This window comes from Anopheles merus, chromosome 2R (genome assembly GCF_017562075.2).
Source record: "Anopheles merus strain MAF chromosome 2R, AmerM5.1, whole genome shotgun sequence".
Taxonomy (NCBI): Eukaryota; Metazoa; Arthropoda; class Insecta; order Diptera; family Culicidae; genus Anopheles; species Anopheles merus.
Window position 1 is genome coordinate 60,790,750 of NC_054082.1, and position 144,179 is coordinate 60,934,928.

The 144,179-nt window shown below is 41.1% G+C and overlaps 4 protein-coding genes and 1 pseudogene across 6 annotated transcripts; 2 read left to right on the forward strand and 3 right to left on the reverse strand.

The window, feature by feature from the left end:
• Positions 1-10,275: 10,275 nt before the first annotated feature.
• On the reverse strand, positions 10,276-11,844 carry LOC121600738 (annotated as a pseudogene).
• A 117-nt stretch (positions 11,845-11,961) lies between these two features.
• On the reverse strand, positions 11,962-13,095 carry LOC121600754. Its single transcript, XM_041929556.1, has one exon. The coding sequence runs from the start codon at positions 13,093-13,095 to the stop codon at positions 11,962-11,964; it is 1,134 nt and encodes a 377-aa protein (XP_041785490.1).
• A 20,938-nt stretch (positions 13,096-34,033) lies between these two features.
• On the forward strand, positions 34,034-114,355 carry LOC121603653 (chitooligosaccharidolytic beta-N-acetylglucosaminidase). Of its 3 annotated transcripts, XM_041932711.1 has the most exons (5): positions 34,051-34,103; positions 105,593-105,892; positions 105,955-106,607; positions 106,673-106,989; positions 113,647-114,355. In XM_041932711.1, the coding sequence occupies exons 2-5, from the start codon at positions 105,612-105,614 to the stop codon at positions 114,211-114,213; spliced, it is 1,818 nt and encodes a 605-aa protein (XP_041788645.1). In that variant the 5' UTR covers positions 34,051-34,103; positions 105,593-105,611; the 3' UTR covers positions 114,214-114,355. The 3 variants fall into 3 exon arrangements, 2 of the variants coding, with proteins under 2 accessions (XP_041788646.1, XP_041788645.1); XR_006006695.1 differs by lacking the exons at positions 105,593-105,892; positions 105,955-106,607; positions 106,673-106,989; positions 113,647-114,355 and adding exons at positions 49,644-49,797; positions 49,874-49,913 and having other exon boundaries at positions 34,089-34,103; XM_041932712.1 differs by lacking the exons at positions 105,593-105,892; positions 105,955-106,607; positions 106,673-106,989; positions 113,647-114,355 and adding an exon at positions 53,342-55,079 and having other exon boundaries at positions 34,034-34,103.
• On the forward strand, positions 84,662-85,478 carry LOC121603654 (putative nuclease HARBI1). The gene is made up of 3 exons (XM_041932713.1): positions 84,662-84,881; positions 84,946-85,087; positions 85,147-85,478. The coding sequence occupies exons 1-3, from the start codon at positions 84,714-84,716 to the stop codon at positions 85,449-85,451; spliced, it is 615 nt and encodes a 204-aa protein (XP_041788647.1). The 5' UTR covers positions 84,662-84,713; the 3' UTR covers positions 85,452-85,478.
• LOC121589631 lies at positions 85,939-86,783 on the reverse strand. The gene is made up of 4 exons (XM_041908706.1): positions 86,769-86,783; positions 86,528-86,701; positions 86,166-86,455; positions 85,939-85,966 (listed from the first exon to the last, which is right to left on the reverse strand). Exons 1-4 carry the CDS (start codon positions 86,778-86,780, stop codon positions 85,939-85,941), a joined length of 504 nt encoding a protein of 167 aa, XP_041764640.1. The 5' UTR covers positions 86,781-86,783.
• Positions 114,356-144,179: the final 29,824 nt, after the last annotated feature.

Here is a 144,179-nt window from a genome sequence, read left to right on the forward strand (position 1 = left end):
CTTCGTCTGCCAGTCCGTTATCCCGGCCTTAATGGCGGACGCCTCCACGCCATCTTGCCACCTCAATTTGGGCCTACCACGCCTCCTCTGTCCTTGTGGACGGCCTAAAAAAACTTTACGGGCTGGGTCGTTCGTTTCCATGCGTATAACATGGCCAGCCCACCGGAGCCTGGCGAGCTTTATACGCTGTACGACAGTGAGGTCGCCGTACATCTCGTATAGCTCGTCATTATAGCGGCTCCTCCATTGTCCTTCCACACATACGGGGCCAAGTATCCTTCTGAGCATCTTCCTCTCGAACGCGGCTAAGAGGGTTTCGTCAGATTTGGACAGTGTCCATGTCTCAGAGGCGTATGTGAGTACTGGTACTATATAGGTACTATATAGTCCCAGCTTCGTCCGTCGCGACAGGTTCTTTGAGGTGAACTGATTTTTCAGGCTGTAGAATGACCGGTTGGCAGCCAGCATCCTTGCGCGCAACTCAGCTTCCATGCTGTTGTCGTTGCTGACCTTTGACCCAAGATAGGTGAATTGTGGGACGACTTCAAAAGTGCGTTCATCTATCTGCACGTCACGCCTACGTAGATTCTGATTATTTGTTGGCGGGCCCGCTGATGTTGCCACCATCAGTTTGGTCTTTGCCTCGTTTATCTGCAATCCGAGGTTCTCTGCCGCCTGCTCGATCCCTTGGTAGGCTTCTGCTACATAGGAGAGCCGCAGACCAATGATGTCTATATCATCAGCGTATGCCAGGATCTGGGTTGACTTATAGAAGATGGTTCCCGTAGTCTCCACCCTCGAGTCACGGATGGCCCTCTCTAGCGCCAGGTTGAATAAGAGACAAGCAAGTCCGTCCCCCTGGCGCAGACCTTTGGTGGTAGCAAAAGGTCCTGAGAGTTTTCCATCCACCCTCACCTGGCATGTGACGTTGGTCATAGTCATTCTAACTAGCCTTATCAGTTTGGCCGGGATTCCAAAAGAGCTCATAGCGTCATACAGTTTTACCCTGGCTATGCTATCATATGCGGCTTTGAAGTCAATGAAGAGATGGTATGTGTCGTGTCTGTATTCAGCCATCTTCTCCAAGATCTGCCGCATGGTGAAGATCTGATCAGTGGTAGATTTTCCGTTTCGGAATCCTCTTTGATAGTTTCCGACTATCTCTTCGACGTGCGGGACAAGGCGATCCTGAAGGATCAGGGAGAATATTTTATAGGCGGTATTCAACACCGTAATACCCCTGTAGTTGTTGCAGTCCAACCTATCTCCCTTCTTGTATATGGGGTAGATGATGCCGAGATTCCAATCACAAGGCATCGATTCGCTATCCCACACCTCAGTAACAATTTGATGAATCTCGTTTTCCAGTCGTGCACCTCCATTCTTGACCAGTTCGGCTGCAATTCCGTCGGTTCCGGGTGCCTTGTTATTTTTCAGCCGACGGATAGCCTTTCGTGTTTCTTCTATGCTAGGTGGCAGTAGCATGACACTATCTGCTAGTGGCGCTTCTAGCTGTTCGCTAAACTGGTCGTTGAGTAATTCATCAAAGTACTGAGCCCACCGCGAGAGGACCTCTGGCTGGTTACTGACCAGATCTCCATCCTTGTTGCGACAGCAGGTTACCTTAGGTACAACGTTGTTTCGGTGACCTGCTATCGCTTGGTAAAACTTTCGTGTCGGTCCGTACGCCTCTCTGGTTTGCTCGAGTTCCCGTATGTTTTGCTCTTCCAAAGCATGCTTCTTGGAGCGGTGAACTCGTTTCTCTTCGTGTCTGAGCCGTGAATATTCCTCTGCGCATGCCCGCGTTCTATGCCGTTGCTGCATTGCTCGGTATGCAGCATTCTTACGTTCGGTCACTTGTCTGCATTCATCGTCGAACCAGCCAGATTTGGTGTTGCCACGACGTGGTGGGAGTATATTTCTTGCACAGTTTATTATTTTTGTTTTTAGAGCGTTCCACCTCTCGCTCGTAGTTTCTTATCTGTCTTCTGGTAGTAGAGACTCTTCTAAAGCGGTTTTGAATTCCTGTTGGACAGTAATGTCCCTTAGAGAGTCCGTGTTGAGCCGAGGCTGCGTGTTTTCTCCACCCCGATTGGCGCGGGGGCGGGCGATTCTACAACGTATCACTAAGCCAACCAAGTAGTGATCGGAATCGATATTGGCTCCTCGATATGTTCTGACATTTAACAGACTCGACTGTCGTCGGCGGCTTATTAACACGTGGTCGATCTGGTTGAAGGATTCTCCACCCGGGTGCGCCCATGTAATTTTGTGGATTTTTTTGCGCGCAAATTTGGTACTTCCTACAACCAGATTGTTCGCTGCGGCGAACTGGACCAATCTACTACCATTATCATTACTGTGCTCATGCAGACTGTGAGAGCCAGTGTACTGGCGGTACATTGGCTCCCTACCGACTTTTGCGTTGAAGTCCCCCAGGATGATTATGAGGTCATGCCTGGGGCACGCATCTACGATTCTAGCGAGGCGGCCGTAAAAAAGGTCCTTCTCCTCTTCCTCTTTATCTTCGGTAGGGGCGTGAACGTTTATGAGGCTTATATTGAAGAATTTGCCTCGCATGCGCAGGGTGCATAACCTATCGTTTATAGCCTTGAAATCCGAGCACGCGGTGGCGGTCGTGGCAGCTGTAGTATATGTCGTAGCAATGCTTACCACGCCTGTTGTGCACACCGTTCCCTAGCCACCGAATCTCTTGTTAAGCTACGAGGTCCATGCTCAGTGTGGCTAGGGCATCATCAAGTTTTTTCAAGGCTCCGGCTTCGCTTAGAGTGCGTACGTTCCATGAGCCCATTTTCAGAGTAGTCCGGGGGCATTGCGTAGGGTCGGTATCGGGATGTCCGTTTCGAAAACTTCTGTGGCTTTCCGTAGTCGTTGATTCATGGGACTGGGTGACTGGCCCCGCGCCCACGTGACCGTTTTTTTTAGCGTCGGGTTGCCCCCCCGACGTTCAGGCACCCAGTTTCCCGGGATACCCACCCCCCTCCTGGTTCGCCATGTGCCACCATCCGCCCGAGGGGTTGGGTCAAGCCCGTGTACCCAAGCTTGGATATGTGGAGGCACATGTTACCACTCTGCACGACGAGGACGTGTCGGAATAGGAGTTGGATGGGAGAGCCTGTATTTGGTTCTGGTTTGCTTCATTATATTTAATAATAAAGTTAGCTAAGTATACAAACTAACATATAAGATAACTACATGAACTAAAAGTTACTTACTAAGTTAAAAACTTACTAAATTGAAATAAAAAGTGATCCAAATCACATAGAATATATTTTTGTAGAATACACGAAATACGCTATGCTAGGCATCTATGGACACTAGCCGCCTAGTTACGCATTTGTATGTTTTAGCACTAAATAGTCTGTCAAACTTTCGCAGACTATTTCTTCACAGATTGATAGTGTATACATTACACTATCATGTGACACATATGAGACTCACTCTACGCCTCTTTCATAATGGCATCAAGTCAAAAATTATAATGATGAAAATTTTCAGGAGGTTTCTTCAGTTATTTTCGTATATTTTAGCATAAAATTAACTAAGCTCAAAATATTTCATTAATTTATAAGCTAACTAAATATACCTTTTAACTAAACTAAACTACTTTTAGCTAACTTTTAGCTAACTAAATATGCCTAATTTAATCAAAATTGGTTCATATTTGAAACAGTTACAAAGGTTCAAAGTTTTCCAAAAAAAGTGACGATTTTTCTGCGTTTTTAACAAGTCTCGACTATGAGAGGTCTATTATAGAGAAACAGAAACGATAAAGAACTCATATTTGGTATTTTTCTTAGTTTAACCCTAAGTATTAAAACCTTAGGGCTAGCCGGTCTCGTTGTACAGTCGTCAACTCGTACGACTTAACAACATACCCGTCATGGGTTCAATCCCCAAATTGACCGCGCCGCCATACGTAGGACTGACTATCCTGCTATGGGGGGGAATCAATTAGTCACTGAAAGCCAAGCCCACAAGTGGGTACAGGCAGGCCTTGACCGACATCGGTTGTTGAGCCAAACAAGAAGAAGAAGAATTAAAACCTATTCTTTGGAACTGCGCTATTACAAAGTTGATTTTTTGAATTTCATCTCGGCAAATGACCATTGTGCCGTGGTACAGGCAGGCCGTGACCGACAACGGTTGTTGAGCCAAAAAAAGAAGAAGAAGAATTTTACGTATGTATTGGTGTTCACATACTTATATTGGTACAGTGCACTTATTATTACTTGATTTGAGTTAAAACAATGTAACAAAGTTATTTTTAGTGTATATATCCACGAGTTTTAGCATACAGCCACTATTGGTACAGCTATGGCGAATTGCTAGGAATACTATAGCCATAATTGGCACCTTGAGATGCAATTTTAAATTATTTTTTTTCTAAAATTTTGATTAACACTGAGTGAAAATTAAAAATACCCTCATGTTGTACACATTGTAGGCTACAAGAAAACATAAAGGCTCTCTTTTTTCAGTACTAATTTTTACAGGGGTAAAATCGGTATCCTGGTGACATATTATAGCCATATTTGGTACACTTACCGTAATTGAACTTACGCAAAGATCTGAGATCAAACTGAGATCTTTGTTTAACGTACTAATGACTCCACATTTCTTTACCACCTTTGCTATGGCGTTGTCCATGTGAGGACTAAAAGTAAGTTTATCATCAATAATTATTCCTCGATATTTAATATCAGACTCTTTTTCTATTTGTTCCTGACAGTGGCGCGTTAAACGGTGGGCGGACTGGGCGACCGCCAGGGGCCTCTCTGGATGGGACTTTTACCATCTATTTCAAAAAGATTCATTTTTCCCTTCGCTTCACTCACTGTATTTTATCGAGGACTCCGAACTGCAGACAACCGGGGCCCCATATTACTCAAAGCAGCACATTAAATGTTCTAAGAAATCTGCCAATACTCAAATCAATACCTCATCATCGTTGGCGCAAAGTATTGGACAGAGCGAGAAACCGTCAATTTTTGCTGGTGTGGGTGGCCTGTGCACGAGCACCCAAACCCAAAACCACGCAGAGCAACTTGCTGCTGAAATGGAATGCACAGATCGCTGCGCTTAACTACCACCGAAAACCCGTTACACAACATAAGCATACAACACACCAAAACAAAAATTTAAAGACCCTGAAACACAATATCAATACACCGGCTCGTAACCGGTAAAATTAGCAGGAAAAATTGACTAACATCAAGCAAGCAACGGTGCTCCAGTGGGTAGAGGTTTCATTCGAGAAACGATTCCATCGATATCGATGTGTGCGCTTTTCAATTTGGCTTGGATGAAACGTGTCTGTGCTTGTCTGGGGGCCCCTATACTTGTTTTGCAGATGTGTGCCGAAAACAGACAGCTATTTACACGCGAAAAATGGTATTCACATCTCAAGCCTGAGATCGTGGAACGTGCCTGCTTTTAACATAAAACCTTAAATTTTCACGCGGGGCCCTACTCAACTTGTGTGGTCAACTGACAAATAGGGGAAATCGGGAAGGGGTGGTGTTCATATGTCCAAAAAGGAACTGGGCGATGTTAATATTAAAATGATGTTTTATCACTATTTACATACAACTTTTTGCGTGAAGACAAGATAAAAAACCGTTACAGCTATATTGAAGCCAAAACTCAAAGGTGGTTTACGGGGCCCCAACGATTATGTGGACTCTTCGATGAAAGGGGCCCCGTCGGTAAGGGCCCCCGTCGGTAAGGGCCCCCGTCAATAAGGAGCCCCGTGCATTTGGTGTCTTGGTGTGGATGGTCGGAGCACGAGCTCACCAAAAAAAAAAAAAGGGAGACACTTGTTGCTAAAATCCAATGCACGAAACACAAAACAGAACGCTGCGTTTAACCATAAAGAAAACCCGTTTCAACAGCCACAAGCACACATCATACACAGACAAAAATTTAAAGGCCCCTACACAAAATTTCAATACACCGGCTCGTAGCCGGAGAAATTAGCAGGAAAAATTGACACCAAGCTCGCGTCGCTTTAAAAAGCCTAGGAAAGTCGTTTGATCAACGGTGCTTCAGCGGGTTGAGGTTTTATTCGAGAAATAGTTAAATCGATGTCATTGTGTGCGCTCTTGGCTGGGATGAACCGTCCTGCTCTTGTATACGAGGCAACTGCTACCGCTTTGCGATTGTGTGCCGAAACCAGACAGCTGTTTCACACGAAAAATGATATTCACATTCCTGGCCTGGGATAGTGGATTGTGTGTGTCTTTTAATGCAAAAACTAAAATTTTCATTCTTGGCCCTAATCTAACAAATCAAGTTTGTGGACCGAAGAGAAGGGTAAATGGGAAAGGTTTCAGTTAGAAGGAAGAGGGGAAGAGTACACAAATACTGAAGGAACCTATGGACCATGTTCATTTACAATATATGATGTATATATGGTTTTTATCGACTATTTCAATTTTTGCAAATACAGCAAGACCAAAAACCGTTACAGCTGCATCTACATACAGCCATACACAGGCATAATACGAAGAACAATCTCCATTGCCTCGGCCATTTGGGGCCCCGTTGATGATCCCGTCGATTGAGGGGCCCCTTCCATTTGGTGTTGTCAACCCAATATACCCCCATTTTCCCCCCGGGGGTTATGTTTACAATTATACTATTACTACCAGACCTATCAGAAGCATATTTATTTTATTTATCAGAAGCATTACACTATTACAAGCAGAAAACATTTTCCTTTTTAACATGTGCAATATTTTTACCTTAGTTGGAAGCGCAGAAAGCTGCGATACATGCCCACAGCTCAAAACAATATCATTTCATCATCGTTGGCCCAAAGCGTTGGATCAAATGCATTGAACGCTACGCACGAGTTTGGTAAAGCGAAAATCCGTTACAAGAGATACCTCACGCAAACTACATGCACATACGACATTAAAAGGCTCCGAAACCGATCTCAACACAACGGTTCGTAGCCGTAGAAATTAGCAAGAAAAATTGGCTGACACCAAGCACGCTCTTTTTATCTGTTGAAAAAATGAACAATGAGGTTTCATTCAAGAATCGATTCCGAAGTCGATGTGCGCGCTTTTTAATTTGGCCTGTGTCTATGTTATCACGCAAAAACTAAGAACTCGTGCTCCGGCTAACCTTTGGGGCCCCAGTCAAAATTGTGGACTAGACGAAGTGATGGTGGAAAGGCAAGCTGTTGAAGGATTTGGAAGGATCGACGGAAAGGAAATATCGATATGAATGATCGCGTAAAATTTGAACTAATTAACTTAATTTGAACTAATTAATTAACTAAATGCGCTATCAATTTGTCTGACCTGGCCTTACTTGTCCGTGACCTCATAATAGTACTGAACGATTGTACGTTTGTCTCGATAATTTTTCAGCTGTTAAGGTTTTTGTACCATCTTCAGATGTATCCTGAAAAAAAATTGCAACGTGGAAGGAAGGGTACATTAAGAAACGATATTGCGATTGTAGAAAATTACACCGGGTGTGAAATTTTAGGAAAACTTGTGATATTTTGGGAATAAGAAAAATAACGTGTAGGCGGTTGAGCTTTCACTTTCATTCATCTCATTCTCATCTATTTCCCTGTTTATATTGTAGCCTTCAAGTGTTGTCTGTTTCTAATCCCGTTACCATAATCCCATAATTCATGCCATAATAAAATTTAATTCAAATAAATATATACATAGAAATTCAAACATTCCGGCCACCAAAAGAGAATTCTTTTGAAATTTCAAAAATGCCATAAATTCATATAAAGAAGTGAGCGAGCAAAGTATAAACCTGGCTGACCTTTAACACTTGACATCTCGCTAATGTCAACAAGGTTTGTTTACTATATTTCTCGTGGTGAAGCTGCGCGACATTCTAACCTTTGCTGCTCAATGGGATTAGGTAGCAATGCGATTCTATTTACTGCTCTGACTATTTCCTTTCCCGTGCCTGTTCGTAGTGTAACTACTCTAACTACACCGTCTTTACCCGGATGTAAAGCAGTTATACGCCCCTTCGGCCAAACGGTAGCTGGAACGTTATCTTCCTTTACTATAACTAGCTGATTTATTTCTAGCTTGGCCGGCGCATTGTTTGCGTGCCTTGCTCTGGCTTGCAGCTGCTGCAAATATTCCGGGTATTACCGGGACCAAATTACTTGTAAATGCTTTTGCACTAATTGGTACTTTTTTAACCGATTGGAAGAAAGCTTACTTAAATCAACCTCCGGTACTGCCTGCATACTACAACCTATCAGAAAATGAGCCGGGGTTAATGCTTCCAAATCAGTTGGTTCGTCGGATAACGGTACCAACGGGCGAGAATTTAAACATTGCTCAACTTGAGCTAAAAGGGTAAGCATATGCTCCTGTGTAATGCTACTAACTCCTATTGTTTTTTGAAGGTACTTTTTGGCCGATTTTACCGCCGCTTCCCAAAGACCTCCGAAATGAGGTGCACGCGGAGGGATAATTTCCACACCATCTCATTTTCGGCGCACCAATCAAAAATCCCTCTCCTATCAGCCTCATCGATTTTCAGCATCTTATATATACGATGCAGTTCATGCGCTGCCCCCTTGAATGTTGTTGCATTATCTGAATGCAGTTCAGCAACCTTCCCTCTCCGCGCGACAAAACGACGAAATGCAGCCAAAAATGCAGTCGATGTGAGATCACTCACCAGTTCGATATGAACTGCTCTGGTCGCGAAGCAGACGAATATTGCGATATATGCCTTGGTGGGACTGCGATTGCGGATGGTAGACTTCAACAAGAACGGACCGCAATAATCCACCCCACCCACCGCAAACGGTCTCGTTGGTGTTACCCGCGACTCAGGCAAATCCGCTACCGCCTGTTTCACCAACGTCGGCTTGTTTCTAAAGCAAGTGTGGCACTGGTGATACACACGCTTTACCATATTTCGGCTTCCAATCAACCAAAACTTCTGCCGCAGTATGGTTAACATTGCTTGTGGTCCGGCGTGCATCTCCTGCTGATGGACCCTTTCTACCAATAGCACTGACAGACGATGTGATGCTGCAAGGACTGTCGGATGCTTCGTTGCCTCCGGGATGTTGGCATTATCTAGCCGGCCACAGACACGTAACACACCCTGTGCGTCGATGTATTGGGACTACCACTTCAGCTTCGATCTCGCACTTATCTGCTTCCCTCGTTGTAGGTCGACCAGCTCTTCCGCGAACGACTCCTGTTGTGCTAGCTGGCACAAAGGCAGCTTTGCTTGCTGTAGCTCCACTGCTGTAAGCGATGGAACGGAGTGCAGCAACGTCTTGATGTCCGCTTTTGTCTTAACGCGCTTGCACGATGATGCCTTGGTTGCCCTAAGCGTTGTGATGAACCGCAAGCAGAAACCCACCACTCTCCGTAACTTGCCATACCTTGAGTATTTGGCGAACAGTATGTTGCTAAAATCACACATCGTAGATGTAGTGACAATGTGTGAGACTGCCAGTCGCTCTTCGATGTCAGCCTCGCCTTCCTTCATCGCCGGTTGATCATGGGGCCACTTCTCTTGTCCGTAAGACAACCAACTCGGCCCATGCCACCAACGTGTACACTGCAGCAATTCTTCCGGATTCAGCCCGCGCGAGATGTCATCCGCTGGGTTATCAACTCCAGGAACATGACGCCAGCTGGAGATACGCGTTTCTTCCTGTATTTGTGCCACCCTGTTGGTCACAAATGGTTTCCAGCGACGCGGTGATGAGTTCAGCCAGTGCATTACTGTCATCGAATCTGTCCAACAGATAGCCGTAGCTGACACCTTGAGTGCAGAAACCACCTTCTGAAAAAGGTGTACTGCTAGCTGTGCTGCACACAACTCCAACCGGGCAATTGAGCTCGTATTTGCTAACGCTACCACCTTTGACTTGGCAGCTAGTAATCTGACCTGGATGCCTCTTGCGGATACTGCTCGTACATAACAGCATGCTCCATATGCTCCTTGTGAAGCATCAGCGAATACATGTAGCTGCAGGTCTTCTGTGCCGAATTGTGAAACAAACCGAGACACTCGTAATTCGCGTAGCGAGTACAATGTATTGTGCAGCTTTCTCCATTCCTCTTGAAGGTCAATTGGTAGTGATCGATCCCAATCTAGCGTTTTAACGTCTTGCTTCAACCCCCATAATCGCTGCAGAAACATTTTGGCAAGTATTACCGTTGGCCCTAGTAGGCCCAGGGGATCGAAGATTCTGGCCGTGTAAGACAGGACTAAACTTCGCGTAAGCTCTTAAGCGGGTGGTGGAAGGTCGACTCTGAACGGTAGCATGTCGTTAGACGGTTCCCAAACCAAGCCCAATGTTGAAATTGCTTGATCTTCTTGCCAGTCTAGAAGTGGTTTGATCGCTAGATCGTCGCTCGGAACTCCTTCAAGGGAATCGGAGACGTTCGATGCCCACTTCTTCAAGAGGAAACCTGCTGATTCAAGCATTTGCAAAATTTGCGTTCGCATTCCAACGGCCTCTACTACATCATCTGCTCCAGTCAACAAATCATCCACATAAAAATCATGTAGCACTGGGTCGACTGCCAAAGGGTATTGTTGTTTGTGGTCGTGCGCAATTTGTTTTAGCGTTCGAGTGGCTAGAAATGGTGCTGTTGCGGTACCGTAGGTCACCGTTTGCAACTCATACGTGGAAATGGGATCGGAGGGACATTCACGGTAGCGTATGCGCAATAGTTTTCGATCGTTTTCACAATAACGAATCTGCCGGTACATTTTCTCTACGTCTGCCACTATTGCGACAGCGTGTTTTCGAAAGCGTAGGATGATTGTAAGCAGATCATCCTACACTGTTGGACCAATCAGCAGAGTATCGTTTAGCGAGTAGCCAGATGTTGTTTTGCAGGATGCATCAAAAACAACACGCACCCTCTTTGACTACCGCGTGATGAGGAATGTAGCAATGTGGTTTGTTGTCATCAACGGGTTCCGTGAGTTCGACCATGTGTCCCAATGACTCATACTCTCTCATAAATTTAATATATTCCCTTTCCATTTCAGGATTGGCCTTCAGTCGACGTTCTACACCCAGTAAACGACGATCTGCTATCTCTCTTGACAAACCCAGCGTTCTTTCTGGTTTGGGGCTTCGCGGCAAGGACACAATGTAGCGACCTTGTGCATTACGGCTCGTGGTAGCTACGTAATGTTTTTCGCACATGTCCTCCTCAATTGACAAGGCAGGACCCTCCATGATACTCTCAGCCTCCCAAAACCGCTGGAGCAAGCGTTCGATGGCACCTTCGTTGGCGGCCGTGTGACACAATCGTAGATTGGGGCAGGCAAGTTGGGAAGTATTCCCCGAGATCGCCCATCCAAACGCAGTTTCTATCAGCCATGGCCTTCCGTTACCCAATGACTGTTTCCTTCCTGTGTGTATCTCCCAGAAAGTGTTTCCACCGATTACAACATCGACCTTTCCCGGAAAGACGAGTCTGCCAACTGTACGTTCGGAATGTTCCATTTCGCAATATTTAAGGGAATGGTTGGAATTTCAGCCGACGGAGTCTTGAGCACTAGAAATTCCATTGACGAATGGAAGTCTTCTCCTAGGGATCGAACGGTCGCCGTGATGGAACCCTTCACGTGCTGTTTGATTTGCCCTATACCCGATACAGCAATGCTTACTTTGGAAAGCGGTGTCAACAGTCGATGGGCCATAGATTCGGAGATAAAGTTGCACATTGATCCGGAATCTAATAGTGCTCGTGCTGTATGTTTATTGCCGTGATCATCGACCAGTTGTAGTTGGACTGTTTCCAGCAGAACCACTTCATCATCCGACTGCGCCGCCATTGTGACAATTGGCGTTACGTGCAGCAAGGAGTGATGGTGTGCGTTGCACGTAGTGCATTTAAACGCGGAACGACAATCCCTCACATGGTGACTGCGAATGAGGCAGTTCCAACACAGTCACTCACGGGTGGCTACTTCACGGCGTTGCTGTACGTCCTTTCGCAAGAATGCAGGACAATTGCGCAGATTGTGAAGCTCTGCACAACCCAAAACACACTGTTGAGCTGAAACAATCGGCGAAGCTCTCCTTGCAGTTGCAGCATTGCCCACAATTCTCGGCCTATGGTCGGATACCCTTCTGTTGCCGGCCACCATTCTAAAACTGCTGTCACCGTTATTGGAAAACTCGCGCGATGATTTTAATATTCGTACACGATCTTGCAAAAAGTCTACTAATTCCTTGTACTTATCTTTTTTATGTTGCGCTGAGTGGTTCTCCCATGCCAGAATGGTCGACGAATCCAGCTTCATCAGAAGCAGGTTGGCGAGTGGCGTGTCCCAGGTGTCCACCGGTTCGTCGAGCTTCTTCAGACCGTTCACATGCCGCGTGAATTCATCGACGAGCAGCGCCAAATCGTCCACGTTGTCACAGCTCACTGCCGGCAGGTGATGAATCTTCCGATAGTACTCCCGGATCAGCGTACGCGGATTGTCGTACCGCTTCAGCAAGGCAGCCCACGTCACCTCGTAATTGTCTGCTGTCAACGTGGTGTGCTCGAAAAGCAAACCAACCTCGCCCTTCAACGAGGACAGCAGATATTGCAGCTTCATTATGTTCGGTATCTCACTGGCACTGTCGATCATCGCCACAAATCGGTCACGGAACGTTAACCACTTGGTGGCATCGCCATCGAACGTAGGCAATTCGATTTTTGGAAGCCGCAAATTCACTGCACCTGATCGTCCCGAACTATTGAGTGTCGAGCTCGCTAATAGCATCGACTCATTCGGCATATTTTGCGCGGCCGTAGGAGGTGGTTGCTTTCGTAGAAGAAAGCCCTTAACGCGACGATACCGTGTATCCATATCACACCGCTCACTTACACTCGCATCTGTGGCCTCCTCATCGAGTTCCTTCACTTTTGCATTTGCCTGTAGGAAGTCCTCATAATACCTCTCTAATTGTTCCAAACACACTGGTATTTCACTGGCATTTTCCTCGATGTAGCCGATCGTAAACTGTTCGATACTTTTCACCAATTCGACCGCTTGATGCCTTTTCAGTTGCACCGATTTCAACTTCTTCTCCATTTTTATTTTAAAAATTGGCGAGAAAGTTCACTGACTTCGCACAGCTTGCACGAAAGTTGTACGCAACGACGATCACGATTGGCGCGAGCTTGATGTCTAATGGTTGCTTACAAGGATGGCGGTTTTCGCAATGGTTCCAACGGTCGGCGTCACCTTTCTCACGAACTAGAATACGCACGCACGAAATGTTTTTATCAACACAGAAATAAACGAAACAAGAATCACAGCACACTAAAGTCAGAAGGCCCGTGATAGCGGGGCAACCCACGTTGTGGTTTGCGCAACACAACGGATAGCAAACGAATAAGTCCACACTTTGGTTCACACCAACGGTCACGGAGTGCCGATTTTCCCAAAATTAAGGTACGTAGTGTCCGTACACAAATTTTCACTGCACGTAGTGCTTCCTTTCACGATCCGGGTCGAAGGACCAAATGTAGAAAATTACACCGGGTGTGAAATTGGAGGAAAACTTGGGATATTTTGGGAATAAGAAAAATAACGTGTAGGCGGTTGAACTTTCACTTTGCTATATGTGTATTTACTTGTCCGTTTGAGTTCATTTGTACATGCTATAATTCATTACATAGTTCATCTCATCCTCATCTATTTCCCTGTTTATACAGGGTTTCCCACGATTTATTGGTCAGTTTCCATGATTTTTTGGTGCGTTCCCACGATTTTTTGGTCGTATCTCATAGATTTTTGGTTCGTTCCTATAATTTATTGGTATTTTCAGATTTGATATCAATACAATCGGACCAAAAAATTCTGGGAAACGGCCAAAAATCGTGGGAACGCACCAAAAAAATATGGGAACCCACCAAAAATTGATGGGAACCGACCAATAAATCGTGGGAAACCCTGTATTTTAGCCTTCAAGTGTTGTCTGTTTCTAATCCCGTTACCATAATCCCATAATTCATGCCATAATAAAATTTAATTCAAATAAATATATACATAGAAATTCAAACAGCGATTTTGCTTAACTGTTTGGAACTTTTTATGACTTTTGCAAACTATGCTGCTGACTTGAAGAATCTTTGCAATCAATTTTAGTAATTGTAAGTTAATAAAATGAATTTGAAACTTGCTTGGATGATATGATACTTTAAGAAAAACTACAATATAACCAATGGTATTGTTTAATATCATAAACCAGCTATTTTGTGTATTAATTTTAATAATATAATAATGTATGTGTTAAAAAATGCATTCTCCTGGCCCTCACCGCTCGATCATTTAGAAAGCACCTGATCTAAAGCAGTGGTCTCCAACCTGTGGTCCGCGGATCAATTGAGACAAACATACTGCAATACAGGGTATTTCCAGTTACAATCGAATGAAAATATTGTTTTTCCCACGTGCAAAAAGTTATCGCTGTGACCGATTGAAAATGAAGTGGCCGTAATTCGAAGAAAGATGGTACTTCAGTATTCATTGTAAAGGTAAACACCAACGTAAAAGCAAACTATTTGTTTCATGTTATGCTCACGATGAGGATTTTAAATCAAATCGTCCGTACTATGAAACACGAGCTGGAAACTGTAAAGTAGGAAAGAAAATATCGTTTAGAACCATCGTTCTTGTCAATAAAAGACAAACGTAACTAGCTTAGCGAAAACGATAACTTTCCGACCTTTAACTTCTTTTGAGTATAAATAAAACCAACTCCGATCATGGCAGGTCAGATTTGTTCGGATTGTCAGGATAGGACTAAGCCCATCCATCATGTATCGACTTCTCATTTAAGGAGTTTACTTATGTCCTCCTATCCAAGGTAAGCCCTCTAAACTCCAACGTCCTAAAGGTTTTTATGATCGCCTAGACGATCAAGTGTTGAAAGTCCTTTTCGAAACAGTATCCACAGTACCCAAAATTTGAACAAACCACAAAGCCTTTCTGATATTACTGATTTTTTAGTCATTGATATAGATTAAAAATTGGCAAAAAAAAAAGTATAGAAATTGGGGTTTTTATTGATGCGCAGGATGGCAGGCCATTCTGCTCATGTTCATTTCCGTTTCATATAGTTTAATGCAGAAGTGAACTGTATTTTGTCGAAACAAGTATGTTGATTTGGTATGCACTCACGGTTACCACGAAATTTCAGCAAGAACAGCAAAGTGGTGTGAAGATTTTTCTCAACCAAAACGTTAATTCCGCAAACCGAATATGCACCTAAAATTTTATCGGGGTGTCTGCAAGTAATCGCTTACCCAAATCAAATTTTTGTTCATTACGAGCAAGCGGGCATCGCATTATATATTCTTTTGAGGCTCAAACTGACTTACATGTCGTTTTGTCAGAATAAATAAATGCATTTTCAGTAGTTTGTTTTACAAATATTCAGTGAAATGACAAAACCATGTATTACTCAATAGCTTTCAGTAAAACATGTAACTGCAGCAAACCTAGAAAATTTGCAGTGCATGATTCGTACACCTTTTAACAAACCCCCCCCCCCCCCCCCCCCTCTCCCCTGTCGATGGATTTGGGGCCCCGTCTACCATAGTGCCTAGGGCCTCGGAAAGGCTTGACCCGCCACTGCATGTGATATACATTTTCACTACCAAAATGTTAGAGGACTACGTATCTAACTCACAGAATTCGGATTTAACACATTGGACGCTAAATATCAGATAATAATACTCACCGAAATCTGGCTTGACAATTCAATTCCATCATCGCTTCTGTTTGACCCGGATATTCTGTGTATAGATGTAATCGTAGCTTGTCTAACAGTATGCATACTCGTGGTGGTGGCGCACTGATCGCATGCTCATCCTTATGGAACACCCGTGAACTCACTCTACCTAGTAACTCACTTGAGCAAGTGTGGGTTACCGTTCGCCTATCATCTTGCACGATATTCATCGGGACTGTTCACATACCTCCTAATCGAGCTAACGACACAGATAGTCTTACATCTGTGATTGAAAGTGTAAGTGCAATAGTAAACCATGCAAAATCTAATGATCTAATATTTCTGTTTGGAGATTTTAATTTTTCGGCAGTATCATGGTCACCATCATAACAATCATTTGGTCACTCATCATCGTTCGCGCACTATGTGGCAAATTCATCATCCTCGGTCAGATCCCGGTTTTTTGATGAAATTAACGCTAGCGATCTTTATCAAATGAGCGGTATCAAAAACTCGCTTAACCGGCAGCTCGACTTAGCATTCGCAAATTTTATTGCCGCAACTTACTGCATCGATTTGCACCCCTGCCCAACACCACTAGTCTCTCCTGACCTGTATCATCCAGCCGTCGATTTAACGGTTCGAATTCCAAGCATAATGCCCAATCCTAGACTGACTCAGGCAAGTAGACCTAGGATGAATTTTTATAAAACCAATTTTACTCGGCTTGATGAGCTCATAACTAATTTTAATAGCCAGTTCAGAATTTAATTCTGACTCTTCAATTCCAGTTTAATTCTGTTGATGAAGCTTTATCGATATTTATACGCTTTATTTTATTCTCGTTTGATTCGTGTGTACCAATCATCACACCAAAGAGCGGCCCTACTTGGTCTGACCGCCACTTAAAAAAACATAAAAGAGCAAAGGCAGCTGCATAAAAAAATATACGAAGAACCGATCACCTGTTAACAAACGCATTTTAATGAAACAACTCGCTTGTACCGTAGTTACAATAAAATACGCTACGGTGGCTACTTGTCTCGGTTGGAGAAGAATTTCATCAAAAGGCCCAAAGCTCTCTGGAGTTTTCGTAAGAAACACAATAATACGAATGTGACACCGAAATCGATTTAACACAAAGACCTACCTGGTTCAACTGCTTCAGATATTTGTGACATATTTGCGTGTAGATTCGAGGAGTCATACACAATCTCAACTACTGACGACAATATTATCACCAACGCTTTAATTAATACTCCTAATGATGTCATCGACCTCAATTTAATTAATATATCGCAAGAATCTGTTCTAAATGTGCTCAAAGCAGTCAAACCCAAAGCTAGTCCTGGCCCAGATGGTATTCCTGCCATCATTCTCAGCCGATGCTTTGAGTCCATAGCGCCGATCTTGACCAAATTTTTTTATTTTTCACTGCAACAAGGAGAATTCTCCTCTATTTGGAAGAGTTCATGGATTGTCCCCATATTAAAAAAAAAAGTGACACGGAAGATGCAGCCAACTATAGAGGCATAACATCACTCAGTGCTGGGGCCAAAGTTTTTGAGAAAGTGATCCAACAAGTTTACTCACGGCCACATATCACTATATTAGCCCTCAACAACACGGTTTCGTTCCAAAGCGGTCGACGATTACTAACTGTTAAATGAAATAAGCGAAATGATTCCAACTCTAATGCGGCACTGTTCGATGGGTTTTTCCGATGTTTTATTTGCTATCAACTTTTTGCATGTGCTCTGTTCTCGATCTCCTAGCGAACACACACTCACACAACGCTTCGGCTTGTGGTTTGACAGTTCAAAAACGCGGTAATCTGTCAGAGCGCAGGTTGCGTTACTCGGTGGCTGTCAGCGGCCATGATGCCAAGCATTCTTAACATAGCCGGCCCCCGTGGAAATTGAAATTTCCACCACTTATTCCGTGCTGGAATGGATGGGCAAAACGCAGATCTTCGTAATTGCTCGTTTGTATTCACCGCCCTTTGTCTTCACCGTGACCACGCGTATGTTGCCGTCGTCTCCTCGGTAGATTTGAGTTACTCGTCCATAACTCCATTTCAACGGTGGCAAGTTGTCTTCCTTCATCAACACGAGAGTTCCGATATGGATGTTGTCCCGTTGTTTCGTCCACTTCGTGCGGGGCTGCAAGCCAGACAGGTAGTCTGTACTCCATCGGTTCCAAATGCGTCTCACGAATTCCTGATTCTGTTGATATCTATCCAGGCGATTAGATGGCACTTCCTCGTATGAAGGTTCAGGAACAGCAACCAGAGGACGATGGATCAGGAAATGCCCTGGAGTAAGCACCTCCAAATCCTCTGGTTCCGTGCTGATGGGGGTCAAAAGGCGCGAATTATAGCAGCTTTCCACCTGGGCGATGATCGTCTCTAAGTCGTCTCGACGCAGGATCGAAGTTCCAATAGTAGCTCTAAAATGATGCTTAAAAGACTTGACGGCGGCCTCCCAGATTCCACCAAAGTGGGGAGACCTAGGAGGGATAAAACGAAACTCTATACCTTCTGGACCGCAATACGACGAAATTGATTGTTGAAATTGTTGTTGCTGCAGTTGTTGATGAAACACTTTCAATTTTCGTTCCGCTCCACGAAAATTTTTAGCGTTATCACACTGAAGAAGAGATGGTTTTCCCCGACGAGCGACAAATCGTTTCAGTGTTGATATGAACGCATCCGATGACAAATCAGCTACCAATTCTAGATGGATAGCCTTCGTGGCCAGGCACACAAATACTGCAACGTAGCACTTCACCGGAGCAGATTTCCTGGACGCCGAACGATAAAACAGCGGTCCACAGAAATCGACACCAGTGTTCAGGAACGGAAAAGTTGGAGTAACTCGTTCTGCGGGTAAATCTCCCATTATCTGTTCCATTGTCGATGGTTTACAACGGAAGCACTGGATACACTCGTGTACTACTTGCCTAGCAAGGTTTCGAACGCGTAAAGGCCAGTATTTCTCTCGAACAGAAGCAATCAACAGTTGTTGTCTAGCATGTAAGGTTTTAAGATGATAGAAATCCATGACAAGGCATGTCAATGGATGTTTGTAGGGCAGTATCATTGGGTGTTTCCGATCGTAAGCAACAGGAGCATTTCGAAGACGTCCCCCAATGCGTAGTACACCGTTAACAAGCATTGGTGTCAATGATCTTAAAGATGACGATGTTTTGACTTCTCCAGTAGTTTGGAGAGAACGAATATCATCAGCAAAAGATTCGTTCTGTGCAATGCGTACCAAATTATCTCTTGCTGCATGTAGTTCAAATGTTTGAAGGTATCCTTGACGACGATTGTTTCTATTAATCGGTTTACAGTTGTAGCTAAACCGTTGCATATATGCCATCAGTCTAACGAGTCCGAAGAATGTCGATTTTAAGCTAAATATTGGATGATGAAGATTAGACTGTTTGTTAATGATCAGAACAGTCTTCCGTTCTTCAAACTCAGAGGGTGGGCAATCGAGTATTGGATGATGTAGCTTCCAAGTATTGGATGGTTGGCTTAACCACTCTGGTCCATGCCACCATAGGCATGATTCTTGCAATTGACTCGGCATCATTCCTCTAGAGATGATATCAGCTGGATTTTGATCCCCAGGAACATGATTCCAATGTCGAGGTTCCGTCAGATGCTGGATTTCAGACACCCGATTAGCAACAAATGGCTTCCAGCGTGACGGGCTACTGTTTATCCAGTGAAGCACGATGGTCGAATCCACCCAGTAGAAACACGAATACTCGTGTTTAAGACTGTCTTTAACCTTTTGCCAGAGATGGCATAACAATAAAGCTGCAGATAATTCCAGCCGAGGTAAAGTGACGTTCTTCTGTCGTTTGCTATTTGCGAGTGGAGCAACTCTGGATTTAGAGCACAAAAGGTTAACAGAAACATTTCCATCCTCAGAGACCGATTTCATATATAAACAGGCTCCATAAGCCTTCATGGACGCATCACTAAAACCATGGATTTCGATGCGATGGGAACTTACTACGTGGGATACGCATGTCTTTCACAATTGAGAGCTGTTGGCGAAACTGATTCCATTGTTTATGCAATTCTTTTTCTAGCGGCTCATCCCATGCCTTTTGTTGTGCCCAAAGATTTTGCATAAAGCATTTGGCTATCATTATTGTTGGACCTATGAGTCCCAATGGATCGTATAGACGCGATGCATCTGACAAGGCGATCCGCTTTGTTATTTGTTCATCTTCTGTCCAAATCGGTACGCAGAATCCCAACTCATCGGTCGCTGGGATCCATTTAAGACCCAATGTCTTAATGGAACTATTTATGTCAAGGCTGCACAATCCTGAAGTATCGCGTTGGTCTACGGGAATACTTTGCAGAATTTGGGCAGAGTTAGACGCCCATTTTCTCAAAGTAAAACCAGCACTCGACAACAAGTCATTTAGTTGATGGCATAATTCTTTTCCTTCTGTTTGAGTTTCTACTCCGGTAAGCAATTCTTCCATATAAAATTCATTTGCCAGTACTCTAGAAGCTTCCGGATAAGTAGAAGTTCCATGAACGGAAAGCATTTGCAAACATTTGGTTGCTAAGTAAGGAGCAGATGCAGTGCCATACGTAATTGTTTTTAGCTCATATATTCGAAGCTTATCTTCGGGACAATTCTGCCAAAGGATTCTTTGTAACGAGCGATCCTCTTTTTTAATCCATACTTGTCGGTACATCTTTTCGATGTCCGCTACGATTGCAAATTTGGGCAGACGAAAACGAATCATAATTGCGACCAAATCATCCTGAACAACTGGACCCACCATTAACGCATCATTCAACGAGAGGCCGGAGTCGGTAGCACAAGACGCATCGAACACGACTCTAAGCTTTGTAGTTAAACTGTCAGGGCGTAAAATACAGTGATGCGGTAAGTAATAAATGGGTGTGTCAATGTTCGTATGTTGTTCCGTGATTTCTTTCATATGTCCCAATTGAACATATTCCTCCAAAAAGGCTATATAAGCAGCCTTAAGGTCTTTGTTTGATGCAAGACGACGATTTAGCGAGTTCAATCTACGTTTGGCGATTTCAAACGAGTTTCCGAGTTGTGGAACGATATCCTTTTTCGTAGGAAGCGTTACAATAAACCTTCCTTGATCATCACGCGTTGTTGTTTCAGAGAAAACCTTCTCACATGATGTTTCTTCAATAGACATGGTGCTATTTGTATAACAAGATTCGATTTCCCAAAATTTAGTTAGTTGATTTTCTAGGTCTTGATTAGTACAAACCAAATTTACTATAGAGGATGTAGGACGACGTTCGAGCTCAACCCTGCCAGAAACGATCCAACCTAACTCGGTGTTCTGTAGCATTACTTTCTCGGGTACCAGTTTAAGAATACCTTCTAGCATCAGCTCATCATAGCTCTCTCTGCCGATCAATAAATCGATGGATGATGGTTCGTAGAATTTGGGATCTGCTAGAGTACAAGTGTTGGGAATACAGTAACGTGTTTTGTTCACTTTCTCAGCAGGTAAATTCCAAGTAATGTAACGCATTACATGAAATTTCCAATTTGCCTTGAAGCTAGTGCAATGAGATTTTATGGTAAGCTGTGTCGAGTGCGATGATACATGCTGGCTTTGTCCAACTCCGCCAATTGGATGGTTCTCTCTCTTTTTAATGACCTGCAAACGTTGACACAAACGCTCAGTTACAAGATTAATCTGCGATCCTCCATCTAATAGAGCGCGTGCCCAATGCAACGATCCGTCGGGTAACTCTATTTTCACCAAAGCTGTGGGTAATAGGATAGTAGATGGTGTTTCTATCGAATTTGTTAACAAAGCATTGCCACAGTATGTGACCACGTTCTGATCCGCAGGTGGATCCGGTTGCGTCACTATCTCCTGGTCATTAGGAGATGCTTCAGCTGAATTAGTTTGTACTGGTTTGTGCAACATAGTGTGATGTTTTTTGTTGCAAACTCGGCATACACTAGATGAACAGTTCTTCATAATATGCCCAGGCAACAAACAGTTGATACAAAGCTTCTTTTCTTTGACCTTGTCATAGCGCTCTTGTACTGTCCAGCCACTAAACATGTCACACTTAAAGGGCGAATGTGAACCTTTTTTACAGAACGAGCATATCTCCATAGAAGAATTCACCACGTGCACCTCACTCTTCGATCGCTGCTTCCACGACGATGTATATTGTTCTTTCTTTTGGCCTGGAGACAGCATTGCCTGCAACACTAACGCATGACTCTTCAAGAACGTTAGAAGTTCATGGTACTCTGGAACGTCAGTACTGCGATGGTGAGCCTCCCAATGCATTTGAGTAGCCGAATCAAGCCGAGAATGTAGCATGTGCGCTAGAAGCACACTCCAACCCTCTGTTGCCACACCAAGCTGCTTCGTTATGTTGACGCTTCTCTCGAAACTATCTAGAATGTGAATGAGCGACTCGTACGAATCCTTCTTCATTACCGGTATCAAAAACAAAGCATCAATATGTCGCTTCACCGCTAGCTTTTTGTTTCCATAACGAGCTTTAAGAAGTTCCCATGCCACTATGTAATTAGCCGAAGTAATTTCAATGTCCGCAATTAGCTTGTTTGCTTCCTTTGTCAATGCTCCCTTCAAATACCGCAATTTGTCCACGTCTGACAGGCTTGCATTAGCATCAATCAGGCTACTAAAAGAATCGCGAAAAGGTAGCCAAGCTTCGAGAGAGCCATCAAACGTTGGCAGCCGTAATTCGGGAAGCTTTACACGAGATTGCGAAACATTTGTAGTGATCGACATACCACGTTCAATCCGTAGCAATAAGTTGAAGTGACGTTTTTCGAATCGTGCATATTCCTCCTCACCGTCCTCAAAATTCTCCATATCGGCCGTTTCCAAGACGGTTTGATGCCATTTTTCATACTCCGACGCCAGTGAGGTAAGCCGATTTGCACATCCCTTCAGAAACGTCGTGTCACCCAACGATGTACCACTCAATGCTTCTTCGATTCGCTGTAATTTGTTAAGAAAATGCTTGCGTATACATTGGTTTTTATCAATAGGCCCATGCACTTCCTTTGCTTCATCCAAACCCGCAGGGATTTCCGATGACGGTCCAGCTTCTTCCATGTCAATGGGAGCAATTTTCCATTCCTCGGATTCCGCTGGCGTTTTGCACACATCACTTCTCCTGACCGACATTTTGTTGAGCTATTTGCGCCGACAATACTTTTTACTATGCTGCTCTTCAAAATGGCTGCGAAGAGATCTCACCAACACTTCCAAACAGGTACAGCCTGACGACGCGTACACGCACACCAATGTATCTTTTCCTAAAAATTGTCCGCGTCTAATACAGCATACCCGATAGTAAGCTGAATTTGCACAATATCACACTCAATTGTATGATATTCAACAAAGTATCCTCTAACAGGAACTGTCTTCTAATTATCACCATAGATAATAACAACAAGATAAAACTCCACACGAACAAGGCGCATACAACGAAAGGAACACCTATGAACAACGCATACGATAATGCTCGACTGTTCACAAAGGCGTACGAATGTTCACGAAAGATCACCATAGATCACGATTTTCAAACGATATACGGTTCGAAGGACCAAAATGTTAAATGAAATAAGCGAAATGATTCCAACTCTAATGCGGCACTGTTCGATGGGTTTTTCCGATGTTTTATTTGCTATCAACTTTCTGCATGTGCTCTGTTCTCGATCTCCTAGCGAACACACACTCACACAACGCTTCGGCTTGTGGTTTGACAGTTCAAAAACGCGGTAATCTGTCAGAGCGCAGGTTGCGTTACTCGGTGGCTGTCAGCGGCCATGATGCCAAGCATTCTTAACACTAACATTATTGACTTTACATCACAATGTCTCCGTAACATGGATAGCAGGATGCAAACAGATGCAGTTTATATGGATTTAAAGAATGCTTTTGATAGCATCGATCACAACATCCTTTTAGCCAAGATGAATAAGTTGGGACTTGGGCGAAACTTAATATGCTGGTTAGAATCGTACCTTGTCAATCGATCGTATGCTGTATCTTTCTCACGGTGCCATTCAAGGTCTTTCATTGCATCATCTGGTGTGCCACACCTGGGTCCTGGGTCTACTACTGTTCGTACTGTTCATCAACGACCTATCGTATGTAGTACCAGCAGCGAATCATTTAATGTATGCAGATGACATTAAAATCTACATGACGATAAAGAATGACACAGACCACTCTGAACTACAACAATACCTTCTCGTTTTTCACCAATGGTGCAATCGAAACCGCCTGAGCCTCTGCATTAAAAAATGCCGAGTCATTTCATTCACACGAGCACGAGAAATTAAGAACACCACCTACACAGTTAACGGTTTACCAATAGAACGCACTAATGCTATGAAGGATCTCGGAGTCATACTTGATTCAAAGCTGTCATTTGACCAGCAAACGGAGGAGGTGATTACCCTAGGTAATCTATTGCTTGGCATGTTGTTTCGGATAACAAGAGATTTCAAAAACCCAGTCTACATCAAAGAATTATTTATTTATTTATTTATTTTATATATATAACCGACGGACCATCGTGTGTAATCGGCAACCTTATAATTAAATAAAGGAGCATATAAATAAACCTCTAGTTATAAGCTAACATTAAATGTGACGTAGACGCAATTTCTCCTTGAACGTTGAAGTAGACATACTAAAATCGAACAAATCTAACACTTCATTGAACTCGAGGGACATACGTATAATGGGGTGTCCCTGGCTATGGTTGTTGCGGGTACGCGGTACACGGAGATGGAAATTAGATCTAAGAATCCGACAGGGAGCGAACAAATTGCTGGCTAGTAATAGGGATCGATGCTGGCTACTAATGCCGGAGAATCGATCTCTCCGTTAAGGAGCCGGAATATAAAAAGGCATTGGGCGTTTTTGTGTCGAGAGCAGAGTGGTTCAAGTCCGAGAAGCAGACACCGCTGATGGTAGGAGGGCCGAGCGTGGTGGGATTGCCATGGAAGGAGTCGAACCGCATACCTGGTGATTCTCCGTTGAATGGCTTCAATGCGGTTGATGTCGCCAACGCCAAGCGGGCACCAGATCGGACAGCAGTACTCCAGGCACGACCTTACGATGGCACAGAAAATCGACTTGACGCACATGGGATCGGTAAACTCGCTACAGGTCCGCGTAATTGACCGAGTAGCTGATTTCCCTTCGCAACAACGCTGTCAATGAGAGGGCGAAATGACATCTTCTGATCGAGTAGCGCCCCCAGATCACGGATACATGTCGTGCGAGCCAAAAGCGTGTTGAGCATAGTGTATGTAAACGAGATAGGGTAACGGGCTCTGCTGAATGATATACACTAACATTTATCAGCACACACTTGGAGGGCGGTTCTGCTGCACCAGCTGTCCCAAGTTACTCCCTTGGATGAGCTGGTGAAGGAGTGAGAACGATGAGATCCTATGCTTATGTAGTACGAACGACCAGTTAGATATGAACGCAGCCAGGTGATGTGCCAGTCGAGGGAACCAAGTTTTTTTAGCTTCGAGAGTAGAATATCATGAGAGTTACTATCGAACGCAGCCCTGAAGTCGATATATACTGAATCAACTTGAGTACCACGATCCATGTGGTCGAAGCAGAAACCAACACAATCAGCAAGATTTGTGGTGGAAGATTTCCTTGGGAGAAATCCATGCTGACTAGGGCTCATATAGTTTTGAACTGCTGTGAGTGACGGATTGTATAGAATGAGCTCAAACACCTTTGCACAAGCGCATAGGGAAACAATGCCACGATAATTGCAAGCATGAAGTCGACTGCCTTTTTTATGGATAGGAACCATTCGCGCGTGTTTCCAGGACGCAGGATACGTGCCACGCATAAAGGAATCATTAAATATTTTGGCAAGAATGGGTGCGAGTGATTGACGGCAGTGCTTCAAAATGTATGCGGGAATATTGTCAGGTCCAGATGATGTAGATGGTTTTATATCGCTGAGTATGCGCGCAACTAGTGCTTCGTCAATTGTGGGTCTAATAAACTCGATAGCATTCGATGGAGTATTGCGAGTGGCCTCAGCTAGTGTGTTAAAGTTGTGAACAGGAAGGGTGAATGCATCAGCGAAACGATTGGCGTAAGTGTTGCAAATATCGGATGTATCGATACTAGTTTCGCCATTGTAGCTCATTGACGGAGGGATACTACTTATATTGCGCCGTTTGTTCCAGAAGCTCCAGAACCGTGTTGGCTTAGAAAACAGCTGCCTTTCAGTGCGGTGAATGAAGGAGCGGTAGAGCACACGATTTTGTCGACGATAATTGTTCAGTGCATGGAAAACAAATTCTCCTATGCAGTGATGATCTCGTTCTGATGTAATCTGCGTAGGCTTTTGATTTTATTTTTTTCAACCGTCTTAAAGATGCATTACACCAATCGGGGCCAGACTTTCGTTGAGCAACAGGAACGCAGGAATTAATCGCTGAGCGCATAAAAACGCTAAAGATATCGGTGGCTTCGTCGATAGTGGCAAAGTTGGAGCAGTCAAAATTGCGGTCAAACGACACAATAAAAGCATTCATACGTTCCACATTCGTTTTGAAGAAATTTCTATTGACTGTACTGCGAGTGTGACTGTTGGTGGTGTGGGATAGTTGTACGGGATAATAAATCATCATATCCAATGAAGGATGATGAAAATCCTCACTGAGAAGTGGAATACTACAGTGTGTTACGTTTGTGAAGGAGTTCTCTAGAGCCGAAGTATCATTCACAGAGTGCAGAGGTGTGATTGAATCGCACAAAATATTGGTTGCGGCAAGGTTTGCGAAGACTAGATACAATTGACGCCCAGATTGATTTGCAATACCACTCAACTGAAATAATCCGGTACTATGCAACCCATCAACGATATCGGTATTAGCCACGGAATTGCATAAAGGTGCATAATGCATGACATAATAACATGGAGAGCAATCGGTGGATTCTGATGTATTAGTCAACTTCCATCTGATATCTTATGGTTTATTGATATCTAATGGTTTATTGGTTTATTGAAATCTCCGAATCCAATTAAAACACCCCCACCGCGTGAGAGGGCACTGTTGGAATGATTCCTTTCGCACATGTAGATATGATAATGATCGTCAGTGAAGTGCGAAGAAGGTATGGACTGAGTAAGCCAAGTCTCAGTGAGAATGATAAAATCATATTCTGATTCTAATAGCGCCAGGCAAAGATTTGTAGTTTTCGTTCGTAGACCACGTACATTTTGGTAGGAGATAGAGAGACTAGGATGAGCTGAGCGAGGTGCATCGCCGGATGCAGTGCTAGATTGCTATTCGTCCGACGGCCCAGCGTCAGCAAATTCATCGGTCCGTTTAGCGTTTCCGCGCTTCGGTCTTTTTTTAGGATCGAATTTGTATCAGTTATACTGCGGTATTATCCGCCCGGTACTCGAATACGCCTGTGTTGGCTGGAAGCCCTCAACCCAAAGACTTTCTGAGAGAATGGAATCGATACAGCGTCGCTTATCCCGATACGCAACACGCTTGTTACCTTGGCCACCTGGTAGTCAGTTACCACCTTATGAAACGCGACTTCAGCTTCTCGGACTGCAACCGCTCCACATCAGACGCCGTACCGCGCAACAACTGTTTGTGGCTGGTTTACTGCAAAGTAACATCGACTGTTCATCCCTGCTCCAGCAGTTAAACTTTTACTCGCCTGCTGTTCAGCTTCGTTCTCGTCCATTACTTGCCCTGAACTGTAGTCGAACTGGATATGGATCTAGAGACCCCCTCAACTCTATGATTAGGGTGTTTAATGAAGTTCGTCAGTTGTTTGATTTTGGATCCTCAGTGCAATCCTTTAAAAACAGCCTTACAAACGAATTATTAAGATGATCTTTCAACTTATCATAAACTAATATTAGACTTAAGAACATTCACACGGATCCATTGTTATCCATTGAACGAGTAATAAACAATTAAACAATAAACAATTAAACAATAAAATGCAATCGTTTCTGATCTCCTAATGCTTATCACTAAGATTGTGTACTATCCATCTGATCGCAAGTACAGCCCCCAAACACTGAGTGGCCAAACAGCGGGTGTATTAACTAACATAGTAAATAGATGGGCAAACGTAGCCCAAATTCATTTCGCTTACTCGACAATGCATATGCTGCACCTGTTTGGCACGTGGCGAAGCCGCCAAGTGCGTCACTTCGTAACTACAACGCTGCTGGGATCATTCTTGTCACCTAAGCCAAGTTGGAGTAATCCGGCAATCGGTCCGACCCAGACACTGTCCGGCATGCCCGGAATGATGTGAGAAGGGCTCTACACGGAAGTACGTCGTGGCGAACGGCCACCGTCGCCGTCATCATCCCCGCGAACACCGTGAGACTATACGAGCAAGGATGGCGAGACTTCAGCAACGGCATCGCCAGAACCGTCAGGAAAAGCGAAAGAGATTGATGGAGCAGACACTGACAGCGGGGAGTCTGGCCATCCTTAGCTGGATATCCCTTCCCATATCGTGTACGACGGTTTGTCCGTAGAAGAGGAAATGGCAGCTGTACAAGCGAATGCGGCCTCCCGCTAGTCAACTTTTTAAGGAGTCAAAAGGATACGCTCCAACGAGCTCGAACAATTTTTCTCTCTAGACCTTTCGAGGGGCTTAGGAAAAAGGACAAGAAAAGAATTAGGAAAAAATAAAAATCTGAAGTAACAAACAAGCTTTTTGTAAAACAAAGATACACCAGCCTTGACCTCACCATTCACAACACCGTACCTCTCACATTTTGCTGGTGCTAGCCAATCGTTAGATTTCCCAGCTCTATCCGATACAGACAGAGCTGTAACAGTCCGTCTACAACTAGTAAAATTCAATCCTTTCGGTGCCCCAGGAGCGGACTGGATTTGGCTTATTACTACGCTAAAGTGCTGCGGGATACATTTCGTGCTCGTAACCCGCTGCGCAAAGCGACGGAAGAAATCATGGCGTTCGGAGAATTTTCTCATGCCTTCTTTTTCCCTCCAACGGCAAATTTGTCAAGCAGCTCGTCGAGCTACCCGTCCCTGGCTCCGCCTCATACCCCTCGCCTGAGCGCGCTGTCGAAGGCTCGGATGTGTTGGTGCGCCAGACGGCCAATCGCTGTCAACCGTCGTCCGTGCTTTTTCCCACCATAGCGCTATCTCTTTCTCGCGTGTGCTCAATGCTCGCGAGCTGTTGTGGCGCTTAAAAAACCCGTTAACAAACCTTGCGGCGAAGAAGTTGCATTTTTACAAATCAAACCAAAAAAGCGCAATGAGTTGAAAAGCTGCAATGTAAAAATGACTACGAAATCGCTAGCACATGCTGGAGGGTTTGCTGTGCAACGCGCAGAACCTTAATTCGCATTAACACGTTCAGCTCTTAGCTGATTTTCATCAGCTTTCCGTTCCACCAGCATCTAGAACGCAAGCTGAATGTAAAACCGGCATACTGGAAAGTTCACTGGCAGTCCCTGGGGCCTGCCATCGAACTGAACGTGTTAAGCAATAAGCATAACTTTGTTACACTGAGCTTTTGATTTCGTATGGTGTAGATTACACAGATATGCTGAGCCGTCTGCGCATCGGTGTTAGTGTGCGTGTGTGTGCAACACTTTCGCCAAATGTGTTTTCTTCCGGAATGTTATGATCCATCGGAAAGGAAGGTGTTCATGAAAGGCGGAAAGACGAGTTATACTTAAATTGCCGGCGGAGGGGGGGGGGGTGGCTATGGGACCCCTACGATCATCGGTCACAGGCCCTGAAATTGTTGCCGGCATGGGGAGGGGAAGGGGAAGGGGGTGCAAATGTTTCTCCAGCCACGGGGCCACAACGACCATCTTTCCGGGGACCCTTGTCGCTAGTATTCTGTCCAATTGTAGACATACGGCATACTACAGACTAGAGATCTTCGGTGACCGCCTAGTCCGCCTATCGTTAGATCCGCCGCTAGTTCATGACAGTGTTTTTTTATTGTGGAGGTACATCTTTCCCCTGCCTGCAGCGTATGTATCGGGCAGGAGACAGTGTGGCAGTATGTAAGTGGCCCGCTGGATAGGAGCGGTCCCGCAGCACCGCCATCATTCCACACATCTTATGTAACAGCATGTCCGTCATGGGTTTAACCGCGTATGAACCGTCCGCCGTAGCAAGGGCTGACTATCTGGCTACGTGGTATTCAAGTCCTGAAAAAGCCGGCATGATCACGTAGGCTGTAATGCCAATAATAATAATAATAACAATAATAATAATATGAAGAAGAAGAACTTAGCATAACAGTCCACATCCGACAAATGCACGGAATGCGCGCGATCTTATCGAGCCGAACCCATTCCAAAGCAGTGCCGGTCGCCCGGCGTCATGATACCGACTCCAAGCCAACAAGCCGCCAGATTCTGGACGGACAGGTGCAGCACCATACGCGCACCGTAATAAACAAATCCAGAATCCTCTCTTGTATGGATTCAATTAATGCTTTGTTTCCACTTGCGTCCGCTAGCTGAATTGGAAAGAAATGTGCTACATATCACATGCACGTTTACTTCGATCGTGTGTCTTTTTAATAGCCCCAACATCAGAGCCGGTCGCAAAGATGGTGGTGCAAATTAGACATGGGCAAAATGATTCTTTGCGACGATTCGAGCGAGCTGGCTCTTTTGCTTACTGCGAATCACGAGCGAGCGGTGATTCGTCCGCTCGCGCTAGTCATATATTAGCAATTGGACAGGATATATAGGTAATATCTTTCGTGAGGTATTGCTTAATGAATGCAGATTGTTCTCGAATAATAGAGTATATAGTTAATGGTGAGAAAAAATCAATACACAAAATACACATATTTTACATCTTCGATGGGAGCACAACAACCACTAATGAGTTTTCATCTTATTAATTGTGCTCCTCATTTTTTTCATCCGTGGCATTTGTTCATAAACGAAATAATGAGCTTTTTAGACAATGGCTATAATCAGGCAGGAAGAAAAAACAAAATGTCACTCTGTGAACGAATGTTACAAAAATCATTATAATAGTGAGTATTTAAGCAATAAGGCAAAGCCGTCCTCCTGTATAAAAAAAAACATAGCGTGAGGCAATTAAAACCCTTTTTTTATTACAAAACAACTTATATTATTTATCGTAATAACTGGTTTCCTACAGCGAACGCAGCGAAACAATTCAGGTTAGGTGATAATTATTATAACTACTATAAATCCATTTTGTGTACGTCGAAATATACCTTGCTTTTTTAAATCAGCTGTTTATCAGCGGCTCTACAACCTAGCACGCTATCGCACTGTCTATCAAAAATATGTAGCGAGAAGATCAGGGTAACTCGCGAGCGGCCTGGATGCTTAAAATCCATGCATAAAAAAACAGCCAAGCTCGCGAGCGCACTGCCTATCCAAAATCCATGCATAAAAAACAGCCTAGCTCGTGAGCGCCCTGCCCATCCAAAATACGTAGCGAGAAGATCAGGGTAGCTCATGAGCGACCTGTTGGTCCAAAATCCATTCATAAAAAACAGCCTAGCTCGCGAGCGCCAACATGCATAGTGAGAGGATTAAGCTAGCTCGCGAGCGCGCTGCCTGGACAAAATACGTAGGGATGGGCAGGGCGCTCACGAGCTAGGCTGTTTTTTCTGCATGGATTTTGGATAGGCAGTGCGCTCGCGAGCAAGGCTGTTTTTTATGCATGGATTTTGGATAGGCAGTGCGCTCGCGAGCTACCCTGATCTTCTCGCTACGTATTTTGGATGGGCAGGGCGCTCGCGAGCTAGGCTGTTTTTTCTGCATGGATTTTGGATAGGCAGTGCGCTCGCGAGCAAGGCTGTTTTTTCTGCATGGATTTTGGATAGGCAGTGCGCTCGCGAGCTAGGCTGTTTTTTATGCATGGATTTTGGATAGGCAGTGCGCTCGCGAGCTACCCTGATCTTCTCGCTACGTATTTTGGATAAGCAGTGCGCTTGCAAGCCAGGCTGTTTTTCTCTGTGTGTTTTGCACATACGATGCGCTCAAGCTCTACGAAGTTTTATACGAGTATTGTGAATAGGCAGTGTGGGTCGACGACAGTTGCTTGTGATGTTTTTTTTTTTTTTATGTTAATTTGAGTTTTAGTTTTACTTAACTACAATAAGAATATTTACTGTTTTTACAAGCAGCTATTTCCATAAGTCCGACAGTATTATAAATTTTTATTTATTTTTGTCTCAGGGCAACTAGTTTCAAACGAGTTTTTTTATATTTTTTTATGCGAGCGGGCGAATCATATTTTTCTAAAATGAAGAGCGGCGAGCGGCCGCTCACTAATGGGAGCGAGCGAACCTTATGATTCACGCTCTTCTTGCCCATGTCTAGTGCAAATCCAATGGTTGTGTTATCTCTCAGGTAGCGAGATCGAAAATGCATGGACTTTGTAGCCGCAGCGGATGGAAAATGTACGCATCAGATTCAAACAGTTTTGGTTTCCACACGCACGCACACACACACGTATGCCTCCACCCCCGAACGCGCGCACACGAGAACGCACCCACAAACACGCGCACGAGCGAGTACGGCTACTTTATCGGAAGAAAGGCTGATTCAGCTATCTTGTAGCGCATCCTCATCCAAAGCGCCGGGCGGGGAGGGGGGTCACGTCATGGTAGAGTGGACGGTCACTTTCCCCGTGCTGTGTGTGTGCGTGTCGAAACTCGAAAACTGGAGACAGATTTCGGCACATTAAAAAATATAATTTTATTGCCACTATACATTGAGCTACATGATGGTTAGAAGGTCGCTGAAGCATCAAACATGTTGCAATAAAAAAAATTAGATAAGTGTTAGACGTTCTCCTACACTTGTTTTAAAACGGCTTCGTCACTCTCGATTGGCACGGGCATCGAATGGTCTCATCAGCAGCGGCACGAAATAAAATAAACCATCAATACACCGATAACACTTTAAATTCCAAACCCGCTCCTCCCGCATCGTCTCAAGGTCACACACAAATTAATAAATGCTAACACCCACCAATTACAATACACAACCGCAATGTACATATAAGCATCAACGCATACACCACAACACCCAATCAGCGGGCGCCTCTATTTCATGAAATCCTGAACAGGTCCATTTTGCCCCGCTTTCCTTTACTTCTTGTCCGTTTGCTAGCATCGGTTTGAATTCGGCACATGTCGGTCAGCCACATGTTTTCTTTAATATATTTTTGAGCGCCAAGTTAAAACATGATTAATAAATGCTTTTCTTTGTCAATCATTTGAGGCTTACTAGTCTATAAGTAAAAGTTATATGCTGGTAATACTTACGTATTTAGCTAAAATAGTGTACACTTCATTTACGATACAAGTAACCATCCACATAACTGGTTCAAGTGACTGCAAACTGACTGCAAATTCACCACAGTAGCCGCAAGATAGTAAAACATTGTGATTATCTAACAGTAAACAATTTATTTCCCTTTTTTTAAACCTTAGGTGTGCTGATAACGATAGAATGAGGTCAAAAATAATCACAGAATGGATGCTTCTGCGGTTTTCTACTTTTGGTAATGAGAATGTGTAAAATTCGTTCTGATACGAAAATAATGAATGAATAAATTAATTTTCTGCAGTTTTTTTTATATATAAATTATATTTCTATATTATATTTTATATATATAATATATATATATATATATATATATATATATATATATATATATATATATATATATATATATATGTATATATAAATCTATATATATATATATATATATATATATATATATATATATATATATATATATATATATATAATAGATATAATATAATATATAATATAATTTATATATAAAAAACTGCAGAAAATAAAACCGCAGAAGCATCCATTCTGTGATTATATATATATATATATATATATATATATATATATATATATATATATATATATATATATATATATATATTATATAATATAATATATATAATATAACTTAAGTATAAAAAAACTGCAGAAATTTAAAATATTCATTAATTATTTTTATATCAGAACGAATTTTACACATTCTCATTACCAAAAGTAGAAAACCGCAGAAGCATCCATTCTGTGATTATTTGTTTGACCTCATTCTATCGTTATCAGCACACCTAAGGTTTAAAAAAAGGGAAATAAATTGTTTACTGTTAGATAATCACAATGTTTTACTATCTTGCGGCTACTGTGGTGAATTTGCAGTCAGTTTCACTTGAACCAGTTATGTGGATGGTTACTTGTATCGTAAATGAAGTGTACACTATTTTAGCTAAATACGTAAGTATTACCAGCATATAACTTTTACTTATAGACTAGTAAGCCTCAAATGATTGACAAAGAAAAGCATTTATTAATCATGTTTTAACTTGGCGCTCAAAAATATATTAAAGAAAACATGTGGCTGACCGACATGTGCCGAATTCAAACCGATGCTAGCAAACCGACAAGAAGTAAGGGAAAGCGGGGCAAAATGGACCTGTTCAGGATTTCATGAAATAGAGGCGCCCGCTGATTGGGTGTTGTGGTGTATGCGTTGATGCTTATATGTACATTGCGGTTGTGTATTGTAATTGGTGGGTGTTAGCATTTATTAATTTGTGTGTGACCTTGAGACGATGCGGGAGGAGCGGGTTTGGAATTTAAAGTGTTATCGGTGTATTGATGGTTTATTTTATTTCATGCCGTTGCTGATGAGACCATTCGATGCCCGTGCCAATCGAGAGTGACGAAGCCGTTTTAAAACAAGTGTAGGAGAACGTCTAACACTTATCTAATTTTTTTTATTGCAACATGTTTGATGCTTCAGCGACCTTCTAACCATCATGTAGCTCAATGTATAGTGGCAATAAAATTATATTTTTTAATGTGCCGAAATCTGTCTCCAGTTTTCGAGTTTCGACACGCACACACACAGCACGGGGAAAGTGACCGTCCACTCTACCATGACGTGACCCCCCTCCCCGCCCGGCGCTTTGGATGAGGATGCGCTACAAGATAGCTGAATCAGCCTTTCTTCCGATAAAGTAGCCGTACTCGCTCGTGCGCGTGTTTGTGGGTGCGTTCTCGTGTGCGCGCGTTCGGGGGGTGGAGGCATACGTGTGTGTGTGCGTGCGTGTGGAAACCAAAACTGTTTGAATCTGATGCGTACATTTTCCATCCGCTGCGGCTACAAAGTCCATGCATTTTCGATCTCGCTACCTGAGAGATAACAAAACCATTGGATTTGCACCACCATCTTTGCGACCGGCTCTGATGTTGGGGCTATTAAAAAGACACACGATCGAAGTAAACGTGCATGTGATATGTAGCACATTTCTTTCCAATTCAGCTAGCGGACGCAAGTGGAAACAAAACATTAATTGAATCCATACAAGAGAGGATTCTGGATTTGTTTATTACGGTGCGCGTATGGTGCTGCACCTGTCCGTCCAGAATCTGGCGGCTTGTTGGCTTGGAGTCGGTATCATGACGCCGGGCGACCGGCACTGCTTTGGAATGGGTTCGGCTCGATAAGATCGCGCGCATTCCGTGCATTTGTCGGATGTGGACTGTTATGCTAAGTTCTTCTTCTTCATATTATTATTATTGTTATTATTATTATTATTGGCATTACAGCCTACGCGATCATGCCGGCTTTTTCAGGACTTGAATACCACGTAGCCGGATAGTCAGCCCTTGCTACGGCGGACGGTTCATACGCGGTTAAACCCATGACGGGCATGCTGTTACATAAGATGTGTGGAATGATGGCGGTGCTGCGGGACCGCTCCTATCCAGCGGGCCACTTGCATACTGCCACACTGTCTCCTGCCCGATACATACGCTGCAGGCAGGGGAAAGATGTACCTCCACAATAAAAAAACACCGTCATGAACTAGCGGCGGATCTAACGATAGGCGGACTAGGCGGTCGCCGAAGATCTCTAGTCTGTAGTATGCCGTATGTCTACAATTGGACAGAATACTAGCGACAAGGGTCCCCGGAAAGATGGTCGTTGTGGTCCCGTGGCTGGAGAAACATTTGCACCCCCTTCCCCTTCCCCTCCCCATGCCGGCAACAATTTCAGGGCCTGTGACCGATGATCGTAGGGGTCCCATAGCCCCCCCCCCCCCCCCTCCGCCGGCAATTTAAGTATAACTCGTCTTTCCGCCTTTCATGAACACCTTCCTTTCCGATGGATCATAACATTCCGGAAGAAAACACATTTGGCGAAAGTGTTGCACACACACACGCACACTAACACCGATGCGCAGACGGCTCAGCATATCTGTGTAATCTACACCATACGAAATCAAAAGCTCAGTGTAACAAAGTTATGCTTATTGCTTAACACGTTCAGTTCGATGGCAGGCCCCAGGGACTGCCAGTGAACTTTCCAGTATGCCGGTTTTACATTCAGCTTGCGTTCTAGATGCTGGTGGAACGGAAAGCTGATGAAAATCAGCTAAGAGCTGAACGTGTTAATGCGAATTAAGGTTCTGCGCGTTGCACAGCAAACCCTCCAGCATGAGCTAGCGATTTCGTAGTCATTTTTACATTGCAGCTTTTCAACTCATTGCGCTTTTTTGGTTTGATTTGTAAAAATGCAACTTCTTCGCCGCAAGGTTTGTTAACGGGTTTTTTAAGCGCCACAACAGCTCGCGAGCATTGAGCACACGCGAGAAAGAGATAGCGCTATGGTGGGAAAAAGCACGGACGACGGTTGACAGCGATTGGCCGTCTGGCGCACCAACACATCCGAGCCTTCGACAGCGCGCTCAGGCGAGGGGTATAAGGCGGAGCCAGGGACGGGTAGCTCGACGAGCTACTTGACAAATTTGCCGTTGGAGGGAAAAAGAAGGCATGAGAAAATTCTCCGAACGCCATGATTTCTTCCGTCGCTTTGCGCAGCGGGTTACGAGCACGAAATGTATCCCGCAGCACTTTAGCGTAGTAATAAGCCAAATCCAGTCCGCTCCTGGGGCACCGAAAGGATTGAATTTTACTAGTTGTAGACGGACTGTTACAGCTCTGTCTGTATCGGATAGAGCTGGGAAATCTAACGATTGGCTAGCACCAGCAAAATGTGAGAGGTACGGTGTTGTGAACGGTGAGGTCAAGGCTGGTGTATCTTTGTTTTACAAAAAGCTTGTTTGTTACTTCAGATTTTTATTTTTTCCTAATTCTTTTCTTGTCCTTTTTCCTAAGCCCCTCGAAAGGTCTAGAGAGAAAAATTGTTCGAGCTCGTTGGAGCGTATCCTTTTGACTCCTTAAAAGTTGACTAGCGGGAGGCCGCATTCGCTTGTACAGCTGCCATTTCCTCTTCTACGGACAAACCGTCGTACACGATATGGGAAGGGATATCCAGCTAAGAATGGCCAGACTCCCCGCTGTCAGTGTCTGCTCCATCAATCTCTTTCGCTTTTCCTGACGGTTCTGGCGATGCCGTTGCTGAAGTCTCGCCATCCTTGCTCGTATAGTCTCACGCTGTTCGCGGGGATGATGACGGCGACGGTGGCCGTTCGCCACGACGTACTTCCGTGTAGAGCCCTTCTCACATCATTCCGGGCATGCCGGACAGTGTCTGGGTCGGACCGATTGCCGGATTACTCCAACTTGGCTTAGGTGACAAGAATGATCCCAGCAGCGTTGTAGTTACGAAGTGACGCACTTGGCGGCTTCGCCACGTGCCAAACAGGTGCAGCATATGCATTGTCGAGTAAGCGAAATGAATTTGGGCTACGTTTGCCCATCTATTTACTATGTTAGTTAATACACCCGCTGTTTGGCCACTCAGTGTTTGGGGGCTGTACTTGCGATCAGATGGATAGTACACAATCTTAGTGATAAGCATTAGGAGATCAGAAACGATTGCATTTTATTGTTTAATTGTTTATTGTTTAATTGTTTATTACTCGTTCAATGGATAACAATGGATCCGTGTGAATGTTCTTAAGTCTAATATTAGTTTATGATAAGTTGAAAGATCATCTTAATAATTCGTTTGTAAGGCTGTTTTTAAAGGATTGCACTGAGGATCCAAAATCAAACAACTGACGAACTTCATTAAACACCCTAATCATAGAGTTGAGGGGGTCTCTAGATCCATATCCAGTTCGACTACAGTTCAGGGCAAGTAATGGACGAGAACGAAGCTGAACAGCAGGCGCGTAAAAGTTTAACTGCTGGAGCAGGGATGAACAGTCGATGTTACTTTGCAGTAAACCAGCCACAAACAGTTGTTGCGCGGTACGGCGTCTGATGTGGAGCGGTTGCAGTCCGAGAAGCTGAAGTCGCGTTTCATAAGGTGGTAACTGACTACCAGGTGGCCAAGGTAACAAGCGTGTTGCGTATCGGGATAAGCGACGCTGTATCGATTCCATTCTCTCAGAAAGTCTTTGGGTTGAGGGCTTCCAGCCAACACAGGCGTATTCGAGTACCGGGCGGATAATACCGCAGTATAACTGATACAAATTCGATCCTAAAAAAAGACCGAAGCGCGGAAACGCTAAACGGACCGATGAATTTGCTGACGCTGGGCCGTCGGACGAATAGCAATCTAGCACTGCATCCGGCGATGCACCTCGCTCAGCTCATCCTAGTCTCTCTATCTACTACCAAAATGTACGTGGTCTACGAACGAAAACTACAAATCTTTGCCTGGCGCTATTAGACTCAGAATATGATTTTATCATTCTCACTGAGACTTGGCTTACTCAGTCCATACCTTCTTCGCACTTCACTGACGATCATTATCATATCTACAGGTGCGTTAGCAATCTTTCCAACAGTGCCCTCTCACGCGGTGGGGGTGTTTTAAGTGCATGTTCCTCTTCTATACCGACATGTGAAATCGCATCGCCTAATACCATACTGGAACAACTTGGATCAAAACATTGCTGCCAGGTGTCTCTGTTTACATCGGCGTTGTTTACATTCCGCCTAGTCATGCGAATGACGCCGCAGTGATGAACGCTTTACATGATAGTGTACGTGAAATTTCAAGCCGCATTAAAGAGAGCGATTAATTATACGTATTCGGAGATTTCAATAAACCTGATATCAGATGGGAGCTGACTAATACATCAGAAGCCACCGATTGCTCTCCATGTTATTATGTCATGCATTATACACCTTTATGCAATTCCGTGGCTAATGCCGATTTCGTTGATGGGTTGCATAGTACCGGATTATTTCAGTTGAGTGGTATTGAAAATCAATCTGGGAGTCAATTGGATCTGGTATATATATATAACATATAAACATATTTATAGTTATAACATATAAACATATATGTTATAACTATAAAACATATATGTTATAACATATATGTTATAACATATAAACATATATATATATATATATGTTTATATATAGGTATATTTATTGAATTTCAAAAATCAAAAGTCTAGAAAATGTTTTGTGCGGGGTAAAATGATCTTGTTATGAGCCAAAATGATCTCATACGAAATGTTAAAACAAATCAAAACAAAGGGACAATATGAACCACACCATTGAACTTTAAGCTTTGGTAAAAGCTCTTGCATCTTGGTAGTAATATGAGAGTAGAGATTTAAGTTTAGTTTTACATTTTTTTATTAAATATATTAGTAAAGTACTAACAGATTTCAATAATTGAACGCGCCGTCAGTAATTTTTCTTGTTGCTAGAGTATAAATGTATCACAGTTTTATTCTTGTAAAGCTAGTATATTGTATTGACCTTATCTTATACTCATCAGCCTTATCAGCCTTATCATGTTTCTGTTGTCAAAACAAACCGACTATTTTACTCCAAGCTGGAACGACCTGTTTGGTCCAAGTGAAACATTTAAAAAAATTTAACTTTAAAACTTTACATTGAATTCAAATCACTACTTTATTTACGTACATCATACATAATTAAGATGTGCCTGGATACACATTCTTTTTCTTCTCTAATCATGTGTTACATTCTTACGAAAGCTGAATTTCCATACGGTGAAAATAACACAGTTTTTAACAAACATTTTATTTACTAATTTATTCTCCTATTTTGAAATATTAGGTTATGAATCATACATGGTGGGCTTTAAACATTGTATTTGATGTTTTTCAATCATTATAAGTCATATTAAATGTTGTCAATGCATGCAGGTGATCATTTCGCCCCACCTAACTATTTTGCCGCAGGATCCCCTATGTACAACTTACTTACTAACGGCCTCATACTAAAGTTATGAGTCGGAAGAAAGATGAACTTGCGTTGACGCTTCGCTTGGATGTTAAATGAAACTTGACGAAAGTGAGTTTCGTCAAGTGAGAATGAGCACGGTAGGAAATGATGAGTAGCGGGTGAGTTGCCACTCGCGTGAGTGGCAATCATAGAAAAATTATAAATAGGGCAATATAATGAATACAGGTGTCCCCCGAGTTACGACCCCCTCGAGTTACGACGATTCGCAGATACGACGATTTTGATTTTGACAGTTAAAAGTTGTCATTTGACAAGAAAATGATGTATTTTTTTGAATTGCTGGGCTGATAATCGTTATACACACATTTCCAAAGATTCCACAATTACCCTATCTTGAATATCTATATTGTGAACGGCTTTTAAAATATAATTATTACATTATCGAACATTATTATAAATAAAATACACGATATCATAAATTCCAACTCTTCAAATTCGGTTATAAACTTTATATTCATAGATATTCGACATACGACTTTTTCGACTTACGCCTTGCTTTGGGACATTTTTTCGGTCCCAAATACAGTCGTATCTCGGGGACACCTGTACACTTTCTCTTGCACTTTGGAAATTCAAACACATCTGTAACTATTCAGCCCACGCAAAACCATATCCGAAACGTTCGCGATTGTTCAACTTGCTTGTTCTATGTACAAATCTAATCTGTTTTATTCTACAATTATTATTAGCTTAACTTACTTCTCACAACTTTCTACTCTTCCTGATCCAGCTATTACTACCAAACTCTCATAATTATTGATACAGTGTTGTTCGTATAAATAAAATTTCAGGATTTTTATAACAAAACTTACTTCGTTTCTAGGACAAAATTAAATATGCGCTGTAATGAAACTCAGAGCACAATATTATAAAACTCTGGTGTTTTCGCTTTTATAACTACTTCCACAGTAGATTCAGATGAATTTCAATGCACGTGGACGTGATTGATAGGAATTATCGAAGAAATAACACTGGCGTAGGTTTGAAACAAAACTGCTAAGAATGCCTCTGCTGGTGAACTGACTGACAGAAAATATTTATTTACTGTGGCATCAGGACGTACATGTGGCAAGGGTCAGACACATTTTTAATTTATTTTAGTTCATCATGACACACTAATAAAATTAAAAGCAGAATGTCCAGGAAAGGGGTATGAAGATATTCGTGACATTTGACGTTTAACTGTTCGGCCGCACTTCCGTCGCGCTCCGTGAGTTTTCAGTAATTTTCTTGTGTTTTCTGCGTCGCATCGCATTGTTGCCTATTCTACGGACTATTAAACTGCTTCACATCATCGTTGCATCTTGGCAAATTGTTTAGTTGCACCGCAACTGTGGTTTCCTGCTGTTTTTTCCTGCTCGGCTTAGCAGTGTTGTGCTGTGATTACGCGTGATTTCGCGATGGCGGCTATTTGCTTCTCGTGTGCTGAACCGCTAGAGGCCACCGGCTGCATCATCAGTTGTGCACATTGTGACGCTACGTTCCACCGCGGCTGTTGCAAATTGCCCCCCGAGCTGATAGACGCAGTATTGTCCAATGTCGACCTGCACTAGAGCTGCATTGGCTGCACTAACATTCTTAAAAATCCGCGCTGCCGTTCGGTAAAAGAAATAGGCGCACAGGTCGGTATGCTGCGCGGTGCCGTCTTCTAGGCCTTGAACCTCTTTCGGTTAGAAGACGCAATGGACAGTCCTATTTCATCGCTGGATTGCTAAATGGCTCTATCGACTTATCGCCTTTGTTGCATCGAGTCGATATCTTTGCACCATCCCGAACACTTAGGTCTAGAGAAACTCTACGGCTCGCTCAACCCCGTTCCAGTGCTGGTCGGTCAGACCCTATGTTCCGCATGTCGGCTGTCTTCAACACTGTCTCGGATTGCTTCGACTTCGACATCTCAACTCAGTGCTTCAAGGAACGTCTCCGGCTTTTGCCGTGGCCACAGTGAATTGCGATGCAAATCTTGTTTTTGCTATGTTTTTTTTCAATTGAACTATAACTTATCTTTACTTATTTTAAACGTCCATAGGCCCGTTGAAGATTAAACAATAAATAATAATTCCTCAATCCTTGAAAGACTTCTACTCATAGTATCAAATAAATTATTTTGACAGCGTTATATCTAACACGGTTTTATCTGTTCCACTGGCTACATTAAAAACAGCGCATTGTTTCACTTGGTTTACATGGCGCTACAATATTTTCATACGACACTTTCATGTACTTTTATCCTGAATCAAATTTTCACTTTAATCAAAGAACGTTCGCAATCAAATGGTTCACAACGGTGGCATTCAAGTCCGTTCCGGAAAACTATGAGAGGTGCAGGTTAAGAGGTTAATCTTAAAATACATCGTCAGCCGAATGGCATGATACATTGCAAAAAAACATTTGTTGCCAATATCGCTTCTTGATGACCTCATCCTCCCGCACCGCAAACAAATATTAACACCATTCTGGGAATGATACTATAGTGTTATTTATTGAAAAATTATCGAGGCAAACGTGCATTTATTATTTACAAAAATATTTTATGGACAAGTTATGCCATGTCAGTTAAATTGATTAATGATTTCTCATGAAAAACTTTAGCACTTTGGCAATCGTTGTACTCGTAAACAGGAACTGCGTCGATTTGTCGTTCTTGTAAAAACAACAGGGTTTTTCAATGTTCTTATTTGTTTTCAAATACGATGCAAAGTACCCCTAAACCAGATAAAAAAGAAAACAACTGATTTGTGTGACATTAAGAAGAACGAATACTAATATTATCGCGCGAAAAATGTATGCTATTTCACAACATCTAAAACTTTGTTTTCCATGTATTACGTTGGTGACAGTCGTATGCAAAACTTAAAATAAATTCATTGCAACTAGACTTTAGTGTATCTTATCTTTATGAAATTTCGTATGCGACCTTCATTTTGCTAGTCTTATTGTGGTGTTAAAATAATGTTAATATTACATAATGGTTGCATTAAAAAAATGGACAAAAATTGTCGATTTTTCATGGGTTTATCTTAACCCGCACTAACAAAACGTTAATTGCACTATGAGTAATAGTATCCCATTAGTTAGCAGACTAAATTTGACACCTCTATCAGTCGAACTCTAACCATGATGGCCAAAAAAGTGAATCAAAAGCGTGCGCGATCAAAAGAATGACACACTATAGCATCCAAAACCGTTCCGGACTTCGTGCGGAAGTTTGTGGACGTCGTGTATGTGAAATGGGGAAGAGTGAGGAACCCGCTGTGCAAAGCGACGGAAGGCGTTATGGCGTTCTGAGAATTTTATCATGCCTTCCTTTTCTCTCCAACGGCAAATTTGTCGAGCAGCTCGTCGAGCTGCCCGTCCCTGGCTCCGCCTCATTCCCCTCGCCAGAGCACGCTGTCGAAGGTTTGGATGTGTTGGTGCGTCAGACGGCCAATCGCTGTCAGCCGTCGTCCGTGGTTATTCCCTCCATAGCGCCATCTCTTTCTCGCGTGTGGTCAATGCTCGCGAGCTGTTGTGGCGCCTAAAAATGCCGTTAACAAACATTGCGGCGATGAAGTTACATTTTCACAAATCAAACCAAAAAATCGCAATGAGTTCAAACGCTGCAATGTAAAAATGACTAAGAAATCGCTAGCACGATAGAGGGTTTGCTGTGCAACGCGCAGAACCGTAATTCGCATTAACACATTCAGCCCGGCGCTGATTTTCATGAGCTTACCGTTCCCCCGGCATCTAGAACTCAAGCTGATTGTGAAACCGGTATACTGGAAAGTTCACTGGCAGTCCCTGGAGCCTGCCATCGAACTTAACATGTTAAGCATTAAGCATAACTTTGTTACACTAAGCTTTTTTGCTTTCGTATGGTATAGATTACACAGATATGCTGAGCCGTCTGCGCAAGGGTGTGTGTGCCAAAACTGTCGCCAAATGTGTTTTCTTCCGGAATGTTATGATCGATCGAAGGAAGGTGTTCATGACAGTGGCGGAGTAGGGGAATCGGGGGCGCCCTAGGCGGAAAGACGAGTTGAAGCCCCTGTAAATGGTAGCTGATGACGGGGAGGGGGGGTACTGGCATACAGCTGTTATGAGATTTAACATTATACTTAAATTGCCAGCCGGGTGGGGGGGGGGGATTGGCGATGGAACCCCTACGATCATCGGTCACATGTCCTAAAATTATTGCTGGCGGGGGGAGGGGGGGGGGGGGGAGGGAGATCAGAAGGTTCTCCAGCGACGGGCCCTTGTCGCTAATAATCTGTCCACTCGTAGACATACGGCATACTACAGTCTAGCGATATTCGGCGACCGCCTAGTCCGTCTACCGTTAGATCCGCCGCTGGTTCATGACGGTGGTTTTTTGTTGTGAAGGTGCATCCTTCCTCCTGCCTGCAGCGTATGCATCGAGCAGGAGACAATGTGACAGTATGCAAGTTACCCGCTGGATAGGAGCGGTCCCGCGGCACCGCCGTCATTCCTCACATCTGCATGCCCGTCGTGGGTTCTAACCACGTATGAACCGTCCGCCGTAGCAAGGGCTGACTATCCGGCTACGTGGTACTCAAGTCCTGAAAAAGCCGGCATGATCGCGTAGACTATTACGCCAATAATAATAATAATAAGAAGAAGAAGATGAACTTAGCATAGCAGTCCACACTCGGGGAAGGTTTTTGTTTTGACTTTGGTGCTGCCGGGTCTACCGCTGTGGCGCGACAAATGCACGGAATTCAGTCGACTAAAACATGAACCTACCGATCCGAACCCATTCCAAGGCAATGCCGGTCAATCGGCGTCATGATAACTTCTCCAAACCAACAAGCCGCCAGATTCTGGACGGGCAGGTGCAGCACCATATGCGCGAAAGAAATGTGCTACATATCACATGCACGTTTGCTTCGATCGTGTGCCTTTTTAACACCCCCATCAGCAGAACCGATCGCAAAGATCGTGGTGCCAATCCGATAGTTGTGTTGTCACTCAGGTAGTGAAATCGAAAATGCATGGACTTTGTAGCCGCAGTGGATGAAAATGTACGCATCAGAATCAAATAGTTTTGGGGTTTCCACACGCACGCACACACACACACACACACAAAAACACACTCACATGCACGCGAGTACGCACGTACGCACACACACACGCACACATGCACGTACGCGTGTACGCGGGCAGGCACCCGCGAAAGCGCAAACGCCAGCACGCGCTGGCCAGTGCAGATTTTGGCTGGTCTCCCGCGCTGGACTTCAGCGATTCCTGCGCTGGGTCGAGCAAGTTTAGCGCCATCTGTTGGCGAAATGGACGAACTATTTATGGCGGCGGAGCAAAAACAACGGTCAAAAAATTTAAAATTATTGGCGCCCATTTTTTCGTCCGCTTCTTCCCCCTCCCTCACCCTGCCTTGCCTTACTTGCGCTTCAGCTCGTGCCTTCCGCCGCCAGCTGATTGGCTGTAGCGGTGTATGCGTTGATACTTATATATGCATTGCGGTTGTGTATTGTTGTTATTGGTGGGTGTTAGCATTTATTAATTTGTGTTTGACCTTGAGACGCTGTGGGAGAAGCTGGATTGGGATTCAAAGTGTTATCGGTGTATTGATGGTTTATTTTATTTCGTGCCGTTGCTGATGAGACCATTCGATGCCCCTGCCAATTGAGGGTGAAGAAGCCTATTTAACACAAGGGTAGGAGAACGTCTAACACTAATCAAATATTTTTTAATTTGAACATGTTTAATGCTTCAACGACCTTCTATGCATCATGTAGCACAGTGTATAGTGGCTATAATTTTTTTGTAATTTGCCGAAATCTGTCTCCAGTTTTTGGGTCTCGACACACACACACACACGCATACAGCGCGGGGAAAGTGACCGTTCACTCTATCATGCCGCGATCCCCCACCCCGCCCGGCGCTTTGGATGAGGATGCGATACAAGAAAGCTGAACCAGCCGTTCTAGCGATACGGTAGCCGTAATCGATCATTCGAGGAGGGGGGGGTGGTCTGGTGGGGGGGGGGGAGTGCGTGCTTGCGTTCGCGCTTTCGTGGGTGCGTGCTTGCGTTTGCGCTTTCGCGGGTGCCTGCCCGCGTACACGCGTACATGCATGTGTGCGTGTGTGTGTGCGTACGTGCGTGCTCGCGTGCGTGTGTGTGTGTTTTTGTGTGTGTGTGTGTGTGTGTGCGTGCGTGTGGAAACCCCAAAACTATTTGATTCTGATGCGTACATTTTCATCCACTGCGGCTACAAAGTCCATGCATTTTCGATTTCACTACCTGAGTGACAACACAACTATCGGATTGGCACCACGATCTTTGCGATCGGTTCTGCTGTTGGGGGTGTTAAAAAGGCACACGATCGAAGCAAACGTGCATGTGATATGTAGCACATTTCTTTCGCGCATATGGTGCTGCACCTGCCCGTCCAGAATCTGGCGGCTTGTTGGTTTGGAGAAGTTATCATGACGCCGATTGACCGGCATTGCCTTGGAATGGGTTCGGATCGGTAGGTTCATGTTTTAGTCGACTGAATTCCGTGCATTTGTCGCGCCACAGCGGTAGACCCGGCAGCACCAAAGTCAAAACAAAAACCTTCCCCGAGTGTGGACTGCTATGCTAAGTTCATCTTCTTCTTATTATTATTATTATTATTGGCGTAATAGTCTACGCGATCATGCCGGCTTTTTCAGGACTTGAGTACCACGTAGCCGGATAGTCAGCCCTTGCTACGGCGGACGGTTCATACGTGGTTAGAACCCACGACGGGCATGCAGATGTGAGGAATGACGGCGGTGCCGCGGGACCGCTCCTATCCAGCGGGTAACTTGCATACTGTCACATTGTCTCCTGCTCGATGCATACGCTGCAGGCAGGAGGAAGGATGCACCTTCACAACAAAAAACCACCGTCATGAACCAGCGGCGGATCTAACGGTAGACGGACTAGGCGGTCGCCGAATATCGCTAGACTGTAGTATGCCGTATGTCTACAAGTGGACAGAGTATTAGCGACAAGGGCCGCCGGAAAGATGGTCGTTGGGGCCCCGTCGCTGGAGAACCTTCTGATCTCCCCCCCCCCCCCCCGCCAGCAATAATTTTAGGACATGTGACCGATGATCGTAGGGGTTCCATCGCCAATCCCCCCCCCCCCACCCGGCTGGCAATTTAAGTATAATGTTAAATCTCATAACAGCTGTATGCCAGTACCCCCCCCTCCCCGTCATCAGCTACCATTTACAGGGGCTTCAACTCGTCTTTCCGCCTAGGGCGCCCCCGATTCCCCCTACTCCGCCACTGTCATGAACACCTTCCTTCGATCGATCATAACATTCCGGAAGAAAACACATTTGGCGACAGTTTTGGCACACACACCCTTGCGCAGACGGCTCAGCATATCTGTGTAATCTATACCATACGAAAGCAAAAAAGCTTAGTGTAACAAAGTTATGCTTAATGCTTAACATGTTAAGTTCGATGGCAGGCTCCAGGGACTGCCAGTGAACTTTCCAGTATACCGGTTTCACAATCAGCTTGAGTTCTAGATGCCGGGGGAACGGTAAGCTCATGAAAATCAGCGCCGGGCTGAATGTGTTAATGCGAATTACGGTTCTGCGCGTTGCACAGCAAACCCTCTATCGTGCTAGCGATTTCTTAGTCATTTTTATATTGCAGTGTTTGAACTCATTGCGATTTTTTGGTTTGATTTGTGAAAATGTAACTTCATCGCCGCAAGGTTTGTTAACGGCATTTTTAGGCGCCACAACAGCTCGCGAGCATTGACCACAAGCGAGAAAGAGATGGCGCTATGAAGGGAATAAGCACGGACGACGGCTGACAGCGATTGGCCGTCTGACGCACCAACACATCCAAACCTTCGACAGCGTGCTCTGGCGAGGGGAATGAGGCGGAGCCAGGGACGGGCAGCTCGACGAGCTGCTCGACAAATTTGCCGTTGGAGAGAAAAGGATGGCATGATAAAATTCTCAGAACGCCATGATTTCTTCCGTCGCTTTGCACAGCGGGGGCCCCTCTAGGAAAAAATTCGCGGTTTATTAATAGTTCGGCCGAATCGAGTGGTGTACGGTTTTTCGGCGGGGACTGTCGCAGTACATTCTGAGAGAGGATCTTCTAGCGCGGTTGGTTTATCCGGTGTGTCTATGTGTGCGGCTTTTACGCGATCGATCGACACTTTGACGTTCCGTCCTCTATCACTAAAGACGAAAGTTTTTAGTTTTTTACGCACGATTTTAAACGGGCCGCCGTACGGAGGTGTTAGTGATGGGCGCACGGAATCTACACGGAGCCACACATGCGTGCAGGATTGGAGCTGTGGTTATACATATGGTTGGGCTTTGTTGTGGTGCTGCGTTTGCGTTGCTTTAATCTGACTCATGATTTGCTTCAGGCTTTCGACGTATTCAGGAGTGACTTTGGCTACAGTTTTGCTTGTGTCAAAGAACTCGCCGGGTAAACGCAACGTCGTTCCGTACGTTAGCTCTGCCACGGTTGAGCCGATATCTTTTTTAAGAGATGACCGTAAGCCTAGTAGAAAGATAGGCAGTGCGTCGGTCCATCGTTTACGGTTGTGGCACATTATTGCGGATTTCAGTTGTCGGTGCACTCTTTCTATTTGCCCATTAGCTTGCGGATGATATGGTGTTGTACGCAAGTGATCTATTCCTAACGTTTCAAAAATTCGTTTGAATAAATCCGACTCGAATTGCCAAGGCACGCCGAATCTCGCTACCCAATGCGTAACGAAAGCTTTTGCCACGGTTTCTGCGGTCATATTCGCTAGTGGAATCGCCTCTGGCCACCGAGTGAATTTGTCTATCATTGTTAGACAATAAAGATTCCCTTCTGATGGTGGAAGTGGCCCAATTAAATCGATGTGCACGTGATAAAATCGGTGGTCTGGTACGTTTATGTGATTTATCGGCTTGTAATTGTGGCGAATTATTTTTGTTTTTGGCATGCTAGGCAGTGTGTTACGAAGTGCTTGCAATCTTTCCGAATAGAAGGCCAAACGAATCTTTCGGAAACCAAATGAGTGGTGGCTCGTTTTCCCGGGTGTGATGTGTTATGCAGTTTCTCTATAATTTGGTTCCTGAAGTGCAAGGAAGTGCACATGTTTGCAGTGGAAGTGTCGCAAAAAAGTGTTGTTTTTGTTCCAGGCATTACTAGCTCTTTCAGTGCTAATGTTGAGTTTGCAGGTGCTTGTTTCATGTATTGTATCATTTCAGTGTCAGTGCGTTGAAGCTTCGCCATGTGTTCGTAATCGATCGTATCAGTGTTAGTGCGTTGAAGCTTCGCCATGTGTTCGTAATCGATCGTGTCAGTGTTAATCGCGTCAACCCCCCAAGTAGCAACCGAAGCTTTTTTCTCCCAGTTTCAACCCCCTCATGTCCACAAACTGCCTTCGCTTACTATTCCTATCCCGTTTCTACATTCCACAACGTTTGTTGCGTTCTCACTCATCAGGGTGTTAGTCAATTCTCTCTTGCCACACGAAGAGAATTCTCCTGCACACTTCGTGTGTTTGATTCTACCCATCCCTGTTGAACACACGTCATTTTCTTCCATCGCACTCATCAGGGTGTTTGCTCTTTTCCATCCAAGCCAAAGAGCGACTTTAGTGTGCTCTGAACCGTGGAGTGTGTGTTTGTGTGCTGCGTGAACTATTTTTCCTGCGTGAAACACTTTCCATACTGCGCCATCCGCGGTGTTCTTTCTGCTTTATCGGAGGACAAATTGTTATCATCTAATTGTTTCGGTAAGTGTCCTTTTCTAAGTGTCTAGTGTTATGTGACATTTATTCTAATTAAAACATTGCACTTTACATGTTTCAGATGTGTGCTGCTACCGCTAGCTGTTCTCCAAACCTCTTCAAATTGCAACACTGTGTGCACAGGCGTTCAAGGTTCAATTGATCCTCGAGCACAAAGGTAAGTTTGTCACATCTTTAAATCAAGAGTAATTTTTTTTAACAAAATGTGTCTATTAATTGTGTACTTTCATCAACAGCCTTCATACAACACCGCGGTTGAGACGCGCCAAATCTGATGACATCTTTCCTGAACCAAGCAGGCTGAACACGCGCACCGCCACGGGAGCCAGCGTACTGTAAAGAGGGAAGAAGAAAAGACAGAATTGGAAACAGTCGCGCCAGGCTTCCAACCACCGTGTGTGTGTATGTAAGTATGTGAGAACACATGTGTGAATCCTCTTGTGGGAATTGCAAAAAGAAGAGAATAAAGAGTGTGAAGCAGCTAGACTGCCGCAACCAAATCAAGAGAGTGAATTCTCATTTCAATCCGAAAAACTGGGAGAGAGTGATGACATGCGAGAGAGAATAAAACTAGAAACACGAGAGAGGGCCACACGAAGCGCTTTCGGGTTTTTTCGCCTTCGCGCACATTTTGCTTTATGCGCGACTAAGTGAGCCTTGATGAGCGCGATGGCTCCCATACAAAGGCCTTCGGCTTTGCTAGCTGGGCCGACTAAGCATGTCTGCGATTTTGTTTTGTTCACCAGAAACGTGACGAATGTCTGTGGTGAACCTGCTGATGAAACAGAGTCGGCGCTGTTGTGTAGGATTGGCTCTTTCCGGGCGTTGTTGAAACGCGGTTACTAGTGGTTTGTGGTCAGTGTACACACAAAATTCTCGTGCCTCTAGCAAATCTTTAAAGTAGCGTATGGATTCGTATATGGCATACAATTCTCTGTCGTACGTACTGGCTTTCTGTAGACAAGGACAAGGACATTTGGAGAAAAATGCTAGAGGCTCGGGACCCTCTTTGCCAATCTGTTGTAGTACGCCGCCGATAGCATTATTCGATGCGTCTACATTTAGAGCGAGCTAAGCGTGCGGTGAAGGATGCGCAAGGATTGCGGCATTTGCCAGATCTTCTTTGCATTTCGTAAAGGCTGCGTTTGCTTCATCATTCCAGACTAGCTTTGTTGTATCGTTCTTCTTGTTTCCCTTTATCAATTTTTGCAAAACGTTTTGTTTGTGTGCGGCGTGTGCCATGAAACGGCGATAAAAGTTAATCGCGCCGAGAAATCGTTTAAGCTGTTTAGCTATCGTCGGCTTAGGGAAATCGATTATGGTTTGAACTTTTTCTTTTTTTGGACTTATGCCTTCGGCAGTTATGTCCCTAGGAAATTCACACAAGATTGTCCAATTCGGCATTTTTCTGCGTTGATCGCTAAGCCATTGTCGCGTAAGCGTTGGAAAACAGTTCTCAGGTGAGCTTTGTGTATTTCGGCATTTTTCAATGCGATACATATGTCGTCAATGTATGGGAAAACAAAGTCTAAGTCTCCAAAAATCGCATGAAGGTGGCGTTGAAGCGTTTGCCCTGCGTTCCTTAAACCAAAGGACATGAACATAAACTCATACAGGCCGAACGGGGTCGTTATGGCCGTCTTCGGTATGTCATCTCTCGCTACAGGTATTTGGTGGTACGCTCTCTGGAGATTGATACACGTAAAAATGTGAGCACCGCTGAGTATGTTACTCACGTCCTGTATGTTCGGGACGGGATAGCGATCGGGAATTGTAACGGCGTTAAGACTTCGGTAGTCTCCACACGGTCTCCAAGTGCCATCTGATTTTTTAACCATGTGCAACGGGCTTGCCCAGTTGCTTTTTGACGGTCGACAAATACCCTGCTTCACGAGGAAATGAAACTCAGCCTTAGCCTCCTTCAATTTGTCAAAAGGCAACCAGCGCGGGCGACTGAATACTGGTGGGCCCGTTGTTAAAATCTAATGCTCGACCTTGTGGCAAGGTTTTTTCAACTGGTTTAGCTTGGTGATATCGCTGTACTCATGCAATATTGGGACGAATGGATTTTGGGTCGGGAAAGCTTTAATGGTAGGTGAATCAGCTGCATTTATGTTGAGAATCTCGCTTTTCGTTCTATTGTCTACTAATCTCTTTCTTTTCACGTCGACGAGCAAATCAAAATGGCCGAGAAAATCTGCACCGATGATTGGGCTGCCCACATCGGCGATTACAAACTCCCACGTGAACTTTCGTGCTAACCCACGGTCAACAGTTAAACGTTTTGTGCCGAAAGTTGCTATCGTAGTGTTATTCGCGACGAATAGTGTGCGTTTGCTTGCGTGTAACCGTTCACGCATAGTAGGGGGAATAACCGATATTTCGGCGCCTGTATCGATCAAGTATCGATTGTACGAACTATTGTCCATTAAGTGAATTCTTTGAATATGTAAGGGCGCTTCGGGGAGTGTATGATTCGGAGTGTTACCGTGAGTGTGCTTTGGAGTGTTACCGGGGGAGTGGTTAGTGTGACCTTTCTTCTTAATAATAAATGTGTTACAATTATTTGTGTTGAGCGGTTTTTTCGGTTTACATAGTGTCTCGAAAGAAAATGTTACGCGTTTGCGGGTGGCACTACTTACGGTTTGTTCCTGGCTTGAACCGGTATGCCTTCTTCGAAAAAAATGCACTGGATGGTGCTGTCGCCTTCCTTCTCCTTCTCGCATTTCTCCGCTTTCGCTCCGTGCCGGTAGTGATACCAGCAAATCCATCTGCGGGACGAGGACGGCTTCCGATGAACACGTGATGAGTGCGTAGGTCGTTGTCCTCTCCTGTCCCTTGACCTTGATGTGTAGCGGGAACTGGATGTGTGATGAGCTGCGCGTCGATCGACCGAGAGAACTTCGTCCAGTCTCCGGGAGAGTTGCTCGATCCGTTCTTCGAGTGCTGCGATATCCGATGATGTTCTCGGTGTGTGATGCGTGTGGGAGGCCTCTTTTCGTACAGGTGCAATCTCCGTGCGTGGCGCCTCCATGATTTTGTCAGCCACGATCGCATGCTCGTCGAGTGTAGCGGTGGGCAAGGCGGAAACGATGGACCGCACCGTGTTGGGTAGTGCACGAAGCCAGATGTTAAGAAGGACGCTGTCGGAGCATCCTGGAGTTCCCTACAACACTAATACTAACATACTAACATACATTATTTACTACTTCCATACACTACAGTGCCAAGATGTTGGCGACCAAAATGCCGAAACGGGTATACACGACAAACTTCCGCACGGGGTACATTTTGGACTCTATATCCAAAATGGGCGCCATTCTTTGATCGCGCACGCCTTTGATTCACTTTTTTGGCCATCATGGTTAGAGTTCGACTGATAGAGGTGTCAAATTTAGTCTGCTAACTAATGGGATACTATTACTCATAGTGCAATTAACGTTTTGTTAGTGCGGGTTAAGATAAACCCATGAAAAATCGACAATTTTTGTCCATTTTTTTAATGCAACTATTATGTAATATTAAACAGACCCCCGCCATGTCACTCGGACCACTGAAGGAAAGGACTACAACGATACAGACCCTCGCGATGTCATTTGAGCCACTAAATGGGAATATACTCGGACCGCTTCTGATGGATGGATCCGACGAAATGCCTGGAATCCACTCGATACAGACCCCCGCAATGCCATTTGGAACACTGAACTGGAATAGACAACCTCGAAACCCGAATGATGTAGACCTTCGCCACGCTTATAGGACCGCAAAATCATGGACTGGATTGATTAAAACCAAACCGTCCGAGTACACCCGGGATAAGGTGCCCTTCCATGGCTCAGAGAAGGAAATGTCTCCTTGCCAATATGGATTGTAGCGCCATGAATTACATTTGTATTTTCTACTCTTAAGCAATACGGCCTTTTTGGACCGTTACTCCTGAATAAAAAAAAAAAAAAATTATGTAATATTAACATTATTTTAACACCACAATAAGACTAGCAAAATGAAGGTCGCATACGAAATTTCATAAAGATAAGATACACTAAAGTCTGGTTGTAATGAATTTATTTTAAGTTTAGCATACGACTGTCACCAACGTAATACATGGAAAACAAAGTTTTAGATGTAGTGAAATAGCATTCATTTTTCGCGCGATAATATTTGTCCTGATATTCGTTCTTCTTAATTGTCTGGTTGCAATGAATTTATTTAAAGTTTTGCATACGACTGTCACCAACGTAATACATAGAAAACAAAGTTTTAGGTGTAGTGAAATAGCATACATTTTTCGCGCGATAATATTAGTCCTGATATTCGTTCTTCTTAATGTCACACAAATCAGTTGTTTTCTTTTTTATCTGTTTTAGGGGTACTTTGCATCGTATTTGAAAACAAATAAGAACATTGAAAAACCCTGTTGTTTTTACAAGAACGACAAATCGACGCAGTTCCTGTTTACGAGTACAACGATTGCCAAAGTGCTAAAGTTTTTCATAAGAAATCATTAATCAATTTAACTGACATGGCATAACTTGTCCATAAAATATTTTTGTAAATAATAAATGCACGTTTGCCTCGATAATTTTTCAATAAATAACACTATAGTATCATTCCCAGAATGGTGTTAATATTTTTTTGCGGCGTGGGAGGATGGGGTTATTAAGAAGCGATATTGCTCTTGCTTTGTTATGTTTTGAATTTTCACACTATTGCCCTTCTTTTAGCGATCCTCAAATGATTAAAAGATTCAATTAGTTTTTAAGTAAATATTAGCAATTTTAACCATGCTTGGATGAAACAATTATAGGACAACAGCAAGAATACCATTTTTTTTTGTTTTTAAAATTTTATAATGTAATAATGAAAGCACAATAATATAAAAACCGCATTCGCCTGCCCCGCAGCTTTAGATCACTTACTAAATTTGGCCTTTTGCCTCGAAAATTTGCCGACCACTGTTCTAGACTATTAAAAAAAAAAAGTTGCTTAAAACAATACTAATGACCGCACTTTTAACCTGACGCCTCCCATCCGGTTAAGCACACACTCGTCTCCAACAGCTTACGAAAATTTTGATCCATAGGTCCAGGATTTCGACCACTTTGTGGAGCATCTGCGAAACTGGACTCCTTCCGAAATTCTGGGATGACACTCAAAGCGGTTCCGATACCTTCTTATTTCGCTAATTGGTTAAGTGAATTATTAGGAGACGAGCACTTTTTATTTTTGACAGTTCAGATATCACATCAGTATAATTTTCTCCATTAATTGTCAAATGATAAATAATTTCTAATTTTTTCAAAAGTTTTAAATCACTTAAAAGTTAGACATAACCGAATTTTTTACACCATCAAATACAGATCTAATTTGCATCAAATAAGTAATGAATGAAAAATGATAAATGATGAAATGAAATAAATAAACTGAATTCAATAAAAAATCTGTATTAATCAAGTATATTTTGGCTGTAAAACGTGATATTCGACTTACGCGAAAATCCGAGTTACGCAAATGTCTCCGGAACGCATTATTCGCGTAACTCGGGGAAAGATTGTTTTCAAAAGAAACACCTCTAAGTGGCAGAAATTGGCAGGAGAAACTTCCGCCTTCGTGAACAAGCATAGTCAGAAAAAAATGCAAAAAACTCGTCGATATATCACATACTTTAACTCGAATCTTCCTGGCAATAGGTTTATATTAATGATGCTTAGTATTTGAACTCTGTTTTGTTAGATGTTAGTTCATTATCTTGTTTTACTTCAGAAATCTTAAAAAGTTCTTCATCTTCTGTATTTCATTGCGTAACTCTTACAAATACTTTCTCCCCGGGGCTTAAACTATGCGGTAGTGCTCTATTCTTATTTCTATTTTCTACTAATTCTTTTTGTTTTTGAAGTCTCGTTTTTACATTTGATTGCAGTTTGTTGAAACATTATAATATTTCAACCGTATCGGTTTTCCCTTGAACGTTGAAAATTAATTCTTTTGGTCTGTAGCCTGTAACTGAATGGATAGCATGATTATAACGTCAACTAGTTCATTGATCTTATCGAAAAATTCCAAATGATTATATCTTCTATTTAATGTTCTATACAATTCTATGAAAGTTGAGTGGAATGTTTATACTAAGCCAGATACACGAGATACGCTAGCCAGATTGATTCAAATCTTGGAGGATTTGTGTCATATTCACTTTTTCTACAAGTGCTGCAAGTATGAATAAATACATTTTTTTTATCAATAGATGGAAAAAAAATTTGCTTACAATTTGTGCTTTGTTTTCTTTAATTCCTCGATGGGCATATTAATCGGTTTTCATTACGATTTCATCCTGCTCTACTTCTGATTTTACAGGGTGGCATCGTAGAAGTGATACACTTTGTTTTTGTAATAAAATTGACACCAGGTTTGATTTCTCTTAGGAATCTATTTAAATAGCTTCTATTGCTACTAAACCTGCATTTCACTTTATTTATTTCAAATTTTTCTCCTTTACAATTGATAACCGCCTGTAGGCGCATTTGGAGATCGTTGCAGGCCGCACGCACAACTTCATCCGGCATTTCATCCCATATCTTTAACAACCGTTTCTTGAATCCGTCCCAAAGCAAATGTTTGACGTTGCCCAACTTTCCAAGCATGCATCCCCATATGCTGAAGTCCAACGGGTTCAAATCTGGAGACGACGCAGGCCATTCCGATGCATTGATAAAACATGGCAAATGCTCCTTGCACCACTTCTGAACGATCGAAGCCTTATGGGCTGGAGCTGAATCTTGTTGGAAGCAAAAATTGTCGTTGCCAAAAAGCTTCTTAGCGTCTGGTTTCAAGTGGCCTTGAAAAACGTGTTCTAAATAGTACTCCTTGTTGATCTTCACGTCTTTGTCGATAAACAATAACGGAAACTTCCCTTTGGCCGAGATAGCTCCCCAAACCATCACAGCTGACGCATATTGATACCGTGGGGCTGTTATTTTATCGGCTGTTATATCCCGAATACATACCCCATAAATACGATCATTCTGCTTATTCAAAGTTTCCTCCAGAATGAACAGTTTTTCGTCCGAAAAGATGATGTTGTTGCCTACGTGCATTTTCAGCAACAAGCGAGATTTTTATTCGTTCGCGACTTGAATCCATTATAGTAGATGAGAAAACTGAGGTGAACACTAAGTGTACGTTTTTCACGATAAATAGTAAACAAATTAAGCTGTCAAAATATACCCATGAGTTTGACACACAGTTACCGAAAACACAAAAAAGGGGTACTTGAATAGGTGTATCACTTCTACGATGCCACCCTGTATATCTGTTAACAAGGTTAAAGAGATGTAAATTTTAAATATTTTTTCCGAAAAATGTTTTCTAAAAAGTGTACGGCTCTTGAATGAGCTGGATAAGTGAATTGGGACAATGAATACAAGAAGTACCGTTAATTTTGACTTTTTATTTAATAATGTGGACAATATCTTTCTCAGAATATTCCGTCTTTAAAATTGTGAACTTATGGAACCTGCCCAGCCAATTGGGAGGAGTTCTTTTTCAGTGGTACAATAATTTTCCTCTGACTTATTCAGAGTCCGAGAAGCATAAGCAATTGGCCTGTCTTTACCAATCTGACCCTGAGATAGTACTGCTCTAACTGCGAAATTACTAGCGTAGGTAGTGAGAATAAATTCCTTAGTGTAATCCGGGTAGGCTAGAATAGGTTCCATTGTAAATAAAGATTTACACTTTTCGAAGCATGCTACCTCTTAGGATGTAAGTTGGAAGTCAGATTCTTTGCGAAGTAATTTTGTTAGAGGTTTAATCATTTTGACAAAATCTCAAATAAATCGTCGGTAGTACCCAATCCTCTTCTTCTTCGTTGGCACAACAACTGCTGTCGGTCAAGGCCTGCCTGTACCCACTAGTGAAGTGAAGGCTTTCAGTGACTTATTGTTACCATAGCAGGATAGTCAGTCTTACAGTATCGGACAATAAGATATGGCCATTTTTTCATCGCATCTTGCACTTGTTTTACCACGTTACTTGTGTGTGTGTGTGTGTGTGTGTGTGTGTGTGTGTGTGTGTTTGTTTTTTTTTAAATGTTCTTGTGCGTGCATCTGCAAGTGCGCGGGTTTGTGTCGGAAGAAATGTGGCTTGACATGGTGGCATATTACGTCGAAAGTACTCTGATAATGTTTGTTATCATGTGAAACAGCATGCGTTCACACTTGGATAAAAGCGAAAGTTTGCATCGATAGCAGCGCTTGTTCCTCGGACGAGAATGCAGGTGTGCTGTTTCATGAATGTGATTGCGACAGCGGTGCGAAATGGAAACGCGCACAATAGCAATGAACTCGGCCTTCCCTCACAGGTGCTTCGCCAGTGCACGCCATTGAAGGGCGTGCGTGCATCTCTGCGTTGAACGTTGTGTGCGCATGGGAAACTTTGTGCGTGCATTGAGCAAGCGCGCTGGTGTTATTTTCAATGCGCGTTTTGTTTCATGAGCGCGGCAGTATTCTGTTCTCGACCTGAATGGGTAGACGCTCACTCGCTTACTCATTGATAGTTTTTATCTATACGCCTTTTTCGCTGCTTGACAATGATGTGATTCATCGCGTATAAAAGCAGAACGCAAGCAGTGCACGGCATCAGTCGTGTCCAAGTTTTTAACCAGTGCGTTCTTGATGGTCCAAGCAAGCAGTTTTTGTAACAATGGGTCGAGGTAAACATTGTATCGATTATCAGCGCCATATCATAAAGCGAATGGCGGCTGCTGGCATTAGGCCCAAAACGATCAAATACGTGATGGAACGATTGCGCACTTTTGTGGCAAACAACCGAAACGCGCAAGTCACCAGGACGTCCTAGGAAAATCACGGCGGAGGAATACCGTGAGATTGTTAATGTATCGAAAAAACACTTATCGCGAGGGCGGTGGTCCTGCTAATAACAACAAAAACCTAACCCAAAACACACAAAAAACCTACTTACAAATCGATCCGAAACGACATACTTTCGACACGAACACACACACAAATACACACTCTAACATACACACACACACACACATAGAAACATACAAACAAACACACACATGCACACACACAAACAAACAAAATCCACACATAAACCTGTCCCAACGGGTGCATGGTGCGTTTAAAAAAAGGCCCTATCTTATTCTCCGATACTTTACGTATGGGGGCACTGTTTATTCGAGACTTGAACCCATGACGGGCATGTTGTTACGTCGTACGAGATGACGACTGTACCTCTAGACCGGCAGCAGTACCCAATTGTGCCTAAAAATTGTTTAAGCTCCTTTTCAGTTTTCGGCACTGGCCATATCTGAATTATTTCTTAATTATTTTATTTTGTAGCTGTTTGGTCTAACACCATCTTCAGACACTGTGTGGCCTAAAAATTGTACTTCTCTTGGGAAAAAGTAACATTTTTCAATTTGAATTTTAATAAACTCCCTGCAAACTGCATCCATCACTTTTCGTAATGTTATCGGAGCGTTTTTAAGCCCAAAAGGCATCCTAGTAAATTCAAATTTTCCTAATTTTATGGAAAAATTAGTTTTCTCTATATCTTTTTCTTCCATTTGAATCTGATGAACACCAGACAAGAGATTAATTGTGGAAAAATAGCTAGCTTATCCTAATTTATCTAAGACATCAGTGATATCCGGAATTGGATATTGATCTGAAATAGTATTATTATTGAGTTTACGATAGTCAACTACTAGACGATTTTTCTTTAATACCGTAGCATCAGCTTTTCTTGGGACTATCCATACTGGTGATGTGTATGGAGAAATCGATTCCCGTACTATACAGTCTATTTTTTTTTTTTAAATTCACCTCGTTTTGTACCTCGCTTTCAAAAATTTGGGGGTATGGATATGATTTTGTATCTATTTATTTATTTACATTTATTTATATTTGTTTATTAAACAGACGAACCTATTGGTCTAATCGTTTATATTATAAATAATTTACACATACATCAGACATAAACGTTACACATCACGCAACCGCAATTTTTCCTTAAACGCTGACGTGGACAAACAGAAAATGAATAACTCTAATGCATCGTTGAATTCCAATGACATGCGGAGCATGGGATGACCCTGACCATGGTTATTACGCGTCCGTGCGTACCTAGTGATTGTTCTTCGCAAGGCTTCAAGTCGATTTATATCACCAACAGTAAGCGAGCACCAAACCAAAGAGCAGTACCCAAGACAAGATCGTACAACGGAACAGTAGATCGATTTGATGCACACGGGATCGATGAATTCACTGCAGGTGCGCGTTATAAGATTAAGCAGTTGGTTTCCCTTCGCAATAACGCTGTCGATATGAGGACGAAATGAAAGTTTGTCATCTAGTAACACTCCCAGGTGGCGAATATATGACGTTCGAACAAGATGCGAGTCTCTCATAGAGTAATTAAATATGATAGGGCTTCGGGCTCTGCTGAATAAAATACACTGGCATTTATCCACACATATTTCTACTCCGTTTCTGATGCACCAACTATCGAGATCATCAAGGACTATCTGGAGGCGTTGACAGACACTAGCATTTTTCACTGGAAGATGTATTTTCACATCTTCGGCGTACATGAGGTGTCAGCCCGTTGGTTGCACAAACGATAGATCGTTTATATAAATGAGAAAAAGTAATGGGCCCAGATTACTTCCTTGAGGGACTCCAGACGAACTGGTGAAGGTGTGAGAGCGATGAAGTCCGATACTTGTGTGATATGAGCGACCGGTTAAGTGTGAGCGAATCTAGGTCGTAATCTGTTTATCAGCGAAACCCAGTATTTTTAAGCTTTGAAAGCAGAATAACATGCGAAATGCTATCGAACGCGGCCTTAAAGTCGATATATCCAGCATCAACTTGGATGCCACGATCCATGTTGTCGAAGCAGTAACCGACAAATTCGGCAAGATTAGTTGTGGAAGAGCTCTTTGGTAAAAAACCGTTCTGACTCGGGCTCAAATAGTTGTGTACCGCATTTAGTAGCAGTTTGTACAGAAGTAGTTAAAACACCTTAGCACATGCGCAGAGAGAGACTATACCACGATAATTGCTGGCTTCAAGCCGGCTGCCCTTCTTACAAGTCGGAACCATTCGAGCGTATTTTCATGACGCCGGGTGGATTCCTCGCGTTAATGAAGCATTAAATATTTTCGATAAGATGGGTGCAACTAAGTGGTGGCAGTGATTTATAATGTAAGCTGGAATCCAATCAGGTCCAGATGAAGTAGTCGGTTTTAAAATATTGGGTGCATGAACTACAGTGACTTCATCAATCGACGGTATAATAAAATCAATTACATCGGAAGGCGTATTGTTCGTGGCTTCAGCAATTAAGTTTTGGTCATCGACTGGATCAGTGAATGCCACAGCTAAGCGGTTAGCAGAAGTGTTGCAAATATCGGAAGTATCAGTACTAGTTACTCCATTGTAGCTCAGGGATGAAGGAATACCACTTATGTTGCGTTGTTTGTTCCAGAAGATCCAGAACCGCGTCGGTTTCGTAAAAAGTTGTCTTTCAGTGCTGCGTATGTAGGAGTGGTAGAGCACACGATTTGGCGCCGATAATTATTCAGTGCATCAACAATATTCTCCTATGCAATGCCAATCTAGTTCTGTGGTGATCTTCGTAAGCTTTAGATTTTATTTTCTTTAGCCGTCGAAGGGATGCGTTCGACCAATTGGGACCAGGTTTAGGATGCGCAACAGGAACGCAGGAATTAATCGCTGAGCGCATAAACGCGCTAAAGGATTTCGAGGCTTCGTCGACCGTCGTAAAATTTTAACAGTCGAAATCAAGGTCAAACGACGCTATTAGAGAGTTCATACGTTCCACATCCGTTTTGAAAAAAATACGACTGCTGCGGGACTGGTTGTTTGCGTCACGGGAGAATTGCGTGCGAAAACGAATCACCATATCCAACGAAGGATGATGATTGTCTTCACTAAGAAATGGATTGCAACAGCGTGAGACGTATGGGAAGGAATTCCATAGGGACAGTGTACCATTCACAGGGTGCTGAAGGACGGAGCTCGAATCGCACAAAATATTTAATGCGGCTAGGTTTGTCAAAAGTAGATCCAATTGGCGTCCAAATTGATTAACAATGCCATTCAATTGAAATAAACCATTGCTATTCATCCCATCAATGAAATCTGTATTGGCCACGGAGTTGCATATTGGTGCAAAGTCCGAAAAAAAAACACGGAGAGCTATCCTCGGCATCCGATGTATTTGTCAGCTCCCATCTGATGTCGCCGATCAGGAGCATCGCAGGATGCAGTGCAAGGTTGCTATTCGTCTGACGGCCCGGCGTCGGCAGAATCATCAGTCCGTTTAACGTTTCCGCGTTTCGATCTTTTTTTAGGTGCGGCTAAGCATTTCAGAGGCGACCTGGTACATGTGGTATTGACAACCATTCGCTCATTAAGTTGCTGTTGTGATTCGGTTGTAAACAAAGCTGCATCTGTGGTGGTCATATCATATGAAGTCGCAATAGGTGGCGCGAGCAGATCTGTAGTGGCAGTTGGTATCGGACATCATTCCTAACCGTGGGAGAGGATTACGATAAGTATCTGTAGTGAGAGTGGCAGGGTGATCGAGTGTAGGTTGAAGCATCGAATTTGTATAAGCGGCTGCGAGAGCATTAGTGTTATTATTATTGGTCCGGTAGTCACGGAACTACGTCGGTACGTTAGAGCGGAGGGCCATGTCTCAGGTGAGAGAGCCTTGCTGCGTAGAGTGACTGGTATGCCCACCTTAAATGAGACAAATGAGAGTGTACTGGTGTCAGCGCCAAATTTCGTCAGACGGTGAACGAACACATCCCGCTTGTCGAGTGCTAGACGTACTTGCACCATGTGTGAGATTTGCTCAGAGGTGACCGATGGGGCAAAACGTGTAAAGAATCACCACATTCGCATGGCAGTGTGTGGAATGATATCCAATGAATCCGAGTCATGCGGCGATCCGGATCCTCTAAGTAATGGTGTTATTTATTAGGTGGTGGCATGGTAGTGTTAGATAACGGTCCGCTCGCACTTACACTAAGTGAAGCGGCCAAGGATGGAAAATGTGGTGATGATGTAATATTGTTGACCCCTGAAGTAAACAGTCCAGGAGTCAATTATGCTGGTTTGCGATGAATGGATTGTTGTGACGACAATGTTGGCGATGTTAGACGAAAACAGAAAAGAACGGATCTCGTCCTTAAGCACTTTCAGAAGCTCGCGCTTATTATCTGTGATCTGTTGTGACAGCTCTTTACGGAGGCTTACTTTAAGGTCGGCTATGCAGGACAATAGGTCGACAGAAGTGTGAGTGAACGGGGTGGATGACCTCAACACGGCCGTACGCGGATCCTTGTGAAACTTTACACAAGCTATGGATGAGAATATTATCTATTGTTCTTATATTGTGCTTGTTAGCATGAGTAAATGTGAGTTTTTCATCTTCAAAGTGTATAATTTCTGTATGCTCATCAATTAGAGATCGTTTTGCCTTTTGTTCCTGTTCGGAAAGATAATTGTACATTACTTGAAACTTTTTTACAGATAGCTCAGAAGGTTCTTCTTCAAATTCTTCTTCGTGCAGCAATGATTTTTAATTGAATGTTTTCCATTAATGTTACTAACAACAAAGCCATTTTCGTCTAAAAATTGTTTAAAATTTGCCTTTTTGGGTACTATATAATTTTTGTTCGACCCTGTATCCACCAAGAATTTGAGGCTTCCTTCAGTTGAGATTATTTCCAGATAAGGAATGAATTTTTTTTCTAACATTTTGAGTTTTTCGATTAAAAATATTTGACCAATTTAATTCGCCTACCTCATTTGAGTTACGGTCTGTACAAGCTTCATCACTCCATAACATAATTCTCATTGTTGCATCGTCATCTTTCTTATTGTTGTTTTATAAACATTTTAATTTTCTTTGATTATTCGTTCAGCGTTCGGGATAATTTTGACAGTTACATTTTACAACAGTAGATTTGAAATCTGAATTTCACCAAATTGAAATGGTAAAAAACACGGTGAAAACACATCTTTTTCCACAGACAAAGGTCATTTTGAATTTACAAGAATGCCTTTTGGTCTTAAAAACGCTCCTGCCACATTCCAAAGAGCGATGAATAATATACTTCAAGAATTTATCGGAAAAAAATGTTATGTCTATTTAGATGACATAATAATCATTGGTAAAAATTTAAAACATCATTTGCAAAATATTTCAATTATATTGAAACGATTATATGAATTTAGTTTGAAAATTCAGCTTGAAAAATGTGAATTCTTAAAAAAACAAACAGAATTCCTAGGACATGTCATAACAGCAGAAGGGATAAAACCAGACCCAACTAAAATAGAAAAAAATAAAAAACTGGAAACTCCCAACCAACCAAAACGAAATCAAACAATTCCTTGGACTGATAGGATATTACAGACGCTTTATCAAAGACTTTTCGAAACTTGCCAAACCTTTGACACAATACCTAAAAAAGAAGAAACGGTAAATCTTATAGATACAAATTACACACAAGCTTTCGAAAAACTTAAAAACATCTTGACATCAGATCAAATTCTTTCCTACCCTAACTTCAACCTACCATTTACCCTAACGACGGATGAAAGAAACTATGCATTAGGAGCAGTACTATCACAAGTACAAGACAACATAGAACAACCAATTGCATTTGCATGCAGATCACAAAATAAAACAGAAAATAATTATTCTACAACAGAAAAAGAAGCTTAAGCAATAATTTGGGCAGTAAATAAATACTATCCATATCTCTATGTTCGAAAATTCACATTGATAACGGACCACAAACCGTTGACATTTATAAAAACCTCCTCAAAAATTCTTAGATGGAGATTGGAACTAGAAAACTTTGACTACGGTATACAATACAAAGAAGGAAAAGCAAAAAAAAAAAGGAAAGGAAAAAACGTTGTTGCTGACGCATTGAGTCGAAAAGATGAAACTAAAACCATTTCCTGTCTTTCAGAAACAAAAAACAAGGCACCACTTCAAGGACGGAAGAACCATCTCACAATGGATATGAATGCTAACAAAACAAATGCCATTTCAGATTCTCAACATAATAACCCACCAACATCCGAAAGTGATTCAGACACAGTTCATTCAGCTGAAACTTCTGAAAACTATTACATTCACTTTTCAGAAAGACCTATTAATTATCGTGACCATTATCGAATGAATTAATTATCGTAACCAAATAATATTTAAAATTTCGAATATTGATTCAACAATTACAGAAAGTCCCTTTCCTAATTTTCGAAGAGTAATCATCTTGTAATATGTTTGATGACTGTTACGGTCGCCATGTGGTATGTTTTGAGATAGTCACGGTATGTTCGATTTTGGGACGGTTGCCATGTAGTAACTTTGAACTCGCGTTTGGTCAGGGTGGTCTTCGTCATCGTTTGCCGAATTAAGTAGAACTGAGGTGGATACTGTTTCGAAGCGGACGTTCGACACTTGATCGTCCAGGCGATCATAGAAACCTTTAGGAGGTTTCCCTCACTGGAAACGTTGGAGTTTAGAGGCCTTACCTTGGGCAGGGGGACATATCTAAACTCTTTAAATGAGAACTCGATAGATGTAGGATGGGCATAGTCCTATCCTGACAGTCCGAACGAATCTGACCTGCCATGATCGGAGTTGGTTTTATTTATACTCAAAAGAAGTTAAGGGTTTCTCACATTTGGTTCCGGGTTGTATGTTGGAAAGTTATTGTTTTCACTAAGCTAGTTACGTTTGTCTTTTGTTGACAAGAATGATGGTTCTTGTCACTAAGTTCCTGTTTTGGGTTTAATGCTTATACTGTTCCTGCTTTGGGTTATAATGCATAAACTGTTCCTGCTTATGTTGTACGTTTCGGTTGGTTCTGTTAAGTGTGTCACAATTGTTTTTATATGAACGGTGTGGCCTGAGCTCTTCCGGGTGTGTATGGTATGATCTGATTTGCTGAGTGTTTTATAATGGATGTGTTGCAATGGTGTGATTTGGCTTTCCAAAGTGTGTTACTATGTGTCTATGGCTGATAGTGTGTATTACAATATGTTCTGTATAGCAGATATGCTACAATCTGTAAACCTCAGTTTGATGAATCAGATATTAAAGAGAAATTGATAGCTTTTCACAACAATAAACAATCTGCAATAATGGCACCGGAAGAGATCATTCCATTAGTACAGTCTGTACACCGTAAATTTTTTAATCAAAAAGGACATTTTGTTCTCACTCAGAAAATTGTACAAGATATTACCAATGAAAACAGGCAAGACGCTATTGTTTCCAAAGAACATGATAGAGCTCATAGAGGAATAATTGAAGTTGAAAATCAATTAAAAAAAGCTTATTTCTTCCCCAAAATGATATCCAAAATAAAAAAAGTATGCAATTTATGCAGAATCTGTAACATACAATAATATGAAAGACAATATACAATACAAATTATCCCCTAGACCAGTAACCGAAACACCATTTCAACGTGTTCATATGGATATCTTTCAAATCGATAATGAAAACTTCCTTTCACTAGTGGATTCATTTTCAAAACATGCTCAACTTATAAAAATCGAAACGAAAACTATAACTGATGTTGAAAATGCATTAGCGCAATATTTCTCAACATACGAAATCCCTACACAAATAGTAACAGATCATGAGACGACCTTCAGATCTATACAGCTTCAAAACCATTTAGCTAACCTGAATGTTGAATTAGTTTATGCCTCTTGTTCAGAATCAAATGGCCAAGTAGAAAAAACTCATTCCACAATCATCGAAGTATTTAACACAAATAAACACAAGTTTCCCGATTTAAATACTGAAGAAAAATACTGTTAGCAGTATCTTATTATATAATAGCTCAGTACATTTGCCAACAAAGTTTACCCCAAATGAAATTGTTTTTAACCAAACAAACAGGTGAAATGAAAATATTCAGGAGTTTTTCAAAAAAGTTAAAGAAAATTTAAAAAATGCTAACGTAAACCAAATCAAGCGAAACGAACAAAAACCTCCAAGAACCTCCAGACCTTGAAGAAACCAATGAAGTTTATGTTAAACCAAACATTAGGAAAGAGTTAGACCCCAGGGCAAATCCAACAAAAGTTTTACAAAATAACACAAGAACGTTTAAACATTTTAAGAATATCAAAAGAAACAAAAACAAAATTAAACGAATTAAATCTTTATCTTTTTAGATGCAAAAGCTAGTATTGATGACCATTCTAATAACCTACGCCCATGATGCATCTCTCCAAATCAGGAATCTCAATCAGGATCCCGTATTACTCATAGAGAAGCAAGAATGCAAAATTCAAAACGATATAATGAAAATTATACATCCAATCAATATGACAAATATCGAACAAAATGTAATTAAATTTGAAGAGATAGCCAGAAAAGTCAATAAGAACCTCCCTATACCGAACTTAATAACAGAAGGAAGTAAGGAAATCAAAGATATACTTAATCAGCTAGCGCCTTCAAGAAACTGTTACAAGCGTTGGGATATGCTAGGATCAGCATGGAAATGGCTTGCGGGTACACCACACGCCGAAGACCTTCGAATCATCAACAAAACTCTAAATGACTTAATCAGTGAAAATAATGCACAAGTCAACATTATCAATGTCATTAATAACAAAATTGCATAAATGACTGTAACGATCAAATTACTGATAGAAAAATACTCAACTAAAGAAAAGCTATTGTTACAAGAAATAGATGCAATTACTTTACTAGGATACATGGATGCAACTAACAGCATTTTAGAAGATATAGAAGATGCAATCCTACGAACACGTATATACACGTATATATATATATATATATATATATATATATATATATATATATATATATATATATATATATATATATATATATATATATATATATATATATATAATATATATATATATATATATATATATATATATATATATATATATATATATATATATATATATACAGGGCGCTCGGGATAATTTTTTACAGTTACATTTTGTTTATAACTCACGATCGAGTTGGCATAGGAAAACTCCAGCCTCGGAGCCGTTTTGCCCATCACTAGTCCCACCACATACCCAGTACCTTTCCTGTGCTCGTAGCGTCGCACAAAAGTGCTGCCGTCTCCCTTTGCTCGCTTCCTTGCAGTTTAGCCGCCACTCGTGCAGAGTTGGAAAGCCAGTTCCATATCTGGAATCCTCCTTTGCCGTAAATGAATCGTACTTCTTCTGCCAAGGCTATGGCTTCAGCTTCAGTTTCTACGCTCGCGAGCATGTCGTCTACATAGTGCTCTTCTTTTATGCATTGTGCTGCTCGGGGAAATCAATTCTCAAACTTAGTAGCATTCAGATTTTTAACAAATTGTGCACTGCTCGGAGACACGTCGCACCAAATGTCATAACTGCAACCGCGTATGCGCTTGGCTCGCGACTTTTATCCTCTTCACGATCCCAAAAAAGTAGTTGAGATCGTTGATCTTCGCTTCTCATCGTTACTTGGAAAAACATATCTCTTATGTCGCCTACGATCGCTATACGATGTTCACGAAATTTTTACAGAACGGATAAGAGCTCTGCCAGCAGATCTGGTCCGGATAAAAGGAAAGTATTGTGGCTTACTCCACGAAACTTCGCCGCTGCATCAAATACGATTCGCACCTTTCCGGGTTTTTTGGGATTAAAGACAGGAAAAATAGGCAAATACCAATCTCTCTTACCTTGTGCGGAGATTTCACCTGGCTGAAGTCGTCGGATGTAGCCTTTGTCCTCGTAATCTTGCATTTTTTTGCAAATGGAGCCAGCAATAATAGGATCTTTCCACATCCTTGTCCGTAAGCATTCGTAGCGCTTGAGCGCCATATCTCTCGAGCATGGAAGACGAACGTCATCAAAGCGCCACAATAAGCACGTTTCGTAATGACCCTTAACAAACTTGGTCCCGTCGGTGAGCATAGCCATGGCTCTTTCATCATCTTTCGATAGCAGATTAGCGGGTGTCTTCAGTATGCCTAGAGATTCGAGTGAGAAAAAGTCTCTGATCGCTGTGTCCAGAGCCGGTTCATTATTCATTTCATACATGCAGATGTGGTAAATATAGTGATTTCGGGGAGCAGAAAAGTTAGCGCACGAGCCAAAAACTACCCATCCTATCTGGGTCTTTACAGCAGCCGGTTCGTGCATTTTACCCTCCACGTATCGAAGTGGTTTCATCAGATGACAGTTGTCAACTCCGATGATCAAGCTAGGACTTGCATTGGTATACGAAGTAAGAGGGAGGTTCTTTGGATGTTCATGCCTCTTTCTCAATTGTTTTCCATTTATGGATTGACGTGGTAGTGCGAGATGTCGAAACGTGTGTACCTTCGTGAGCATGAACGCCTTTCCATCATGTACACTTTCACGAATCTTCAACGCGAGCTGAACTGATTCCTTCTCGTTCTTCTCCGTCTCTCCAGTCCATCGGATACACTACGGACGAGGATTTCCCTTCAATCCCAATTCCGCTACACCCATCATTCGCCCAATCCCAAATAGTACACCATCATTCGCCGAGTTGTGCGCATTCAGCGACTCTGCCTGGGCTGTCAGTGGCATAGGGTTTCTCAACGGTCTTTCGCGGTGTAGAAGATTATGGTGTGACAGTCTGCAACTATTTTTGCCACATTACCTTCGTTCAGGACAAATGGTATCGTGGCTACGCAGACATTTCCGGCACAACCTGTGTTCCTTCACAATGTCCCAACGCTGGTCTAAGTTCATCATCGCAAAGTCAGAACAATGCGCCAAACTAGTACAGTTCCTTGGCAAACGGTGTAGTCGCCTCGTCTCTTGGGAATCGCACCTGTTGTGTTATCCTTCATTATCGTATGTAGCCTCGTGTAGGTGGTAGGATTACGCTTGCGATTTTCAGACGTCGTCACTTCGGTTCTGTGTTCATGAAATGAAGGAACAGAGTTGTAGCTAGCTGCTTCTAATTCTTCGAGTTGTAGCTAGCTGCAGTGGCTAAATTCTTCGATCGTCGGGACACCCAACCGCAATCGATGATGTGACTAGTCGCGACGTAGAATTTGGGGAAGTTTTTCGACTATCTCTTGTAGTAGAGTTACCTTATATGAGTATTCAAACAACCCTGACGATGTTATCATTGCTGCCATCTCCTGTACGGTGTTACCAAAACTGATGAGAGTTTCGATTCGCTCTAACCTCGGTACCGGAAGCTGTCGAATCTTCCGGATGAGGCTCTGTATAATGATTTCTAGTCGCCCGAAGTGTTGCCGAAGCACATTAATAATCTGCAGAAGATTGTTAGCGGTTAATCTGTGTCCCACCATTTCGCGAGCCTTACCATGTAGAGCCTTCGACAAACGCTCTATATTCTCCTCGTCAGTGTACCCATACGTAATCGTTGTACGTTCCAAATTAGACACGAAAGTTGACCACTCCTCCGGTCTTCCCGAAAAGGGAGGAACGTCCCTTAAATTGCCTTGACGGGTGTAGTGTTGGCTTAGATTCAAAGCTGGGATGGTGTGGTCGTCCAAAAAGTCGTACCGGCCGCTGAACAAACTTCGTCTAGGTGAGGTAGCGTTGAAACGGCGATGAACCGTTCGCATGCAGTATACTTGACAAAGGGTATTGTCGTCCGATGACCACTGGTGACCTCGAACCGGCTTCGTCTCCTCTTGTCGATGGTGGTAACACGCTTGTACTAGCAATCGGCGGCGCTACCGATCCAGGCCGCTGTTCCAGGTTTTGGGCCGCTGAATGCGGCGTTTCTCGATCACTTACGCTCGTGTTCATTTTCGCTTCTTATCACTGTTCACTTCGCCCGTTAAAATGCTTTACAGGCGTATAGTGCTTACGCCACACTTACTACGGACGTTCCGACGGTCAGGGCGGCGTACCCCGTTAGGTTAGCACGTCGTTTCCTTAAACTCAGATTGCGTCTTTTGAACCGTACACCGAACTTGACTAATACGCACACTCTCTATTGTCCGTTTGCACGAGGCAACGTCCGCTATCGTAGTTTCGCACTGGCACAGTGAGCGAATGGTATGCAAGTTACACGTTTAATCGAGTGTGATAAAGAATTATTTTATTACGTGACGTTCGTAATAAATTATGAAAATGTCGCAAAATTTCGAGAGGAGAGTGAAGATAGTAATATTTTTAACGTTCTTTATAAACAAGGTTCAAAATTTATTACTGCCTTTCTTGTAATCTTGCGACTGGTTGCCGCTCGTTGTGCCTGTCCCTGTGTATATTCAGGGCGTTCGGGGTAATTTTGACAGTCACCTACGGAAAAAAGAAAAAAAAAATAATGGCAAAATAAATCATTGGGGATTTTTTGTTTGGTTTAGTAGCTTGCCATGTATTTTATTCATTTTATTCAAAATATCCACCCTCGGCTTATATTACGGCTTCCACCCGTCTCCGGAACCGGGAACAAGCCCTGGCGACAGTTTCGCGGGGTAGGGCCGCGAAAACGGACCTGATTTTCGCCATCAGCTCCGCCTTGGTGTTGCTGGAGGTTCTGTTGGTGTCCCGTTCCACCGCGCCCCACACGAAATAATCCATTGAATTAGGATCCGGGGAGCTGGGAGGCCACACATTCGGCGCAACGGGATACTTTGACAATTTGAGCAGCTTCTTGGCGTTCCCCAACCGACGCTCGCGGCCCTTCTCTGTCAACAACTGACCTCTTCGGCGCTTGTAAGAAAAGTTCCGGAGGTCGTCATTCAGGGCCATTTTCATCGTGGATGGTGCCACCCCCATCTCAGGTGCCAACGGCCTAATTCCGATCCCCGAATTTTCCATCACGTGCGCCTGGAGGTCAGCCAGGAATGCCTCGGGCCGCATGCAATCCCGCCGCTGAGAATGTGGTATTCGTGCTGCCACCGCTTCATCGTCGTCGTTGTTTTCTCCCAGCTCACTCCGGATCGCCTTCACCGTGTTCAGCGAACACTGCACGCACTGCATGATGTCGCGGTTGTCGCGTCCGACGCGGATCATCATGATGCATGTGATCCGCTTCCACAATGTACTCTTTTTCGCATTTGTTTTATCACGGGATGTTTTCGCTGCTTGTTCCGTACACTTTTAGCTGTCGAATGACGTATTGGTTGTTTTCCTATGCCAACTCGATCGTGAGTTATAAACAAAATGTAATTGTAAAAAATTATCCCGAACGCCCTGTATATATATACGTGTATATACGTGTTCGTAGGATTGCATCTTCTATATCTTCTAAAATGCTGTTAGTTGCATCCATGTATCCTAGTAAAGTAATTGCATCTATTTCTTGTAACAATAGCTTTTCTTTAGTTGAGTATTTTTCTATCAGTAATTTGATCGTTACAGTCATTTATGCAATTTTGTTATTAATGACATTGATAATGTTGACTTGTGCATTATTTTCACTGATTAAGTCATTTAGAGTTTTGTTGATGATTCGAAGGTCTTCGGCGTGTGGTGTACCCGCAAGCCATTTCCATGCTGATCCTAGCATATCCCAACGCTTGTAACAGTTTCTTGAAGGCGCTAGCTGATTAAGTATATCTTTGATTTCCTTACTTCCTTCTGTTATTAAGTTCGATATAGGGAGGTTCTTATTGACTTTTCTGGCTATCTCTTCAAATTTAATTACATTTTGTTCGATATTTGTCATATTGATTGGATGTATAATTTTCATTATATCGTTTTGAATTTTGCATTCTTGCTTCTCTATGAGTAATACGGGATCCTGATTGAGATTCCTGATTTGGAGAGATGCATCATGGGCGTAAGTTATTAGAATGGTCATCAATACTAGCTTTTGCATCTAAAAAGATAAAGATTTAATTCGTTTAATTTTGTTTTTGTTTCTTTTGATATTCTTAAAATGTTTAAACGTTCTTGTGTTATTTTGTAAAACTTTTGTTGGATTTGCCCTGGGGTCTAACTCTTTCCTAATGTTTGGTTTAACATAAACTTCATTGGTTTCTTCAAGGTCTGGAGGTTCTTGGAGGTTTTTGTTCGTTTCGCTTGATTTGGTTTACGTTAGCATTTTTTAAATTTTCTTTAACTTTTTTGAAAAACTCCTCAATATTTTCATTTCACCTGTTTGTTTGGTTAAAAACAATTTCATTTGGGGTAAACTTTGTTGGCAAATGTACTGAGCTATTATATAATAAGATACTGCTAACAGTATTTTTTCTTCAGTATTTAAATCGGGAAACTTGTGTTTATTTGTGTTAAATACTTCGATGATTGTGGAATGAGTTTTTTCTACTTGGCCATTTGATTCTGAACAAGAGGCATAAACTAATTCAACATTCAGGTTAGCTAAATGGTTTTGAAGCTGTATAGATCTGAAGGTCGTCTCATGATCTGTTACTATTTGTGTAGGGATTTCGTATGTTGAGAAATATTGCGCTAATGCATTTTCAACATCAGTTATAGTTTTCGTTTCGATTTTTATAAGTTGAGCATGTTTTGAAAATGAATCCACTAGTGAAAGGAAGTTTTCATTATCGATTTGAAAGATATCCATATGAGTTTGACGTTTGACGTTTAACGTAAAAGTCGCATTCGCATTTCGCTCTGTATATTTTCTTGAAAATCGCGCTGTTTATCACACTATTTTCCGGTTTCTGTATAATCACAGTATTTTAGAACACCGTTCCATTATCGTTCAATAGTGCGTTTATCTCTGCTGACCAAAAAATTCGCGTAAATTTCGTTTTTCGGATCGCATCTGAGTTCGCGCGTCCTAACCGCCATCGCTCTTGTTGCTGCAATGAAAACCTGCACCGCTCCCGTAGAATGGCCCGTATTTGCATCGCCTGCACTATGGAAATTGTGGAGGCATCTATCAGCTGCTGCCTGTGCGACTCTCCATTTCACCAGCGCTGCACTTCGGTTCCTGCTGATCTGTTCCTGCGCATTGCGGAATATAAACAATTACACTGGTGCTGTATTGGCTGCAACAACGTATTTATGAATCCGCGCACCAAGTTCGTAAAAGACGCAGCCATGCAATCTGGCTTCCAGGCGGCAATTACAACAGTAGCCGAAAGCATCAAGACCGTTATGGAGCCATTGACTAACGAAATCAAAACTGGGTTTGCACGGATGAGCCAACTTGATCTAAAAACTCCACGTAGCAGTCACCCTCCCGCAAAAATTCGTCGCATAAATCGGTCAAAACGTTTGTTCTCGGAAGTCGCTACTGACAACCGTACTTTGTTTACATTTGGCGCCAGACCCATCAACACCCAAAACAATAACAACCAGAACCAAAATAATAAGCCGATCGATGATATGTATCGCAAAAATCGAGCTCCACCCATGATCACAGGCACAAACAAAGATACAACTACATTTCCGATCAAAATAGTCCCCGCTCAGTCTACGGTGCAGAAGTGCGCATTGTATATTTCCCGGCTCGCTCCAGATACATCCAGTGACCAAATAGTGCAAATGGTCAAACATGCTTTGTCCATTGAGGATGTCACTGCATATTGCCTTATACGACAAGGCACAAACACAGCAACACTCTCATTTCTATCATTTAAGGTGTTAGTGCCTCTTACTCAACGTGAAAGGGCTCTTTCCCCCGATACTTGGCCGCTTGGTCTATCGGTGCGTGAATTTGTCGACTACCGAGCTCAACAACCAGGTGCAAATTTTCGTCTACCGCCAATGAGACTTTCAACACCCACAACCCTATCTACAGCGCAGGATATTCGATCACCACAGCTGTTGGATCACACAATACTTTCAGCACACACTCCACGCACTTCACCCACACCGCAAACCCACTAATTATCAACACCGATAAACAATTCACACACATCACGCACACTCGCACGCTCGCTAATCAGCTGTACACCGCATATGAGCCAAATAACGCCGAAACAACTTTTGTTGATAATTTACGCACTCACCTGATGATTGTTCCTCCAACAACAAACAACTTTACCACCACTGAAGCAGTCTGTAGTAACGGCATCTCGTGTAGGCTACTTAACGATCGTGAACCCAACACTACGCAACTTCAGCAGCACTATTGCTACAGTACAGATCCTACACTCACACAAACGCACGACGGTCATGTCATTCCTGCAGGGGTTGCCTCCTTAAATAATACAGGTGTCCCCCGAGATACGACTGTATTTGGGACCGAAAAAAAGTCCCAACGCAAGGCGTAAGTCGAAAAAATCGTATGTCGAATATCTGTCAATGTAAAGTTTATAACCGAAGTTGAAGAGTCGAAATCTATTATATCGTGTTTTTTATTTGAAATAATGTTCGATAATGTATACATTTTACACAAAAAGTCGTTTACACAATATAGATATTCAATATCGGGTAGTTGTGGAATCTTTGGAAATTTGTGTGTAACGGTTATCAGCTCAGAAATTCAAAAATATACATCAATTTCTGCTCGATGACAACTTTTCACTGTCAAAATCAAAATCGTCGTATCTGCGAATCGTCGTAACTCGAGGGGGTCGTAACTCGGGGGACGCCTGTACTGACGATTTGTTATTTTTATATCAAAATGTAAGAGGACTAAAAACTAAATGTCATGAGGTATTCGATTATGTTTCTACTACTCATTACGACGTCATTATCCTGACTGAAACATGGTTGGACTCCTCTATTAACTCGTCACAGTTGTTTCCGGACCATTATATCGTCTTCAGAAAGGACCGTAATGACAGAAATAGTAGGAAAACCAAAGGTGGTGGGGTTCTCATAGCTGTCGCCTCACATTTGCGAGTACTCTTATGTTCTACATCAGACACTGTCGAGCAACTTTGGTTAAAGATTTACAGCATTAAGAAAACGTATGTTATCGGCGCAATGTATGTTCCTCCTGACATGACAAATAACACGTCGGTTATTCACACAATCTGTTCAACTATTGACGACGTAGCGTGTAAAGCTAATGAAATGTGTTTGTTATTCGGGGACTTCAATTTGTCAAACCTGAATTGGATACCCGATGAAACAAATCCACTTATGCTCCAAGTTGACTACGAATGCTCGAGGATCACGGACAACTGTCGCCTTCTTCTTGATTGTATGAATAGCAACGGACTATACCAGATTAACAAAATTCATAATGCGTCGAATAACTACCTCGATTTGATCTTTGTATGCGACGATACCCTGCAACAATGCTCTTCACCGGCAATAACACCCTTCCCCATAGTTGCTATTGATGGCTATCATCCGCCTATAGAGCTATGCCTGCCGAACGGCTTAGCCAAAGCAGAACATCACACAACATCACATCAAGAATCAGGCATGCTCGACTACAGTCGCACAAACTTCTTGATTCTAAATGATCTACTGCAATCCTCTGACTGGTCATTCCTTGATGGAAACCCGGACGTAAACCATGCACTCGATATGTTCAATCGGAAATTTACGGTACATTTATCTGCCTGCTGCCCTATAAAACGCCCACGACAGGGTCCACCGTGGGGTAATGCTCAATTACGCCGTTTAAAACGAAACAAATCTTCCTGCTATCGGTTTTACCAAAACAGTGGAACACAACAATCGAGATTGCGGTTCATCGCAGCACACAATGTATATAGAAGCTATAATAGACAACTACACTCTCGTTTTTTGATTCGTATACAGTTCAGCTTAAGAAGAAAACCGAAAAAATTTTGGAGGTATGTCGACACAAAACGGAAAAACAGCTCCTTGCCAGCTATAGTTTCCTTTAATGGAACAACTTCGTGTACCAAAGAGGAAACCTGCAATTTATTTGCCGATCGTTTCATGAGTTCGTTTGCCACTGAAGCTCCTGGCTTCTCATTGGATGCTGCTCTCAACAACGTGCCCTCCGACGCTGTCGATGTTAATGTGCGTGACATAAACATCTCCAGAGATTCTGTGCTAAAGGCGCTCAAGCAGGTCAAACCATCCTACAACCCTGGACCTGATGGTTTTCCGACCGCAGTTCTTGCCAAATGTAGCGAAGTTTTGGCCGGACCTCTGGCTCGTATCTTCACACTCTCGCTCAATCAGCGTATGTTTCCAGGAGCATGGAAATCGTCCTACATGTTTCCTGTGCATAAAAAGGGGGATAAGAGCTTAGTGGAAAACTACCGTGGTATTACTACTTTGCCTGCAGGTGCTAAGGTTTTTGAAGTCGTCGTCCAGAACTCGCTCTTGAACTGTTGCCGCTCGCTGATATCAACACGCCAACACGGGTTCTTCCCTCGCCGCAGTGTGACCACTAATTTGGTGGAGTTTGTATCTCACTGCCATGCTGCATTCGCTTCGGGAGCCCAGATGGATGTCATCTATACCGACCTTAAGGCTGCCTTTGATCGGGTGAATCATCGCTTGCTGTTGGCGAAGCTTGCTCGTCTTGGATTCTCTACCCCTTTAGTTGAGTGGTTCGAATCTTATCTCACCAATCGTCGATATCGCGTGAAAGTTGAATGTATGACATCTAGGGAATTCGTGAGTTGTTCAGGCGTGCCACAGGGTAGTAACCTTGGACCTTTGCTGTTTTCTCTATTTTTCAATGACGTTACTACTGTAGTAAGGGAATCTGAATGTTTATTGTATGCGGACGATCTTAGACTTTTTTTTCCTGTGAGGTGTTTTGGTGATTGTCTTGTCCTGCAAGCATCGATCGACTCTTTTTCTGACTGGTGTCTGAACAACGACCTACAAATTTCTGTTGATAAATGTTTGTCCATGTCGTTTCACCGTTCTAATTGTCCAATAGTGTTTAACTACTGCATCTCCGGTACACAATTACAACGACACAGTGCAGTAAAAGACTTAGGAGTTACCCTTGACCGTAAACTTGACTTTCATGTGCACCATAACGAAATTATTGATAGAGCGAACAGAATGCTAGGATTTATACGCAGGCAGTCGAGAGAATTCTCCGACCCACATTGTCTTGTCGCACTCTACAAATCACTAGTCAGATCCATCTTAGAATACTCCTCAGTAGTTTGGTGCCCATCGTCGTCGTTATGGTCGAATAAGATTGAGTCAGTGCAGAAAAAATTCACCCGTTTGGTCTTACGGTTCACACCCTGGCGTAACGTAGCAGCAAGACCTAGTTATCATGCCCGGTGTTTAATTTTTGGACACGAGTCTCTCGCTACTCGTCGCGAAACGGCGCAAATCTTGTTTATGAAAAAAATCATCCTAGGAGAGATAGATTCACCGGACCTTTTAGCTAGAGTTAATTTCCACGTACCTGCTCGTATTTTAAGAAACTTTAGGCTACTAAGAGTTGACCAAACTAGACGTGCATATAGCGATAATGAACCTTTGACTGCGATGGCTTTTAGATTTAATGCACATTATGACTCTTTTGACTGGAATTCCCTAAGTTAACCTGTTTTTCTTGCTGTGATACTCTGTGTTATTTATTTTGTGCTGATGTTACATTGTACCGTGATGCTTTATGTTATTATAAGTTTAGTTTATAAGATCAGTGATAAGGCCAATGATGGCCAATCACTTAACATTTACAAATAAACAAATAAACAAATAAACACGTTGAAATGGTGTTTCGGTTACTGGTCTAGGGGATAATTTTATATTGTACGGTTTCCTTTCATATTATTGTATGTTACAGATTCTGCATAAATTGCATACTTTTTTTATTTTGGATATCATTTTGGGGAAGAAATAAGCTTTTTTTAATTGATTTTCAACTTCAATTATTCCTCTATGAGCTCTATCATGTTCTTTGGAAACAATAGCGTCTTGCCTGTTTTCATTGGTAATATCTTGTACAATTTTCTGAGTGAGAACAAAATGTCCTTTTTGATTAAAAAATTTACGGTGTACAGACTGTACTAATGGAATGATCTCTTCCGGTGCCATTATTGCAGATTGTTTATTGTTGTGAAAAGCTATCAATTTCTCTTTAATATCTGATTCATCAAACTGAGGTTTACAGATTGTAGCATATCTGCTATACAGAACATATTGTAATACACACTATCAGCCATAGACACATAGTAACACACTTTGGAAAGCCAAATCACACCATTGCAACACATCCATTATAAAACACTTAGCAAATCAGATCATACCATACACACCCGGAAGAGCTCAGGCCACACCGTTCATATAAAAACAATTGTGACACACTTAACAGAACCAACCGAAACGTACAACATAAGCAGGAACAGTTTATGCATTATAACCCAAAGCAGGAACAGTATAAGCATTAAACCCAAAACAGGAACTTAGTGACAAGAACCATCATTCTTGTCAACAAAAGACAAACGTAACTAGCTTAGTGAAAACAATAACTTTCCAACATACAACCCGGAACCAAATGTGAGAAACCCTTAACTTCTTTTGAGTATAAATAAAACCAACTCCGATCATGGCAGGTCAGATTCGTTCGGACTGTCAGGATAGGACTATGCCCATCCTACATCTATCGAGTTCTCATTTAAAGAGTTTAGATATGTCCCCCTGCCCAAGGTAAGGCCTCTAAACTCCAACGTTTCCAGTGAGGGAAACCTCCTAAAGGTTTCTATGATCGCCTGGACGATCAAGTGTCGAACGTCCGCTTCGAAACAGTATCCACCTCAGTTCTACTTAATTCGGCAAACGATGACGAAGACCACCCTGACCAAACGCGAGTTCAAAGTTACTACATGGCAACCGTCCCAAAATCGAACATACCGTGACTATCTCAAAACATACCACATGGCGACCGTAACAGTCATCAAACATATTACAAGATGATTACTCTTCGAAAATTAGGAAAGGGACTTTCTGTAATTGTTGAATCAATATTCGAAATTTTAAATATTATTTGGTTACGATAATTAATTCATTCGATAATGGTCACGATAATTAATAGGTCTTTCTGAAAAGTGAATGTAATAGTTTTCAGAAGTTTCAGCTGAATGAACTGTGTCTGAATCACTTTCGGATGTTGGTGGGTTATTATGTTGAGAATCTGAAATGGCATTTGTTTTGTTAGCATTCATATCCATTGTGAGATGGTTCTTCCGTCCTTGAAGTGGTGCCTTGTTTTTTGTTTCTGAAAGACAGGAAATGGTTTTAGTTTCATCTTTTCGACTCAGTGCGTCAGCAACAACGTATGCTTTTCCTTCTTTGTATTGTATACCGTAGTCAAAGTTTTCTAGTTCCAATCTCCATCTAAGAATTTTTGAGGAGGTTTTTATAAATGTCAACGGTTTGTGGTCCGTTATCAATGTGAATTTTCGAACATAGAGATATGGATAGTATTTATTTACTGCCCAAATTATTGCTTAAGCTTCTTTTTCTGTTGTAGAATAATTATTTTCTGTTTTATTTTGTGATCTGCATGCAAATGCAATTGGTTGTTCTATGTTGTCTTGTACTTGTGATAGTACTGCTCCTAATGCATAGTTTCTTTCATCCGTCGTTAGGGTAAATGGTAGGTTGAAGTTAGGGTAGGAAAGAATTTGATCTGATGTCAAGATGTTTTTAAGTTTTTCGAAAGCTTGTGTGTAATTTGTATCTATAAGATTTACCGTTTCTTCTTTTTTAGGTATTGTGTCAAAGGTTTGGCAAGTTTCGAAAAGTCTTTGATAAAGCGTCTGTAATATCCTATCAGTCCAAGGAATTGTTTGATTTCGTTTTGGTTGGTTGGGAGTTTCCAGTTTTTTATTTTTTTCTATTTTAGTTGGGTCTGGTTTTATCCCTTCTGCTGTTATGACATGTCCTAGGAATTCTGTTTGTTTTTTTAAGAATTCACATTTTTCAAGCTGAATTTTCAAACTAAATTCATATAATCGTTTCAATATAATTGAAATATTTTGCAAATGATGTTTTAAATTTTTACCAATGATTATTATGTCATCTAAATAGACATAACAATTTTTTCCGATAAATTCTTGAAGTATATTATTCATCGCTCTTTGGAATGTGGCAGGAGCGTTTTTAAGACCAAAAGGCATTCTTGTAAATTTAAAATGACCTTTGTCTGTAGAAAAAGATGTTTTTTCACCGTGTTTTGGATCTATTTCAATTTGGTAAAATCCAGAATTCGAATCTAGTGTTATATTTTATTATATAAAATGTTATGTTTATATGTTATATAAAATATTATGATTTTCCTAGACTATCTAAAATGTCTTCGATCTGTGGAATGGGAAAATTATCATCGATGTTTTTTTCATTAAGTTTACGATAATCTATGACGATTCTAATTTTCTTTTTACCAGAAGCGTCTGTTTTTTCGGTACAACCCGAATTGGTGACGAATATGGACTTGATAACGGCTGAATAACACCTGTTTTTAGCATTTCTTGAATTTGTTCCTCTACATCTGTTTTGAAGTGGTAAGGATATTTGTAAGTTGTTGTGTAGGTCGGCATATTGTCTTTAGTGATAATTTTGTGTTTTATAGCTGTAGTGCAGGTCAACTTTTCGTTTTCCCGTAGTAAAATATTTTTATTTTCGAGAATAATTTGATATAAATATTCTTTCTTGAAATTTGAAAGGTGGCTTGTGCGAATAATTTTATCCAGAGTTTCTTCATTGATAACATCGTTATATTCTATTGAAATGGGAGTTATAGTTTCAAAATTATTAACGTTGACATTAAGTTCTTTGTCATAGAACATTATTTTCTTTTCACTGCTCAGGACTTTAACTATAGTTTTGTTGTCACTGGCATTGTAAAGACCTGGCTCAATAACGGTGTCATTATCAAATTTTTGGAAGGTTGGGACTAGCCAATCTCCGTCTGTATTTGTTTTTTTCGATGTTATGTGAGTACAGTTTTTTGCCGGAAAATATTTTGTTAATGGTATTTCAATATTTTAGATTTCCAGTTGTTCTTTTTTGTAATCAATAATGGCATTGTTTCGTGCCAAATATTCGGATCCTACGATTCCGTCGAAAAAGTGATGGAAGTTTAGTTCATAACAGGTTTGGCAAGGAAGGTTATAGCCAATAAGATTTGTTTTGCCGTTATTTTCAATGGTGTGCTCTCCTGAAATATTTTTTATCGTTATATTTTCAGTATTTTTGCAATTTCTTTCTATTCCTGGGCGAATGACATTATTGTTCGCTCCAGTGTCTAATAATATTTTTATAGTTTGTTGGGTTATGCTGTTTTGACTTATTAGGTAAGGAAGGTAGTCTAAATTTTTTTCTGGGTTTATTTTTTCCCAACAAAAATTCATATCGATATTTTCTTCTTCATCTGATTCCGAATCAGATGGTACTTTGTTGGAGCACACTTCATTGTTATGAAGTTGCTTCCGGTTGAGGGTCAACTTACTTTTAGTTAATTCCACTTCCATGGGTTGTGGAAATCTTTCCTTTTTACTCTCATATTTCTCGGTGCTATGATTTGGTGAATATCTATCTCTCGATTTGTATTCTTGGTTTTTGAATTTTTTAATCTGGGTTCTAGGTTGAGATGGTTGTGTCGAATCAATGCGATTCGCGACATTTTCCGAACATTTAAATTTGCACACGAAAGCATATGCTGCTTCCAAATCCTTGGGAGTAGCTGCTTGCTTATAACCAAAATAAGGTTGTTTTAGGCCAGCTTAAAATGCTGGTAAACCATCCTCTTCAATAAAATCATTTATAGCGTCCTAATTTTTTCGATATTTTTCGTTTTGTTTAGCTTGGGTTTTTATACTTAGCATGATCTCATTGATTTTATTGTAATATTTGTAAATGCTCATATTCGGGGCGAGTATGGGCTTCGAACGACGAAATCCGTTCGACGCTCATGAGAGAATGAGAAACATGAGATACAACTGTCAATCTTAGACAGGCGTTTATATCTATGATTTAAGGCTTATACAATTTTGAATTTTGATTTTTTTTCCGTTGGTGTTGAATTTGAATCGTTTCATCTGTATTGGATGATTTGTTAACAATAACATGGCGGTTTTATTTGCATTATTTTTATTTAAATTTTAATTTAAACTTATACAAATTAAGGAGGGGCAGCAAGCTTTGAATTACTTAACATAAATAAAAAAATATTTTAAAAAATTATTATTTTTATACAAAACAGTGATAAATTCTGGTTTATTTAAAAATTAACTTTAATTTCAATTTAATAAATAATAATGGCAATTAAATTGTATTTTAATTATGAACAACGCTATTTACTATCGTTATTTAACATACCAAAGACAGCGGTTTAATCTTGTTGCGGGGAACGTTATTGTTCGGAAACATATCCCTGAGATTGTTGATGAATATTTCTAGCTGCGTTTAGTTTGGACATGAAGGAATTTTCGCTAATAGCTGCTGTTTTATATCATTTGCCGAATGACCAAGGTAAATAGACAATGTTGCTGGAAAAAAATCAAATTGTTTTGAATTTGGTCACCAACAAAGTTGCGCGCAACAAGAATAAACCAATGCCTAAATGAAACCTAAAAGAACCAACACTATTAAGTAAAATTTCGTCCTTGCGTTTCATCGTTACTAACCATAATATGCACAATATTTGCAAGAGAAATGCAGGACCGATAATTGATCGACTCCTGTAATACTAGATGCGTTCAAATTTCATTTTAACCAATCCTCTCAGTAGGAATTGGCACTCCAGTTACGCTTCAGTCTACGTCGTCACACCGATCTTGGTAGTTTTGGCCTGTGTAAGAATTGTTCGAAATCGCTAACCGTCTCACGCCTTCATGTGCTAATCCGTTATTATGGTCTGAATGACATACACATACTTACCAACACAAGTTGGAGTTTCCATAAACCCAACCCGTTAATGTTCATATGGACGGTCCCTTGGGACGTTAAAAACTGAGCGAATTCGGATACGCTTTTAAAATGCATTTAGAAAGCCTGCATTAGGCCTTTAAGGCCAAATCCATCGCCAAGAAAAAGAAAAAAAAGAAATGAAAACAGCGGTTTTACTTTGATTGAAGCAGCTACAGTCACCCCAGCAAGCGTGCGAGCGCTTTCTGAAAATGTATGAAATTTGACAACCATAGCGAGAGTCAGTTTGAAAACGCTTGTTTCAGAATCAAACAATTTTGATTTTTTTGCACGCCTGTAGGAGCGATTACCGCTTCTTGAGATATATAAGTCATTTAGCAGCAATCTGGCAGTAATCAAACAAGATATCCAACTAAAACAAATGTATATGAAGTATATGAAGGAGGAGATATCTCGAACCATTCCATACATTGTTCGTGTCTGATGTATTGTTTGATGGCTACCAGAGCGCCGGATAACCATTGGTAAAGTGTCATCGTGAATCTATTTCCCGCCTATCCCGATGTAAACAAATAAAAATTCTTCTCAATACGTCAAAAATTCTGGGTTCATTTAGTTTGATGCTGAGCTTTCAACAAAATTTGCAGTAAAGAACAGTTTAGTAGAACAGTAGAAATAATAAAATGATGTTCATAACAAATGTTTGTGCTAGTGAAGCTGCTGCTAAGAGAGAATTAATACGCCATCGCAAATTGCTACGAAATAACACGGATCCTCTCGCTCTTGCTGATGAAGCGTATGTACCATAACGAATTAAATATACTACTGTTTACTTACTCGAAATTGATTATTGTTTTAGCTTTATTCAAAATTTTAGAGTTTCAAAGGCCATATTTTTGTACCTTTTTGATGGTCTTCACGCGCAATTAAATTCTCAACGATGTTATGGACTCGACACGAAAGAACAAATAGCAGCATGCCTAATTTTTTTTGCAACCGGAAGCTACCAACGTGGCGTTGGGAAAGATTTCCATATTGCAATTGCGCAAAAAAACGTTTTCAAAAGTACTACAGCAAACATTAGTCCCTCTTCATAATTTAATAAGAGATTGGATTAAATTGGCGATGTCCGAAGAGGAGCGACAAGAGGCAAAAGATTTCTTTTTTGAAAAAAGTGGATTTGAAAATATCGTCATGTGTGTTGATGGTACCCACATAAAAATAAAAAAACCACGTAACCGACCACTACAGTATTTAAACCGGAAGAACGTTTATAGCATCAATGCTTTGATTGTAAGTATATTTATATTTTTTGCAAAAACATAAACAAAAGCTAACAACATTTTGTTTATTGAAGGTATGTGATCACAAATACCGGATTAGAGCGATCGACGCTCGTTTTGCAGGATCAAACCATGACGCCCATATCTGGAGAGTAAGTCCAGTCCGGGCTTATTTTGAGCACTTACATAGAAGTGGCCAAAATGACAGACTATTTGGTAGTTTGAAATTTTGTATCATGTAAAAAACACATTTTAATACTACTGTTTATATTCAGGAGATGCTGGATATCCCTCAGAACCTTGGATAGTAAGACCTCATCGTGATCCGGATGAGGGTTCTGTGGAAGCACAAGAAAACTCAAAAATATCGTCGGGAAGAATGACTGTGGAGCAAAGTATAGGAATCCTAAAATCACGGTTCAGATGTCTGTTAGGAGCTGAAAGATCCCTGAATTACGATCCAAGAAAGGCAGGACTAATAATCAATACGTGTTGTGCGTTACACAACATGTGTATTGAACACAATATAGAGTGGCAACAGACGTTCAATAGTATTATACGTGGTATAGAAGATTCATAGAAGAAAACAGGAAAAAAGAAAAAGTAACAGTGAAATTCAATAAATTTATGAAATTTTCAATTTTAATGTAGTTTTCGAAAATTGAATCAATACAATCAATTGAATCAAATTGAATCAAGAAATTCAATACTGAGTGCCATCGCAACAACTTACTAAGCTAAACGTTTTTTCTCTAATTCTAGTTTTAACATTTGAACCTCAATTTGCTTATTAGCTATTGCTTTTTTTAATTCTAACTGGCTATTTGATATTTGTAATTTTAAATCTAACTCTTTTGATGACAAAATTTGCCTTAATTCTAATTCCTTATTTGCTAATTCAACCTTAAAATCGAATATTTTTTGTTTCAAATCCAAATCTCTTTCTGCTACCGCGCGTTTAGCATTAATGTATTCTTTTATAACACTCAAAAATGCTTTTTTTAATTCTAATTCTTCCTGTTTTATGACTGCCAGTTTTTCTGTTGTCCTATTGTACCTTTTAAATTCTAGCAACTGTAGTTCAGCAACACTTCTCTTTTTAAAGCGATGAAATTGTGTACCATGCACATTTGCTTCATCTTCATCTTCATGTTGCTGTTGTTGTAATTGTTGTTGCTGTTGTGATTGTTGTTGCTCTTGAAGCTGATGTTGAGTTCGCTGCTGCTGTTGTGAAGTTTGTTGCTGCTGTAGCAAAGGTTGTTGCTGCTGCTGAGAAGTGTGCTGCTGCTGTTGCGAAGTTAGTTGCTGCTGTTGCGGGTTTTGTTGACTTTGTTTTTGTTGTTGTGGTTGTTTTTGAAGTTGTGATGACGGCCCGGGTTGAGGCTCATATTGTAGTGAATCTACACCTAACATAGGCAGATCGGGTGTGCCTACTATGGACTGTCTTAAATCTAACAGTTCGATCACATGTTTCTCCATCATAGAGAAACTACTCAAATTACATGGACCTCCACCTGTAGCCCTATACTCTCTGTTATTGTGGGCGAGCTTTTTTTTTAACCCTGATTTATAATCTGCCCAGACCTGACAATAAATAGGATGAACATTGATATAAAAATACTAGTTCAGAAATTATAATTTACGATGTAAACTTACTTTTTTCCAGCCTGAGCCATCTTTCATAGGTGGTCCTAATAAATTTAATTGGTTGGAAACTTCCTCCCAAAATGCGGTGCTCCCCTTACTCCTATCACCCACAACATCGCTATTCTGCTCGATTAACGAAATAAGTCGCTCGAACTGAGACTTATTGGTAGTTTTTCTTTTGTCCTACAATATGTATCATACAAGATTAGAAACGATATGAAGAGATTTGCATGTGATTAGCCTTACTTACAGCCATATTCATTGAAATCACTACACTTCTTGTTTTAACAAGTGTTCCACTGCAACTAGTCAACAAAACGGCTGCTCTGGTTTGGCTATACCGTGTACCAATACGCCAAAATATTTCGTAGTATTAATAAGAGGTTCAACCAACACAAAACCCATCCGCATGGAACAGAGTACGACGGTTTGAAACGGCATGGTCAAGTGGCATTGTTTTGTTTTTCTAGGAAATTTTCAGCACGAGCTTTGCACTGTTGGTGATTTTATGAGGTTGGACCAAAATAGTAAAATATCTATCTTAAAATATCAGAAGTTAACAAAAAACGTACAGATAACCTGTTGGTTTGTTGTTGTATTGCAAAATGATATAAATTGTATAATCTGTTTGTATTATATTATACGAACATTATAACATTCTAATTTATAAATGTAATGAAAAACGTTTTGACCACAATAAAGGCCATAGTGCAGTTTCACATCGATTCTGCGGATTGCCAGAACAAAATTGGGTAAATTATTTGAGGAGTAATTTGAGCAAATTTATTTTTTGTTCATTTAGTAATATATTATATATATATATATATATATATATATATATATATATATATATATATATATATATATATATATATATATATATATATATATATATATGCATGCAGCATATATATACATATATATCTATATATACATATATATACATATATATACATATATATGCATGCAGCATATATAGCATATATATATATATATATATATATATATATATATATATATATATATATATATATATATATATATATATATATATATATATATATATATATATATATATATATATATATATATATATATATATATATGTGTGTGTGTGTGTGTGTGTATATATATATATATATATATATATATATATATATATATATATATATATATATATCTATATTTAATTTATTTATATGATTACATTATTTTACCCGATATATTTTATGTTTTTTATATACATTTTCAAAACTGATGAAAACTTTTTTTTATTGGAAATAGATAACAAAACATTTCCTAAATGTTACATACCTCTAAGTTCCAATCACTTCAATCATTTAAAGCAAAATTTAAAGCAAAACGTTACATTGAAAACAACATTCGTTCCAAATCCGCAGCGCAAAACCTCGCGGATTTCTCCCCATACAAACGGGAACGTTCGACCCCGGCAGGTAGAACTCATTCTTTCGCGCGCTTCTTACGGTCTCTCAATGGTACGTTATTTTAAAATTGAGCGCCAAGTGAGCGCCTTCTGACAACCGCGGCGAACGGATCTCGTCGTTCGAAGCCTATAGTCGCCCCGATTATCAGTCATTTTAGTTTTCCAAAGTTGACTTTTATAATAGGTAATCCTAAGGCGTTTAAGAGAATCTCTTTTTTTCTAGAAAAGTACTAGGATTTCCAGCAACACAAATTATATCTTTCGCTCTTCCTTCTTTTTTAATTATTACGGCTGTAATGAATATTGACGTCTGTTGTTCTGACACGATGCCATGAAAAATCTGTAAGGTGCTTTCGGCTGTGTTTAGCCATGATGCTAATTGTTTTTTATTACCGTCGAACTTCGGTATTGATTTTATCGGGTCAGGGATTTTGCATAGGAATTCGTATGAGTCCAATCTTTATTCTTCTGTCGTTTGTCTCAATTGATTAGCTTGCTGATTCTGCACAACTTGTCTCAGAGCAAGAATTTCACTTGGCAATGATTCCATTTCCATTTCGTTTAAATTCAACGGATTGACTGATGTAATATCCGATTCAAGTGGAATATGTGAATACTCTTCGGAGTGTTCCGAACTAGAGCCTTCCGTATCCGAATCGGTGTTGCCAAGTTTTTTACTGAACAGTTTCGTTGCTTTCTTTAAAGCTTTTTGTGTTTTGGGTAACTTCGGCATTAACTTGTTTTGTTTTATTTGGTTTTGGTATCGCGGGCCCTATATGGTAGTACTCCCTACGATGTCACAAATTTCGTCCATCTTGTAGTGCAAAAATTGTGTAAAAGTAACACCTATCTAGTAGTATGTATGCTTTTCTATTTGCACGGTCTATCTGGTAGTGCCTTGCAATGACGTGAATGTCACAAACTTTAACGAATCAATATGTCACGTCTATCTGGCAGTGCGCATACACATTAACTTTAAAACTTGTACACTCGCGATTTTGTTGTAAGTAATTGTCACTTCACTTTACACTATTTCCGTGGGCCCTATCTTGTAGTTCTCCCATAAAAGCTTCAGCTATCTGGTAGTATAAATTCGTGCACATAAATAAACAAAATACTTACGTTATTGCTGTCGTGTCGCGGATTCGTGCTAACTTTGCCAGTTACTGGATACTTTAAGCGCGGGGGATCCTCTACTCCTCGGCGGAAATTATTTCCTTTGGTGCTCTGGATGCTTTTGCGGGATCGCTTTGACGAAATTTATTAGATTCCGCCTTTCCACTTGTTACACTTTAAGCATTTCACACTCCGGACGGCTGCGCCAGTTAAGCGAGGGACATACAGCGCCTACCACAACTAAACTCTACAAGCAGAAGGCTACCGGTGACTAAGTGGTAGTGTAGTGGTCTAAGAGAACATCGATGGTAAAGTGGGTGGGGGGAAGAAAAAAATATCGGGCAAGGATTACATTCCTCAACTACGTATGTAACAGCAGCAAATATTTAGATGCTGCTAAAAATCATTGTTCAGCTTTTTGTGTTGCTTTTGTTTGATCGGATCAGTTAAGAACCGTTGTTCACAAAATTGAAAAGGTTTTCATGGCAGTTTCAAAATGATTTTTGAAAAAAAATTTACATACTTTGGTTTGAATTTTCAAAACAATAATTACAGGCGAAAAAAAAAATTCAGTGAATTTTTTTTTTGATATTTAAAAAATAATTTTTTATAATTACTCTCATAAAACTTATCAAACCTTAAAATAAGATATAAAAACACTTTTTAAAAATCATCCAAGAATATATTTCTTAAAAACCTTTCAAGAATATGTTATTTATATTTTTGAACGATTTTTAAATGCGTTAGTTAGCACATAAAACCTGTTTTTCGAAGTGTCTTTATGGTTATGGTACGACCATAAATTTGTATTTTCGTTATGAGTCGAGTAAAAACGTGTTAAAAAATTTTGAAAAAAATATACGAAGATGTAAAATAGTATTCTGCACAGCTCATAGATTCACTGTTTTTATCTATCTCTTATGATTTTTCCACAAATTGCGAAAAACTACTGTCCATATAGTTGTGGTAGGCGCTGTATTAAGTCTTATAAAAACAACATTTATTTTTCCTAATTAACCTAATGCGTCTATCGCTGGTGAGTTACAATTCTGAACTGACTTAAACTCCCAACCCAGTCCGCAAAAAGCCGAAGTTTTGTATGGAATCGTCTCGTACAAATACCCAAGTAGCAGAGCCGAAGTTGTTGAGAGATTTTTCTGTGTGCCAAAGCGAGAGGCCCTCTCTTCTCTCTCTAGATTTTGGACGGCAAACCGCCGCCCTTGTAAAGGTGTGTGCGTGTGACGAAAAATTATGGATGAAATCCCAAGGATGCAAAAACCGACGGCGGCCTGTGTAATCTGAGCTCTCTACAAAGCTCTCCACGAAGCTCTCGTTTGCAGGCTTGTCGAGAGCTTCGCCACAGGCGCCCGAACCATCCGTCACGCACACATCTAAACGTTCTGGTTTCGTCAGCCGCTCACGCATACCAATGTGTTTGCTCCACCCCCTTTTTCAGATTGCTTATAGAAATGATGAAGCTGTTCACATTTGCTTTATGCACACATTCGCATGCTGTTTATTGAATAATATATCTCTCCCTTCCCACATGTGTTTTGGTATACTATCGCTGTGTAGACGACAGAACGCTTTCCCCCTTCCAAATTTACCGTTCTTCCTCCTCTCGTTCTTCCTTCCTCCTACCGCGCTCGGGGCACCATCCGTGCGGCGCGTGTTCAGCTGACTTCAGTTTAGTGATGACGTCATGAATAGGAGCTGCGCGTGTTGAACCGGCTTCTGTTGAGTAATGACGTCCTCTCCGGGAGCTCAATGAAGCAATAATGAATGTAAGTAGTATGTATTATTATGGAGAGTTTATCGCATATGATTAGATCAAAACTTACCTTAATATTTTAAAAATGGAAATCGTTTTCTTTGCGTCGCTCACTTTGAAGATTGTTGACGAGGCTAGCAGTTGATAAATAGCGCATACATCTGTAACTTTTTAGACGCAAAGGGTTAGTTGAATGTACCTGCACAAGCACACAGCAAGAAACTTACCTCAACAATTTGCTAGGATAAATCATTCCATAACTGAAGAAGAAGGAACACGGCACAAAACGTAGACGAGCAAAGTACGTCGCACAAGAAATCGCACCTCACTTCAGTACATCCTTCCATAGGGAAAGTTCTGGACAGACTGAGGATGCCTAACACCCGGATGAGCGCGATAGCAGAAAAATTATGGTGGATCGAGAGAGATGGCTAGACTCGGTGCAGCGATATCCGCTGGTAAATGCATGTGTGTGTGACGAACGAAAGACTTCAAACCCCGCTTCCCCAGTATTTCATCCATAATTTTTCGTCACACGCACACACCTTTACAAGGGCGGCGGTTTGCCGTCCAAAATCTAGAGAGAGAAGAGAGGGCCTCTCGCTTTGGCACACAGAAAAATCTCTCAACAACTTCGGCTCTGCTACTTGGGATACTGGGGAAGCGGGGTTTGAAGTCTTTCGTTCGTCACACACACATGCATTTACCAGCGGATATCGCTGCACCGAGTCTAGCCATCTCTCTCGATCCACCATAATTTTTCTGCTATCGCGCTCATCCGGGTGTTAGGCATCCTCAGTCTGTCCAGAACTTTCCCTATGGAAGGATGTACTGAAGTGAGGTGCGATTTCTTGTGCGACGTACTTTGCTCGTCTACGTTTTGTGCCGTGTTCCTTCTTCTTCAGTTATGGAATGATTTATCCTAGCAAATTGTTGAGGTAAGTTTCTTGCTGTGTGCTTGTGCAGGTACATTCAACTAACCCTTTGCGTCTAAAAAGTTACAGATGTATGCGCTATTTATCAACTGCTAGCCTCGTCAACAATCTTCAAAGTGAGCGACGCAAAGAAAACGATTTCCATTTTTAAAATATTAAGGTAAGTTTTGATCTAATCATATGCGATAAACTCTCCATAATAATACATACTACTTACATTCATTATTGCTTCATTGAGCTCCCGGAGAGGACGTCATTACTCAACAGAAGCCGGTTCAACACGCGCAGCTCCTATTCATGACGTCATCACTAAACTGAAGTCAGCTGAACACGCGCCGCACGGATGGTGCCCCGAGCGCGGTAGGAGGAAGGAAGAACGAGAGGAGGAAGAACGGTAAATTTGGAAGGGGGAAAGCGTTCTGTCGTCTACACAGCGATAGTATACCAAAACACATGTGGGAAGGGAGAGATATATTATTCAATAAACAGCATGCGAATGTGTGCATAAAGCAAATGTGAACAGCTTCATCATTTCTATAAGCAATCTGAAAAAGGGGGTGGAGCAAACACATTGGTATGCGTGAGCGGCTGACGAAACCAGAACGTTTAGATGTGTGCGTGACGGATGGTTCGGGCGCCTGTGGCGAAGCTCTCGACAAGCCTGCAAACGAGAGCTTCGTGGAGAGCTTTGTAGAGAGCTCAGATTACACAGGCCGCCGTCGGTTTTTGCATCCTTGGGTCAGCACCTCACGCATACAAATGTGTTTGCTCCATCCTCTTTTCGGATTGCTTATAGAAATGATGAGGCACACATGTTTACATTTGGTTATACACACCCCAAGGACGCAAAAACCGACGGCGGCCTGTGTAATCTGAGCTCCCTACAAAGCTCTCCACAAAGCTCTCGTTTGCAGTCTTGTCAAGAGCTTCGCCACAGGCGCCCCGACAGACAAAGAGAACGAAATGTTCAGGCGAGGGGTAGGTAGAAACACGCGGTGGAGGCCCGGCCCAAGATCGGATCCAAAGTCCGCCCTACTAGCAATGAGAATGAAAAAGTGTGCGACTTTCAGGCGAGGGGCATGTAGAAGCATGGGGAGACGGTTGGAAATACGCGGAATTACGCGGAGGCGTGAGTGTGTTTTGGTTTCTACACAGTTTTTGCACTCACACAATTACACATGTGTGAATGTGTGCGTTCACTTTCAGCCTGCGCGCTCAGTTTGGTTTTCTCGCAGCGGTTTATACACACATATTAAACTTGGTTCATATTTTATCACTTTTATTGCAAATAAAGGGGCATTTTCGCACATAGCCTCACACAATCTTACTACAAAATCACACACATTATTTATATTAAAAAAATCGTCTTATTTAAAAAAGCCGTCTAACTGCGTGGATCCCGTTGTTGATGTTCAATACAGCAAAAAAATTGAAATGAAGCAGCGCAAATCACACATTTAAGATAAATGATGAAAGAAAAGCGCAGCTTCATTTCAATGTGCACAACACTTCAACACTTAGCGAATCTTCGATCGCCCGGGACTTAGGCTAACACGCGCGCGGCCTCACGCTGCGAAGGCTTGAACTGTACTGACGATTTTGTGTGGTAGCAAGAAAGGGAACGCACGAGGAACACTCGCTGCACTAGTGCGAGCGAGACACCGACACCAGCAAGCCGCTGCGAGAAAACCAAACTGAGCGCGCAGGCTGAAAGTGAACGCACACATTCACACATGTGTGATTGTGTGAGTGCGAAAACTGTGTAGAAAGCAAAACACGCTCTCGCATCCGAGCAATTCCGCGTATTTCCAGCCGTCTCCCCCTGCTTCTACATGCCCCTCGCCTGAAAGACGCACACTTTTACATTCTCTTTGCTAGTAGGGTAATGATAACTATCAATTTTAATTCTTGCAGACCCTACATCAATTCCTATTATCAGTTGATTGTCTACTTTATCTATGGATATATTTTGTTCGTTGGATGGATATAGGTAGCTTAATGAAAGGAGTAAACTTAAAAAAAAGCAAAAGTTATCTGAAGTTAGTATAAAGGTGCCATCGACCGTTATCTAATTTTTAGGTCATTTTTATGAACTTTGCGAGATTCTTCGGTTGTAATTGTGCTCCTATTAACATTTTTGACTTTAATCTTTTTGTATCTTGTTTTGTGTTTTAATCTAGCCCTAGTCTTTTCATAAATCGTTCTAGCAATTGGTATTGTTATCTCCCTTTTGTTTTTATTGCATAGCAAAAGATCGTGTTTCTGCTTGGTATTTAAATTCTTATAAACGTTCTCGCAAATATCAGATGACTGGAAGGAAGGTAGGATAATTTCATATGGAGTATGTTTAGTTGTGGAATGGATTGATGAATTGTATTTATGAACTGAGGATTGGACAAGGTCAGGGATGGGCATAGCTTTTTGTTCGGGTTTTGTAATACGATAAATTTTGAGCAAGGTTGAGTGAAATCTTTCTATTGTACCGTTCATCTCGCTTCGACCAGTAGCGGTTAAGTAGGTCTGAATATTGTGGACTTTATAGAAGTTGGTTAAATCCTGAGTGCCGAATGATTTTTCACCATCCATAACTAATATTTTTGGCGGGTGGTACTTTGTTAAAATTTCCTTTACAGCTGGAACTATATCAACGGCTGCTCGCGATTGAATCAACTTAACTTGGGCAAATTTTGAAAACTTATCGATGTAGGTGAGGAAAAAATGTTTTTCCAAAAAAAGCACATCAATGTGAGCAATCTCAAATGGTGCTTTTGGTATGGGAGTGTTTTGTTGAGGAAATTTAATCGGGTTACGATCGTATTTGTTTTCATTGCATGTACTGCAATTAGAAACAATTTTTTTATTTTGGCTTGCATCTTGGGAAAATAGTAATTGCGTAAAATTTGCGACTTATTTTCCTGGGCTCCACGGTGTGCCCTGTTATGCACTGCCGTAATTATATTCATCTGTAGATTTTCGTCCGATACATCTTCCAGGAGCTTTTGTGTAAAACGGATTTTAAGGAGTTTCTGATTTCCTTAAAACTTTCTATAAACATCTTGAAATTTACCCATAATTTCTTCGCTCGTTAAAATACCGTTTACTTTTGTTAATATGAAATGATCCTTGAGAATCTGTAAAAAAGAGGATTCAGTTGATGTATCTGTATAAATGATAGTTCGTTTAAAATTTGGGAAAGCGTTTTCGAATACTGTTTTCGGTTTCCCTTCCTTTAGTATGATCTGATTCTGAAAAACAATTAATGGGGCTTCTGTAGAGATAATGTAGAAATCTTGGCTAGTTTCTGCAGAATGTTGTGTGCCAGACACAGAGAATACTATTCTACTGAGGGCATCAGCCACAACATTTCCTTTGCCAAGTTTGTATAAAATCTCGTGATCATGTTCTTCCAAATAAGCTTTCCAACGCTTTAATTTGGCATTCGTATTTTTCGGTGATAGTGCAAAAGTCAGGGGTTGGTGATCGGTTACTATTTTAACTTTCGCTCCATAAAGATAGTTACGGAACGTTTGCAATGACCAAAAAATAGCAAGCATCTCTTTCTCGGGAGCTGAATATTTCTCTTCTGTCCTCGATTAGGTTCTTGAGGCGAAGTGGATTGGTTTGTCTTTGCCTAATTCACCTTGAGAGAGAACTGATCCTATTGCGAAATTTGAGGCATCTGTTGTTAAAATCAATGGCTTATTAAAATCTCGATAAATTAAAATATCGCTTGATGACAATACTAGTTTCATTTTATTAAAACATTCAATTTCATGTAAGTCTAAAGTAATTTTCTTTTTCGATATGTCAGATCCCTTTCCCCTCAAAATGTTTGTCAGAGATTTTGCTATTTTGGCAAAATCTTTGACAAATCGTCGATAGTAGCCCATTAATCCTAAAAATGCACGCAAATCCTTAATAGTTTTGGGCACGGGGTATTTATTAATAACGACGATTTTGTTCTCATTAGGTTTTATTCCTTCAGTGCTAATAATAAAACCTAGAAATTCTACCTCTTGACGAAGGAATTCTGACTTATCTAATTGAATTTTTAACCTTGCATTATTTAATGTTTTCAAAATTGTATCCAAATTTTCTTGATGGTTATCCAAACTATCTCCAAAAACTATAACGTCATCTATATAGACGTAGCATATCTTTCCAATAAAATTTCGCAAAATATCATCAATCGCTCTTTGGAATATCGCTGGAGCGTTTTTTAAGCCAAATGGCATTCTAGTGAATTCGTATTTGCCATTATTAATAGCGAATGCTGTTTTATCAATATCCGATTCTTTCATCTTAATTTGGTGGAATCCGGAAGCTAAATCCAACGTTGAAAAATATTATTTTTCCTTTTAATTGGTCTATTACGTAGTTTATCTCAGGCATTGGGTACTTTTCAGAGATGGTTTTGGCATTTAACATGCGATAATCTATAACCATTCGAAATTTTTTTGCCCTGACGCATCTGACTTTTTGGTACAATCCATACCGGGGATGTCCAAGCCGAGTGAGACGGTCTAATAATTCCATCTTCTAATAATTTTTCCACTTGCTTATCTACTTCGTCAGCATATGCTGGATAAACTCTTTGATGAACTGGGGAGTTATTCGTAGTGTGTATTGCACATTCGATATTAGTTGTACAAGTTAATTTAGAATCTGGTTTATAAAATGAATGGCTATTTTTCTCCAACACCTTTTTTAGTTTTTCTCTAATTTTGAGAGGTGAGATGTTCGGATTAAATTGTGAGAAGAATGATTATGCGGTGAATAATATGAAATTTAGACAACAAACTTGTTGCCGTTTCTAGTTAATGTTATTTGATCTTTTCCTAGGTCTATTATAGCATCCAAAGCTTTCATCATGCTGTTGCCAATTATACCATAAAAATAATTATGAAAATGGTGAAGTAAAAAGCGATCTTCAAAATCAATTTTAGGATGGAAAAAATTTATATCAATGGCATATGTGGGAGAAAATTTACTGTTTGCACTACTAATTTGGCCTATAGAAAATTTGTACGGCTTGCTGTGTTCGTATTAATGTGCTAATTTTGGATCTATTAAATTAATATTAGCACCTGTATCTATTAAGAATGGAAAAGTTCCAATGGTAGTTTTGAGTTTAATAAACGGAAGACAGGGAACAACCAACTCATCTCCCACTCTAAAAAATGGTTCTGATGATTTCTAATTGATCCCTCTTGCGGATCATGGTCGTGCTGTAAATTTATATTTTGATTGTTTTCTGTAATATCATATTCATCAGTGAACTGGTCCCTGATCTGTTCTTGTAAATGGTAGTCATTGCTATCCATTTGATGAGCTTGCAATGCAATTGAGCTTGTCTCTTTACCCATGCTTCCTGGCTTTATGCAGGTCTTGGTCTTTTTTCCCCATACGAGGGTCTATTTCCATAGTTTATATTTCTTGAATTTGTGCTTCGGTCTACCTCCATTGGCTCAGGGTATTGTCTGTGGGAGGCATATTGGTGATTCGGAACGTAATGTGGAGCTGGATGGTATCGTGGAGCTGGACGTGAAGGTGGAGGGGCTGTTCTGGGAGGGGGTGTTGGTTGGTACACAATTTTTCTATGTGCTACCTTGGAGGGTTGCGGTTCGTACCCTAGATCTTTTGGCTTAGGAGTATTAGAGGAATTTTGATTACCATAAGGTGCTGATCGAATGCCCATATTAAAGTAATCAAGGCAAAATTGATATGCTTTGCTAAGGGTCTTCGGGTCAGCAGTTTTTAACAGTGTAGATAACGGTTTTTCAAGACCTCTAATAAACGAGTCCAAAGCATTCTCCCTCAAAGTCCAGTCCAAAGTCCAAAGCCCCAAATAGACCGTGCCGCCATACGTAGGACTGACTATCCTGCTATGGGGGGAAATCAATAAGTCACTGAAAGCCAACCCCACAAGTGTGTTGGCAGGCCTTGACCGGCATCGGTTGTTGAGCCAAAGAAGAAGAAGAAGAAGAAAGCTTTCTCCCTAAAATAATTTATATGAACGTTTGCGTGGAGGGAATATTTGCTATCCGTTTGAACTTGTGCTATAATAGCGGTTAGTAATTCATTAACTCTGCTATAATATCCAGCAAGGCTTTCAGAATAACCCTTTTTTATACACGTTAATTCATAGTCTAGGGTCTTCACGTCACGCTTATCTTTGTAATATAGCATCAGTGTTGATTTTATCTGATGCCAAGCGCATATTACATTATTTGCGTTTAGTACGTCGGAAGCTTCTCCGCGGATTTTTCTTCTGATTGTTCGTTCAACCAAATGGAACTGCAACGAATCGTCCGGAAGATCCCTATACATAATAAAAACATCTTCTACATCCGAGATCCAATTCATCAGTTCGTTTGGGTTTCCGTCAAGAATTGGAACGTCCCTCAAAAAGTCAGGGGTTTTCCCCATCTCTACAAAAGATCGTAGAACAATTTCGGAGTTGGGATTGGTCATTTTTGTTTTTTAGCTTCCACTTTACTTTACACTGTCACAATTATAATTCACCGATCACTAATTAAACCGAGGCTTTGTATTGTTCACAAAAATATGCTTATTTCGGATTTTTTGTTTGAATACTTACATTAATTTTGAGTTGATCTCCATTGATGAAGTTTTCCACGGGGGAAAGTTCGGCAGCTACAGCAGGGTTTCCTTTTTATTCCTTTCGACTGCTGGGTGCCTGCTGGCAGCAATCGGGTGTTTACCACGGTGTCCCAAAATTCGCTTTGTCTTAATAATGGCTTCTTTGACCACAGATTTAACTACTGTTAATGTTGGGATTTTTTTTTTACTTATACTGTCGCGCACACGAAAGTGTCTTTCGGAGCAGCAGCTTAAGACAGGCACAGTACACGCCGACTTAAGCACAATAATGATCGCACCAACTGGTTCTTGGCAAGTAATGGCTTCATTAATTTATTCAATTGATTTTATACTCTAAAAATGCTGACCGTCGTCGATCAGCATATTCTTCTTAGTCTATTCTTCTTAGCCTATTTTTCCATTTAATCGTTAAACCAGCGCGCATCGCTGGCGCGTTGCATAACGTAGCTAGTCAGCATTTATTGACCTAGCAACGCTTTGCTTTTTAAGCCTAAATTGTCGTCAGCGACATATACACTTCCCGTTTAACTTCTTCAGGTCCCTATTCGGGCGCCAGTTATTTTTCTTTCTTCGATGCTAGAAAGAAGTGGACCTTTCGAGTGCTAGAAACCAACTGACTTTATTTTCCATTATTTGTTACCAACGCTTAATGTGACCGGTCGGCTAACGGTATCGATATGCATAAATCGATCAGCATATCGATACCCAAGTTATTCAACCCGCCGCATCAGCAGTTTGATGCCTATGTGCTAACTCGCGTAATTCCGCGTATTTTCAACCGTCTACCCATGCTTCTACATGCCCCTCACCTGAAAGTCGCATACTTTTTCATTCTCATTGCTAGTAGGGGCCCGAACCATCCGTCACGCACACATCTAAAGGTTCTGGTTTCGTCAGCCACTCACGCATACCAATGTGTTTGCTCCACCCCCTTTTTCGGATTACTTATAGAAATGATGAAGCTGTTCACATTTGGTTTATGCACACATTCGCATGCTGTTTATTGAATAATATATCTCTCCCTTCCCACATGTGTTTTGGCATACTCCCGATGTGTAGGCGGCAGAACGCTTTCCCCCTTCCAAATTTACCGTTCTTCCTCCTCTCGTTCTTCCTTCCACCTACCGCGCCAGAGGTACAGTATCGGACAGAATGATAGGACCCTAGTGTTTTCAACGCTGCATGCACCCGTTTGGACAGGTTTATGTGTGTGTGTGTGTGTGTGTGTGTGTGTGTGTGTGTGTGTGTGGTGTGTGTGTGTGTGTGTGTGTATGTGTGTGTGTGTGTGTGTGTGTGTGTGTGTGTTGTGTGTGTGTGTGGTGTGTGTGTGTGTGTGTGTGTGTGTGTGTGTGTGTGTGTGTGTGTGGTGTGTGTGTGTGTGTGTGTGTGTGTGTGTGTGTGTGTGTGTGTGTGCGTGTGTGTGTGTGCGCGGGTTTTTGTCTGAAGAAACGTAGCTGGACTTGGTTTCATATTGCGTTGAAAACATTCTGATTATGTGTGTTATCATGTGAAACAGCGTGCGTTCACACTTGGATAAAAGCTAAAGTTTGCATCGATAGCAGCGAATGTTCTTCGGACGAGAACGCAGGTGTGCTGTTTCATGAATGTGATTGCGAAAATGGAAACGCGCACAATAGCAATGAACTCGGCCTTCCCTCACAGGTGTTTCGCCAGTGCACGCCATTGAAAGGCCTGCGTGCATCTCTGCGTTGAACGTTGTGTGCGCATGGGAAAATTTGTGTGTGCATTGAGCAAGCGCGCAGGTGTTCTTTTGAATGGGCGTTTTGTTTCATGAGCGCGACAGTATTCTGTTCGGTTTTGAATGGGTAGATGCTCACTCGCTTACTCATAGATAGTTTTTATCCATACGCTTTTTTGCTGCTCGACAACGATGTGATGCATCGCGTATATAAGCAGAACGCAAGCAGTGCACGGCATCAGTCGTGTCCAAGTTTTTAACCAGTGTGTTCTTGACGGTCTAAGCAATCAATTTTTATTACAATGCGTCGCGGTAAACATTGTACCGATTATCAGCGCCATATCATTAAGCGAATGGCGGCTGCTGGCATTAAGCGCAGAACGATCGAGTTCGTGATGGAACGATCGCGCACCTTTGTGGCAAACGCGCTTCGGACAACCGAAACACGCAAGTCACCCGGACGTCCTCGGAAGACCACGGCGGAGGAAGACCGTAAGATCGTGAACATATCGAAGAAACATCCGTTTAGCTCGGCACCAGAGATCCGAGGCAGACTGAAATTGGCGGTGACGCCGAGAACAGTTCAGCGAAGATTGGTCAGTGTCGCGCGAGTGCCACGCAAAGTGCCCAATTTAACACCTGCGCATAAAAACGCACGGGTGCTATTTGCAATTGAGCACATGTTCTTCGATGAGGAGGATTGGCGCAGGGTTTTGTGGTCAGACGAGTCGAAATTCAATCGACAGGGGTCGGACGGACGCAGGTTGGTTCGGCGCCCTGTGAATTGTGCTCTTGATCCGAAGTACTGCTTCAAAACTTTCAAGCATGGCGGTGGTAGTCTCATGGTGTGGGGATGCTTCTCCTACTATGGGATGGGTCCGTTGGTTCGAATCCACGGTAATTTAAATCGGTTTGGGTATCGAGACATTCTTGATACTCATTTGCTATCACATGCTATGAAAAACCTTCCTCGGTCTTGGATGTTTATGCAAGACAACGATTCTAAGCATACTTCTGGGACTGTCCAAACTTGGCTTGCTGACAACAATGTCAAAACAATGAAGTGGCCCGCCCTTAGCCCGGATCTCAATCCCATTCAGAACCTCTGGGCAATATTCAAGAAGAGGCTGGGTAAAAAAATACCGGAAGATCTGGATCAACTCTTCGATCATATGCAAGAGGTGTGGAGAAAGATTCCACCTGAAACGATCCAGAAACTGGCGATGTCGATGCGTCAACGCATGATAAATGTCATCGTGGGCGACGGCAATAAGATCAAGAAATGAGCTTATTGCATTTTTGAATAGGGATCACTGCTCGCGAGGGCGGTGGTCCTGCTAATTACAACAAAAACCTAACCCAAAACACAAAAAAACTACTAACAAATCTATCCGAAACGACATACTTGTGAAACAGACACACACACCAATACACATTCAAACATGCATACACACACACATGCACACACACACACCACACACACACACACACACACCACACACACACACACACACACACACACACACACACACACACACACACACACACACACACACACACACACACACACACCACACACATACACACACACATGCAAACACACAAACACACACACATACACACACACACCCACAAACATGCACACACAAACACATTCAACCCACAATAAACCTGGCCCAACGGGTGCATGCTGCGTTGAAAAAACAAGGGTCCTATCTTTCTGTCCGATACTGTACCATCCGTGCTGCGCGTGTTCCACTGGCTTCAGTTTAGTGATGACGTCATGAACAGGAGCTGCGCGTTTTTAACCGGCTTCTGTTAAGTAATGACGCTGGGCTGCGCGCGTTTCGACAGGTTCTTAGCGTAATCCAATGCGTTGGTTTGTGACAGTGTTGTGATGAACGCTGTCCAAAAAAAAAGAACCTATAATTAATGTATGTAGTATGTATTACTATGGAGAGTTTTGTGCATAGGATTAGATCAACACTTACCTTAATATTTTAAAACTGGAAAACGTTTTCTTTCCGTCGCTCATTTTGAACATTGTTGACGAGGCCAGCATGTAGTCTTTGATAAATAGCGCACACACCTGTAACTTTTTAGACGCCAAGGGTTAGTTGAATGTACCTGCACAACCACACATGTGGGCAACAAACTTACATCAACAATTTGCTAGGATAAATCATTCCACAACTGAGGAAGACTGAACACGGCCCAAAGCGTAGACGAGCAAAGTACGTTGCACAAGAAATCTCACCTCACTTCAGTACATCCTTCCACAGGGAAAGTTCTGGACAGACTGAGGATGCCTCACACTCGGATGAGCGCGATAGCAGAAAAATCATGGTGGATCGAGAGAGATGGGTAGACTCGGTGTAGCGCAATAAGCTGGTAGATGCATGTGTGTGTGACCAACGAAAGACTTCAGTCTCCGCTCCTCGCGTTTTTCATCCATCGTTTTTCATCACACTCACACACCTCTACACGTGCGGCGGTTTGCCGTCCAAAATCTAGAGAAAGAAGACAGGGCCTCTCGCTTTGGCACACAGAAAAATCTCTCAACAACTTCGGCTCTGCTACTTGGGACATTCGCATGCGGTTTATTCCATACTTTTTCTCTCCCTTCCAACACGCCCTACTAGCAATGAGAATGAAAAAGTGTGCGACTTTCAGGCGAGGGGCATGTAGAAGCATAGGGAGACGGTTGGAAATACGCGGAATTACGCGGAGGCGCGAGCGTGTTTTGGTTTCTACACAGTTTTTGCACTCACACAATCACACATGTGTGAATGTGTGCGTTCACTTTCAGCCTGCGCGCTCAGTTTGGTTTTCTCGCAGCGGCATGCGGCTATCGGTGTCTCGCTCGCACTAGTGCAGCGAGTGTTCCTCTGTGCGCTCCCTTTCTTGCCACCACACGAAATCGTCAGTTCAGCTCAAGCGTTCGCCGTGAAAGGCCGCGCGCATGTTAGCCTAAGTCCCGGGCGATCGAAGATTCGCTAAGTGTTGAAGTGTTGTGCACATTGAAATGAAGCTGCGCTTTTCTTTCATCATTTATCTTAAATGTGTGATTTGCGCTGCTTTATTTCAATATATTTTTACTGCATTGAACAGCAACAAAGGTATTCATGCAGTTAGACAGCTATTTTAAATAAGACGATTTTTTAAATATAAACAATGTGTGTGATTTTGTGGCAAGATTGTGTAAAGCTATGTGCGAAAATGCCCCTTTATTTGCAATAAAAGTGATAAAATATAAACCAAGTTTAATGTGTTCAAGTTTTTGTTTTGATTCGGGTGCACCAAGTCCGAATGAAGGGAAGCGCACAGCGTGATACGAAAGAAACAAGTGGGAGGGGGTGTCAGTCCAGCGCAGCGCAATTCGCTGGAATCAGGTGGGAGTGGGTACCAGCTCAGCGCAGCGCAAGCCGAAAGAAACGGGAAGGAAGGGGTATGATGAAACAGCGCGAGCGAGCGTTCTTTACGGCGAGAGCGCCTCGTGTATTTTAAAGGCAAGCAAGAGAGCGCATTCTCTCCGTGGTAGCGCTCCATCCGCCATTTTTAATTTCGAGCCCAAAACAACGGACTTCGGATCCGATCTTGGGCCGGGCCCCCACCGCGTGTTTCTACCTACCCCTCGCCTGAAAATTTCGCTCTCTTTGTCTGTCGGGCGTGCTTTGGCATACTCACACTGTGTAGACGGCAGAACGGTCTCCCCCTTCCAAATTTACCGTTCTTCCTCCTCTCGATCTTTTCTCTTCTTACCGCGTCCGGGGTACCATCAGAGCTGCACGCTGGCTTTAGTTTTTCCTCCTCTCGTTCATCCTTTCTCCTACCGGGCACGGGGGCTGCGCGCGTTTCGACAGGTTCTTAGCGTAATCCAGTGCGTTGATTTGTGGCTGAGTTGTGCTGAACGCTGTCATTAAAAATAAACCAATAATTAATGTGTGTAGTACGTATTACTTTGGATAGTTTTGCGTATATGATGAGAGCAAAACTTACCTTAATATTTTAAAACCGGAAAACAATTTCTTTCCGTCCCCCACTTTGAAGATTGTTGATGATGCCAACAAGTAGGCGTTGATGAATGGCGCATGCACCTGTAACTTAGAAGATGATAAGCATTAGTTGCATTAGTACATTGAAGCACATATGAGATCAAGAAACTTACCTCAACAAGTTAGCTAGGATAAATCATTCCACAATGGAAAAGGAAGCAGCACTGCGCAAAACGTAAACAAGGAAAGTAGGGGACACAAGAAATTGTACATCACTCCCGCACATCCTTCCACAACGAAAGTTCTGGACAGACTGAGGATGCCTAACACCCGGATGAGTGCGATAGCAGAAAAAATCATGGTAGATCGAGAAAGATGGTTAGACACGGTGTAGCGCAATCCGCTGGTAGATGCATGTGTGTGTGACCAACGAAAGACTTCAGACCACGTTCCTCGCGTTTTTCATCCATCGTTTTTCGTCACACGCACACACCTCTACACGCGCGGCGGTTTGCTGTCCTGTCCTGTCTGCTGTGAGGTCAGAGGAGCTGGGTGGCCAAACGTCGGTGCTGGTGTATCGGTCGAAATTGGCATTGAGCCATTGGCGTGTTTTTACGGCCGTTTGGCATGGTGCAAAATCCTGCTGCCAAACGTACGGCCGCCCAATGGCCACCGTTCAATCCACGGCTTCACCACGGTACGACGCGTACCGCAGGTCCTCATTTAACGTCTCCTTGACGGTGCTCGGGGCCACGCCAACGTTTCGCGCCAGGGCCTGGATGCCGACTCCGGGACGGGCCGTCGCCCGCTGCTGCAATCCGGCCAGGAACGCGTCGGTCCGCACATAATCCGACCGCCTGCTATGCTGTTTGCGAACAATAATACTATCCACGTCTTCACCACACTCCTCGAGCAGTACGCGTATTGTTTTTACGGTGTTCAGCGAACACATCGCCGCCTTCCGAATTTCGGCATTCGTATGGCCGGCACGAACCATCATAACACACGTTACGCGCTTATACAATTTGCACGGGTTCCACATATTTTCGGAGCTAGACATTTGCTAGACTGAAAGTGAACGCACACATTCACACAATCCTGAGATATAAACCCAAAGGCCAGGTGTTACAATTTTCTCGAACACCCTGTATTTATAACAATGTCTGTAAATATAAATATATATATATATATATATATATATATATATATATATATATATATATATATATATATATATATTATATATATATATATATATATGTATAAATTACTTCATATTACTCCATATGTATAGATTACTTCATTTATATATATATATATATATATATATATATATATATATATATATATATATATATATATATATATATATATATATATATATATATATATAAATAGTATAAAGTATATATTTATATTTATACATATATTTTTCTTCGTTTTTTCACAAACTGATACAAAAACCAATGCATTACGAGTTACACTTACAGATCTTCGAAATAAAGGAAAATGTTTTGTACAATGTCAAAGTATGGATTAGTCGTATTAGTATTGTTTAATGCAATTCAACACCCTGTTAACTGCCTCATAGACATATCTTACAAATGCACAAATGAAGAACGATGCGTTAGAGTGTACGGTAATACCAAAAGTGCCAGCGAGTCACATGTTTTCTCTACTTTAAGCAACTGTCGTTTACTGTGCGGAAAATATGGTCCTTTGTGGCCCAGACCTACAGGCCATGTGACTCTTGGAAAAGAAACAACTGTAGTCAATCCCTTAAATCTGCGGTAGGTTTTGATTTACGTTTTTTTGTTAAATTTTGTTAACATTTTTTTCATGTATCCTGCAGATTTGAACAAGACTTTACGAATCAAACTACTGAAGGCACAACAATATTAAGAGAAATAAAAATGTATTTTTTGCGCAATTTGCGAAAAGCATTTCAAACCCAAATTTTACATGAAAGTACACCTGGAATGCAAATAATCATAAAAATTCAGATTAATTCAAATGAAACTAATATATCTTGGTACGTGGATGAAAGTTATAAATTAAAAATATCGATAGAAAACTTAACAACAGTAGTTACAACAATAGAAGCAAAAACAATATTCGGTACACGTCATGGTTTCGAAACGCTATTGCAATTGTTTACGACAGTCAACTCTTCTGTAAATATATTGTCGCAGGCAAACATTATTGACCAACCCATCTACGCCCATCGTGGGCTCCTAATCGACACTGCGAGAAATTATATACCAATAAAATGTTTAAAAAGACAATTAGATGCAATGGCCGCTAGCAAATTAAATGTTTTTCATTGGCATATTACCGATACACAAAGTTTTCCAATGCAGTTCGATACAGTTCCTGAAATGATTTTTTATGGTGCCTACTCCAAAGAAGAAGTTTATTCCCAAAATGACATTAAAAGCATAATTAAATATGCGAAATATCGTGGAATACGAGTCATTCTTGAGCTTGATGCTCCTGCCCACGCTGGTAAGATTTTTTTTTTATTTGAAAGTTAATAACTCATCAACATATCCATGCTATAATCCTTTCAGGTAATGGCTGGCAATGGGGTCCTGAGAAAGACCTCGGCAACTTGGCTGTTTGTGTAAATCAGAAACCCTGGCGTAATTTTTGTATAGAACCACCATGTGGCCAACTAAATCCTATAAATCCGAACTTATATACTGTACTACAACAAATCTATAACAATATAGCCGAAATGAATAAGGAAGAAAGTGTTATTCATATGGGAGGAGATGAAGTATTCTTCGGTTGCTGGAATGCGACGGCAGAAATCATAAATTACTTGATGGATCATAATTTAGGTCGAACTGAACAAGATTTTCTTATATTGTGGAGTAAGTTTCAAGTAAGTAGGTTTATTGATTTTAGTTAGTAAAATTATTAGCGGAATTTCGGGCAAGTGTGCCATAGGACAGGAGTGCCACCAGGCAACTTTAGTTAAATGATCAATTGTTTTTACCGAAAGTTGCGTTTCAATGATTAAATATACCGTGCCGAACTTCATACAGATTTATTTTGAGTTTCAAAATTGAGCAAAATATTTTTTAATTTTTTAATCAAACCAAATAAGCTCTCAAAATTATGGGAACAATCAACCGAAATATAACTTTGTTTGGGTTTAGTTGAAAAAAACTTTCTTTTTGTCATTGAAAAACCCAATTTCAAAAAAGTTACAGCTTTTGGTGCAAAAGAGCCACCTCTATTTTTGGCAAGTGTGCAAGGACCGTAAAGATATCTGGTCAAGTTATAAGCCCGTTTTGACAGCTAGGTGGAAGAAGAATCGACGAAGAAAACTGACAGTTAGTTTTCCGCGTTTGGTGAACGCTTCAAGTTCTCGAAGGAAAATTTCCATTTTAAATCACGGGCTGTGTTCTAATAAACTAAAATATTCACCCAAATTGATCTCCACCAAATATTGACCATGCAAAACGTAAACAATCCATCAATACATATTCTTCTTCTTCTTCTTCTTTTTGGCTCAACAACCGTTGTCGGTCAAGGCCTGCCTGTACCACACTACTTGTGGGTTTGGCTTTCATTGACTTATTGATCCCCCCATAGCAGGATAGTCAGTCCTACGTATGGCGGCACGGTCCATTTGGGGCTTGAACCCATGACGGGCATGTTGTTAAGTCGTACGAGTTGACGACTGTACTACGAGACCGGCTAATACATCAATACATATACAAGCGGAAAACCATCTGTCAAAATCGGAGCCCTAGGGGGGGATGGCCAAAAGCGCTATAACTACACCTCATTTTACATTCCACCTTGCAAGTGTGCCACCATCTTTCATAGGCGCGAGCTGTCAAAAATGTAAACATTGTTGTAGCGTGCAGCGGTATAGTGCGCTATTATGAGCGGATTCCACCCCGGAAAAATAGAACTGTAACAAACCATATTGTGGTACAGTTGGTGGTCAAACAAGGTTGATTGGTGGCTCATGACATGTAGGAATACATACACTAGCGCAACAAACGTAACAATTTCCAATTATCTAAGAAATTCGTTTATTTTAACTAGGTGGCCGTATTGCCCCACACGAGTGGCACTCTTGCCCCATAGCCCAAAAACAACGTCTTTTTGGGACCCTTTATAAAATGCTTAAAAAAATTGTTTTGCACTTTTTTTAAGCGAAACTAATTAATAAATGAGGAAATAGATGTATATGCTTAATGAAGCACACTTGCCCGAAACTCCGCTTTTGTTTTGAATGTTTTTCGCATTTTATTGGTACAATAATAATAATAATAATAATAATAATAATAATAATAATAATAATAGTAATAGTAATATTATTAATAATAATAATAACAATAATAATAATAAAAATAATAAAAATAATAAAAGCAAAGTAATAAGTAAAATTAATAATAATAATTATAACAATAATAATAATAATAATAAAAATAATAATATTTATCAAAATAATAATATAATAATAATAATAATGATGATGATGATGATGATGATGATGGGAAACGATAGAACAATGAACGAGTAAGCTTGCGTTGAACCGATTCTAGTCTATCTATTGAATGTAGAACGGACAATTGCACAATACAGAGCTTTTATACTGAATGGATCTTTGAAGTCTTTCGCAACACGCAAAATGAATCCTAACAAACGGAAAGCTTTTGAAAGTATTCCTTCATAGTGGTTCTGTAACGTTAGTCTGCTATCTAAATGAACGCCTAAATCGAGAATCACATTTTTACGCGGCACTGATCTATCATCAATTTTATAATCTTAAATAAATGCAGTTCTTTTTCTAGTGTAGGTTATAACAGAGCATTTAGATATGTTGCGACGCATACAATTTGAATTACACCATGAGTTAAATCGAGTTAAACAGTTTTGAAGAGTTAAACAATCAGTTTGATCTGATACCGATAGGAACATTTTCATATCATCTGCATAAAACAATTTTTCGCAAATTGGTATAACGTAAATAACGTCGTTTATGAAAATGTTAAAAAGAATAGGTCCGAGAATACTGTCTTGTGGCACCCCGGACGTGTTGGTGAAAGGTGCAGATAGAGAGGAGGAAATATTCACTGTTATATGCCTATCACTTAAATAACAGGAGAAGCAATGAACTAGCGCCCTATTTACTCCGTATCTTGATAGTTTTGAAATTAGCATTGAGTGATTAACAGAGTCAAAGGCAGCACTGAAGTCGTTGTAGATTACGTCTACCTGTTTACCGTTGTCCATTGCAGGATAACAGGTGCTCAATCAAGAGAGAAGGTTAGTTTCAATTAAGCGGTTGGGTAGAAAGCCGTGCTGATCTTTGGAAATTATATTTTTCAAACCACTTGATAGTTTGCTTTTGCTAACTGCACATAACATATAAATACCACGGTAATTAGGGTAAACGTACCTATAGTGGTGCTAGTACCAATAGTGGTGGTATTTCAATAAAATTCGTCTCTTACGATAAATTAACAGTAGTTAAGTTATCTACGATAGTGTGAAATGTTCTATAGCCTTTTACAAAGGATTTAAAAATGAAATGGGGTCATTCCGTTTCTTAGTGACCGAAAAGTCCATTATTTTGTAAAAGGTATCAACATTTTTCCAAAATCCTTAGGATTTCATAACAATACTCATATTTTTGTTAACGTTCTAAATGACCACATAACAACGCAGTTATTATTTTTTTAGCATAATTGTTATTAAATGATTTTGTTTTATTCTAATTCATTGGCTTTTGACCATATTTACGTATTTTTAAGTGTTTTTTACGATAGTGCCTTTATAGGTACACCGAACAGGCATGTTCCTATAGTGGTCCTAGTTCTAAAATCAATAAAAACAGATAATTTTAGATTTTTTTCGACGACATTTTTGACATGTCGTACTACTTTCATTAAAATAAACAACAAAAATGAGTTTTCTGTAAGTAATTTACCTAACAAAGGCCGAAATTCGCTTATTTCGCGAGTGAAAAATCGACTTCAATTCAAGCAAACTCTTCTGGGTATGGGTTGACGACAGGTGTTATTTAGTACTTTAGTCAATATTTTCATCAACCAAATTCATACATTTTTTACGATCAAATTACGAAAGAAATCATTATTATCGCAGTAATCCTTGCTATTCATACGAAAACAGCTTCAAAACTAATTTCCATTGATATTATACACTGTTTTTAAGGCATCTTTGTTTACCACCACTATTGGAACACAATGCGACGACTATGGGAACCATACCACCATTATAGGTACAACGAAACTGTCACAAAAATATGTATTTTTTTTTCGTAAAATTTATGTGTTTCATGGTAAAAATGTTTGTGATTGCGAGGATAAAACATATTCAGACTGTTATGTGTTAAAATATTCAGAAATTGTCCTTCCTGACACTTTAAATCCATTAAAATACATCTGTACCACCAGAAATTGCACCACTATTGGTACATTTACCCTACATATGTCATTTCTATTTCCGTTTTTGTAAACCGGGATCATGAATGAAGATTTCCAGGCTTGAGGGAAGCATTTCTGCTGCAAAGACTTGTTGAATAATGTGGACAAGACAGGAGTTAAAGCATCTCTGCAGCGTTTGAAAATAGCACTGGGTATAGCGTCAGGCCCAGCAGCGAATGAAAGCTTCAACTTGTTGATAACCGAAGCAATGTCAGCCTCAGAAAGAACAGGAAGAGGAATGTTGGCAGTATTAGCCATATGGTTGGACGTAACAGCATTAGTGACGGCGAGTTAATCACGTATGTTGATGAAAAGTAATCAGCAAATGCTTGACTGATTTCAACATTACCGGTGTACGATCTTCCATTCAGAAGCATCATTGATGGAAGTCTGTTACTATCTTGTTTTTGTCGAGTAAAACTAAAAAATGTTCTTGGATCCCTTTTAAATCGGTTTTCTATTTTTCTTACGTAGTTAGCGTAGGCTCGGCGAATAAATGTCTGGTACAGACGGGCAGCTTTAATAAATATTCTTCTATTGACCTCGTTCTTATGTTGACGGAACATTTTATGGAATCTTTTTTTCTTTATTTATTCTTTATTTTATTTTATGGAATAATAACGAGGGACAAACTGATCGTAAAAGCTTGTGATTGTGTTTGTAAACAACAAAATGTTATGGTTGAGATCCGGGTCTCTGGTGATATGGCTCCAGTCAACGTTGGTAAGGGCCGATGAGAGACCTATAATATTCGTCTTTCGGAAGTTCTGACTCTGACAATTTGATGTATGTTGTGGTGTTTTAGTGTGGTTTGATTCAGAAAATATGCGAAGAGCAATCACCGGGTGGTAGGAGTCGGGTTGAATCCAAGAGTCAAGAACGAGCTCCAACTTTAATAAATGGTAAGGAACCCCATCATCAGCCAAAATAAGGTCCAGTATAGAACCGTGAGGATTAATGAAGCTGTTTAGTTGGGACAGTCCTGCATAGTTGAATTCATCGAGGAGAACTGAACAGGAAGGATTAATCCGGGATTCCGATGTGTTTAAAACTGCAACATTGTCCTGGGATGTACTCCATACGAGCTGAGACTGATTGAAATCCCCCATAAGGATAATCGAATCATCAGTATATTTATCCCGCATCATAGCAAGGCAAAACCAGAGCGGACTAAAGGTGTCGCCTTGGAAAATACCCCTCCTGATATTGAGAGTTCTTGACCGTAGTACAACTTTTCCGTCGGTAATATGTAGAGATGTACTCCACATACCCATCGCGTGCTGCATCAGCTTGATGACATTGCCGTCTACTTTGTACAACTGGAGTACCTTAAGAAGGTATGAATGGGGTACTGAATCATACGCCTTCTTGTAATCGATGTATGCCATACTCAGATTTCTTTGCTTCTAGGCTGCCTGACCAACAACGACTACATCAATGATGACCTAGTCTTTACAGCCTAGCGTGTTTTTTCGACATCCTTTCTGTTCTTCGGTCATTACGTTGTTGGTATCGCAATGACCTTACACTTTCTGCGTTATCACTGATGACAGCAGTTTGTATAAGTTAGATAGACAGGTAATTGGTCTATACTTGGCCGGATTTTTTGTGTTTTGATCTTTTGGTAGAAAGAAAGTAACTCCCCTGATGATAAATTCTGGTAGCTTCCACGGATCTTCCAGCACCGTATTGAAGCATGCCGTTATCTGCTCATGGACTGTGATTAGCTTTTTATACCAAAAATTATGCACAAAATCGGGTCCTAGTGCAGCCCAATTCCCAGTACTGCGTTGCCTCACGTATGTCTTGAGCAGTCACCACTAGCACGGGCATGTCTTCGATACCATCACTGAATCGCTCCTCTTCTGCTTACCACATTCCTTCGCTATTGTGTGTGACCGGTTTCTCCCATAAATTGGCCCAAAATTGTGTAAAGTCGCCAATATCCGGGAGTCCTTTTCTAGAATTGGGCTTGTCATTTCGGATATGGTTGTAAAATTCCCTCTCGTTTATGTTGAACATTCGATTTTCATTATTATTATTATTATTATTATTATTATTATTATTATTATTATTATTATTATTATTATTATTATTATTATTATTATTATTATTATTATTATTATTATTATTATTATTATTATTATTATTATTATTATTATTATTATTATTATTATTATTATTATTATTATTATTATTATTATTATTATTATTAATATTTTTATTATTATTTTTATTATTATTATTATTATTATTATTATTATTATAATTATTATTATTATTATTATTATTATTCAATTAGTATCATTATTTTATTATTTTTATTATTTTTATTAATATTATTATTATAATCATTATTGGCAATTTTTTTCAAGATAGCATATCCTTCAGGTAGGACTGAGCAACTATGCAAGACAGAGCAAATAGTCATAATAATGCGATGCAAAATTGAACATACCACTATTCAGCCAATTTTCGTAAGCCAGTATTGCAATAGGATAGAATTTAGAAGCACGGACTGTTAAGCTTCCGACACCGATCGATCCGAATATTATGTGACTTCAAAGTATTGAGACTCGCGTGCGACACATGTGGTTCTGAGTTGCATGTGAGAGGGTGGCTACAGGGATTGACACGGAATGGCCCTTGACATGGCCAACCTTAACGATGTGTGGGGTTGGTCGTGTTGTGGGGGGTTTCGGGGCCGCCTGGATGGGTGGTTTGCCTACTTCTCACATGTAACTTATGCATGCTTGCTAATAGCCACATTCATTTCTATATTTATATTTTGTTTGTTACATTTAATTAACTGATTATCGTTAGATAATTCGTCTATCTCAATCTCGAGAAGAGGTAGGAGGTGGGACTCGGATATCTTGGATAAAGCAATGACCGAAAGCCACTATTTCGCGGTAGTTCGAGTCAAGCGATTGATTTTTTAGCGTCACTGTAAAATAATAACATAAGACTGCTTAAGAAAACGCAAAGATGGAGATAAACACCCAATAATCAGCCGGTTATGTCATTTTTAACAATCACTTTAATTATAATTATGCTTTTTATCTTTTCAGAAAAAAGTTTTAAATCTTTGGGACAATGCTAGAAGAGCAAATGGCACAGCCTGTTCTGCATCTGCAAACGAGCATTCAAGTCCAGTTATTTTGTGGTCCAGTCGCTTAACAGATCCATTAGTAATTGAAAAATTTTTGTCAAAAAACCGATATGTAATACAGACATGGCTTCCGTCAAGCAGTACTATACCTAAAGAATTGCAAAAGTTAGGCTACAAGCTTATTGTTTCGACCAAGGATGCTTGGTATCTTGATCATGGGTTTTGGGGAGTAACAAACTATTACACCTGGAAGAAAGTATATGATAACCAGTTACCTAAAGGAAATGGTATTTTAGGAGGAGAAGTTTGTGTATGGACTGAGTATATCGATGAATATTCAATTGACGGACGCACTTGGCCAAGAGCGGCAGCAGCGGCAGAGCGACTATGGTCAAATCCGGAAACAAAAGCTATAGATGCCGAATCACGTTTTTTTTGCCACCGCGAACGGCTTATCATCCGTGGAATACAACCGGAAGCTCTAGCTCCGCGATGGTGTGAACAAAATGAAGAACAATGTCATTGAAATAAATAAAATAAAATGAAACATGCGCATATGCAAGTATTATGAAATCGCACGAGTTACTCATCGCAATGAAATATATTGTAACATGTTTAACCAGGAAATTCAAGCAATTTGAAGCTTTCGACCTTTTCTACCAGCTAAATCAAACATTCTTAATAAACTTTTAATAGCAAAAGTTGTATTGAACATTTTGCTTTGATTACAAACTAAACTAAAGGACGATGATTGAAAGAAATTGCACCAGTGTAGAAATGAGATATAAACTTAGCGTAATCCCAAAATAATGTGAAATGGCACTTAATCAGAACAAAAACTAAATATGATAACCCTCTGTGCAAAGCGACGGAAGAAATCATTCCCTTTCGCGCATTTTCTCATGCCTTCTTTTTCCCTCCAACGGCAAATTAGTCAAGCAGCGTTTCGAGCTACCCGTCCCTGGCTCTGCTTTATACCCCTCGCCTGAACGAGCGGTCGAAGGTTGACTACGGAATTGCTAGCTCACGTTGGAGGGTTTGCTGTGCAACGCCCAGAACCCTAATTCCAAGTAGCGCACGCAAGACAGGTGGCCATGGCCGTGCATAGGAAAGCTTAAACCAAATTACATACAACATAACTTTATATGACACTATGAATTTCCTTTTTTTTTTATTCAGGAGTAACGGTCCAAAAAGGCCGTATTGCTTAAGAGTACAAAATACAAAGGTAGTTCATGGCGCTATAATCCATATTGGCAGGGAGACATTTCCTTCTCTGAGCCATGGAAGGGCACCTTATCCCGGGTGTACTCGGACGGTTTGGTTTTGATCAATCCAGTCCATGATTGTTGGTCCTATAAGCGTGGCGAAGGTCTACATCATTCGGGTTTCGAGGTTGTCTATTCTAGTTCAATATTCCAAATTGCATCGCGGGGGTCTGTATCGTTTGGAATCCAGGCATTTCGTTAAATCCATCCATCCGAAGTGGTCCGAGTGTAGTCCAGTTTAGTGGCCCAAATCACATTGCGAGGGTCTGTATCGTTGTAGTCCTTTCCATCAGTGGTCCGAGTGACATGGCGGGAGTCTGTATTGTTCCAGTTATCTAATAAATCCTTGCAAGAACATCGTTCAAGCAACGATCTTCTGCCTGCCGTCAATGCCGATTATTCAGCCATACACATTGCAGTCATTCATTCTTACATTCATGCATACATTCATCCATCACAAACATACAAGCGATGTACAACATGTAACACATGGACAAACAAGAGGAAATCAGATAGGATGCAAGATTGCTGTTGCCAACAATGTTGGTTGGTTCACAGACATTTTGCTTAAGGAAAGTCACACAGTTAAGCCGTTTCTCCTACAGAAATCGAATATGGCCTTTAGGAATTCCCAGTCCGATGCCGCTAATATATCCGGAATCGGAATATCAGTACATTTTCCCAGTTTTCGACTGCGTCCAGCAAGGCAGGTCGAGCAGACTCGTATTCCACGCAGGACCACAAAAGATGATCCATGTCGTGGAATCCAAGCCCGCAGCCACATACCTTGGAGTCGACCAGTCCTATACGCTGGAGATGTGCACCAAATGCGAAATGATTAGACCTAAGTCTAGACATCATTAGAATGAACGCACGATCGCCAGGGGTGTTATGGAACCAAGGCTTCAAGCTTACACGAGGAGTGATTGTATACAGAAACCTTCCGAGTTCATCCGAGTCCCACAGATTTTGCCAACGTGCCATGCAAAACGCCTGTGGGGCCTGCAAGTACTCATGAGGAAGGATAGGCCTATCAAAGAGAGACCCTTCTGCAGCTCCCAAATGGTCTGCCTGTTCATTTCCTGGTATACCACAATGAGCAGGCAACCATACTAACGATATGCGAAACGACTTTTCAAACAGTGAGCTTAAAACCTTTACAATTTCTTTCACAAAATGGTCTGGGCTCTTAACAGCCTTTACGGATTTTAATGCTTCAATAGCGCTTAAGCTGTCTGAAAAAATTACATATTGATCCGCAGGGCATGCACTTATCAATAATAAGGCATAAAAGATTACGGCGAGCTCCGCTACATATACTGAGCATGGTTGGCGTAATTTAAAGAATGCTTCGGAGCACGTGTTGTATACACCAAAGCCAATGCCCTGCTCTGATGAGGATCCGTCAGTATAAAAATGGTTACTGTTAGCATGGCCATGTTTCTCCACAAATTTGCTGGGAATTGTCATCCGGCGAAGGTTATCGGGGATACCTTTAATTTCCTCCTTCAATGAGGTATCTACACTTAAAATGGAACTGCAGGACTCTGGTAAGCTGGCACTAGTTATAATTTGAGAAGTACTAGGGTGCACCTGTAAAGAAACAAAATCATGATAGACCTTCATGATTTTGCATTTAGAACCTATCTCTTGCAGTGTTTCAAAGTTCTCGATTATCAAAGGATTTGATACTGTAGAGCGGACGAAAAGGCGAAGCGATAATAGCTCAAAACGTAGCTTTAGCAGCATCACTCCGGACATCACTTCGAGTGACATGTTATGAGTCGACTTCATGCTACCTAGCGCGATTCTAAGACAGCGATACTGAATCCTCTCAAGCCGGATTAAATGCGACTTGGCTGCCCAGTGGAAGCATATGCAACCATACTCCAAGACGGACAGTATCGTAGTCTTATATAGGTTAAGGACGTCTTTGGGGTGTGCACCCCACCAGAGTCCGGTAATCGTTCTGAGAAAATTGATTCTTCTTGTACACTTCTGTATCAGATAGTCAATATGTGTCCTCCATACATTTTCGCTATCAAACCAAACCCCTAGGTATCGAAAAGATCTGGCAATGGATATCTTTTTACCATATAAAAAGATATCGACCTTTGGATCAACCAAATTCAAGCGTCTATTACTCTCAGTGTTGTAAAAGAAAGAGAATATCAGCATTTCCGTTTTCTCTGGAGAAAACTCGATACCTAGGTTTGTGGCCCACACTTCTAAATTGTTGAGTGTGGTTTGCAAAGGACTTTGAAGGTCGGCGATGTTGTTGCTGGCGACTGATACAACACCGTCGTCCGCCAATTGCCCAAGGCTACAGCCAGGTGCAAGGCAAGTATCTATATCGTTGACATAAAAATTGTACAACAAGGGGATCAAACAGGACCCTTGTGGTAGTCCATAAAAGCTGACTCTCCGAATTTTCATGAAGCCATTGTCGAAATTCATTGCCTTTTTCGAAAGGAGGTTGAATAAGACGTTATTCAGTCTTGGGGTTAAGCCCGCAGATTCTAACTTTTAACACAGAACATGGACTGATACTGAGTCAAAAGCCCCCTTGATGTCAAGAAATTCAGATGCCATCATTTCTTTACGAGAATGAGCCATCTCGATTTCGGACACAAGCAGCGCCAAGCAATCGTCGGTACCCTTGCCTTTGCGAAAGCCAAATTGGGTACTTGACAAGAGGCCTTTGGATTCAAGCCAATTGTCCAGTCTAAAAAGAATCATTTTCTCAAATAATTTTCGCATACAAGATAACATTGCTATCGGTCGATATGAGTTGTATTCTGATGCCGGTTTACCAGGTTTCAAAAGGGTGACTACTTTCACTTCTCTCCACTCCAACGGGACGGTGTTAAGCTCCAACATAATGTTGAATAATCTCAACAGTCGTTTCCTCGCCAGATCTGGCAGATTATGGAGCAATTTGTTCCGAATCTGATCCAGTCCTAGAGACGAATTGTTGCTGGAGTACAGAGCAAGCGATAGCTCAACCATTGAGAACGGTGAATCCATTTGCGGATCACTCCCATGAGTACTCTGTTGAAATGGTGGTGCTTGAGCGAAATCAGGGCAGACTTTTTGTGCAAATGGCTCTAGTCATGCCCCAGAAACCCTTTCGCTCTCGTTTGTTGCTTTGCTGTTGCGCATCCTTTTCGCTATGCTCTGAAGCTCCGTTAGCGAAGTGGAAGGTTTGAGGTTTTTGACATACCTCGGCCAGTATGACCTTTTTTTTTGCTTTAAGCAAGTTTTTGCACCTACGCTCCAGGCCTCTATAATGAATGTATAGATCCATGGAACCGGTGTCTCTATACCTGGCAAAAGCCTTCCGCTTCGCTGAGAATGCCGCATTACAATCCGTGTCCCACCAAGGAGTGGGTGGTCTTTTAAAAATCCTTGCCTGGGGGGGCGGCTTCGTTTGGGCACCGAGGGCGCACTCGTTTATCGCCATAACGAGATTTGCATACTCCTCATTTACGGAGAAACTGGGTTCTACGCGGATTAGCAAAGCGGTCATTTGGTCGCCGTATTTCGTCCAGTCGATGTTCCTCGTTAAGTCACAATTAGCGGGGACTTGAACGACTGTGCGACTCCTTTGAATTTCCTTTTATGTGCTGTAGATTACTCTACTGAAGAATTCGGGCAGGAGACAGTGTGGCAGTATGCAAGTTGCCCGCTGGATAGGAGCGGGCCCGCGGCACCGTCATCTTAACAGTATGCCCGTTATGGGTTTTAACCGCGTATGAACCGTCCGCTTTAGCAAGTGCTGACTATTCGGCTACGTGGTTTTCAAGTCCTGAAAAGGCTGGCATGCTCGCGTAGGCTTTAACACCAATAATAGTAATATCAATAATAACGAATATAAAAAATAATAATAATACTAAGAATAATTATAATACTAAAATTTTTATTAATAAAAATAATAATAATAATAGTAATAATAAAATAATAATATCCGCTTGGGTTATCTGCTAGGGTTTGCATTCTTTGTGACTAGATTTCGAACTGCGACACGCACACATTGAAGAGATATAAAATGAACTTTAGTCTTGCATGCGGCATCAAAGAAGAGATAGCGTCTTGTCCGTGAGGGCTCCCGATTGATGGTGAAAGAAAACTACTACCCCGCCCCCTCAAGTTACAGTCCACCGCTAGAGACACAACATTGTGGTCCTACGTAACCGGATAAAGTTACCCAGTGTTGTGATAAGTGGTTTGTCTTTCTCGCGTAAAGTCGGTACAAAGGAACATCCGAGGCCGGGTGTTAAGGGCTCTAGACGCCCTACAGTGACGTGACATTTGGTGCGTTACTACTGACAAACAGATCGAACAGTATCCGTAAACGCGAGTGTTGTCAGTCAGTGCTGTTCGACGGAAGCTGCCTGAGGGCATTCCAGACAACAAGAAGGAAAAAGTGTTCTTTTCAGGAGAAGTGTTTGGCTTGGGTTTTAGCGGTTGCAAATGGCGTGCCGGTGCAAGTGAATGTGTGTTAGTGCGTTCAGCTTGGTTTCGGTTCGTATGCAATTGCGCTGCGGCACATGTGTACGTATATGTGCGCGAGACCGTGTGACAGCTTAGCGGATTCTTGTGCAAAAGCTCGATACGACGTTGATGGTGTGTGTGCATGTGTGACGAACGATGCCATCCCTACTAGCAATGAGAATGAAAAAGTGTGCGACTTTCAGGCGAGGGGATGTAGAAGCATGGGGGTCCCGCATGGTCTGGGGGTTGGAAATATAATAGCGAGCGTGTTTTGGGTTTCTACACAGTTTTTGTCCAGTTCTGTGCGATACTCGGAGCCGATCGGACGTGTTTACGAGAGACTCTACTGAGAGAAATACACAGTGTTATCAGCTATCGTTAGTTTGAAGCAACGACCTCCGTTGCTGTTTTTTTTTTGTGAGAGAAAGAGACACTCACCTGGAAACTGGAAGATTGAAGAGTATAGAATTTCTCTCGCTTAAACAGCGCTGCCTCTCGTGGCGCGCACAAGCAAGTGCTGAAACAGATTTTTTTTTCTCTTTCTAATTGATATTGTAAGTAGAAACACTTTATCTAAAAAGGATTTCAAACGATTTAACACCATGGGAGGACCAGGCACTGCCTGGGGGGACTATCCCATAACTCCACCAAATATTAGAGGTAGACAGGCACCTATATGGATGGATGGAGAAGATAGACTGGGAGAATTATTATACCTTGTTCTGAGTCCCAACGAGAAGTCTGTTTTACCGAAAAATCCATTCATAATTGAAAAAGTCTAACCAACCACGCCGGGAATATTGAACCCTGCAAGCCAATCGACAAAGGTTTGAAATATCTAGTGAAAACCAGAAGCCGAGCTCAATTTGAAAAGCTTCAAAGCTTAACAAAACTCATCGACGGTACCAGTGTGAATATTATAGCGCACCCATACTTAAACAGTGTTCAGTGCGTTATCGTATGTAACAGCTTAGAAGATCTTGCAGACGATGATATCCTATCGGAAATGAAGGAACAAAAAGTAGTGTCAGTGAAGCGTTTTTTGCGTAAGAAAAATGGTGAAATTAAACCAACTAACTCTTTCCTTTTGAAAATCGACGCTGTTCAAGTCCCACATGAAATACGGGTAGGATGTTTGGTTGTAAAAACCCGAACATATTATTTGCTCCTGTGCTCCTTACCAATGATTTGCACACAATGTCTCATCATAGGCCACACAAAAAATAGATGCAATCATGAAACCTGTTGCGTAAATTGCGGTGAAAAAGAACACGGAGTCTGCTCTTCTCCCATCAAATGCAAAAACTGCTCGGGTAGCCATGCTTCACTTAGTAGATCCTGCCCAACGTACATAAACGAACAAATGATAATCAAAATTAAAATCGACAACAGCATCTCTTATACAGAGGCCAAATCCGTCTTTGAAAAAAAAGAGCCCATTCGGTAAACGAGAGAATACAAAACGCACAACAAGAATCTGTGAAAGATCAAATTATAGCGGATTTGAAAAAAAAGTAGCTCAACTCGAAGAAAAAATGGACAGCTTTTTGAAAGCTAATGACAAACTGCAAAAAGATAATGACAAGCTCAAACACATGTATCTGCAAACAATCAAATCAAAAACTAATACCAACACTACATCCGAACCCATCGACAGCTCAGATAACGAAAATACTGCACCGACTCGATCCCACGCACACACCGTAAACCTTGCAAGCAACCTTAACACGCAGATGGATACTGATAACGGAGACAATGCTTACGATAAACCGATACAGAAACGCAAAGTTGACTCATACTCATCCACAGACGAACAACACAGCGACAAAACTATACCGAATACGGACGAAAACAGCTCTGATTTTGTCAAACCGAAAACAACTAGACGCCCGAAAAATCGCAAAACGGACTAATTTAAAATTTATAACTGATCAGCCTTTGATAATAATGATTTGCTATTTGCATAACCTTTTTGATCTGAACAATTTACAAGTAATAAAAAATTCGTCACCCACTCGCATATCTCCAAGCGACGGCACAGGATCATGCATTGATCATTGCGTTGTGTCATCTTGTTCCACTGAACAATTCAGTTTGGTTGTAGAGGAGGATTTGCACGGTAGTGATCACTTCCCCATCCTCATTTTTGATAAGCATGAGGATACGCGGCCAAAGTTGCGACCACGTTGGAAATATAATGAGGCCGATTGGTCTAGTTATCGTTTTCTTATCGACAGCGCTATTGATGGGTCGACACTGCTTTCGGTTGATAGTTTTTGCAGTATTATTCTTAAGGCAGCAGAACTAAGCATCCCACGAACGTCAGGCAAAATTCCCAAAAAGTCGGTACCATGGTGGAATGACTCGGTTGAAAAAGCAATAACAGCACGAAGAAAAGCTCTTCGGAAATTGAGAAAAGCCAGCACTATCAGTAACAACCCGAATACTTCATATCTAGCTTTGAAGTACCAAGAAGCAAACCAGATAGCCAAAAATGAAATAGAAAAAGCAAAAAAAGTAAGTTGGGAAAAATTCGTCACAAGCATTGACCCATCTCTTTCATGCAAAGAAGTTTGGAGTAAGGTGAAAAATTTGACAGGAAATAGTCAGTTCTCATTTCCAACACTGTTGAACAACAACGAACCAATCACTTCTCCATCCTGCATTGCAGAACATTTTGCACAACATTTCTATGAGGCATCTGCAACTTCCAAATACTCAGCTACCTTCATTCAACGCCACAAATCTAAAACTATTTCATCCATATCATTTGATGATACAAATAATCAATCGTATAACAATCCATTTTCCACAGAAGAACTAAGCTGGGCTTTGAGAAAATGTAGAGGAAACTCTGCGGGTATAGACGATATCGGTTATCCACTCCTCAAGCAGCTTCCTGAGCGTGCATTACACTGCCTTCTACAAATATATAACAACATATGGAGGACAGGTGAAATTCCAAATAATTGGAAAACTAGTCTGATCGTCCCAATTCCTAAGGCAGAAAAAGACAGCTTAAGTGTAGACAGTTATCGACCAATCTCTTTGCTGTGTTGTATCAGTAAAGTCCTGGAACGTTTAGTCAATCGACGACTAATTCAGGAGCTAGAGAGCAGAAATCTGTTGAGTGACAAACAGCACGCTTACAGAATCGGCCGTGGTACAGAGACTTATTTTGCCTGTTTAGAAAACGTTCTCACTGAGGCCAAAAATAAAAATTATCACACTGATTGTGCAGTAGTTGACCTATCAAAGGCCTTCGATCGTACCTGGCGTCCGGCGATCCTTGAGCAATTGAAGAAATGGGGATTTGGAGGAAGTTTACCACGCTTTATAAAAAGCTTCCTAACAGACCGGACCTGTAAAGTACTGATTGGATCAAATACCTCTAATATCAAGGTTTTGGAGAACGGTGTCCTTCAAGGTGCTATATTATCACCTACGCTTTTTCTAATAAGCATGGAGTCTTTATTACGAACGATACCTACTGATATAGACACATTCATTTGTAGTGTAGCCGCGTTCTTATCTAATTAGGTCATTTAGGTTCGTTAAGCTAGATTCGTTAAGTTAGATTCGTTAAGTTAAATGCGTTAAGTTTAATCTGTAAGTGTTAGTGTTAATTTGTATAAAAGAAATTAATAAACCCGAGCGGGCTCTCTTTTTCCGTTTGGACGTTCGACTGAACACACGTTCGTACACCTACAACATTACATGGCGATCCTGCCAGTTTAAAACCGAAAAAGCAAAACCACGTGTAAGAAAAAAAAAATACGGAAGCGGTATCTTACGAGTGTCGCTATAATCCTCGTGTAAGCGAAATTACCACCAAAGAGAAGACGAACATAGCGAGTGACATTACAATCCTCGCATCGTGTGGTCGAAAATACCATCGAGTGTGGTCGAAAGAGCAAAATATATATAGCGAGTTGTTAAAACCCTCGCATTGCACGTGCAACGCTAGAGCATCATACGGCACGCGCCATTGTGCTGTATGACACCAGAAGCGTATTACTGTATTGAACGAACGGCTACAACAACACCGTACTGTGTGAGATTGTGATCCAGCGAGTGCCGTTACAATCCTCGCTCCCTCACACGACGACCGAAAGTGCGAATTACAGCTGTATTAGATGAACGCCTGCAATAGCCCCGTAGTGTGTGAGAATTGTGATCCAGCGAGTGCCGTTACAATCCTCGCTCTCTCACAAGACGACTGAAAGTGTGTTCAATACACACTGTGACGTGATACTGTCGCCGTGAAAGTGCACCGTGTCGTGCCAAAATCGGACCTCTTGTGACCGGAGACGACCCTATGAGAGAACAACTGAAGCAGAGTGGCAAACGGCGAGCAGTTTTCGACAAGCAAAAAAAAAAAAATAATAAGCGTGCAATCGCGGGTGAAGATCAACCTAAGCAGCGCAATAGTCTGGAAAAAAGGTCGGTAATGTGAAACGCAAGGTCAGTTCAAAGAAATGCTAAACTAAAAAAAAAAAAAAAAAAATTACCCTTCATATTTCAATGTTTTATTTTATTATTATAAATCTTTTTTTTTTAATTTATTTTTACATACTTATATATATATATACACATCGTATTCATATCGTGTTAAAATAGCTAAGCGTGTTACGAAAAAAAGTGTTTAAATAATAATCGGGATGTGAAAAACCGCGTGTGACAACCTAACCTATAATCTGTGAACCACTCACAACCTTTCGTCAGAGACCACGTGTTCAGAAACTCCTTGTGAGCGCCTAACCTAAAATAATACATTAAGTTTTATTTTTCTATTCTGCCCCGTCCAATCCGTAATAATGTCAAACTTAAAAAAAAAACAAAAAAAAAACAAAAAAAACTCATGTCCAAACAAGTTAAATTTGCTCAAATCAAATTAAATTTGCTCAGTATCAAATGACTCGCCTCCCAATGGGATTAAAAGTAAGTCCATCTATTTTCTCACGATTAATGACAGTTGCGATGTCAGGGCTTAACCTCGAAAAGTGTCTGGTTTACCTAGATGATATTATTGTGTATGGAAGGACAATGGAAGAACACAACAAGAATCTTATGACAGTTTTCGAATGTTTAAGAAAAGTGAATTTAAAACTCAACCCCATTAAATGCAATTTTCTTCAAAAAGAATTAGTTTATCTAGGGCACCTTATTTCGGCCGAAGGTATTAAACCTGACCCCGCAAAAATAGAATGCATAAAAAGCTGGACTGTTCCATCTACATCGGATGAGGTAAAACGGTTTGTAGCGTTTGCAAACTATTACCGCAAGCACATTCCCAATTTTGCGAGACTTTGCATTCCGTTAAACAAATTAACGCGAAAAGGTGAAAAATTTTGTTGGTCACCAGAGTGCCAAAGCGTTTTTGAAATACTTAAAGAAAAATTTATAAATCCTCCTGTATTAGATTTCCCAGATTTCAGTTCTCAAAATATTTTCAATTTACATACGGATGCTTCATGTCATGCCATTGGCGCAGTGTTAAGCAATAAAAATGGGAAACCGATTGCATATGCAAGCCGTGCTTTAAATAAAGCTGAGCGAAATTATGGGACAATCGATAAAGAACTTTTAGCTATCGTGTGGGCAACTAGACATTTTCGGCCTTATCTTTATGGAAAACCCTTTAATCTATACACAGATCACAGGCCTTTAATTTTCCTTTTTTCAATGACTGACCCATCAAGTCGGTTAACAAAATTTAGATTAGCACTTGAAGAGTATAATTTCACCATAATATAAAAAAAAGGAAAAGAAAATGTCATTGCAGATGCTTTATCTAGACTAAAAAGCTCCGATCTTAAAACCATGAACAGCCATGTATTTCAAGTAGTGACGCGTTCAAAAACTAGGCCTGAATCAGGTGAAGCGATCTTTAACAAAAATGAAGCAAATAATGCCAAAAGCAACTCACGTATGGTATATCTAGAACTTAATATAGATCCGAGGGTGGACAAATTGAAAATCCTAAAAGAAAAAATTATTTTTCCTTCTATTATGAGCATGACTGACTTACGAGGGGCCATGACGGAAATAAAGGAACACGAAAAAAAATTAAAAATGTCAATATGTCTCATCACGAACGAAAACGAAAAAATTGTAACAAACTTACTCAACAAAATGAAACTTTTAAATATGAATGGGTTACCAAAAATAATTAAATTGAACAAAAACGTAAAAATTATCGATGAAAACGATATGGGAAAAAAGAAATTGATTATGAACGACCATCACATACTACCAACAGCAGGGCATGCAGGGATTCAAAAAACACTACACACTATAAAGCAAAAGTATACATGGAAAGGAATAGACCAGGACGTAAAACAAATGATAAAGACTTGTCCGCATTGCCAATATTTCAAAAACAGAACCAATTCACGAATTCCAATGAAAATAACACAATCTGCTTCAGAACCAATGCAGAAACTTTACCTCGATTTAGTAGGTCCGTTAGTTAATTCGGAAGGCTATGAATACATATTAACTACCCAGTGCGATTTTACAAAATTTATAACTGCTACACCGATAAAAAATAAGAAAACAGAAACGGTCGCCAAAGCGTTCACTGAAAATGTTATATTGCGTTATGGGATACCAGAAACAATTTGTACAGACAGAGGAAAAGAATTTATGTCAGAATTGTTCAACAACATATGCAAAATGCTTCAAATTAAAAAATTGAATTCTACAGCTTACCATCACCAATCAATAGGCTCGTTAGAAAACTCGCACAAGGTGTTAGGAAACTTTTTGAGAATCTATTGTAACAACAACCCTCTATTATGGATACACTGGGTTAGTTTTTATGAATTTGCGTATAATACCACTGTGCATATATCTACAAGTTATACCCCATTTTACTTATTATATGGGCGACACCCAAAGCTACCATCAAATGTAATAGAGGACGCAGAAGAGCAAATTTCCACAACCATGAACAATTACACTGAATTTTTAAAAGCAAAGCTAAGGATAGCACATAATATAGTTAAAGATAAATTAACTACCAATAAACAAATTAATAAAATAATATACGACAAAAATGCAAAACCAGCGGAATACAAAAAAGGAGAAAAGGTGCTTCTAAGAAACGAAGCCGGTAAGAAACTAGACTCAAAATATACTGGCCCTTATACTGTATTTAAAGATTGCGATGAAAATGTAGAGGTGAAAATGGGAAATAGAATTGAAACAATTCATAAAAATAGGGTCAAGCGATTTTATAGTTAGATTTTATACATGAAATTTTTTTTTCCCCTTCAGAAAGGGTGTGTAGTGTAAAGCTTTTATTACCAGGAAGGGCGTGTAGTGTAGCCGCGTTCTTATCTAATTAGGTCATTTAGGTTCGTTAAGCTAGATTCGTTAAGTTAGATTCGTTAAGTTAGATGCGTTAAGTTTAATCTGTAAGTGTTAGTGTTAATTTGTATAAAAGAAATTAATAAACCCGAGCGGGCTCTCTTTTTCCGTTTGGACGTTCGACTGAACACACGTCCGTACACCTACAACATTACACATTTATGCTGATGACATAATACTAATTACTTCAGACAAATCAGAAACAAAAAATAGAAACACAATTACACATGTGTGAATGTGTGCGTTCACTTTCAGCCTGCGCGCTCAGTTTGGTTTTCTCGCAGCGGCATGCGGCTATCGGTGTCTCGCTCGCACTAGTGCAGCGAGTGTTCCTCTGTGCGCTCCCTTTCTTGCCACCACACGAAATCGTCAGTTCAGCTCAAGCGTTCGCCGTGAAAGGCCGCGCGCGTGTTAGCCTAAGTCCCGGGCGATCGAAGTTTCGCTAAGTGTTGAAGTGTTGTGCACATTGAAATGAAGCTGCGCTTTTCTTTCACCATTTATCATAAATGAGTGATTTGCGCTGCTTTATTTCAATGTTTTTTTTGCTGTATTGAACATCAACAACGTGATCCACGCAGATAGACGGCTATTTGAAATACGACGATTTTTTTATATAATGAATGTGTGTGGTTTGAAGCAAGATTGTGTGAAGCTATGTATTTAAATGTGCTTTTATTTGCAATAAAAGTGATAAAATATAAACCGAGTTTGATGTGTTCAAGTTTTTGTTTTGATTCGGGTGCACCAAGTCCGTGTGAAGGAAAGCGCACAGCGCGCTACGAAAGAAACGAGTGGGAGGGGGTGTCAGTCCAGCGCAGCGCAATTCGCTTGAATCAAGTGAGAGGGGGTACCAGCTCAGCGCTGCGCAAGCCGAAAGAAACGGGAAGGAAGGGTTATGCTGAAACAGCGCGAGCGAGCGTTCTTTACAGCGAGAACGCCTCGTGTATTTTAAAGGCAAGCAAGAGAGCGTATTATCTCCGTGGTAGCGCTCCATCCGCCATTTTTAATTTCGAGCCCAAAACAACGGACTTCGGATCCGATCTTGAGCCGGGCCCCCACCGCGTGTTTCTACCTACCCCTCGCCTGAAAATTTCGTTCTCTTTGAAAACTCTCAAAACACTTTTTCGAACTCTTTCGTTACTCGATCGAAAAAGCTAATACGAACACCAGTTAAGCGTGGGACGACATCATCACAACAACAGCTAGTGGAAGACAATTCCGACAAAATGGAGGCACAACTGAAAATGTCGTAGAAGCAACGGGAAGCAGTGTGTGGAAAGCTTAGTGGTGTGTGTGCAGCTTTGTGTGACAGTGCAGAGCTGCCTAACCTCAACGTAAAAACGTGCGCTTCCTTCAACTCCAGGAAAAGGCTTTAGAAAACATCTATAGTGAGAGCAACAAAATACAGAACAAAATCTACGAGTTAACGCTGCACGATGACCAAGAGAGACAAGTTTCAATCAAGTTTCGTTGAAACCTACCGCGTGTTTCGATGCCTTAACGAAAGTTGAAGTAGCCGTTCCACCTGCTCTCCCACTAACCCAGCAGCAGGCTCAGCCCTACCTCCCTCCGTTGCAAATGCCCCTACCGACGTTTGATGGGTCGTACGAAAAGTGGTATTCGTTCAAGGCGGTTCACCACGGTGATGAACCGATACCAGCAAGAAGAACCGGCCCTGAAGCTTTTTCATTTGCGAAACTGCCTTGTCGGAAAGGCGGCTGGTATCATCGACGACGAGCTGGTAAACAACAACGATTACGAAGCTGCCTGGAAGGTTCTCACTCAGCGGTATGAAGACAAAAGAGTGGTTGTGGATAAGCACATTGAAAACCTTTTCAGTTTGCCCAAGATCAACCAGGGACCCCGCTTCGAGCCTTCTTAAAGTGATTGACACCTGCACTGAAAACGTTGAGGCGTTGAAGAATCAGAACCTTCCGGTAGATGGTCTGGGTGAGCAAATGTTGGTCATCCTTATAGCTGGTAAGTTAGACAAGAAATTGCGAGTGGCTTGGGAGATGAAACAAAGGAAGAACGTACTTTCTTCCTACGCTGCTATGATGGAGTTTTTGGAGGAGCAGTGTCGAATTTCTGAGAAGCTTGATATCAGCAAGAAAACATCAACGGAGAGTACGAAGCCGAAAATAGTGGCAAGGAGCCTGGTAGTGAGTGAACCTAAACAGCTAGTGAAGTGTCCAGTATGCAGTGCTGCTAGAACTCAGAGCTAGTAAACTTTTCAGAGTTTTAATGAAAGGTTCGAGATTGCAAAACGGTGCGGGGTTTGCTTCAATTGTCTTGCCAAAGGCCATCAATTGCGAGCATGTTTATCCGGTTATAAATCACGAGTGTGATTTCTACACGAAGACGAGTCTTATCGAGTGAAAGGAAAAACGCAGACGCGACTGCTCTCGTTCAGTTTAAGATTGTAAGTTTAAAATGCGAACTTATGAGGCTTTTGGATGAACATAGTTTTGTATTATGTTTTTAAGATATGAATTAGAGTTATTATCGTTGCGTTCGCAACATCCCGGCCCTCGTAAAACTGCAAGTTTTACCGTTATTCGCAGCGTTTAGCTATGAAGAAGAAAACTAAAATGATAGGTATAACCTAACTATTTGTTATTTACCTAATTAAATGCGTATATTATTGACGTTCGCAATCGTTGTCACGCGAAGAGCGCTGCGGAGGGTGAGTGCGGAGTTGGAGTTGTTGTCATCTCGTTGTTTGCTGGACCTGCAACGATTTTTAGTGTTGGATACAGAAAACTCGGCTTACCATGACAAGATATTACCTGAATTGTAGGTAGTTCTTCATTTTGTGGTTCTTCTAGCACGATGCTGACGGCTTGCTACATTGGCTGCTTGTTGTCTATGGCCTCGATGAGATAGCAGATTTGTTAAGGAATCCCAAAAGGATGCTAATAATTGCCATCCAACTCCGTCGATCTCGACGAGAATCCTGCCATGTATTATTGTATCGATAATGAATTTTACTGCTCTTCCAAATACATAGATACCGATAGGTTTACTTACCTTGTTGACTTTACATCACAGTGTCTCCGTAACATGGATAGCAGGATGCAAACAGATGCAGTTTATATGGATTTAAAGGCTGCTTTTGATAGCATCGATCACAACATCCTTTTAGCCAAAATGAATAAGTTGGGACTTGGGCGAAACTTAATATGCTGGTTAGAATCGTACCTTGTCAATCGATCGTATGCTGTATCTTTCCAACGGTGCCATTCAAGGTCTTTCATTGCATCATCTGGTGTGCCACAAGGTAGCAACCTGGGTACACTACTGTTCGTACTGTTCATCAACGACCTATCGCATGTAGTATCAGCAGCGAATCATTTAATGTATGCAGATGACATTAAAATCTTCTTCTTCTTCTTCTTTGGCACAACAACCGTTGTCGGTCAAGGCCTGCCCGTACCACTTGTGGGCTTGGCTTTCAGTGACAAATTGATTTCCCCCCATAGCAGGATAGTCAGTCCTACGTATGGCGGCACGGTCCATTTGGGGTTTGAACCCATGACGGGCATGTTGTTAAGTCGTACGCGTTGACGACTGTACTACGAGAACCGACATTAAAATCTACATAACGATAAAAAATGACTCAGACCACTCCGAGCTACAACAATACCTTCTCGATTTTCACCAATTGTGCAATCGAAACCGCCTGAGCCTCTGCATTGAAAAATGCCGAGTCATTTCATTCACACGAGCACGAGAAATTAGGAACACCAGCTACACAGTTAACGGTTTACCAATAGAACGCACTAATGCTCTGAAGGATCTCGGAGTCATACTTGATTCAAAGCTGTCATTTGAACAACAAAGAGAGGAGGTGATTACCCGAGGTAATCAATTGCTTGGCATGTAGTTTCGGATAACAAGAGATTTCAAAGACCCAGTCTGCATGAAAGCATTATACTGCGGTATTATCCGCCCGGTACTCGAATACGCCTGTGTTGGCTGGAAGCCCTCAACCCAAAGACTTTCTGAGAGAATGGAATCGATACAGCGTCGCTTATCCCGATATGCAACACGCTTGTTACCTTGGCCACCTGGCAGTCAGTTACCACCTTATGTCCGACTTCAGCTTCTCGGACTACAACCGCTCCACATCCGATGCCGTACCGCACAACAACTATTTGTGGCTGGTTTACTGCAAAGTAACATGGACTGTCCATCCCTGCTCTAGCAGTTAAACTTTTACGCGCCTGCTGTTCAGCTTCGCTCTCGTCCGTTACTTGCCCTGAACCGTAGTCGAACTGGATATGGATCTAGAGACCCCCTCAACTCCATGATTAGGGTGTTCAACGAAGTTCGTCATTTGTTTGATTTTGGATCCTCAGTGCAATCCTTTAAAAACAGCCTTACAAACGAATTATTTGTTTATTTGTTTATTTGTTTATTTGTTTATTTGTTTATTTGTAAATGTTAAGTGATTGGCCATCTTTGGCCTTATCACTGATCTTATAAACTAAACTTATAATAACATAAAGCATCACGGTACAATGTAACATCATTAAGATGATCTTTCAACTTATCATAAACTAATATTAGACTTAAGAACATTGCCACGGATCCATTGTTATCCATTGAACGAGTAATAAACAATTAAACAATAGCTGTTGATGTTACGTTGCCGAGCCAGGTTAACCATGATACTAGTTTTGACCAGTATTTCTGAAACGCGTTGTGAATTATGTTTTCTGATACGAGCGCGTCAAAAGTAAACCCTTGTAGGTTAGGATGCAGATAATTTTATGTCGAACTGAAGATGCTATTCTCTTATCACCTTGTTCATACACCATGTTTTTCATGTTTTGTAGGCCTTCCGCATCGTAAACACCGCTTTCCATCAGACTTGGTAAAGGTGTGTACGTCCAGCTAGTTACTATATAGGTTGTAAGCTGTTGTGGTGCGGTAGTTTCTCGCCGGCGATGATGAGTTGTATACGATCTTCAACCTAGTGTAAATTTTGCTGGTAATAGCGGTGTGCAACCTATTTGTGTGCCTCTCAGTTGTAGTATTCTTGTTACCGGTGGCAAAAAAAATATGGCAAAATTAAAATTAAAAATTCATTAAAATAAAAGAAACAAATATATGGCAAAATTAATCATCGGGGAATTTGTTTTTGTTTTAGAAATAGTAGCTTACCATGTATTTCATTCATTTTTTTAAATATCCGCCCTTGGCTTCTATTACGGCCTTAACCCGTCTCCGGAACAGGACCCTAATGGTCATTACGAATTTAACAGAATGCCATTTGGGCTCAAAAATGCCCCTGCTACCTTGCAGCGGGCAATGAACGGCATTCTAGCCGAGTTAATAGGTAGAATTTGTTTTGTGTATTTAGATGACATAATTGTTATAGGAAAAGACTTGCAAACCCACTTAAAAATCTTACAGTGGTATTAAAATGTCTAGCTATGTTCAATCTTAAAATTCAGCTAGATAAGTGTGAGTTTTTACGTAGAGAAGCTGAATTCTTAGAACATGTTGTAACATGTGAGGGAATCAAGCCAGACCCCGAAAAAGTAAAAAAAAATTGGAATGGAGATTATCTAAATCTAAGAAAGAAATCAAGCGATTCATGGGGTTAGCTGGATATTATAGAATATTTATTAAGGATTATTCAAAAATAACCAAACCACTTTCAAAATGTTTGAAAAAAAGAGACAAATGAAAGCTTTGAAGGCGAAGAGTTTATACAAAGCTTTGAAAAATTAAAAACAATAATCGCATCAGACCAAGCTCTGTCATACCCTGACTTTACGCAGAAATTTATTCTTGTTAATGCTGCTGGCGGATGTGTTGCTCCGTCGCAGCGCCCAACGCCGGTGCTTTACACCGAGTCGGGTATATTTTTCCTTCGTCGACCGGAGAGTGCCTCCGACTATTAAGAAACGAGCGATTCTGAGGTTTGTGTTCGAATGCGCTTGGTTTATTTAGGTTTTCATCTCTTATATGCTATTTAGTTGCTGACCACATATAGGTCAGCTAACTGTAATTATGACTATTTTGATAACAAGTTTATTTATACTTAATGCGACATGTACCTAAGGTTTATGAATTGCGTAAGTTACTTCCTCTTTTGAACCGTGAGAACGGTTGACTACCTGTTTATGTTTGTTGCGTTTCTGAAGCGCGCGCTATTGCTTGAGGCGTGTTTTGCTTGAACTTTGTTTTAACTTGAGATGTTTTAACTTGAAGTGTTTTACTTCGCTACATCCGCATAAATGCTTTTACTTCATAATGAGGTCGTACGCAACATCCCGGCCCCCGTAACTTCTCGTGAGAGGTTACGCTTCTGTTGGTGCCTTAAACGGTGGAGGACGTTGACGTCTTCTATTACATCCTTTAATCGCAAAAATCGCAAATATAGTTAATGGTATGAGCGCGAGCGTTGTTATTATTAACATGTAGTAAATGACGTTTTTAGAAACGGCGGTTTTAAACGGTAGTTCCTTCATTGGCTTAAAAAATGTTTTGAACATTTCGTTTTTCTTCACCACTACCGGACGTATTTCCATCGATCTGGTTTCTAATTTACATGCCGGTGAAAGCGTGATAATGCCCGTGTTGTAGGCGGGATTCGTAAGTGTGCCGTTACAATTCAAAAAAAATCTCCTGTGGTTGCGCGGAGTAATACAGTATTTGGTTTGGTTGGTTCAACATATAGAATTTAGTAAGAGGTAATTTTATATGCGATATCGAGCAAATTGTTGCAATTGATATGTGCAGGAGTGCGGCAACTATACAATCTGTTTCTTTTCTGATTATGGTTTTAGATGAAAGATAGTGAGTTGTATTAATAGGCTTCATCTCATGTGGATATACATAGCTTTGATCATTATTTACTGCTACACGTGTTTCTTCTATGTTTAGCATTGTACCGTTTGTAAAGTCTGGAATCGGAATTATATCAAAAATCTCAAATTTATCCTTGCTTATGACTATATGTTCTATATGAAGTATTACTTCTCCTGCTATTAATTCCTTCTTCCTTAATATAGGAGCCTCAATTGTTACGTCATTGTTTGACCTTAATCTGATGTCCAAAATGGTTTCTAGCTCGTTGAAATGACTCAAGGGATCTACCCTTAAAGTTTGATACTTATTTATTATTTGTTGAACTAGTGTATTCCCTAGCATAATTGTTTCTTGAATGTGTTTGTTAAAAATGTTTCGTTTACTTTCGTTCCAGTCTTTCCGGAGCTTGGCTGCTCCTTCGTCTATCATTGCTACCTTAGCACTTATTTGCTCCATTATCTTTTTATGATTATTATTCACATCATCTAACTTATCTGAAATCTTGGATATTTTTAAATCTTCTGTTGATTTGAGCAGCGAGAGTTGCTCATCCATCTCATTTCCTCCGAAAATAAAATCCTTCAAGACTCCGAATACTCCGCCACTGCGTTTAACTCTGAATTTTGTTGCCTCTTTGACGAGATTGATAGCATAATTGCATTCGTCGATAAGGCTTTCCCTAAGTTTCTGAACCTTAGTATCAGTCTCGTTGATTGGATTCAACGTTTCGTTTAAATCGTACTTTATCTGTGTTAATATGTTGGTGTCGTTTTTTGGGAATATTTTTGTATGGAACGTAGTTTCCCAAGCTCCTCTTTCAATAAGGAGCGTCCCTAAGTGATCAAAGAAAAGTTCAGCTTCCGTAATCGGTGTTATTGTTAGACCAAATGCGGAACTGACGAACATCATTACTACTGTTGTCCACCTATTCATCTTGACGATCGTGTTATTCTTCGCCGTTCGGTTGGTTTACTATCCTTATTGTTTGATGATTCTTTATCCTTGTGTCTAGACTCTTTATCTTGCAATGAATTTGTGTTTTCGAGATTTTCGCCTCTTCTAACGTCTAAGACAGCTAGTTTCACAACAGGTTTTCGGAGTTCTGTGGAACCTACCTGTAATGAAACTGATCTCACATGTCCGTCTTTCCCGGGGTATATCTTTGTTACTCTCCCTTTCAACCACTTCCCAGTTTTGTTTTCGTCAGGGAAGGTTACTATATCTCCTACTACTAGCGGTTTCGCAGGGTCGTGCCACTTTCCCCGTTTTGCAATTGTTGGTAGATATTCAGATATCCAGCGATTCCAATAATTGCGAGCAACCCCTTGGGCGATCTTCCATCATGCGAGCAACCCCTTGGGCGATCATCTATGAGAGAACAACTGAAGCAGAGTGGCAAACGGCGAGCAGTTTTCGACAAGCAAAAAAAAAAAAATAATAAGCGTGCAATCGCGGGTGAAGATCAACCTAAGCAGCGCAATAGTCTGGAAAAAAGGTCGGTAATGTGAAACGCAAGGTCAGTTCAAAGAAATGCTAAACTAAAAAAAAAAAAAAATAACCCTTCATATTTCAATGTTTTATTTTATTATTATAAATCTTTTTTTTTTAATTTATTTTTACATACTTATATATATATACACATCGTATTCATATCGTGTTAAAATAGCTAAGCGTGTTACGAAAAAAAGTGTTTAAATAATAATCGGGATGTGAAAATCCGCGTGTGACAACCTAACCTATAATCTGTGAACCACTCACAACCTTTCGTCAGAGACCACGTGTTCAGAAACTCCTTGTGAGCGCCTAACCTAAAATAATACATTAAGTTTTATTTTTCTATTCTGCCCCGTCCAATCCGTAATAATGTCAAACTTAAAAAAAAAAAACAAAAAAAAAAACAAAAAAAACTCATGTCCAAACAAGTTAAATTTGCTCAAATCAAATTAAATTTGCTCAGTATCAAATGACTCGCCTCCCAATGGGATTAAAAGTAAGTCCATCTATTTTCTCACGATTAATGACAGTTGCGATGTCAGGGCTTAACCTCGAAAAGTGTCTGGTTTACCTAGATGATATTATTGTGTATGGAAGGACAATGGAAGAACACAACAAGAATCTTATGACAGTTTTCGAATGTTTAAGAAAAGTGAATTTAAAACTCAACCCCATTAAATGCAATTTTCTTCAAAAAGAATTAGTTACTAGGGCACCTTATTTCGGCCGAAGGTATTAAACCTGACCCCGCAAAAATAGAATGCATAAAAAGCTGGACTGTTCCATCTACATCGGATGAGGTAAAACGGTTTGTAGCGTTTGCAAACTATTACCGCAAGCACATTCCCAATTTTGCGAGACTTTGCATTCCGTTAAACAAATTAACGCGAAAAGGTGAAAAATTTTGTTGGTCACCAGAGTGCCAAAGCGTTTTTGAAATACTTAAAGAAAAATTTATAAATCCTCCTGTATTAGATTTCCCAGATTTCAGTTCTCAAAATATTTTCAATTTACATACGGATGCTTCATGTCATGCCATTGGCGCAGTGTTAAGCAATAAAAATGGGAAACCGATTGCATATGCAAGCCGTGCTTTAAATAAAGCTGAGCGAAATTATGGGACAATCGATAAAGAACTTTTAGCTATCGTGTGGGCAACTAGACATTTTCGGCCTTATCTTTATGGAAAACCCTTTAATCTATACACAGATCACAGGCCTTTAATTTTCCTTTTTTCAATGACTGACCCATCAAGTCGGTTAACAAAATTTAGATTAGCACTTGAAGAGTATAATTTCACCATAATATAAAAAAAAGGAAAAGAAAATGTCATTGCAGATGCTTTATCTAGACTAAAAAGCTCCGATCTTAAAACCATGAACAGCCATGTATTTCAAGTAGTGACGCGTTCAAAAACTAGGCCTGAATCAGGTGAAGCGATCTTTAACAAAAATGAAGCAAATAATGCCAAAAGCAACTCACGTATGGTATATCTAGAACTTAATATAGATCCGAGGGTGGACAAATTGAAAATCCTAAAAGAAAAAATTATTTTTCCTTCTATTATGAGCATGACTGACTTACGAGGGGCCATGACGGAAATAAAGGAACACGAAAAAAAATTAAAAATGTCAATATGTCTCATCACGAACGAAAACGAAAAAATTGTAACAAACTTACTCAACAAAATGAAACTTTTAAATATGAATGGGTTACCAAAAATAATTAAATTGAACAAAAACGTAAAAATTATCGATGAAAACGATATGGGAAAAAGAAATTGATTATGAACGACCATCACATACTACCAACAGCAGGGCATGCAGGGATTCAAAAAACACTACACACTATAAAGCAAAAGTATACATGGAAAGGAATAGACCAGGACGTAAAACAAATGATAAAGACTTGTCCGCATTGCCAATATTTCAAAAACAGAACCAATTCACGAATTCCAATGAAAATAACACAATCTGCTTCAGATCCAATGCAGAAACTTTACCTCGATTTAGTAGGTCCGTTAGTTAATTCGGAAGGCTATGAATACATATTAACTACCCAGTGCGATTTTACAAAATTTATAACTGCTACACCGATAAAAAATAAGAAAACAGAAACGGTCGCCAAAGCGTTCACTGAAAATGTTATATTGCGTTATGGGATACCAGAAACAATTTGTACAGACAGAGGAAAAGAATTTATGTCAGAATTGTTCAACAACATATGCAAAATGCTTCAAATTAAAAAATTGAATTCTACAGCTTACCATCACCAATCAATAGGCTCGTTAGAAAACTCGCACAAGGTGTTAGGAAACTTTTTGAGAATCTATTGTAACAACAACCCTCTATTATGGATACACTGGGTTAGTTTTTATGAATTTGCGTATAATACCACTGTGCATATATCTACAAGTTATACCCCATTTTACTTATTATATGGGCGACACCCAAAGCTACCATCAAATGTAATAGAGGACGCAGAAGAGCAAATTTCCACAACCATGAACAATTACACTGAATTTTTAAAAGCAAAGCTAAGGATAGCACATAATATAGTTAAAGATAAATTAACTACCAATAAACAAATTAATAAAATAATATACGACAAAAATGCAAAACCAGCGGAATACAAAAAAGGAGAAAAGGTGCTTCTAAGAAACGAAGCCGGTAAGAAACTAGACTCAAAATATACTGGCCCTTATACTGTATTTAAAGATTGCGATGAAAATGTAGAGGTGAAAATGGGAAATAGAATTGAAACAATTCATAAAAATAGGGTCAAGCGATTTTATAGTTAGATTTTATACATGAATTTTTTTTTTCCCCTTCAGAAAGGGTGTGTAGTGTAAAGCTTTTATTACCAGGAAGGGCGTGTAGTGTAGCCGCGTTCTTATCTAATTAGGTCATTTAGGTTCGTTTAGCTAGATTCGTTAAGTTAGATTCGTTAAGTTAGATGCGTTAAGTTTAATCTGTAAGTGTTAGTGTTAATTTGTATAAAAGAAATTAATAAACCCGAGCGGGCTCTCTTTTTCCGTTTGGACGTTCGACTGAACACACGTCCGTACACCTACAACATTACACATTTATGCTGATGACATAATACTAATTACTTCAGACAAATCAGAAACAAAAAATAGAAACACAATTACACATGTGTGAATGTGTGCGTTCACTTTCAGCCTGCGCGCTCAGTTTGGTTTTCTCGCAGCGGCATGCGGCTATCGGTGTCTCGCTCGCACTAGTGCAGCGAGTGTTCCTCTGTGCGCTCCCTTTCTTGCCACCACACGAAATCGTCAGTTCAGCTCAAGCGTTCGCCGTGAAAGGCCGCGCGCGTGTTAGCCTAAGTCCCGGGCGATCGAAGTTTCGCTAAGTGTTGAAGTGTTGTGCACATTGAAATGAAGCTGCGCTTTTCTTTCACCATTTATCATAAATGAGTGATTTGCGCTGCTTTATTTCAATGTTTTTTTTGCTGTATTGAACATCAACAACGTGATCCACGCAGATAGACGGCTATTTGAAATACGACGATTTTTTTATATAATGAATGTGTGTGGTTTGAAGCAAGATTGTGTGAAGCTATGTATTTAAATGTGCTTTTATTTGCAATAAAAGTGATAAAATATAAACCGAGTTTGATGTGTTCAAGTTTTTGTTTTGATTCGGGTGCACCAAGTCCGTGTGAAGGAAAGCGCACAGCGCGCTACGAAAGAAACGAGTGGGAGGGGGTGTCAGTCCAGCGCAGCGCAATTCGCTTGAATCAAGTGAGAGGGGGTACCAGCTCAGCGCTGCGCAAGCCGAAAGAAACGGGAAGGAAGGGTTATGCTGAAACAGCGCGAGCGAGCGTTCTTTACAGCGAGAACGCCTCGTGTATTTTAAAGGCAAGCAAGAGAGCGTATTCTCTCCGTGGTAGCGCTCCATCCGCCATTTTTAATTTCGAGCCCAAAACAACGGACTTCGGATCCGATCTTGAGCCGGGCCCCCACCGCGTGTTTCTACCTACCCCTCGCCTGAAAATTTCGTTCTCTTTGAAAACTCTCAAAACACTTTTTCGAACTCTTTCGTTACTCGATCGAAAAAGCTAATACGAACACCAGTTAAGCGTGGGACGACATCATCACAACAACAGCTAGTGGAAGACAATTCCGACAAAATGGAGGCACAACTGAAAATGTCGTAGAAGCAACGGGAAGCAGTGTGTGGAAAGCTTAGTGGTGTGTGTGCAGCTTTGTGTGACAGTGCAGAGCTGCCTAACCTCAACGTAAAAACGTGCGCTTCCTTCAACTCCAGGAAAAGGCTTTAGAAAACATCTATAGTGAGAGCAACAAAATACAGAACAAAATCTACGAGTTAACGCTGCACGATGACCAAGAGAGACAAGTTTCAATCAAGTTTCGTTGAAACCTACCGCGTGTTTCGATGCCTTAACGAAAGTTGAAGTAGCCGTTCCACCTGCTCTCCCACTAACCCAGCAGCAGGCTCAGCCCTACCTCCCTCCGTTGCAAATGCCCCTACCGACGTTTGATGGGTCGTACGAAAAGTGGTATTCGTTCAAGGCGGTTCACCACGGTGATGAACCGATACCAGCAAGAAGAACCGGCCCTGAAGCTTTTTCATTTGCGAAACTGCCTTGTCGGAAAGGCGGCTGGTATCATCGACGACGAGCTGGTAAACAACAACGATTACGAAGCTGCCTGGAAGGTTCTCACTCAGCGGTATGAAGACAAAAGAGTGGTTGTGGATAAGCACATTGAAAACCTTTTCAGTTTGCCCAAGATCAACCAGGGACCCCGCTTCGAGCCTTCTTAAAGTGATTGACACCTGCACTGAAAACGTTGAGGCGTTGAAGAATCAGAACCTTCCGGTAGATGGTCTGGGTGAGCAAATGTTGGTCATCCTTATAGCTGGTAAGTTAGACAAGAAATTGCGAGTGGCTTGGGAGATGAAACAAAGGAAGAACGTACTTTCTTCCTACGCTGCTATGATGGAGTTTTTGGAGGAGCAGTGTCGAATTTCTGAGAAGCTTGATATCAGCAAGAAAACATCAACGGAGAGTACGAAGCCGAAAATAGTGGCAAGGAGCCTGGTAGTGAGTGAACCTAAACAGCTAGTGAAGTGTCCAGTATGCAGTGCTGCTAGAACTCAGAGCTAGTAAACTTTTCAGAGTTTTAATGAAAGGTTCGAGATTGCAAAACGGTGCGGGGTTTGCTTCAATTGTCTTGCCAAAGGCCATCAATTGCGAGCATGTTTATCCGGTTATAAATCACGAGTGTGATTTCTACACGAAGACGAGTCTTATCGAGTGAAAGGAAAAACGCAGACGCGACTGCTCTCGTTCAGTTTAAGATTGTAAGTTTAAAATGCGAACTTATGAGGCTTTTGGATGAACATAGTTTTGTATTATGTTTTTAAGATATGAATTAGAGTTATTATCGTTGCGTTCGCAACATCCCGGCCCTCGTAAAACTGCAAGTTTTACCGTTATTCGCAGCGTTTAGCTATGAAGAAGAAAACTAAAATGATAGGTATAACCTAACTATTTGTTATTTACCTAATTAAATGCGTATATTATTGACGTTCGCAATCGTTGTCACGCGAAGAGCGCTGCGGAGGGTGAGTGCGGAGTTGGAGTTGTTGTCATCTCGTTGTTTGCTGGACCTGCAACGATTTTTAGTGTTGGATACAGAAAACTCGGCTTACCATGACAAGATATTACCTGAATTGTAGGTAGTTCTTCATTTTGTGGTTCTTCTAGCACGATGCTGACGGCTTGCTACATTGGCTGCTTGTTGTCTATGGCCTCGATGAGATAGCAGATTTGTTAAGGAATCCCAAAAGGATGCTAATAATTGCCATCCAACCCCGTCGATCTCGACGAGAATCCTGCCATGTATTATTGTATCGATAATGAATTTTACTGCTCTTCCAAATACATAGATACCGATAGGTTTACTTACCTTGTTGACTTTACATCACAGTGTCTCCGTAACATGGATAGCAGGATGCAAACAGATGCAGTTTATATGGATTTAAAGGCTGCTTTTGATAGCATCGATCACAACATCCTTTTAGCCAAAATGAATAAGTTGGGACTTGGGCGAAACTTAATATGCTGGTTAGAATCGTACCTTGTCAATCGATCGTATGCTGTATCTTTCCAACGGTGCCATTCAAGGTCTTTCATTGCATCATCTGGTGTGCCACAAGGTAGCAACCTGGGTACACTACTGTTCGTACTGTTCATCAACGACCTATCGCATGTAGTATCAGCAGCGAATCATTTAATGTATGCAGATGACATTAAAATCTTCTTCTTCTTCTTCTTTGGCACAACAACCGTTGTCGGTCAAGGCCTGCCCGTACCACTTGTGGGCTTGGCTTTCAGTGACAAATTGATTTCCCCCCATAGCAGGATAGTCAGTCCTACGTATGGCGGCACGGTCCATTTGGGGTTTGAACCCATGACGGGCATGTTGTTAAGTCGTACGCGTTGACGACTGTACTACGAGAACCGACATTAAAATCTACATAACGATAAAAAATGACTCAGACCACTCCGAGCTACAACAATACCTTCTCGATTTTCACCAATTGTGCAATCGAAACCGCCTGAGCCTCTGCATTGAAAAATGCCGAGTCATTTCATTCACACGAGCACGAGAAATTAGGAACACCAGCTACACAGTTAACGGTTTACCAATAGAACGCACTAATGCTCTGAAGGATCTCGGAGTCATACTTGATTCAAAGCTGTCATTTGAACAACAAAGAGAGGAGGTGATTACCCGAGGTAATCAATTGCTTGGCATGTAGTTTCGGATAACAAGAGATTTCAAAGACCCAGTCTGCATGAAAGCATTATACTGCGGTATTATCCGCCCGGTACTCGAATACGCCTGTGTTGGCTGGAAGCCCTCAACCCAAAGACTTTCTGAGAGAATGGAATCGATACAGCGTCGCTTATCCCGATATGCAACACGCTTGTTACCTTGGCCACCTGGCAGTCAGTTACCACCTTATGTCCGACTTCAGCTTCTCGGACTACAACCGCTCCACATCCGATGCCGTACCGCACAACAACTATTTGTGGCTGGTTTACTGCAAAGTAACATGGACTGTCCATCCCTGCTCTAGCAGTTAAACTTTTACGCGCCTGCTGTTCAGCTTCGCTCTCGTCCGTTACTTGCCCTGAACCGTAGTCGAACTGGATATGGATCTAGAGACCCCCTCAACTCCATGATTAGGGTGTTCAACGAAGTTCGTCATTTGTTTGATTTTGGATCCTCAGTGCAATCCTTTAAAAACAGCCTTACAAACGAATTATTTGTTTATTTGTTTATTTGTTTATTTGTTTATTTGTTTATTTGTAAATGTTAAGTGATTGGCCATCTTTGGCCTTATCACTGATCTTATAAACTAAACTTATAATAACATAAAGCATCACGGTACAATGTAACATCATTAAGATGATCTTTCAACTTATCATAAACTAATATTAGACTTAAGAACATTGCCACGGATCCATTGTTATCCATTGAACGAGTAATAAACAATTAAACAATAGCTGTTGATGTTACGTTGCCGAGCCAGGTTAACCATGATACTAGTTTTGACCAGTATTTCTGAAACGCGTTGTGAATTATGTTTTCTGATACGAGCGCGTCAAAAGTAAACCCTTGTAGGTTAGGATGCAGATAATTTTATGTCGAACTGAAGATGCTATTCTCTTATCACCTTGTTCATACACCATGTTTTTCATGTTTTGTAGGCCTTCCGCATCGTAAACACCGCTTTCCATCAGACTTGGTAAAGGTGTGTACGTCCAGCTAGTTACTATATAGGTTGTAAGCTGTTGTGGTGCGGTAGTTTCTCGCCGGCGATGATGAGTTGTATACGATCTTCAACCTAGTGTAAATTTTGCTGGTAATAGCGGTGTGCAACCTATTTGTGTGCCTCTCAGTTGTAGTATTCTTGTTACCGGTGGCAAAAAAATATGGCAAAATTAAAATTAAAAATTCATTAAAATAAAAGAAACAAATATATGGCAAAATTAATCATCGGGGAATTTGTTTTTGTTTTAGAAATAGTAGCTTACCATGTATTTCATTCATTTTTTTTAAATATCCGCCCTTGGCTTCTATTACGGCCTTAACCCGTCTCCGGAACAGGACCCTAATGGTCATTACGAATTTAACAGAATGCCATTTGGGCTCAAAAATGCCCCTGCTACCTTGCAGCGGGCAATGAACGGCATTCTAGCCGAGTTAATAGGTAGAATTTGTTTTGTGTATTTAGATGACATAATTGTTATAGGAAAAGACTTGCAAACCCACTTAAAAATCTTACAGTGGTATTAAAATGTCTAGCTATGTTCAATCTTAAAATTCAGCTAGATAAGTGTGAGTTTTTACGTAGAGAAGCTGAATTCTTAGAACATGTTGTAACATGTGAGGGAATGAAGCCAGACCCCGAAAAAGTAAAAAAAAATTGGAATGGAGATTATCTAAATCTAAGAAAGAAATCAAGCGATTCATGGGGTTAGCTGGATATTATAGAATATTTATTAAGGATTATTCAAAAATAACCAAACCACTTTCAAAATGTTTGAAAAAAAGAGACAAATGAAAGCTTTGAAGGCGAAGAGTTTATACAAAGCTTTGAAAAATTAAAAACAATAATCGCATCAGACCAAGCTCTGTCATACCCTGACTTTACGCAGAAATTTATTCTTGTTAATGCTGCTGGCGGATGTGTTGCTCCGTCGCAGCGCCCAACGCCGGTGCTTTACACCGAGTCGGGTATATTTTTCCTTCGTCGACCGGAGAGTGCCTCCGACTATTAAGAAACGAGCGATTCTGAGGTTTGTGTTCGAATGCGCTTGGTTTATTTAGGTTTTCATCTCTTATATGCTATTTAGTTGCTGACCACATATAGGTCAGCTAACTGTAATTATGACTATTTTGATAACAAGTTTATTTATACTTAATGCGACATGTACCTAAGGTTTATGAATTGCGTAAGTTACTTCCTCTTTTGAA

Coding starts and splice junctions, on each gene's coding strand:
- LOC121600754 (XM_041929556.1), bottom strand. CDS start 13,095: ATGGAGAAGAAGTTGAAATCGGTGCAACTGAAAAGGCATCAAGCGGTC.
- LOC121603654 (XM_041932713.1), top strand. CDS start 84,714: ATGTCCGAAGAGGAGCGACAAGAGGCAAAAGATTTCTTTTTTGAAAAA. Junction 84,882..84,945: donor ATAGCATCAATGCTTTGATT/GTAAGTATATTT, acceptor TGTTTATTGAAG/GTATGTGATCACAAATACCG. Junction 85,088..85,146: donor CCAAAATGACAGACTATTTG/GTAGTTTGAAAT, acceptor GTTTATATTCAG/GAGATGCTGGATATCCCTCA.
- LOC121589631 (XM_041908706.1), bottom strand. Junction 86,456..86,527: donor ATGGCTCAGGCTGGAAAAAA/GTAAGTTTACAT, acceptor ATTTATTGTCAG/GTCTGGGCAGATTATAAATC. Junction 85,967..86,165: donor CAACAGCAGCAACTAACTTC/GCAACAGCAGCA, acceptor CGCTTTAAAAAG/AGAAGTGTTGCTGAACTACA.
- LOC121603653 (XM_041932711.1), top strand. CDS start 105,612: ATGTTTTGTACAATGTCAAAGTATGGATTAGTCGTATTAGTATTGTTT. Junction 105,893..105,954: donor GTCAATCCCTTAAATCTGCG/GTAGGTTTTGAT, acceptor TGTATCCTGCAG/ATTTGAACAAGACTTTACGA. Junction 106,608..106,672: donor TGATGCTCCTGCCCACGCTG/GTAAGATTTTTT, acceptor TAATCCTTTCAG/GTAATGGCTGGCAATGGGGT.